The 115,257-nt window shown below is 37.1% G+C and overlaps 7 protein-coding genes across 10 annotated transcripts; 1 reads left to right on the forward strand and 6 right to left on the reverse strand.

Moving 5' to 3' along the window:
- Positions 1-13,294: 13,294 nt before the first annotated feature.
- On the reverse strand, positions 13,295-19,159 carry zdhhc18a (zDHHC palmitoyltransferase 18a). Its single transcript, XM_084089937.1, is given in 12 exon segments — positions 13,295-13,434; positions 14,180-14,250; positions 15,342-15,444; positions 15,661-15,770; positions 15,885-15,987; positions 16,410-16,464; positions 17,379-17,516; positions 18,165-18,314; positions 18,405-18,562; positions 18,783-18,921; positions 18,924-18,973; positions 18,975-19,159. Coding segments are annotated over 11 exon segments (1,098 nt in total). The 5' UTR covers positions 19,025-19,159; the 3' UTR covers positions 13,295-13,434; positions 14,180-14,208.
- A 1,491-nt stretch (positions 19,160-20,650) lies between these two features.
- On the reverse strand, positions 20,651-22,935 carry pigv (phosphatidylinositol glycan anchor biosynthesis, class V). Its single transcript, XM_084089261.1, has 3 exons — positions 22,595-22,935; positions 21,230-22,375; positions 20,651-21,146 (listed from the first exon to the last, which is right to left on the reverse strand). Exons 1-3 carry the CDS (start codon positions 22,682-22,684, stop codon positions 20,844-20,846), a joined length of 1,539 nt encoding a protein of 512 aa, XP_083945387.1. The 5' UTR covers positions 22,685-22,935; the 3' UTR covers positions 20,651-20,843.
- Positions 22,936-23,368: 433 nt separating this feature from the next.
- arid1aa (AT-rich interaction domain 1Aa) lies at positions 23,369-46,579 on the reverse strand. Of its 3 annotated transcripts, none has more exons than XM_084087962.1 (20): positions 45,359-46,579; positions 38,593-38,790; positions 36,691-37,344; positions 35,770-35,880; positions 34,128-34,335; positions 33,781-33,870; positions 33,501-33,671; positions 32,557-32,893; positions 30,439-30,587; positions 30,209-30,312; positions 29,893-30,102; positions 29,585-29,789; positions 28,886-29,018; positions 28,643-28,800; positions 28,359-28,500; positions 28,133-28,255; positions 27,941-28,037; positions 26,991-27,828; positions 26,762-26,892; positions 23,369-26,676 (listed from the first exon to the last, which is right to left on the reverse strand). In XM_084087962.1, exons 1-20 carry the CDS (start codon positions 46,265-46,267, stop codon positions 24,739-24,741), a joined length of 6,906 nt encoding a protein of 2,301 aa, XP_083944088.1. In that variant the 5' UTR covers positions 46,268-46,579; the 3' UTR covers positions 23,369-24,738. The 3 variants fall into 3 exon arrangements, with proteins under 3 accessions (XP_083944088.1, XP_083944087.1, XP_083944089.1); XM_084087961.1 differs by having other exon boundaries at positions 28,643-28,806; XM_084087963.1 differs by lacking the exon at positions 38,593-38,790 and having other exon boundaries at positions 28,643-28,806; positions 45,359-46,410.
- Positions 46,580-53,146: 6,567 nt separating this feature from the next.
- On the reverse strand, positions 53,147-57,149 carry gpn2 (GPN-loop GTPase 2). The gene is made up of 6 exons (XM_084090049.1): positions 57,076-57,149; positions 56,184-56,650; positions 55,952-56,108; positions 55,698-55,858; positions 53,496-53,626; positions 53,147-53,385 (listed from the first exon to the last, which is right to left on the reverse strand). The coding sequence occupies exons 2-6, from the start codon at positions 56,601-56,603 to the stop codon at positions 53,313-53,315; spliced, it is 942 nt and encodes a 313-aa protein (XP_083946175.1). The 5' UTR covers positions 56,604-56,650; positions 57,076-57,149; the 3' UTR covers positions 53,147-53,312.
- Positions 57,150-57,491: 342 nt separating this feature from the next.
- Positions 57,492-62,098, reverse strand: snip1 (Smad nuclear interacting protein). Its single transcript, XM_084089046.1, has 4 exons — positions 61,798-62,098; positions 61,492-61,621; positions 59,456-60,027; positions 57,492-58,314 (listed from the first exon to the last, which is right to left on the reverse strand). Exons 1-4 carry the CDS (start codon positions 61,956-61,958, stop codon positions 58,053-58,055), a joined length of 1,125 nt encoding a protein of 374 aa, XP_083945172.1. The 5' UTR covers positions 61,959-62,098; the 3' UTR covers positions 57,492-58,052.
- Positions 61,526-64,453, forward strand: dnali1 (dynein, axonemal, light intermediate chain 1). 2 transcript variants are annotated; one of them, XM_084089048.1, is made up of 6 exons: positions 61,526-61,648; positions 62,993-63,129; positions 63,391-63,560; positions 63,647-63,825; positions 64,109-64,273; positions 64,349-64,453. In XM_084089048.1, the coding sequence occupies exons 2-6, from the start codon at positions 63,023-63,025 to the stop codon at positions 64,388-64,390; spliced, it is 663 nt and encodes a 220-aa protein (XP_083945174.1). In that variant the 5' UTR covers positions 61,526-61,648; positions 62,993-63,022; the 3' UTR covers positions 64,391-64,453. The 2 variants fall into 2 exon arrangements, with proteins under 2 accessions (XP_083945174.1, XP_083945173.1); XM_084089047.1 differs by lacking the exon at positions 61,526-61,648 and adding an exon at positions 62,664-62,860.
- Positions 64,453-77,455, reverse strand: gnl2 (G protein nucleolar 2). The gene is made up of 16 exons (XM_084089045.1): positions 77,276-77,455; positions 76,053-76,137; positions 75,719-75,813; positions 75,433-75,572; positions 72,691-72,875; positions 72,483-72,549; positions 72,222-72,380; positions 70,073-70,186; positions 69,198-69,326; positions 67,601-67,705; positions 67,351-67,509; positions 66,910-67,017; positions 66,145-66,614; positions 65,967-66,034; positions 65,050-65,126; positions 64,453-64,933 (listed from the first exon to the last, which is right to left on the reverse strand). The coding sequence occupies exons 1-16, from the start codon at positions 77,337-77,339 to the stop codon at positions 64,799-64,801; spliced, it is 2,160 nt and encodes a 719-aa protein (XP_083945171.1). The 5' UTR covers positions 77,340-77,455; the 3' UTR covers positions 64,453-64,798.
- Positions 77,456-115,257: the final 37,802 nt, after the last annotated feature.

The following is a 115,257-nucleotide window of genomic DNA, read 5'->3' on the forward strand; positions in this document are numbered from 1 at the left end:
GTGAATTTAAACCTAGTATTGCTTGGTACATTTATATTATGCAAAATTGGTAAATTTATATTATGTTGTAGTCAATGTATGTTCCCCCCCCCCCCATTTTTTGCATAGTAAAATAAAATCTGTAGCTGTAATGTGCTGAGTAATTTTGTCAGATAATTACATTAACCAGGATTACCTAGGGTTTTGTTCTTCCCTCATATTTAAAAACTATATAAAATACTATTCTGGAGGTTTGATTGAACTTGTAGTTCATTTAAAAAAAAGCAAATATCTCCACCGGACATCACTTTTGGCCACTGCTCTCTCTGTATGTGTGTGTATTTGTTTGGTACATTTTATACTGCTACTAAAACACACTACTACTAGCATCGAGCAAATCTACAAGACTGAAAAGATTTCATAATGATATAATATTCATACTATTATTTGCATAGATTCCCAGAGATTTTTTACCTCAGAAAAATATTGCCATGCATGCCTTTAGGCCATTATTAACTATAAATGTTTTACATTTTGTTTTTTATTATAGAAACATTCACAATTCTTATTTTTAATGATATGAGCAAGATAGAACAGGATTTTTCTTCACTGGTCTCAAATGAGAAAGAAAAGAGAAAACATAAACCCCATAAATCAGGAGGAAGCATCTGAACAAAAGGATGTTTAGTGAACCAAATCAGACTCAAACATCTAAAAAAAAAAATACATCTGGAACCATTAACTCCAACTGATGTTAACTGCAAATACACTGTTTATTACAACTGGGACTGTCCTAAATCTGAATTTATGAGTCGCCTCTGTATTAGTGAATGAAGAATACATGGTTAAATATGTCTTTATTCCCAATTACATGATAATGGTTTCTGTATAATGTTAACAGGATGTTGGTGTGGACTGCCTCAGAAAACATCCAAACATCTGTTCAGATTGAATTTATTTGGCTGCACAGAGAAAGGCTGCTACGCACGATTCTCTGCAGCGTGGCATTTGTGGATGACTCACAGCTCACAAGCTGTTGATCAGTCTTGGGGGCAACAGCAGCGGGGGTTTGTCATAATAGATTAATGTGTATGTGATCAGAGAGCTGAACTACATACCATTTCAATAGGGGAGGTCCTGACGGTGTGTGTGTGTGATGTCAATTTCAGTTCCCCTGGCAACAGCATCCCCCGTCGCCAGGCAGCGCGAAAGAGGGAGCCCTCATCTGTGTTCTGAGCGGGTGGTGATATGAGACACCTGCGTCATTGGCCTAAAAATAGCTTGCCTTGAGGTAGGAAAGCATTGTTGGTGGAATGATTTAGAAGGGTCCTGAACATTCAAATAGAGTGAAAGCAATTAAGGAAATACTTTTAAATTCACCTCGTCGTCACCGAAGGCGCTGCTGGGTGGACATGGTTCTGTAATAGCTATCCGTGAAGCACACTTCTGGGTGTATCCATTCTGCATGTAGACAAATACCTTTAGCTTAAGAAAAGTATCTTTTTTTGCAAACAACCAAATAGGCTGTTCCCAGTTTCACACCCAAGTAAGTGTGCATCTAAATCCCGAAACTGTTTATAAAGGATTTTTGTTTGCAATGCAGTTCTTAGAGCATTCTTAACACATCGCCCATCACAGCTTAAGGTCATATTGAATTTTACAACCCGCATTCGGGTGTAATTGTGCTTTTCATGGTAGGTTCTGACAATGACTTACTCAAATCATCAAAAGAATAAACACAAAGGGCTCAATACGCACCATAATGTTGTACCATAACTAGTTGCAGTATGGAATGCATCAGACCACATCAGTCACTTGATTGGTGGATTGATTGTCATTACAAGCGGCTGATAATAAAGAGAAAATATAAATAAGGCCATTCTTGAAGGCAAAAGGCCTATAAAAGAGCATACAGCTCCCTCACTAGAATGACAAATCCAGGAGAATGTCACAAGACTGACATCTCAATGTGACTAAGCAGGGTTTGACATGATGATCATGAGTGCATTTTGTCCATACTTCATTAGAGCTCGGGTGAGGCAAGGCTTTGTGAATAGGATAGAAATAACAGAGTTACGACGTACATTACATAACACTGCAAGCGAATAGTTGGCTGAAAGAAAGAAATTCATACAGGTTTGGAACAATTTGAGGGTCACGCGTCCGCTAAAACTATTTTGGAAACAGTGGACTATTTCCACATGCCAATTAGTTCGGTAATTCAATTAATTTAAATATTTTAGCGTGAATTACGTGTGGCTTAAACACGTAACGGTGAACACGATTACCTTTCAAAAGTTTTGATTTTTTGAAAGAAGTCTCTTATACACTTACTAAGTCTGTATTAATTTGATCCAAAAATACAGTAAAAACAGTAATATTGTGAAATAAGCTGTTTTTTATTTTAATATATTTTAAAGTGTACTTTATTCCATTGAAAGCAAAGCTGAATTTTTAGCATCATTCCTCCAGTCTTCAGTGTCACATGGTCCTTCAGAAATTATTCTAATATGCCGATTTGGTGCTCAAGAAACATTTCTTATTATTATCAATGTTGAAAACAGATGATAAAACAGCAAATATTTGAAAATGGACATCTTTTGTAACATTATAAATGTTTTTACTGTCACTTTTGATCAATTTAATGCATCCTTGCTGAATAAAAATATGAATTAATTAAAAAAGAAATCTGACTGACGCCAGTACAACAGTAGTGTACTTTTGAACAGTAGTGTTCTTTTTGTAGATTATTGGTGCAGACACTTTTACCTCTTAAAGGGTTAGTTCATCAAGCGACGAGAATACTTTTTGTGCGCAAACCCCCCCCAAAAATAACGACTTTATTCAACTATTCATTTTCTTTTTCATTTGCCTACGTTCTGACGTACAACCCAGAAGCGCTGCGCTGTTACACTACATGAACTCACTCAGAGGCCCACACAGAAGAACATTAATAGTTTAATAAAGTCATTATTTTTGTTTGTTTTTGCACACAAAAACTATTTTTTATATTCTCGTCATTTGATAAATTTAAGGTTGAGCCACTTGGACTATTTTAACGATGTCTTTACTAACTTTTCTGGGCTGGCAGATGAAATTACAGAGAAGCCTATGAAGGAGTGAGTCAGCTCTCAGATTTCATCAAAAATATCTTAATTTGTGTTCTGAAGATGAACGAAAGTCTTACGGGGTTGGAACAACATGAGGGTGAGTAATTACTGACAGAACTTCAATTTTTGGGTGAACTACCCCTTTAAATAGGTACCTGAGAGATTCCCCATGACAACAATGCCATTTGTCTTTTAGTTTTGCTGTTATAGGCCATTCTTTTAGCTGTTGTAGGGCTTGCTCCTGTTAATGTTTGATAAGATCCACAGGTTCTTATCTAGAAGTCCCATGAGACTGTTCAATTACTGGAATCACGTTATGTAAGCTTATCTGTGATGTAAAAACATTCTTGCTGACTGAGGGACTTTTACGTAACATAACGATGTAGTTTAAGTCAAAGTGAACACATCATTTTTACACATTTGCTGCAGAGCTTGTTATGATCAGTTTGAATGTGTATCTTATCTCAGGTTTGCTTTCATTTCCAGATGTCATAGCTCATTGTTGCATAAGTGCAGTACACACAGGCTTCTTGTCTACCTGGTCATGGTGTACAAAAAGCTAATTCTCCATGAAACCACACAGACAAAGGAACTGCCCAACCCATGATAATCTCCCTTCAGGCCCTGTAACACTTTGTACTTAAAGTGGCCACTCTATCTGATTGATTAAAAGCTTATTTTTTTGTCATGTTTGCTTTACATTTGCGTCATAGACAACAAGGTGTGTCACCCGCAAATTTCCTTCAATTAACTAATCTTATGTAACTAAGACTTATTCTCTTCAATTAACAGAATGCTTAGCACTGGTTTTATGAAAGATTATAACTTGTAGTTCAGCCCTATATCATATTCAATTTAGGTGGGAGGGGTGGATGCTGTAACAGTCGCTGTTTTAAGCACAAGTATCAAATTTACTTTAGGCCACTTGTTGCGTAAGGATATTGTCGCTGGAGAAATGAAAAGTGTGGGTGGATATTCACAGATGAAAAAATTACAGTCATTTTTGGAGGATTTATGAGCATTGTTTCTCTCTCACAGCAAACCATATGTAAAAAGATTGTTTATGTAATACAGTTTAGGAATCCAACTGGTTATATACCATTCATAAACCGTAAGACTGCAAATCTCAGGAGTGGCATGAATTGATTATGTACTACATATCACATTTTACAGCACACTTACTAAGAGAGAAGGAAAAGCGAACCTAAGATTACAGGACCTCCCCTGAATGGAACATCCCAGATCAGGGAGAGAACCCCAGCCTTAAAAGGAACCATTTCAGGAGTTACACAACAAGCGCACATCTGTCCTCATGTATTTGAGCTGGTTCTCCGTAGCCAGCCTCCCTCACCAGTGAAACGGAAGAAGCAATGATGCATACTAAAGGCCAGAATTGTGCCCTGACACACCAGAGGAATCCTCTAGCAGGCAAGAATCTCTGCCAACTGTCACTGCCAGTGCAGACGTCATGTAAGCTCCTATCTCAGCAATTTTATCCTGTTAAAAAACACAGCAATATGTTCAAATTTGGTGCTTTTAGATAAACAGACCAATAGACCGACAGACAGATAGAAAGATAGACAGATGTTATTCAGTGTTTCTTCTCAAATCCTAAAGGGCACATCTATCTTTGTGCAGCTTCCAGTCTCAGCGCTACTGCCAAAGTCCATAATGACAACGCATTGTCTTCCAATAAAAACAGTGAGATGCTATGATTATAGAACTATGTTCCATCTTTAGTGCTCACAAGTAAAGAGCAGTGACAAGAGATCCAAGAAAAACCACAATGATCTACAGTAGTTGCTTGGCCAATTGAATGCTTAGTAAATTTTCATAAGGCATCTATTTGTGTAGCTCTGTGCTATCTGTGCTAACCACCATGGATTGAATAAATTAGATAATATATACCTTCATAATCTTATTCCTGAAATCATGAGCTTTCCAGGACAACAAAATATAGATTTTTAAATCAGAATTTTTGACTTTAGTAATTGATTTTTTAGATATTTCTACTGGAAAATGAGACAAAAACACTTTTTGTTTTGCAGTGATGTTTCAGGTTCGGTGAACCTATTGGTAATTCCATTGATCATTTTCTACCATGCTAACCTCTCCAAACAACCTCGCATAAAATTTAATCAGGAAGATATGTGACTCAGAATCTGTTTGCTATGCCATGAGGTCATTTTATGAGTAGACATGCACTCTATTTAGATTCATTAAGCATCCTTGCTGGCATATCAACCTCTGTTTTGAATGAATCAGATACTGTGTGCATATACACAAATAGAGCTAAATACTCTCACCATGTGTAACATGACATGTGGTTGTACATTTTTTTGGGATATTTGTTCACATATTGCACACAGGGATTCATCAACCACATTACTGAGATAGCCTGAATCTCCCGTTACCTAGATAAACACAACAAGGTTTATGGAAACACTTATCAGGCCTTTCTTTATTGTTATTGCACCTGCTATGACCTATTTAACGTGTAGTCCGTTACATAACCTTTAATGTCTCTCTTCATGAAAACATACCTCTTAGTCACTGTAAACAGATGTGCTGTAAACATGATTTTATTGTATATGTCCTAAAAGTAATAGGGAAATAACCAGATAAACATAATGCCATAATGCGTTGGGGAATTCACTGTTTGTGTTTGTGGACGCTGACATTTTAACTGTGGTTTTATAGCGATTTTATATGGTTTTATAAAGATAAGCAAATTGGTTTGGACGTCAAAAGGAGCTTGTTGAATAAGTCACTCTCAGGTTTATAGGTTCTCATCACAGAACTTTTTTTGTTCTCCATGAATGCACTGGAGAAAAATTCAGGAGTTTATCATCCTGATAATTTGCTAACAACATCTCACACCCAAAAAATGAAAATTCTGTAATTTACTCACCCTCATGTTGTTCCAAACTGGTTTGACTTACTTCTGTGAATCACAAAGGGAGACAATTTTAATAATGTGCTGGATGCCGTTTTTTTTAAATAATGAAAGGAAGTGAGGGGGTGTCAAACAAAAATATCTCATAAAAGTACCAAAAAAGTGTTCAGAAGTCATTTGATAGCTTTGTATGAGTAACAGACATAAGTACTAAATCAGGTTGGGAACAAAAAGAAGGTAAGTAAAATATGACAGAATGTTCATTTTTACATTCAGAGACACAAATTGTAACTATTGTATTTACAGTTACCATGCAGAGAAATAAGTGCTAATGAGTTCAAATGAACGTTTAACCAGGGATATTAAGCCATGAACCCATTAGAGATGGAGGGAAAGCATATCAGCAGGACCCTGATAAGATCTGACCTGCTAACAAACCAAAGGCACGTAGTCACGATTCTCCTGAGAGCCATTTCCAATCATGTACAATGGATTACAGAACCCTTTGTCCTTAAAAAATAAAAAAAAGTGTTCTTTTGCCAAAATCTTTTTTTGTACTCGTTTCAGTAAAATTCCACAATCTATCACAATTTATCACAATCACACATGATCAAAAGGCCATTTAAAAATATTCATAGTGACATCACACAAAAGCACTTCAAACAACAGTACACTTAAAAATTAAAGGTTCTTTTTCCACTTTCGGGCTGAACGGTTCTAAGAATATATATTCACATTTCCACTAAAGCTTGGTTCAGCACGGCACGATTGCAAACCGTTTTCGGCCCAATTCTCAGCTAATCATGCTGGTAGAATGCGTGTAATGACATCGCCACTCAGGATTGGTCACTTGTCTTTTGCCTAGCTACCAGTTTCTCTGTAGCTGGCCAAGAGTGCTATTTTAGCAAAGTAAACAAGTTAATAATAAAATTAAAATAAATATCTGATCATCATAATGTAGTCACTATTTACATTTCATTCTCTCTGTGAACTCTTGAGTTACACCAAGGCAACAACTGACACATTTGTATTACATTTCAAAGAGTTTTGTTTTCAGCCCCACAATGAAACCGGATCGGCACAGAATGGAACAGTTAAAGGATTTGTTCACTTCAAAAGAAAATTCTGTCATTTACTCACCCTCAAGTTGTTTCAAACCTTGTTTCTTCTGCTGAACACAAAAGATTTTGAAGAATGTTGCTAACCAAACAGTTGATGTACCCCATTGACTTCCATAGTATTTTTTTTCCTACTATGGAAGTCAATGGGGTCCATCAACTGTCTGGTTACAGACATTCTTCAAAATATATTCTTTTGTGTTCAGCAGAAGAAAGAAATTCATCAAACAACTTGAGGGTGAGTAAATGATGACAGAATTTTAACCACTGAACTATTTCTTTAAGCAATGAGAACAGTTTACTAATGGGTTAGGATTAGATTTAGATTAAATTATGCATAATTTGCTGTTATTATTGCAAGTCACTGTAAAATAAAGATTTCCACTGCATTACATCAGCTGCATGTTCATATCTGGTGAGGACAGCCGAGTCAAAACCTCAATGTAATTATTTGACTTAAAACAAGCCTGGAACCTTCACCCTTGAACAGTACATCACAGCGGCATGTGTGTACATGGTGTGTGGGTGGTCTATAGCGCTTCAAGGAGTAAAGGGTTCACACTTGACGCATAATTGGGGAAATTTATCAGTGATTCATGGTGAATTTAAATGTTAACACAAGTTTTCCATTAACATCCAATATTATTTAAGGGCCTGTTTAAGTTTGATCGTCACTGCAACATTCAAATGCAATGATAACTAATTGTGAGTAAATGCAACTCACTGTCTATTAGCGAGCTTTGTCTAATCCTTCATCTGTCAGGCTACTGATCCAATTACAAGTGACGGGTAATTTGGACTTACCTTTGTCCCATATCTTGTCCCATTGATCAGCAGACAGCTGATTGAGCAGAGACTGAACAACTTCTCATGAAGGGCACAGAAAATGTGAAGTGAATGAAAAATGCTTAGAGTAACAAGACCATATTTGCTTTCTCTGAGGAGAAAATAGAATTAGGACCAGTTTCAGTGAATGATTTGATAAGCAACGAAGTAAAGCACACATTCCCTTTTAATTTTCACCATGTGTTTGAAGTGAGTGCTCTCCAAGCGCTTTTAACACACAATGAAGTGATACTTTACCCTTCTGTGATTTATTGTATTTCCCTCTAGGCACTCTCAACTCAGGGAAACTAATTTAAAACTCTTCAGAAAAAAAACATGCCTGAAAGCAATGGTATAACAATATGTTGCTACAGTAAATGAGAGGGTTGTAATAGTTTTTGAGGTTCTGGAAAGCAAAATGCTTTCAAACAAACAGTTTTACTTTAAAATAAATAAAAGCTTCATGTTTAAAAAAGTAGCATGAACATTCTTCAGAAATGTGTTCCACAGAAGATATGATTACAGGTGAAAGGACATGGTGGCACAATTTTCATTTTTGGGTCAATTTTGCAATACACCCTGCCATTTTCCTAAGCTTATAATTTATGTAATATGTCTCGACTTTGGATTTCCTTCACTAGACTGGCTGCTGTGCAATATTTTTTTGCCTCTTGTTTGCATGAAGTTCAATATGTTCTAACTTTTTGAGGATTTTATTTCAATGGTTTTGGGGTCTGCAACATTTTTTAAAAGAAATTAATTATTTTATTAAGCAACGGCACTCTAAATCAATCACGTGCAAAAACCCAAAACCTAATTTCACAAAGTAGTACAACATGTTCCTGGATCAACATCTTTGTTCATCTTGGAACAACATTCCAATCAACCAATCAGATTTAAGGGACAAGTTTACAGTTTATGTCAAGTTTCCGCAGAAAAGCATAAAAAACTACTACTGCTGCTGTTAGCAAACAATATGATCATATTAGTAGTTTACCCAGGCCAGCAAAAAGCTAGTGCACCAAAACAAGCCTGAATCTTGAATATTCAGATACATAAGCCATGTCTAAATCAATGCAGGCCTGTTTTTCTGGCTCAAAAAAGGAGCGCATGAACTCAGGTCTTTGAAGAATTATACCTCCAACCCTCTGCGTATAGGACAAGATGTCCATCTGAGGAGCATTATGTTTTTGCCTTATCAATCACTGGCCTTGACATCTGCAATAAAATACTGCCCTCTTCCTTTGACCTGTGCCAGCAAACCCTTTGTAGTACTCAAAAGTCTAATACCATCACGAGATGAAGCATAAAAGCACTGGTATATGATTTCTTGACTGTTGATTAACCAAGAATCAGCAACGTATGAAAACAGAAGAACCACTTGCAATGACAAACTTTCACAAATGAACAACTCAAACATTAATGTCTGGTGCATTCCAAATATAGGAATTCAGGAGCCTTACTGGCACGATTAAGCTAAACAGAAACAACACAAAAATAAACAGGTGAAAAAATATGCAAAGATTAATGCAAAAAAGGCTCTTTGTCAGATCAATCTGACATGTAGTAATTTTAATATTGGACACAGATGCTAACTTCTGAGAAACCTTGGCTTCATCTTCTTCTAGACTAATAAATCTAAGACTGTAACCTGCTTTTATAGCTTAGGTAAAAATAAAAAAAATAAAAAATAAAAGCTTTTGTGGTGAGTTTTTGAAGTCAAAATGCCAATAAAAAATGCGTCACTGATACAAACACTGACATGCTAATGAGATCTGTAATTAAAAACAACAACAAATAACAATTAATAACAAACTAGATTTGTACTTGATTGATCTAAAGTTCAACTTTAGAAAATGTGTTTATTCAGAACACCCCGGAACATCATCCTACACAGATGAAGCTACAGTAGTTCCAGAGTTTGAGGTATAATGACATAATATGCTTATGTAAATAAATGTAATATAAATTACCATGCTTATATTTAATATACATGTGTACATAACACATCATGTGTATTTGTATAAATATTAAGTTAATTTTAATTAAAATAAATTGTCATATTTGATAGTGTTAAATTGAGTGATAAATGTCTATTACTGTAATTAATATGAAAATGAATGTCATTTAGTTATATTATGTGTATTTTAATTAATATAAATTGTCCTTTTGATAGCATTAAATTGAGTGATAAATGTCTATTACTGTAATTAATATGAAAATGAATGTCATTTAGTTATATTATGTGTATTTTATCTTTTTTAACAATAATCATGATAGTTGCACTGCAACAAATACCTGCGACCAACCCTGTACAAACCACCTGGGACTAATAAAAAGTGGAGCCTCAACTCATTTTCAATGGTTTTCAATGGGCACTCATGGTCGAATAGAACGTGACTCTAGCATCTAGTCCCTTCAATGTTCTACGTTCCTACAACTTTTCTTGCAAATTTTATCATCTGTCAAATGAAAACTGTGAAATGTATCACTTAAAAAAAGAAATTGCAGTCCAATTTGAGATATATATGTAGCACAAATGGATTTGTTCAATCCTTAAGCAATAGAAAAAGCCTTAACAAGCACCAGTAATGTGATATGAACAGTCGTAACTATTTCCTGTTTGTCTAGCATCTACAAAGAAGATAAACCTGTAATTCCCACAATATTAAAGTGGCTGAGGAAGAATGTTTTGCGTCTGAGATGCAAAAGAAGGTACAAATTACTACATGCTGACAGTGTTCATTTTTGCTTAATTGAAATCAGCGTAGGTGGAAAAATAGCAACTTGTGATATCTTCAAGCCAATGTGAAGTGGTCCAGACAAAAGCCGCCGTCTACAATGTGATGCTTTTGACTATCTTCCAGTTGGATAAGAGGATGTGGTCTAGGCCAAACACCATTTCATGGCTTTGCAATGATAGGCACTTTTCTTTCACTACAACCACATTTGATGTTGTTTTTATAATTATCAGTCAAAACGAGCGGATGTTTTCTGTAAAGCAAATTATTCAAATACAATCTAAATGACTTGGACAGGACTGTTGTGTTCAAGTTGTCAACAATTAATTCTATGTACAAAGGAAGGGTTTCTTAAACATGCCAACCATAGTCGCTCAAATGACAGCTTGATGGCACTGTGGGTAAAGCCAAATATCACATCCAAAAAAGCTCAAGTACTGTGAATGCAAATACTTGAATCAATCAAACAGACAATCAATCCACAATGCCTCCAGGAGAAATGAACTCCTCATCCGATGCATGCAAACAAGAAGTGGAAAACTGTGCCATCTACTGTTTAAATGAATGTGTCCTGTCTGGCATGCAGCAGATCATAAGGTAACAAAAGATGTTATGGTTGTGTCCCTCAAAATCAGATGAAAGCATTCATACAAATAAATAACATTTGGAAAGAACATTTGTTTATTACTTTAAGTCTTCAGGTGAAAAAGGATAGTAACACAAAACACAAGAAAATTATACATTCTTTTACTCTCCCTCAAACACTGCTGGCAGTGATATACTTCTATTTAAGGTCTAGTTCTTAGATGTGCAAGACATTTCTGCAACTTATACAGTCAACTTTATTAATGTGCCAGACTCTTTACAAAAAAAAAACAAAAAAACCTCTTAATGATGATGTACATGTAAATGACTCATAATTCATCACTAATCAATCTCAAGGCAAAAGGTTTCAGTTATAACAGTTCTTCGAACAAGCCTAGTAAAAACACTTTAATAATAACAAATTCAAAGTCAGGAATCCTACAGGGTTTTTCCTAAATGAAAAAAGATTTTCGGTGGTATCTTACATACACGTGCAAATTTGATTGATAACACTAAATGCAAATAACTAATTATAATAATAATATTAAGCATCATAATATGTATTCTAATTGTCATTATATTTACACAGGATATAAGAGATCTAAGCATCTGGAACTTTATGAATTTGACAATTTTTGGTAACACTTTAAAACAAGGTTCAATTTCTTACTTAGGCTTAAAATTAAAAACTTTTCACAGCATGTATTAATCTAAGTTGTAGTTAATGTTTGTTCATAATACAATAACTAATGTTATTACAACTCGAAATGTGGTTATAAAATTGTTAGTTCATGATGCGTTAAACGAATGCATTAGTTAAAACTCTAAAACAGAGTGTTACCAATTTTCCAACCTCAAAATGTTCAAAGTCAAACTAAAGTTTAGAACTTTTAGAATTGTAAGAAGAAAAAAGAAGTTAACTTCCACATTTGCATCCCAAAGATGATTAATTATGAATTTAGGCCTAACTAGTTATTTAAGGTGTTTGACTCCTCGATGGGTCACACAAGGTTGTATGGTCTGTGGCTTGTGTTGTGCAGAAGCTTTCCATTTCAAAACGTAGAACTCATGATAAAGAGACAACGATCTTACGGGGAAAATACCGCATCAAAGGCTAATATTATTTGCTTTAGGAAACCCCAATTTTCACGTTGGTGGCCACCGAAAAATGTTCAAAGAAGGAAAAACCCTGTATTAAAATAGCACAAAATAAACAGAAATATAAAAGCTGTTAATTCACTGGAAGTCGCAACATTATACAGGAGATAAGCTCTGGATCAACAGTAACAGTGTATCATGCACATAGATAACTCTAACACTCAAATCCTGAGCTCTCCGATACTGTCGGTGCAAATATTTTTAAACCAATGACTTTATTGTAGAAGGTCTTTAACACCACACAAAATAAACAGAAATGAACGACTGACTCTGAAGTAAGACTTTTTTTTAGACCCAAGTGACCTTTAAAAGCATATAATTATTGCATAAATGGCAAAAGGCTGAAAAAAATGGCTTGAGGTTCCGAAAAAAAACACTGATCATCTGCTGATATTTCTGTGCAAAAGGACTGAAAACCAAAAGCATCTACTAAAGATGTTTTGCAGTTCTCTTCAACAAGTGTATGTTGATGATAACGGAACAAAAATCTTGAAATCCCAGTTTTCAAAAAAAAAAAAATCAATGCAGGCTTATTCTCATTTGTTGAAAGATGGCATGTTTCCTGAGAGGATCCTGAGTATAGTACGTCACAGTTTCTTAAAAGGTGTGATGCTGTTCTCAAAAGGGATAACAGAGAGGAGAATATTTGCACAAGGCTGCTGGTGGGAGAGATACTGCGCTCAGTTCAGTGGGATAAAGCCCATGTCAGGAGCGTCACTAAAAATGAGCGGACTGTGGCCGAGGGAGTACGAGGGGCTGGGTAGATGCAACACGGATTTATGGGTGTGAAGAGCAGCGCGTTTGTTTCCTCTCTGGGGACAAGGCATGTCTGTGGGGCGTCGGGCCTGGCGGCCTGAGCAGCCGGTAGAAGGCTTGCTGGGGGGAGAGACCATAATGGAGACTGTACTTAGTAGACTCTCTTGGGTAACCGGGGCAGTTTTGGGTGTGCCCGGAGTGCAGGTGCTCTGGATCACTGTAGAGTGTGCCATTGATTCTATAAGCTCCTTTGTGCCCTGTGTGCACTGCAAAGGAATGGCAACAAAAAAGGGTAAGAGGCTAAAAACACTAACAATATTAGATCACAGTCATACTTATGGGGTAGCTGATGTTGATGTTGATGTTAAGACAGCAGAGCAAGTATGAGTATGAGAAGCTGGCCAAATCAGAATAAAGATGAAAGTAGGTTAGTACTGCCAGGAAAATAATGAGAAGAAAATGTGGAAACCAAGCATCTCGTTTTACGGTTTTCCAATGAGCTCAGGGGTGAAGTGGTGCAGCTGAAGGGGTTCTCCAGGGGTCACAAAAGGATGAAAACAACTCCTTAACCTCAGGATAAGCATCCATCATGAGAAGAGGTGGAAAAGAACATGTGTGCATGATAACTAGCATGACCTCAGTCGACAGAATCCCAAGACTGGATGAAAGCGAGATAAGCACAGACGAATCTTGATGATGATACATTAATTAGGAAACAATGACATAATGGAGGAAAAACATAACAACTGCAGACCTCTGGCGAGCACTAATATATGAACACATGACCATTATAAAATGGAGTAAAAACAGATGTCAGTTAAAACACTCAACTCATCCAGGAAAAAGAAGGAACAGAGAATAGACGACGATATCAATGATTTCCGCTCTCATGACGGACATGTTTTATGATTGTGGTTTCAAAGCAAAGAAATGGAAGCCAAGCAGACGGCCAACGAGTCATGAGAAGGTGGTCACGAATGGCATGCAAGCAGCCCCATAACACACCCTTACCATTGAATGTCACTGAGCTGCAGGAGCCTTCAGGCAGTGCAGGAGAGAGCAAACTCCTCACAGTTCTCCTCCTGTGTAAGGTTTATAACTTCAAACATCAGGGCTTGATGCAGGTCAATATCAAAACAGCACAATAAACTAATATGATTTGTATTTGTATTTGTGGACTTGAATATTTTCCAAGCTAAAAGCATTAAAAACATTCATTTCTACAATACTATCCTCCTTGGCATGATTTTACACCACTTGTAACTCAGAGTTGTGCATAATCATATCTTCACACATTAGGTGCAAGCCTCATTAACTATAACTCTTTCCCAGCAAGACATCACTAGCCAGGGTTTACATTAAATATGATTAAACCTGGATAACCTCACATGCATTTTCACATGCTTTTCTGTGTCAAAGCTTAGGTTTCAGATCTGTAAAATTGTGGTTTCTGTTTATATTTGCACTACTGTTTGAAAGTTTGGGGACATTAAGACTATGTTTTTGAAAGTAGTCTCTTATGCTCACCAAGGATGCATTTATTTGATAAAAAATGTAACACTGAAATATTATTACAATTTAAAATAGCCGTTTTCTATTTTAATATTATAAAATGCTATTTATTTCTGTGATGGCAAAGCTCCAGTAACTCCAGTATTCAGTGTCACATGATCCTTCAGAAATCATTCTAATATGCTGATTTGGTGCTCAAGAAACATTTCTTATTATTATCAATGTTGAAAACAGTTGTGTTGGTTTTTTTTGTTTTTGTTTTTTTTGTAACAATGTAAAAGTCCAAGTTAAATCTTACTGACCCCAAACTTTTTAACAGTAGTTCATGGCTTGAAATGCCACAGAATGCTTTTGGGTGGATGGCGGATGCAGTCATGCATGAGGATTTTATACCATAGCTACCAGGGCTGTACAGGGCAACATATACGTGACACATGAAAAGAAAAATATAACCTGTTTTATACCTGTGCAACAAATGTGTGGCCTGTGCTACAAAACTTTCAACCTCTGTAGCACCAGTACTATGTAAAATAAAATAAAAATTAACATACAGCCCCGGCTACAATGCTTTAACTATTAAAAAAAAAAATCCTCTTTATGTTATCATGATCTTGGAACTAATGCTCTGACTTGAAGATATCACATGACGAGGCACTCTTACCATATTTGTGTCATTCTTGGACATGAAAGGAGGGAGCTCAGCATCAGAGGTCACTGTTTGAGGTGCGTCATCTGGAGGTAAAAAGCCTCTTCTGTCAATCAAGCTGTAAAAGATGAAAAGGATGAGTGCATGACCTATTTTGGCTTTCAAAACACAGCATAGACTGAACTCGAATAGAAGTCAAAGAATTGCACAATTAACATGTCATAGCTGAGAAACTGTACATCAGTCTGAAGCTAAATTACAAGCAGTTGACATCCTTCACTTACTCATTAACAAACTCTGATATTTATCATTTTTAAACATCTGCGGTACTTACCTGGGTGGCATCGGCCCACACAGCACCACACAACAGTTTGTGAAGATGTTTTTATAGGTGTAGGGATTCCCTGAATCTTCACCTCTTTTACTGGACCAAGAGCCTTTGATCTGCAACGTACAAAACACTGCAATTAAAGAAGTATTGACTACATTATTAAATTAATTAATTATATAGCTTTTTGATATTATTGATTAAATGTATGCATGCATGGTGATATTTACATCTTCGTTGGTTGTGAGGTTGGAGGCCACAAGGTAAGTATGGAAACCTGACAGACCCAGAATGGACCAGATGGAGAAGAAGCAAATGACCAGCTCCACAACAGTGCAGGAAGGGTTAAGGGTGCAAATTTGTTGTAAATGTGTGTCAGTGTCCAGATAAACATTATAAAGGCCCATTCACACCAGGAACAAGATGATACAATTTTGTTTATTCTAAGCATGTGCTGCAATTTTCTTTTTAATCAGTTGAGAAAAACTAATTCTCAGTTTATCTTTGGCGTTATCGTTTATAGGTGTGATGTAGACTCTGCTACAAACTTAAAAGGGGGCTGGACACCAGCGGAATCTGTATCTAGCGGCAGCTGTTGCCGTCCTGACAGGAAAGCAGGGCGTGGTGGAATCCTTGAGCCGATTAGGGATGAATGGGATTAGGAAATAGGCGGAACCAACAGCAGTTTAAACATATATTGAACTCCGTCAGCCGTGCTATTGTGTGCTTTCTGTTAACACAGTAAAAAAGGATATCTGGCTGGACTCTCCTTTATTGCCATGATGATACCTTTATCATCTTCATGTGATCCTGTTGATAAAAGTAACTGATCAGAGAACAAAACTGCTTCAAAATTGACTCACAAAAAGTCAGTCAAAACACAATCTCAAACGTATCTACAGTACTGTTAAAAAGTGCGCATTTAACTGATCCAAAACACAATAAAAACTAGGACTGGGTATAGTTCGATACTTTTTAGGCACCGACCGAATTGCCTCGATACCATAGAGTATCAAAAAATGTCCAAATTTCGATACCTGAGGGCCATATCTTGTCAACATCAGTGAAACAATAAGTATGCAGCATGTATGATGTGCCCAAATCAAGTGCTGGTGATTGGCTGTGGCGAGGCATCAAAGAAAAACACTAGTTTATTTCGACTTGAATGCCACAGACGAGCACCGTCGTTCATGGACACAGAGACACGCAGAACATGCAGGATTCATATTTAAATAGTCCTTTTGCGGTTTAATATTCTCACTTTGACAACATTTCATTTGAGAGAAACTATCATCACATCACAGAAGAAGGTCTACACAGCAACCAGTCAAAAAACAAAGTTTGGTTTAACTTAAACGGCAATGAAATATATTACTCTTGTGCAGTATAATGTACAAATTAATATACTACTACTACTACTACTACTACTAATAATAATAATAATAATAATAATAATACAATTATTTTTAAAACTAATTTTAATGTTACAGCCTCTGCTATAACATTATTTGTTCATAAAATTGGTATCGAAAAAGGTATCGGTCAGGAACCGGTATCGATATCGACATTTAAAAAAAAATAATACCCAGCCCTAATAAAAACTTTTTTTTAAAACAATTTCAAATAACTGTTTTCTATTTTAATATATTTCAAAATGTAATTTATTTCTGTGATGACAAAGCTAAATTTTCAGCAGCCATTATTTCAGTCTTCAGTGTACTTACGTAAAATGAGATGAGTAATCACACAGCCAAAGATAAAGGAGGTCAGAAATGATAGTGAAACTATGAAGGCATAAAAAAAGCGATAGTTGCGCTTTCCAACACAGTTCCCGACCCAAGGACAGTGATGGTCGAACCGCTCTACAAGGGGAACAGAAGAAGAACATTCTGAAAAACAACGCTTACAAGAAACCTCCGTGCATTCTCATGCAATGATTATAAGGAAGGGATTTGTTTTATGGGTTATAACTATTACACATTCATTACCACAGCAGATGTAATAAGACATCTTTTGTAGCTTTTAAAGAAATAGTTCACCCCCCAAAAATCTGTCATTATTTACTCACCCCCATGGGGTTTCAAACCAGTATGACTTCCTTACATGGAATTACAATAAATGGGTACTTGAGTTTTTAAAGTTCAAAAAAGAAAAAGCACAGTAAAAGTTTCATACAAATTAATTATATGACTTGTGGTTTCTTCGTTTTTTGTTTTGTTCAGCACTTTGGTCAGCTGTGTTTGCCGTTTCTCAAAATATCTTCTTTTATGTTCCCACAGAAGAGAAAGAAAGTCATACAGGTTTGGAACAACATGAGGGTGAGTAAATCATAACCGAACTTCCATTTAATAACTGCATGAAAAAACAGCAACCAAGTCATCATTTCATTTGGGGTTTAGAATAAAATGCTGGTGAGTGAAAGATAACATTTTAATCTCTCAATGAAATATTAAAAATGATTAAATATTCTTTAAATGTCGAAACTTTGAATGCTGAAACTCCTGCCTTACCGACACAGTTGTCACACAGGCTGCAGTGGGATGTCCGGGGCGGACGGAACATCTTGCATGTGAAGCAATATTTAAGCTTTACCACCTGGTCATTTATAAGTATCTCTTTAGTGCGGGGAGGTGGACGGTATGTTGAAGATCCAGAATTATCTTGAAAGAAACCCACAATTTTATTATAAACATTTACAAGTTAGGAGGCAAAATGAAGACAAATAACAAAGTACATATTCAAAGCCTCACCAATCTGTCTCTCTATGTCCACGGCCTCATCCGGCAAAGCCCTGGGTAAGATCCCTGGGTCTGTAAAACTGGTTTGAAGGAGGGTGAAGATGACAAATACAAATAACACCCCACCGATTACTGGAATGAAGCTAGTGAGCCGTACCAGATAGTGGCAACTGTTATGAATCAAGCACAAAAACAAGGACAAAGTTATCAGCTGATACAAACATGGTTTAAAAAGCTTACTTTCTGATAAACCATGACCATGTGGATGCAACTCTTTCAGACTGGCATGATGTCAAGAAGGGCGGTGGAGATGTGTCTATTGTCAAAAGTAGTAGTATTGTCTAGCAGTGTGAACACTGGTGTCTCTGCGAGTTATTGCATTCTACTCACTCAAATGTGAAGAATAAGCCACTGGTGATGACAATAAGGACGATGGTCAGCGGGAGCACACCGCACTGGCTGGCCAACATAATACGACCATCACAGTAGAAGCGATTTTTCCCAGGGAAAATCTCCCATTTTCTCCGCAGGCGCTGGGAGCTTTCCCTCCCACAGGGCAGGGTGGGGGACGTTCGGGTGGTTGATGTTCTGAGCGCTCGTGGGTCTATTTGTTGATACTCACAGTTTTTCATTTTCGGAAAATGTAACTGACGGTCTAGAGTTCGGAGAGTATAGATGTAACCTTAAGAACAGGTTAAATTAACTTGTTACAAACCAAGCCCAAACAAAGAGGAAGCTAGATCGAAACTATATATCAGCTGTGAATCTCCACCACATATTACTAAAGATAACGTTACCGTCAGAAATATACTGAAAATTCACTTGGTAATATTAATATTAATGCTAATTTTAATATAATGCTGATATTAAAAGGACAACACAACTACTGAACTTATTTAATGTTAACTGAAAGTACACAAAGCACATAATACGTTGCTCAATGCATTCGTTTGCAACTAAACATCCCCTATAGGGATTATACCGACGAACAATTATTATATTATCATGCCATGTTGTTGCTTTCAATAACATAGGAGTCTCTTAGCTAAGCTAATTACGTTAGCCTTTTGACTAGCTGTCAACTATCTCAGCGGACGACATTAACAGTTACTCCTCACGCGCTGTTCAACCGTCATTTGAACGACACTCGGCTCCTCGCGCTGCCCAATCACAATGAGTCTGCTGGGAATTGAAAATTAGATCAGACCATGTTGTTTATAATTTTCTAAGAGCTAATATAACACATCGTTAAGCTACGGCTGAGATTCAACAATATTTACCTCAGTACGATCACTTCCCTAGCCGAGGACTACCTTAAGAAAGCGACCAATGACTCGCAAGGGATGCGTCATCTCAGTCAGACCAATGAAAGATCACTTCCGAGACACTATGCCACGCTCTCTGTGTAGTTTTTTTGCAATTTGTTGTACACAAAAATTTCAAATGTAACAAATATATGCATAATATCCACAACCATGAATGTAACACAATATGTATGCATTAGGGGGTGAACATACCAAACTTCATAAAATATTAAAGAAATAACACATTTATTTTAATTACCCTTTGTGGGCCAAAGTGATCCAACTTGGTGTTCTCCTTTTTAAAAAAACAATAAAGAAAAGAGCACTTTTATTTATTTGTAAAGCTGGTCCAGTTTTTTTTTTTTTCTATATAATTTTTTTATTAATTTTGTTGAAATAAAATCGAATATAAATATTAAATGGGGAAAAAAAACTATAATTAACGATAATTAGAAATGCTACTTTGGCAACTAACTGGAATAAGTTAGGGTTAATTTGAAGTACTAAAATTACTAAAACAGACAAAATAAAGATAATAGAAAAAAAATAAAAAAAATAAATTAAGATGGCAATTACTAAAAATGACTAAAACGTATTAAAAAAAATATTAAAAAAATAAAGGCCAACTAAAAATATTTATCAATACTATAACAGTAAAGAAATAATATGAAAATAACATTGGAACTGTCACAGGCTGTTATTAATTTGACCATTTTTGTATGAACAGACCACTTATAACACCTTGTACCCACTAGATGGTGATACAACATAATATAACAGGGGTCTTGTGATGTGACCATGTGCAAGCCATGCCTTGAACCTTTTTTCTTTTTTTTCATACAAAGTACAGACCAATTTTATGAAGGCCTGAATTTTTTTTATGGATATCAAAAATAACTTAGCATTCAAGCACAGCATTATAGTTCTAATAGAAGAGAAAAAAATACAGGACTAATTTCTAAATGATCCAACAAGGATATTTATTAAGTATTTATCTAATACAAAAATATATATATGAGCCTTTTAAGGAACACCAGAAACGTCTTAAAATAATAAAATGCATTAATTACAACAATATTTGCCAAGCAGCAATAATATTATTCAAAACCAGGCCAGAGGAATGTTATGAAGACTGAAACAATAACAGTTAAGTCCAGGGAAGGAAGTTACAGTGCAGAGCCAGACCTAAAAACCAATATGATATGAAATACCCTAGGATGCATCTTGTATAAACTGAGCAAGACTGCCATTGCATCAAGAGGTAAAGGACTTGATTATTTCTGCACATTCCCACATCACATTTCAGGCCAGGTTTGTGATCCTTTTGTTGTTGTATTTGGTCAGGCCTGAACAGCCTTTCATTTTGCAGCAGAGGTTCATACTGAAAAAGCAGGTGGCCACTGATCCAGTAGAGCACAGGCGAGGAGGAAGCAAGAAACCGTGTCAACACCTGAGAGGACACAATAAAACAAGGCATGTTGAGCAAGTGTACTACACATGTCACATGATAATGATCAATTTCAAGAATCTTACCTGCACATGCATAGAGAAAATTCCAAACAGAAGAAGGACAGAACTGTGCACAACGTAAACAAAGACTTTTGGGTTACAGAAGCCATGAGTTTTTATGTCTTTTCCTCTGTGTCCCAAACCCAAATGCATACAAAACACTGGGTTAGCCAATATGTACATATATGAGGCGATGAATCCCATAATTGCAACAGGCAGCGCCAAAATAAAGTTGGGTATCTGCTTCCACTGAAAGTATCGAAGGAAGCCCACATCCCAATAAGCATCTTGTATATACGAATACAAAAGTGGTATTCGCCATTGGCACCAACTTGGTGTTGGAGATGCTGCATCAGCCACACGGTATCCTTTGTCCCGGGCCAAATTAAGCAGCACAGGGGGAACTTCAGTAGCAGTTGGATCGCAAAATGTTTGGTAACCATAGAACTGAAACAGGCAAAAAGGTAGCACTACAAAACCTGCATAAAATGCTCCTGTGAACACAAAACGAATAAGCTCCCAGACATAGTGATGATATTGAACGCACCCTTCTCCTTTGCTAAAGGCCCGGGTACGGGCAAGAGCCCATTGCAAAGAGAGATACAGCAAAAATCCAGCATTCACAAGGCCATTGGCACGAGCACCTGTAGCAAACCCCAGCAGAAGACAAGCTCCTATTGTGAATCTTTTCTCTAGTAACCAGAGGCCTGAGAAGGTGAGAGCTGCAAAGAGAGTCTCTGAATAGCCTGCAACCATAAAAACATTAGCTGGTGTCAGACAGTACATCAAGACTGCAACAAGGGCAAGTTTTCTGTTCTGCACCACCAAACGACTCAGTTTGTATAGTGCCACGGCACTTATGACAAAAAGAATACTATTCACTATAGCCACAGCTAAAACTAATCGGCCATGCATTGTGAGAAATCCACACATAGGCCACAGAGCCGTGGCTGCCAGTAATCTCAGGATGAGAGGAAACAGAGGAAAGAATGCAAAATTGTGTTCATATATGTATCCACGTTCTGCAATGAAGATGAAATGCTCTGCATCCCAGTGACTAAGGCCGCCAAATAATGCTTCGATGACAGGGTCAAGCAGGAGAGGGGTCTCTGATCGCGGAGGGCTAAATGCATCTGCCACATGGTCTGGAATCACTGCATTCAGTACAGCCTGCAAAAGGGCACAAAATAAACAAACAGCAAGTTTTCATATGCCCAGTTCTGCAGTAGGTGTCACTCTATTCTCAATTTCACAAAAAAAGATCAAGCGCTTATTTTATGGAGCTTTATATCAATAAGTAATAAATTTAAAAAAGAAAAGTAATACAAGTACAAACACACAATTTTATTTTAGTCTATTTCAGTCGTTCATTTCAGTTGCTTAACTTACCTGTAAAAATAGGGAAAGCAGTCGCGTGAACGTTGCAAACTGTACAACTGTCCACACGTCTTGATTTACACAATTGTTTGAAGGTGACATGTTTTACAGAAACTTTCATCAACGAAAACAGAACATTTCTCTCACTGAAAATAATCATCAAATTAGGAACAGTAAATTAGCAGATAGGATAAGCGAGACATCCTTAAAACAAAAGGAGCCAAAAAAGGCAGTATGCTTTTTTTCATTGAGCTTGTAACAGCAAAAACATCGCAGTCGCAGTCGAATAACAAAACAAAGTTCTAATTCGTCTCATAAAGCCACTAAATGGAACGATAGAAATAACGACACGCACTTCCGTCATGCTGTCTCATAAATGTCAAAATAAAAGTCCCAATATCTTAACCACCGATACAATAGACCTGCTTTATATAAACCATTTATATTATATTATTTTAAAATACCTTCAAAATAGTTATCTATTCAATTATTTTTCTACTGCATACACGCAGAAAATATGTATATTTTACTGCAGCTTTTTATGGTCTCACTCTCAACTATTTTCATTCCTTTCAACTGATATTATTAAACACTAGTATTAGAGTAATATTGAATATTGCTCATTAAACTAATTTGTTACATACAAAGACAACGTTATAAAAAAAAAAAAGTTTAAACTTTGATTTGATTTAACCTTCCATTCATAATCACATTCTAGGATAAATGGGCTGTACTTTATTGAATAAAATAAAACATCTAAATGAAAATAATCACAAACATCTTACCAAGATTTAATGTACATTTATTCTTACCACGTGGAACATATAGTATAAAGATTTCATAGTGAATAAATGATATTCATTGAGCCAAAAAGGGGAAAAAACAAGGAATTTACATTAAGCTACATAGTCTGAAATACAAATATGCAGAATTCATATCACTGGAGAAAAAAATATCTCAACTGTGTTCTTCATCTAGAGTTATTTTGTTGTACCAGGAGACGAAATTAAAATATTTCAGTTGTTTGCTGCACTATAGAGGAACCGTAGAGGCCAAAAGATGGTTCAGTTTATATACCTAGGGATTTTGATGCAATTAACCCAACTTGAGTGTCCGCTCTTATTCTTCAAGGATAAAAAGGGATAAGAAGCAAGAGTGTGTGTGAGAGAGAGAGAGAGAGAGAGAGAGAGAGAGAGAGAGAGAGAGAGAGAGAGAGAGAGAGAGAGAGAGAGAGAGAGAGAGAGAGAGAGAGAGAGAGAGAGAGAGAGAGAGAGAGAGAGAGAGAGAGAGAGAGAGAGAGAGAGAGAGAATGTACAACATCTTATATACAGTACAGCCTCGGCTGCATCTTAAGTTGAAAACCAGTCCTAGGAGGTGATTTCTTTATAGGGGTCAATTCATACAATCAAGGGTTAAAGAGAAGAGGTCAGGGTGTTGTACGTCCTTGATACTTTGGGGGTTATTCTCCTCACCAGCAAACTAATGGTTTAAAAACTGTTTAAAAACGGAGCTGACTGAGCCAAACATTTTCCCCATGTGGAACAGTGCAGTACGTCTGCAGAATGTTTACAGTTGTGGAGTAATGTACAGAAAATGATAACTCATTTCTGCTGTACACGCATCCAGAAAGTTTGACCGTGTAGCATCAAAATACAACCACCAAACAATGAAGAGTCTACCTGTTAATGTGAACAAGAGCTGTGTATTATTTGCACCCTCTGGGGGAGAACAAAAGAACAATTAACCCCAAAACTCACTGTAAACAAGACAGCAACTTTGGTAAATAGTTTGTTTTTTCAAGCTATTTATTTTATTCATTTATTTGTTTTATTATAAAAAAGTTATTTCACCTCAGACAAGGACACAAAAGTTGGGTCCCTGTCCATGTCATCTAGTTGGCATCAGTGTTACAGTTTGTGTCAGTGTGTTGAGGCTCTGGTTCATGAACCACAGCAAATTCGTGACAACCTTCCCAAAGTGAGACGCAGAGAAAAGGGGGACCAGTGGGTGTAATATGAAAGGGCTTGCATAAATTAAAAAAACAAAACAAGAAACAGTCAATTTTCTCTGCTTTCAATCCCCACTCGCAAATGGGGAGGACAGGCAAGGGGAAGTACGAAAACCAGAGAAGGTGGAGCCATAGCTCCGCACAGCTGTCATGACTGGCCTATCAAAAAGAGTACATCACAGATGACATGGGACACCAATGAGTTCATGAGTGGGGAGACAGAAAGGTCCAGTAGCCGCGATTCATAGAGCGTAAACTCAGAGTGGTTCTCCTCCACCTTAGCGAGGGCAAGCAGAGCCCGAGCAGCCCGCCGCATCATGTCCACACTTGTTGGCTCAAAGTGTGACCCCTGCATGTGCAGTAAGGAACCTTGGCTCTGCTGGAACTGTGTAGCCGCTAAGCTGTCCTCCAAGAAACCCAACAGATTCCCTACACTGGCCTTCTGTACCGCAATGGCACGGGCCGCCAGGCTGTCACCCTGTGCAAGATTGGCCAGCAGCACAACCGCCATCTCCCGACAAACAGGCACCTTTCGCTCTCCAACTAGACGCACAAGGTTCCCAAAGAGCTTCTCTAATCTACTAAAAGGTGGCGTCGCCAGAATTAGGTCCACATTGTTGTCCTGAATGCTGAGCTTACAGAGGGTCTCCAGGACTAGTCTCTGGGGGGACAAGGCGCCATTAAGCCCGAGACTTGGAAAGGGGTCTTGGGCTTCGGCTGAAGGACAAACGGCCCAATGTAGCAAGCCATCCAGCAGAGGCAGGCAGATGCTCTCAGTGTAGACTGAGAAGTCAAGCTGGCCTGAGATGTTGGCAAGAGTGACTAAGCAATTTTCCCGCAGTAGCTCCAGACAGTCCCACCACCATTCGTCTTTCTTGCTACCAAGACTCTCATCCAGCTCTTCTTCTTTTTCGTAGGTTAAAGGTGCCTGCTTTCGCTCTGGATGCAGATGGTGGAGAAGCAACAGGCGGCCCAGCAATAGCAACAGCCCTGGGTGCTTGGACATCTCCGAGTCATTGCCAGGGATGAACGAGAGGCTGCGGACGATGTTGGAGACACAAAGGCAGCGACGGGCAAGGGAATCTTGCCAGTCTGAGAGCGTGACAAGAGGAGCTTCATCCTTGCTGTGTGGCTCATCTTCTAAAATGGCAATGCAGCGCTGACCCTGTAATGATGGGCTTGGAGGTGCTGGCCTAATGTTTTCTGGCGTTGTCGCCTCTGACAATTTTTTTTCTTGATCTTTCTCTAGGTGTGATGTCCCCTCAGAGGCAGTTTCTAAGCAGTCAGCAGGTCTGTCCTCCCTCAAATCTGAAATTCCATTGGTCACTTTCTCAGTTGATGACTCTGGAGAGGCTGCCGGATGACTCTGGAGAGACTGCCGGTCCACTTCTTTTCGGTGCTCTTCACTGGATGAGGGCAGTGAAGGTGCCTGGCTGTCCTTCTGAGCTCCTCTCTTCCTGTCTGGGAACTGGGCAGGTAGATGCTTCCGTTGGTGCAACAGGTCCATCTTGCTTTCAAAGTGGGTCTGGATGTGTTCTGTTGTATCACCGCCACCGATACTCCAGTGCAGAAGGCCACTGTCAAATTCCTGCAATCGGCCAAGCTTATTAGAGCAGTCCACCACAAACGGATCCTTCTTTCGCACAATCTTCAAGGGAAGCTTATCAAACTTGCTAGCCTGTTTAGGCTTCTCTTGAGCCACAGCCAACTCGAGACAAGGTGGCTCCGAAGTCTTGGGTTCTGCAGATGACTCCCCTTCAATCCCATGGCAATCTTCTTTCTTCACAGAGTCATCAAGCATCCTTGGCTTTTCTTCTTGTTTTATCTGGAGCGGTGCTGAATGTTGTTCTTGATGTTTTAACCTGTGCATTTCCTCTCCTTCATCTTCCTCCTCTGTTTCTCCATCTTCCTCCATGCCCTCCACCAATACCTCATCATCCACAGTGTCTTCATCTTTTTTGAGCACGCTGGGATCCAACAGAGCTCTTTGTCCTGGATTACCAACTTCATATTCCCTCAGAATCCCAAAGATCTCAATGAGACAACGGCGGAAATACTCAACGATTAATTCCAGGAAACCAGGGAGCTACAAAAGAAGACATTAATATGTTATTTAGGATGAAAACTTAAGTAATGGAAAATATACTTGTCATTTCCCCAAAACAACTCACCTGTATAAGGTTGAAATTCGAAATACTGTTGTCGTCATATAACAAGATGTTGATGGTGTCTAAAGCCCATGTGCTCTCTGCCAACAGTCCTGATTTAAGGGACATCATGACTCTCCATGCTTCTGGAGTGCCTACAAAAGTTGTATACAGTTATCTTTCCATATCTCACAGGTCTAAGACATATAAATGACCAAAATGTAATTCACTACAACAAATAATGAACTCTTACCAATTTCTTTCATGGTAAGACGCCTGCGCGATTTGAGAACTGGCGGCGTAGCCTCAATTGATCCTGGAGGGAAGGATAGGTCTCTTCTCATCATTGGAGGCTGTACTGAGGGAGGTACAATGTGAGATGCAGGGACTGGAGGTCCCACCTTCTGCATTTTGATATTGCTGGGCATGTAGGGTGATTTGCTGGGGGAAGTCCTACTTTCCATAGGGCGAGGCATGGGCGTGGGGCTTGACACCTGTGGAATGTGATTTTGCATGGTTTGAGGAGACTGGTAGTTGGACTGCAAGGGTCTGCTCATTGGTGGACCTGCGCTACCAGGACCATAAGGGGGCTGTCGTGGCCCAGGCCACTGCCCATCATGATTCATGCGTGGTTCAGACGACATCATGTCTTCAGATCGGTTCATTGTATGGTAGCCAGGTCCCTGGCCAGGACCAGCAGGTGGTCCTTGACGGTTAGGGTAACTGGGGAAGCCCATATCACCTCGGCCCGGCCACATGCCAGCTTGAGGACCGTCAGGACCAGACTGCATTGGACTGCCCATCATTTGAGGTGGCATGGAACCCTGGGAGTTTGGGCCTGTCCCTGCTTGCATCCGATCTCTTCCAAAAGGGAAAGGGAACTGATTCTGAGGACCGGGTGGACGGCGCTCTGAACCAGGGTAAGAACTGTTATACTGGTTAAACATTTCCTGCTGACCACTTGAGGGACCACTAGGGGGAGCCTGTGGTGGTGGCTGTGGCTGCTGAGCATTGTATGGCCCACTGAACATCTCACCGTCATGATGCCGTTTAGCTGGTGGGTAGCTGCCATCACCAGGCCTTTTGTAGTTCTAAATGCAAACAAATTATATAAAATATATGTCAAGACTTTTAGTAAGATTTATTCATTATACTAACGTGAAATAGAAAGATATAAACTCATTCTATTAACTGTTTTCCTACCAACTGTTGTTGCGGGTACATTCCAGGCTGCTGATTCGGATAGGAACCACCAGGAGGCGCACCCTGCCCAGGATACTGATTACTATAGGAATCATGTCTGCACAAGCACCATACGTAAGAGAAATCAGTATAAAAGATATAGCAGATATACAAATACAATCTTCATAAAAACGAATGGAGTGGTCGACTGACCGCTGCTGCTGTGGAGGGTAACGATTCGGTGAGTACATCCCAGATTCAGCATTGGAAGGCATTATATTTGGCTGTGGCACTCCAGGCCCCATGCTGCCATCTGTGCCCATCCCTGACTCTGGTCTACGCAATGCAGGAGAGGTTAGAGTTTATTGCATCATTTACATAGCACAAAAAAAAAGAAAAAAGGATGAGTTTATTTACAAAAAGTAAAGATTTAGTATACCTTCTGTCATAGCCGGGGCCATATGGATACTGGTGCCGCTGGCCCATAGGTATGTTTCCCATTGGGCCTTGTGGTCCCCTGTTGCACTGATCACTGAGACTGCTGTTGGGACCCTGTCCACTAGACATGAACTGTTCTCCAACTAGGACCACAAGCACACAGCTCATTAGACCATGTAGCTAACTATGAACTATAATGCCTCGTAACACCATTATAAAATATGAACTAATATACAAGGTGTACAGGACAAATTATGTTACAGAAATACAACAAACAATACAAACCTTTACGCATACCACTAAAGTGGTCTTTATTGGGTTCATAGGGTCCCATGCGAACAGGCATTTCCGGGGTGCTCATGCCTGACTGGTAGCCAGAGTTTGGGGTCATAGTACTTCTCCGTGAGAAGTCGCTATCAGCAAATGGATCTTGCAAGTTCACACTGCTCCTAAGAAACAGGGCAGGTAAGAAGCGGTTCACAGTCAAATGACACCGGCAGTAGCACAAGACAAACAAACAAAACTCACCTGCCACTTGGAATTGGGGGCATCTGGCTGTGTGGGGTGGAGGCAGGAGTAGGGGGCTTCAAGTCTCCGCTTTCCGCCATGGAGCTGCTGGTGGACTGTGGTGTCTGGGGCCCCTGGAGAGAGCCAGATCCAGCTGTGCCATGCAACAAAAAAGGAGACAAGTTTTGGAATGTTATACTTCCATGTTCTCAATTTACATGCACATCTACTACTACAACATCAATAGTACCACAAAACAAATTCCTGGGCGAGATTAGTGTCAAAAAATGCTCCCGTTTCATAAAGTATTTTTCTCACAAATAATGCGAAGAAATGCTCAGAATCTAATGTTGTAGACTCATACTCTCCAATCTGCAATCATATCTGTTAACATCTAAAAACAAAATGTGTTTTAAGGTTTCATGACGCTTTAAAGGTATAATTTATGACTTCTGCAACCGGTCATTAGTGATAATGCTTAAATACATTAGTTCAAACAAAGAGCTTGGACTGCAACTGCAATATTAATTGATGAACTTATAATGGTGCTGCTTCAATAACAGTAATTTTTTAAACTATAAAAAATTTTGCAAAAAATATATTATACCTTCCTTCCTTCATTTTGGAATAGGGGTTTTGTTGCAGGAGTTTAATTGTTAAGATTTACCTGTACTAGCTTCAATACATGGCATGAGACAAATCCAAGTCACCAGCACTCACCTGGGGAGGGAGGCTGAATTTTGGCCTGGTTCTTTTTGCTATCTCCAGATATAATTTCAGGTGGTGGGTCCTCTCCACGCTCAATCTTACATTCAAAAGCATACAGACATTGGATGTACTGCTTTTTCAGAGAGCTGGCGGCACTGCTGGAGGTCCCCACGTTCAGATTTGTGGCCAGCTCCCTCCATTTTTTGTTCTTATTAACCTGCAATTACAACAATGCCAAAGCATATAAGCAAACACCCTTGAGAGAAAATGAGTTGAGACCTTCAACATTATCAAAATGTGTATGGACAGGCTGTATATACCTGTGTAAGACCTCCAATCTCCTTGACGGACATGTAGAGGCGGAAGAGATCAAGGGGCTTACGTCCCACAGCTGGCAGGTTACTCATGCCCATGGCTTTTTCCTCTATGAAAGCCAAGTAACGGTCTACCCACATCTTTCTTTCTGGCTCTGGGCCTAGCTCATACAACCGAGTGATCTTCTCATTGGTTGTTGTGGAGGAACTTGACTTCTAGAAAGAAGCAGTTTATATGGAAGGAATTACACATGAGGTGCAACAAAGGATGACTGATTTCAGCTGTAAAGATGATTTACTTGCATCTAAATGTTAAGCAAACCTTAGATTTTGATTCTGTCTTGGGTGTACCCTCAACTTTGTTATTTATTTTCTGGGCTTGGTTAAGTTTCCCATCCATAGCAAAATCCGGACCAGGGGACATGCCTAGGAGAGAAACAGATATGTTAACTGTGATTTTAACCTGGCACAAGATTTGACTTTACAACTGAAGTACTTTAATTTTTGCTAGGTTATGTAGTATACAAAAATAAACTTTTATTATTATCTTACCACTAGTGTTGTTAGACATGTTACCACCCATGGGGTAGGGAGAACCCTGAGTGTTCATCATCCCAGGCATGTTGTTTATAGAGGAGCCATACGGAGGTCCTGAGCCCATCATACCAGGACCAGGAGACATATTAGTGTAACCTGGTAGTCTGTGAGGCAAAACGTAACATTTTAATTCAAATAGACTCGACCACCAGTTTGTATTAAAAAAAATGAGGCTAACAAAACAGACATTTAAAATGTAACGGTACATGTTTTTGTCCCGAACCGTCACGGTTCGGTGCATACAGTCAGATGACGAATAAAGTCATAGGCGATCCACACTCCAATACAGGGACACTCCAAGGGGGGCACGTGCAGTAGTTTGCTAACTGCCACAATAGGAAAAAGACCAGAAGAAGAGACTATCTATGCACCAACCCAAAACAAGAGTTCAGATGCCAAAGAAGAGCTTGCTAGTTGCCTATACGTGGAGGTTTTTCTTTTTTGTGACACATTCCAATAATTTCATGGAAAGGAAACCGGGACGGCAGAAAGCGACATCCTGTTTGCTTTATTTTACAAATGCACAATGTTTTGTTGTGTTTTATTGTGAGTGTACCAAAAAAAAAAAAAAAAACACTTTAGTTTCTAATGATGTCTTACTCTTATCTGTATGACCATAAATGACGTAGTATTTTAAGTTGTTTCTGCTGTTATGATGAGTCAAAATCATTTGACATTGTGCTGATTTGTGTCGTGGAAGTCCAGTGATGAAATATGCGTGTCCTGGAAATGGGAAGCCTAAGGTGCTGCTTCACTAGCCGTCTCCTCGTGGAAAGGTGAAGTAGGCTCTTTTTCTCCTTCTCCGCGCAAGTTTTATTTTTCATTATTCTATTTATTTTGTACTTTTATAACACAAGATATGCTTTACAGTTTCATAGCTGATTGTGACTTTGTTTTTTATTAGCCTTACAAAAAAATATGACCCATGCAAGAGTGCATTCTGTTTACTGCTTAGTACTTAAAGTACTAAAAATCTGTTTTTTAAATGTTGTTTATATGTCTATGTAATGTTTTTAATATGCTTTCAGACAAACCATGTACAAATTCATAAGTCAACATCATTGCTGAGTTTTTCCTCCTTAAAAATGTAGTGAACCAAACACAGTCTCAAAAACACGGTTTGAAATCGCTGGTGTTTCTTACGTCACAAACTACTTTGTAGCCAATCACGCCAATGTGTGGACAGGGCTATATCATTAACTATGCTGCAAAGCAGGGGAGTCTCAAGAGAAGCCAGGTTATCCCGATATATTTTTCTGTTGATATGAAAAATTGGATACTTTTAGCAATAGTGTGTGAATTATGTATATGATGTATATTACGACGTTATGATGAACTATATGCCTTTCTCCACTGACGTTCTAAGTTGTTAAAAGCGTTTCTATTTTTAGAAGGCAGCTGTCTGACTCTGAGATGGCGAAAGGGAACATGGTTTGTGTAACGTTAGGACACATTATTAGCCATTTGATAAGGTAGTCAAGCAAAAGGCTAATCATATTAATTACCATTATGTGTCCGGCGTTGTAAAGAGTGATACCATTGTGCAGCATTTACTATGGTAAGTTGAGTAAAGTTACGAGTAAAGCGAGTGGATCTCTGAGCTCGTGTGAGTGAGTGGAGGCAGGGCTAATTTGCATATTGATGGGTTCCGCGTATACTAAATGAAGCAAGATTGTAGTTACATTCAAGCTATTTTAAGGCATGAAGAATTTTTTTTCCACTGGAAAAAAAACGTTTAAATGTGTCATTTGGGTGATCAAAGATGAGTTTTAAGGGATAAAATTATTGACTACAGGGGGACTTTAACACACTAAAGGAGGCTACCTCAGGGGGAACTAAATGCCGCTAGGTGGAACAAACTGTAATTTGTTTGCATTACTGTCTGTACAAAATAAATTAAAAGAAACCTTGCATTGGGGATTTTTTTTTCTTTTTTCTGTTGTACCGAACTCGTATCGAACTGTGACCTCAAAACCGAGGTACGTACCGAATCGTGATTTCTGTGTATCGTTACACACCTAGTACTTGTTAATGATATTGTGAAACTTCAGTTGTATTTCAGTCCTTGCGTACCTGTTGTGTATCGAGTTGGAAGGTCCGTGCTGCATTGCTGCAGCCTCCTGCGGCTTTCTGTTGAGGCCTGGAGGTGGGCACATCCCGGTTCCCACTTGAGGGGGTATGTTGCCCATATTAGGGCCCATACTGGGACTCATGTTGGGGCCCATGTTGGGACCCATGTTGGGGCCAAAAGGGCGTGCACCCATCTGGCCATGAGGCATCCTCCCAGAAGCCATGCCAGCAAACAGTGGCCCTCCTCCTTGCCCAGACATGGGATTTAAGGATCCGCCCATGCCAGGGCCTGGGTAATTGGCATTAGGCATGCCACTGTAACCAGGCTGCCTGGGGTAGCCTGAAGAGGAAGATGGGAAGTTATAAACAATGCTATATAAATAATAGTTTTACAGTGACAGTAAAGCCAGTTAAGTTCCTCAACAAAGCACATTGCTTTAGCCATCTTTTTGTAGAGAAAAATGTATATATTTAATAAGAAATCTAATCCAGGGTTACATTTTCTGCAATGAAACAAAAAGTCTGAAAACCACAATAACAGAATAAGCAGTTTGGCAAATTAAAAGTCAGCACTGGACAAATGTGGTGGGGTCTGGAAGCCTCATTGGTGGACTTCCAGGCCCTTGAGTGCTTTAGCAGCATGTAGCGCTGCTGTAACCCACAGTCACTGTAGCTGCTCAACTGACGTGAGCCATGCTACGTCAACTCCCTTTTTTCACTAATGCTAAAAATAACCACACTGTGATCCACTGGTCGCACAAAGAGAAAAAGAGGGAGAGTGAGAAGGATTTGGAGGGACAGCAAGAAGAGAAAGAAAGACTAAAATAAAAGTCCAATATCTGCACCTCCACTACAATCACTTCTCTTAACATAAGACCCTTTTTAAAATGTGCATTTTTCTTCATTTTTTTAAGATGGTGTGAAATGTTTAGCACTATGCCACATACCTTGTGGTCCATATTGACCACCCTGAGGCCCATAGTTCGCCACAGAGTTGTTCTGCTGATAAGGAACCATTCCAGCATGCACCTGGCCTCCAGATGACTGACGAGGAGACAAAGCAGAGCTAGACTGTGGAGACCCATAGGGTGCCATCTGAGGGTTTCTCTGTATATATCCTGTGCAGACAACAAGATTGATGTATCGATACAATAAATAAAAAGTGAGCATGAAGATGGAAAACGAGTCCTGTCATTGTAAAAGTAGGACTTATACAGACTGAGCTACCTCTCTCTTGGCCCATGCCAGGTTGATTCATCGAAGAGTGCATGATCCCATCAGACTGTCCACTTGAAGGGCGGGGAGGCATCTGGTTCCCTACAAATGAGAAATGCACAAATTGTGAAGAAAAAAAAAGAAAAAAAGAAAAAAGAAGAACCACATTCTACAACTGAGATCAAGACGAAAATATTTAGTGTGACATTAAAACTGGAGAAAAACAGATTGCAAATGAGACTACAAAAATACATTTAATATTTAATTTCGGTAAATATTCCAAATCCTCTGCATGATGACTCAAAGTGGTTTTAACACATTTTAGGATTTCTAAATAATTTAAAGTTTACTGGCTCTACCTGGCATCGTGGCAGGAGACAGAGGCCCAGAGCGAGATGCTGAGGCGCTGGCAGGCGAGCCCACCGGGGGAGAAGTGTGGGGGGAGAAGGGTGACTGTGCTGGATTGCTCTGTTCTCCTTGACTGCTAGATACTCCAGATGTGCTGACTCCAGGACTCAGAGCACCCTCCGTACCAGTAGGTAGGTCATCGATAGAACCGGATAGGTCCTAAGCAAATAAAACCGTAAAGGTCAGAAAATCAGAAACTAAAGCAGCGATGGAAGAAATTATCTGTTGCTACTTCCGTTACATGTTGTGATGTACATACGAGTAAAACAGATTATTGAAAAAGAAAAAGAAAAAAGTAGTGAGGGGACTTGGTTCTGTCGAATAGTTTTTGATTGGATGGAGGCAGATATGAATGCAAGCTTGCAGTCGATCGTAAGAAAGGGGCGAGATTAAGCGCACTAAATGATTGGAGAAGTCTGGCATGTGTCACCAGAGAGAGGTCTGTCATTTCACCGGAAGATCAAGTTATGATATTTAACAAAAAAAAAGCATGCATAGATGAATCCTTCACAGTAAGATCAATGGCATGCATTTATAAAATGTATAGGGTAAATTTCCATTTCATGCCAACTTCAAAATCACTGCTTATTAATATTTAAATTCCCTTCGGAAGACAAAACAAAATGTAAGAGTACAACAAACAAACAAACCAGACTCTGTCAGGACTTCAAAATTGAAGCTGCCAGCTGACTCAAACAATTCTTCACATCATTATCTTCAGCTTTCACAGATTTTTAAAGAATAATCGCTAAAAAAATAAATCCACATTCAGCAGCACAAGAACATATTGCAGCCTCTGGATAAGTTGTGTTGCTTAATTGTTAGCACAAGGCAAGATATAGTACAAACACTGTACTGAAAATGAGCCCAAGGACTCACAAAAACAAAAAAGAATCTTAAATCAGCAGCACAATAGCCAATTTAATTGTACAACAAAACGTTTCGTCTTCTTTAGAATAAATCTCCCAGTGGCAGCTTCTTCCACTCTGCAACAATGAACTCTGGCACACATTTTTTCTCTCTCTGGGACACACACACACTCTCAAGTGCTCTCGTACACATACAATCACACAGCCACAGGCTGCTGGCCTTATTTATCTCATCTGAAAAAAAAAAAAAAGTGAGATCACAGCGTCCCTGAGGTTGCCATGGCTACGGTGGTCGGCTGCACGTGTGCTGAGTCAGCGCAGCTGGGTGTCTCTCCATGTGTCCTTTTCAGACACAGTCTCACAGGTCATAACACACTCAAATGCAATTATATCTCAGCGACAGAGGCAGAATTCACAAGGAAAGTAGATAAAAGGTACAGAGAACCTATGGCATATATTTTCGTGAAAGACCACATGAAGTTCTCCATTTAGGAACAATCTCAAAGGTCCAACATAATCACTCCTGAGATAAAGGTGCAGCTGAGGCTGAATTATGTTCACATCTTCAAGCTAATTACCTTGAAATAAAAGTCAACATAAAATAGAACGCTTTTGACTGAAACAACTTGATTGTGCATTTGTGAATCCGCCAAATTCACAATGCATCTTTAAATGCGTCTGGACGCAGTCAACAGCCTGTGTGAAATGAAAGTGTCAGACTCACTGGTAGGCTGGAGGGTCTGCCCTGCATGTCCTCTGTGCTGCTCTTCGATGCCAGAGGCGGGCCGGAGGTTGGAGCGCTGGACTGGGAGCTAAAAGACTCCTGGGAAATCTCCTGTTGGGGAAAAAGTCATCCCAGGTCAGTCGATATAGGCATTTAGGACAGTGGACGCATGCATAGATGCTTTTGCTTACAGATGTTATGGGTGCGTTTAGGTCAGTCTCAATGTTAATATTTCAAGTTTCTGTTTTTGTACTTAAGAATAACCAGTTACAATACTACTTTTATTACCGTATAAGTCTGTGAATGCTGTGGCACTGTGAAATGAAATGCATTCCAGATTTTAAAATAAATGCAAAATCCGTCATCCAATTTAGTTCAAACACACAAAGTGAATATTAAACATGCAATTCACATCCCACCTTTACATAGTAAATAAACATAGTAAATAGGTTGACAAAACATCATTCAGTGTAGAAAACATGTGTTTACACTTGTTATTGGCAGATACATTGTCAACACTTTACAATAAGGTTACATTTGTTAATGCATTGTGTATAAACTAACAACCATTTTCATGTTTTTTTTTACAGCATTTCTTAATCATTCTTAATTCATGTACGTTCATAATACATTATTATTAAAAAATATAGACTAAAATTCAAAGATTTCTTTTTTCAACATTTTTGAAAGTAGTCTCTTATGTTCACCAAGGCTGCATTTGTCTTATCAAAAATACAGTAAAAGCAGTAATATCGTGAAATGTTTTTTACAATTTAAAGAACTGTTTTCTATTTTAATATTTTAAAATGTAATTTATTTCTGTGATGAAAAAGCTGAAGACTGGAGTAATGGCTGCTGAAAATTCAGAGTCCTTTCATTTTCATCCACCACTTGGAAAAAAAAGCAGAAAGCTTAAGTTACCTGAGGAGGAGGCGGAAATCGCTGATACGGTGATTGTTGTTGCTGCTGCTGCTGCTGTTGTTGTGGGGGATTCTGGGAGTATGACGTGGGCTGTCCCTGCGGCATCTGTCCGTGTCCCGCGGGCTGCTGAGAAGCAGGTGTTGGCGTCTGCGGTGGCTGCTGTGATGGTGGTGGTGGTTGCGGCTGCTGCTGCTGCTGCTGCTGGGGACCTTGGCCGGGCGGGTAGCTGGGCTGGGGCTGGGGCTGGGGCTGGGATGCAGGAGGGGCCTGGGAGCTCCCCTGCTGTGAGGGCTGGGACTGAGGCACCTGTTGCTGTGGATAGGGAGACTGGCTAGACTGGGATGCTGCTGAGGACTGAGAATACGGGGAGTGGGACTGGGACGGGCCCGGCGATGGGCCAGGCATTTGCCCCTGAGGCTGCTGGGGCATGTGGGGTTGTTGGTAAGGAGGGCCAGTCTGTACATGCGGGCCAGATGACTGGGGTGCATGAGGTTGCTGTGAATAAGGTGCCTGACTTCCTGGTTGCCCGGGGGAAGGCTGGGGGTATGACGACTGCTGCTGCCCGGAGTGAGGCCCCTGACCATGCTGGCCATAATAAGGCTGCTGCCCCTGCTGCACGTAACCCCCTGGTCCCTGCTGTCCGTATGATGGCATCTGCGAAAACAAGTAGGATGGCACTAAAGATCATTACACTCATGGCATTTCCTACACTGATTTAAATCATGCGGGTAAATGGACAAAAAAGAAACTTCTTTTCACATGCAATAGACAAGGTTCCCACTTCTTCTGACAAATGAATTTGCAACACTGACACTTTTATTCCTGTTAATTACTGTAAAGCTGCTTTGAAGCAATCTGTAGTGTATTAAGCGCTATAAAAGTAAACTTGACTTGAATTTCCATGACTTTTCCAGTCGTTCTTGATTAAAGGATTAAAAGATTTGAATTGCTACTTAAAAAATAATAATAATAATGTACAAATGTCATCAGTGAGGCCAAAAATGTCCTTAGATTTGAATGTAGCAAAACAGAGAATAGCTCAAAATGTTTTAACACACAGCATAAGAAAAATGGATATTTCCACATCAGAAATTTCCATGACTCTACCAGGCCTAGAAATCACAATATTTAAATTCCCTGATATTGTTAATATGAGTTTAAATGGACAAATATCAACACAGGGACAGAGTTTATTGCTAAAGTAACAAGATCAGATGGTTTTATTTATAACCTGTACATAATGAGCCCAACATGTTATCCTTCATATTCCCTAAATAATAAGAAATTGATAAAAATGTAGCTTTTTTACCAGAAAGTGTGACCTTGTCTGGCATCACATTTGTAATAATTTATTAAGGCTAGGAATGGCCAGAGATGTCCCACCTGGGATACAATATGCTACATATGGCTATTTTTGTCATGTTTTGTAACACCAAAAACCAGCCCTAGAATTAAACCATTTTAATTCAAATTAAGAACATAATGATTCTTAATCTTAGTCTTCTTTTCCTCACAAGAGCATGGATTCTAGGAGTTAAACATTTAGTTTGGTGCTGCTAAACTAACTTTAGAAGCTTAAAAATCCTGCTAAAGTACAAAAAAAAATTACATAGATACCAGTACATCGAAATCACAATTGAAGAACACTGCAAAATAATCCAGTATTTCCCCCAACATAAATGTTTTTATCCAAATGAGCGAGTGCATTGCAGTGTTACAAAATACGCATTATTAGTTACAACGTTTCCAGAATATTGTCATTTAATAACAAGAGTGCAGCACATAAAGCAAAAAACAGTATCAATGGGGGGGGAAAAAAACAGTATAAATGCCGTAACATGCGCCATCCCTGAAAGCCAAGTCAAAGTGTGAACCCTTAAAACACTGAGAAAGAGCAATGACCTGTTGGCCGTACTGCACACGTCCTTGCATGCCCATAGGGTATCTCTGAGGGCCAGGGGGCCCATAGCCCTGGCCTGGGTAAGCAGGGCCCTGCTGGGGCCCTGAAGGAGGCCCTTGATGGGGCTGCTGGGAGTAAGGCCCACCTGACCCATATGGCTGACCGCGCATTTTCCCCATTTGATCCATGGAGCCTGGAGTCTGTGGAACGAGAGTGACAAAGAGGTTTTGAGCAAAGGAAACTCAGATAATGACAGAAAAGCATAAACTGAGTTTTACACAAAGACATCTACAAAGCCTTCAAAAACTCAAGGACACATTTTCCAAAACCATAAAATCTAACTATTATACTGTGCTACTGCACTCCCACACTGGAGAATTTGATTTTAAAAAGCCAGGGTGGAAATGAAAGAATAGCAAGGACAGAATAAAAATGCAAGAAACCACAAGAGAAGAAGAGAGAGAAGAGAACAGCCAGAGGGGGAAACGATAGTGGAAAAAGGAGAAGGAAAATGAGAGACAGCAAATAACCCTCTGCTGCCGATTCCCACGGTTATTAACCTGACCGTTACCTTGCTCAGTCTTAGTTAAGGAAGTCAACAGTGCTATATATAACTCATTTCAAATGGAGGGCAGTCTGCCGAATATTTAATACATCCCAGCTGTAGCTCTGCTTGAGCCGCGGCCAAGCCAGCTTTTCCTTTTTTCGGAAAAAAGACGGCAATCTTGGCACCGAATGAATGACACAGGGCTTAATGACATGAGTGGAGAAGTCCAGCTTGACTTGCAATGAGATGAGTGCTGTTGCATAGTCCAAAATGAGGGGTCATGTAAATATTGGAGTTGGAATAGCAGTCATGTTTTTGTAAACTAGCAAATATTGGGAACAAAACAACTGCACAAACATGGATGAAATAGGGCTGGCCAATATATCGAGTTTATAGAATATATATTGATATATCGTACAAACGACATAGGATGAGACAATACAGTTTATATCGATATACAGTAGTATTATGTTAAAAGCGTATCTGAAAAAGTGCGGAGGACACGCAGTGAGCTGCTGTGGGGAAAGTGCATAATCCAATTTGTCCCAAACATGAGACATGCTTGATGTTAAGGCTTCAAAATAACTCATAAGATATAGTTAACGCGGCTTGCCCCATCAGATGCTCTGACACATACGTTGTATTGACACACATTGAACGATGTTTTGAATAGCTTTATACCAGTGGTTCTCAACTCGTACTTGGCCATGGGACCCATATTTTTCCATGGTCATCAAGCCATATATATATATATGGAAAACATGGAAACAACAGTTACCATGATGAATTGAACCGTTAATGTAACATGGAAACTGCTCCTGATGAATAGAATGAACATCATACCTGCATGCAAATCCTTCTCAGCTAACACACACGACGTACCAGTAACGTGATTTATTGGTATTTTATAGTATTTATTTATACTTTTTTTCCGTGACTTACTAATTTACAACGTAACCACATTGCATGCTTGTAGTTTATTTTGTGCTTTATAGGCTATATTTCCTGACAGGACAGGAAAGTCAGTTTTTCTGAGGTGAGATACTTTTTATTTTAGCGTACACTTAAGTCCTATTGTGCTGGGTTCTCTGAAGCAGTCGTGATCCGCCTCTCACAACGTAACATACTTCAAACACACCTCTTAAGCAAGCAGAATAATGTAAGTGAACTTTATTTGTAATTGTGGCATCCGTAATCGTAATTAGAAATTCGATTAATTGTGCAGCCCTACCTACATGGTTACATTAAATCGGTTTTCATAGAATTCAATACGAACATCATTGTGCAGGATGTGAAATCATTTTTTTTTTTTAATACAGAATTTATCCAAACAGAAAGAGAAAATACTGAGATATATAGCCTACTGTAGGCTATATCACTATTCAGCAAAAAAAAAAAAGAAAGAAAAAAAGGATGAACTACAGGATGCCCTAGGATGAACAACAAAATACAGCCAGTTTCCAACATCCATTCCTTCTGAATGCAAAACATGGCAGTACGTTAATAATAATCTGACTGATTCAAACATCGCTGCCTAACACTTAATGCAAAAAAATAATTAATTTAATTAATAACATCCTTATGACTTAACATTAGTGGTCAACGATCCTGTTCTCTTCCAGGGGGAAAATAAAAGCCTTGTTGCATTCAATTATAGTACTTCATACTAGTAATAGACTTACTCACACTTCAACAAACTCAATCACATCAGACTGTTTTTTCTATCATAATTCTCCCTGTACATTCACAAAACAAAAATGTGAATCTATCCAACATGAAAAATTAAATCCTGAAGGTCAGCTTAATACATGATTACAAAGCAGCCAAATAAATACTCCTCACCTACACAATATTTGTTACAGTACACAATATAAAGTATGAAATACAGTTCAAAGTTTGGGGTAAATAAGACCGTTTTTATTATTATTCAGCAAGGATGCATTAAATTTCTCAAGAGTGACAGTAAAGGCATGTATAATTTTATAAAAGACTTCTAAATGCTAAATTATGTTCTGGTTTCCACAAAAATATTAAGCAGCACAAATAGTTTCAACATTGATAATGCATTTTTCTTGAGTACCAAATTTTAGAATGATTTCTGAAGGATCATGTGACTGAAGACTGGAGTAATGATGCTGAAAATTCAGCTTTGCCTTCACAGGAATAAAGGACATCAAATATATTAAAATAGGTGATTAAATAAATTTAGCCTTGGTGAGCATGAGACTTCTTTCAAAAACATTTTTTTTAACAATATTATTTACCCCAAACTTTTGAACAGTAGTGCACCATATTACAGCATGTAAAACATATGGCTGGGTGACAGATTGAATATAAACAATAAAATTAAGCAAATGTGTGTATTATGGCGATGGTTTTAATGAGCTTTTTAATTGGCCATTAAGTTTCCTAAAGAGTAGAGTCAAACAGATTCATGATCCCCTTTTTAACTCCAAGGATGAAAGTTATGAAAGATATTTTAAACAAGTCTCTGACACTTTAAACGTATGCATAAAACATCATCAAATGGCTGAAAAAAAAATAAAAATAAAAAAAAAAATCAAGATATAGCCTACCATGACAGGTGTAGCTATAATTGCCAAGATCCTGTCATACATTACGTTTTTAAAATTTCAACATTTATTTTAATCATGCCACTGGTACGATTATGACACTATATTAAGTACAGGTGATGATAATTACGATAATAAAATATACTCAAGTCCATTAGGCAACAGATCAATCATTGTAATGTGTTTTTTTTTGGCATAATTACATTTTAGCTTCCTTTTAGAAGATAGGTGAGCATAACCATAAGTGTAGTTGCACACATTCATATTACATTTGAATCTCACACTGATATCACAAAGCCCTTCTTTTCATCTTGTATCCAATGACCCAAAACATAAAAACAAACACTGATTTGGGTTTCACAAAGTCAAATGACGAAGTACAAATGACGCATTTATGCCTATGCTGACAATAAAGCGCTATTGTGACAAATTTGAAATGCATATGTTGATATAAAGTGTTAAATGTCTGATGGAAACAAATTGACAACCGTAAAATTCAGTGAACACCTTTAAAATACCCTTTGTTTAGTCTTATTTTTAATTTTGCTTTTAAACACATAGCCTAATTTCTTCTAGCGAATTCAAGTCAGATCTTGTAAAAATGGATGGAACAATCTGTTTGTAGATTCACAGATGACCACTGACTCAAACATGACCAACGCTTAAACATCATCACTGAACGACACAACATGAAAAATAAATAGACAAGAAAGTACACTGTGTTGTACACAGCGAAACCTCATCTAGGATGCATGTCTAATATCCAAGAGGCTTGTTTTGAATTTAGCTTTGAACAAACCTTGAAAGGTCTACGGCTGTAAACGCTCTAAAGTGTGAAATGACTGAGGGCAAGCTGCTCGACAGTTTCCAGTGTCCGAACGGAAAAAATAAAATAAATAAAAGCAGCACATGGCTAATCTGCATAAGATAAAGTGAGGGCTCCCTTGGCAGGAGAGGCTGCTGGACGGGCGCTGTGATTGGCCACGCGGGGATGGGGTGGACACTAGAAGACTTACAGATCGACTGAAGCTGCAGTAAGCATAACTCTGCTTGAGATTCAATAAGGCCAGTATAGAGTCAGAGTTCAAAGCTACAGCAAAATTAATCAAGCAAAAATAATCAAGTTCTGTACAAATTCTAAATGACCTACACTACTGTTCAAAAGATTTTATAATTAATGCTTTTAGTCTGCATTAAACTGATTAAAAGTGAGTGACAGTACTTTTAACATTTTTGGCAAAAAAATCTATTTCATATAAATGCTGCTCTATAAAAGAATCCTAAAAAAAGTAGCAGTTTCCACAAAAATATTAAGCAAAATAACTTTGATAATTATAAGAAATGTTTCATGAGCAGCAATCAGCATATTAGAATGATTTCTGAAGAATCATACCATACTGAAGACTGCAGTAATGATGCTGAAAATTCAGCTTTGCGTCACAAGAATAAGTTACATTTTAAAAGATATAATATTATAATATATCAAATAAATGCATTACAGACATATTTCAAAAACCTTTCTTTTAAATACCAACCCTAAACTTTGTGAACGATATGTATGATCTGGGTTTTAGTTAGTGTGGTTAGATGGTTTGAAATCTAATCAACAGATTTTTCATCATGATACCGGAAATATTTTTGGCCCATTTAAAGATGCTGTGGAAATTGAGGACCAAACCCTCAAACAGCTTCTTTGGCAGTAACTTAAACTCACAGATCATACTTCACTTTGACAAGAAGTCTTGTCTTATAAACTGATATTTTCCAAGAAAAAAAGTGAGCAAACCCATAGAGATCCAAATCTAGTTAACAAAAAGCATGGATAAAGGACATTCATAAAAAAGGCCCATTGATTTTGGTATTTTTTCACAGGTACTTCACAATATCATAATATTACTTCTGATTAATTTTCTTCGATGAAGAAAATTAAGAAACTGAGCAAAAAGAAAAACTTGCAAATCACCAAGTTTCAACCCCCTTATCAGATGCACAGTTTGCACAGCGACAAAACTGAAGCACATGTAGCCTCAACTTAGCATTAGAAACTAAGTTAATTGTGGTAAACAGATGTAGTTCAACCTTGAAATTGCACTTAAAAGTGTTTGGACATATCCAAGACAAACAATCATGATAGGGACCACATGAACAAGAATTTAGCATGCAGTGAATGACCAGACAGGAAATAGTGCACAGCATCATACTGTAAACAACTGGCATGAATTAAAGAGTTCAAAAAGGGTTTCTAGCTCAATATCTAACAGGCTAGAGAAATAAGTCACAGGCTATTCAAGTGTCTTCAATAATCAAAACTGCACTAAAGCTTCCCAGTCGATGAGTGGCAAAGTTTGAATTACAATTTTTGCTGTTACTGACATTTTAAAATTCAAGTTGTGAAAAAATATATTGGTCTAGTGCACCATCACAACAGATACAAGCAACAAGATTTGCAAAAATTAGAAATTAATTACTATTTATATTATCTTTTCCCATACATGAAATATTAATAAGGATAACTGACATGAATCCTTTATATAAATGCATTTTATACGCATATTTTACACACGCATCATATAAGTTGTATAAAAGTTTATAAAATATTAACTGACAACATGCTGTTAAAAGTATCAGTGTCTGAATACAACCCTCAATTATTAAATTAATAAACTCCTACTTCCCAACATGTATAATTCACCCTAAATATACGCATCTCATTAATTTCACATATACATTACATGACTGAAAGAGTGAGGGAGGTGAGGAACATGAACTAATCAGCAAGTGTTTCTGTTACATCATATGCAATTATAAATGGCCAAGAGCACAGGATGCAGAGCCAATCAGATCTCAGCGAGCATGTCAACCCAAGACCAACTGTCTCCTGCCTTTGACAGGAGGATTTTACCTCCACAATTCAAATCCCACTGCAAACCAATCTGCACTTACTCAAATCACTGGGCTTGTGTTTACAAGCTGCGCGCATAGAGACCGACATTCAGTTGGAGTCCACGCTTCAAAACTAAAGCTTTTCCTCGTCAAATGTACTAGTAACGTCATTTTAAAGTGCGTTTAAATACATTTTAGTCCAAAATAAGGTTAATTAGTCTGTTTTTCTCGACCATAGACGCGTGACACGCACGTATCGGTTTACACAACACGGGTTTTTCCACATGAAATATCCGCTGATTTTATGTTAATAGCTCTCCTAATTAACATCAGAACTGACAAACAATACACCAATCGGATACATCTTACATATTAGGTAAATATACAGAAGAATAAAGCATATAAAACACAGAAAGGCCTAAGAGGGAAAAGCTAAATGCGTTTAAGCCTCCTTGATGGAGAAGTAGCTTGCGCTAAATAGGCATTTTCAACCGGAGATCTACCTTCAACTCATCCAATAATAGCCAACCGTTTTCGTCTCACAACACACGTCCAGCCACGAACCTAGTGGATTTTCATAAGTTTCGTTATTTAAACTAAAAATAAAGAGTTAAATGATGAGCTGCTATGGAAAACCAAGGAGGCAGCCATTTTATAGAGTCTCTTGCTTAGACAATAGCAAGCACAGTGCGTTTCAACCACTCATATGACTTGAGCAAAGCCAGAGAGATGCAGTTTTACAAGGCATTAGGGTTGTAATTTTACCTGATTTCTACCCAGGGGCTGGCCGGTACTTCCAGGACTCATGGGTGGCGGGTGATGGGTCCTTTGTTGCCAACCCGGATGGCCCCCACCGTACTGCCCGCTGCTGCTGCCTAACGTTATATCTGCTGGTCCCTTAACACCGTCCTGGCTGTTGAAGTCGCTCGGTGGGTAATTCGGGTAGCCCCGGCCACCGCTCGGGGAGGTGAGGAGCTGGTTGAGAGTCGGGGTGGATGTTGGCTGCGGGTTTCCCATGCTATACCGCTGATTGCTGTAAGATGCAGCCGCTGCTGGCTGCTGCTGTTGCTTGGCTGACTGCCCCCCTACCGCCTGAGCTTGAGGAGCGCTGCGCGGAGAGTTCATGCCGTAGCTCTGGCCCGGGTACGGGCTCCGGTTCCCGAACGGACTGTAGTTGTTGTACTGGTGGTTCGGGAAGCTGTGATCATGGGAGTTGGGTTGATATGAGTCCATCATGCTGCTCGACAGCGCGCCTGGCCCCGCTGCAGCTGCCATGCCAGGGCTTTGTTGTCCGCCATGTTGATGAAAAGGGGCCCGTCCGTAGTGCTGCGCGTAGCTATAGGAAGCTGGCTGAAACCCGGGCGCGTGATGGTGTACCATCCCGGGGTGGTTGTTCCCCTCCGGTCCGGTGGTCTCATTTTGATTATTGTTCACCCTCGACGGATTCCCGTTGCCGTTCTTCATCTCCGACTCCCCTCCTCCCCCAGCATTTCCCACATCGGCCCGGTCCTGCAGTTCCCCGCGAGCCGGAGATCCGCTGTTCAGTCCCGGTTCCTTATTTTCCTGCTGCTTCTCCCCCGGTACCGACTCCTCCTTTGGGTCTCGATCCGGTTTTTTCAGCTCGGAAGGCGGGCTGGTGTTGAGAGAGGTAGCGCTGGCGACCTGAGCGGCCATGATCCCCCCCCCTCTCCCTCTCGGCGAGTCGGTCACAATCAAACGCGAAACATTGAATGTAAATACAATAGTTTTACAACAATTTACCCGTGTCCCGACTCATCCCCACCCCTTACGCCGGACCGAATCCGGACTCCACCGTCGGCCCCGTTTTTTAGACTCTCTCTCACCGAGTTCCCGGGAAATGAAATTTAACCGACACGGAATTTGTGGGGGTTCTGTTGCAGAAGTAGACTACAGCCGAGGAACGGATCACACCAGCACGAGGCTCACTTAGATACAGCCATTTTACCGAGGTGCGCTGAGACCAGTAAAATATGGCTCGGACTCACGTCGGAGTGCGGAATGGATTCGGAGAAGGGGGGCTGGTGGGGAGGGAGGGAGGGGGGTGTTAAATTGACGTTGCATAACGGCAAGGTTGAAAACGGCTCCTAGAACAGATTTTGGTGGGAAAACCGTGGCTGTTAGTGAACTGAATGTAACCATATAATCAGGCATTACCATGGCATTGGTTGTATGCATTCTCCCCATGAAGTAAGCTTGTCTTACTGGTTTTCTCTAGTAATTACCAAAGTCTGCAGAGTGACACACTCGAAAGAGAAAATGCTTCCCATATCTTTTGAGGTTGTCAAAGACTGTGTGTCTTGTATTTTGGCACAAAAACATGAAAAAACCTATGCAAGATAAATGTAAATACACTCCAATTCAATTCACATTTATTTGTATAGCGCACAATACATATCGTTTCAAAGCAGCTTTACAGAAAATGTGTGTCTACATTACATTTTTGTCCAATTAATGGATTTCAGAAATGTACATAATTACACGGTTAGCTAACAATGTATTAATTTAAGACAGAAATTTAATTAATGAATACATGTTTTTAACAAAATTATTAGGATACATAGAAAATAATAATTTAATACATAGGTTAATCATTTCCATATTGTAGGGCCTATACAGTACATGTTAATGTTTATACATTTAATTTATCAGTACATTTCATTATTATTTTATATAAAAAAACTATTTTGGTTTTCACTTGATGCAAAAGAAAGGCCTATAAGAGTCCTGAAGTCAAACCGGTTAAGAAACTGTTTTAGGGGGTTGTGCTGATTGAAATGCGTTAGGAAAGTAAGAGAAGGGAGGGTTGGTGGTGGGTTGAGCTAGTCTGCAAGCAGGAAGTGAAAATGAAAAATGAGAGGGAGGGAGAGAGTACGAGTAAAGAAGAAAATCAGATAAACCACACAAAGTGGTTGAAAGGCAGAATACATTATCATCAGAAAATAAGCCAATCTATTTATACTGTGGTTCAGTTTGGTATCTAAAAAGAGATAGAGAGAGGATCTCTGGGGAAAATATCTTTTTAGGAGAGAATAACACACCGTCTCTCGTTCTCTGCTCTCCCCACCCCCTCTCTCCCTGCCTGCCTCTCACTCGAGCTGAAGCTTTGCTGCTTGCAAAAGCAGCACAACTCTGCTTTGGTATCTCAGTATGGGGGATGGGCAGAGCAGCACAGCACAACCTTAATGCAATGCAGAGCCGCTAGCATTGCTGGCCAACTCTAGTTGTGTCCTGTGAAGTAGGGAGATCCTCTCTGGCACTTTTTAAGAGTATATTGAATCTGGGAAATGTTATTCTCCCTAGTGAAATGTATACATATTTCATCTTAAGGCAAAGAATATGGAAATGAGATGAATAATTTATGGAAACTGTGATATGGTGTTTCATATGTTTGATTTGGAGATCTAAAATCTCTTTGTTAATATTTATTTGAAACTGTCATTGAATGATAGAAAAATTTAAAATTTAAAAAATAATATGGATAGTATAATAAATATATAAAGCGTAAAGATATTATAAATCATGCTGTTATTTTATACAACAAAATAGCTGAAACAATTGTGAAGATAAAGTTAATTTATGATAATATACATTTTTTTTTGGAGAGAGAAGAACAGCTAATAAAAATGATTTCATGTCAATCCCATCATTTTCTTTCTATGCATTAGCAAATTCTTTTTACACTAGCACGTTTTTTACATTTTATGCCTTTTACCAGATGCTTTTATCAAAGTAGCATTTTAACAGTGCATTCAAGGCTGTGTCATTTTAGCATCATTGATAAATACATGGGGTTGGACAATGAAACTGAAACACTGGCCGATAGTGTTGAAGGTTTCACGGCTATCTTCACTGATTTTACATTCCATCAATAAGAGCAGAGTGTGAAGGTTGAATTAGCAGAGCAATGGCACAGCTGTACATACAATATTGCAATCCACACAACATAATGGAAGACATGTTAGAGTTCAAAAGAGGACAAATTGTTGGTGCGTGTCTCGCTGGCTCATCTGTGACCAGGACAGCAAGTCTTTGTAGTGTATCGAGAGCTATGTCGGCATACCACCATCAGTTGTGGGGGGTAACGCATTACAAGTAACGCTATTACGTAATCAGATTACTTTTTTAAAGTAACGCATTACTTTTAAATTTACAACAAAATATCTGAGTTACTTTTTCAAGTAAGTAACACAAGTTTTACCATTTATTTAGCCTACTGACACCTCTTGTGGAGAGAAATGCAGAGGCATTGTGTGCACTGGGTAAACATGATTTTATTGTAGTAGACTAGATGTAAGCAGGCCTTTATACTCATCTCACAGGCACTAAAACAGATTCAATATTCCTCAAAAGGAATAAAAAAATGAAATGCAAACTCAGAATATTATGCAAATATGTTAAATAACACATACACTATGTATTTAATCTTATTTTATTAACCAATGTCTTTGCTGCTGAGTGCTTATCTTCGATGATCCAATTCAACCATATGAATAAGCAAAAATTACTTTTATATAAACATCATATTTGTTTAATTTTTTTTATTTCTGAAGATTGTTTTGTTTTTGTTATTAAAAAACAAACAAGCAAACAAAGCCTAGGTGAGAAAAAGTAACGCAAAAGTAATGTAATGCATTACTTTATGTAAAAAGTAACTAAGTAACAATTAGTTACTTTTTTAATGAGTAATGCAGTATTGTAATGCATTATTTTATTTTATTTTAAAAGTAACTTTGCAACACTGGACGAACCACATCCAACAGAGTAACTGTCGACACAAGAGGAAGCTGTCTGAAAGGGATGTCCAAGTACTAGCCAAAAGACATAAAACCACAGCTGCCCAATTCACTGTAGAATAAAATACTCTCCTGTTTCTACCAAAACTGTTCACCGGGAGCTGAACCTTTGGTCACTCGTGCTAATGCCAAACGTCGCTTTCAATGGTGCCAGCAGAGGAAATCTTGGGCTGTGGACAACACGAAACATGTATTGTTCTCTCTCTCTCTGAGTCTGAGTCCATCTTCACTGTGTTTCCCACATCCGTGGGAGTTATGGTGTGGAGAAGCCTCAAAGAGGCTTAACATTCGGCCTGTTGCGTGTCCAAAGATCAGTGAAGGTTTGAGCTGCAATATCATGGCATTCCCTACTGTGCTTGATGGGCACGCCACTGCCAAGGACTACTGAACCATTCTGAAGGACCATGTGTGCCTAATGGTTCAATCGTCCTGAAAAGGATGCTGTGTATCAGCATGATAATGCACCAATACACACAGCAAGACTTGTGACAGAATGCTTTAATGAACATGAAAGCGAAGTTGAACTTCTCCCGTATATATGCCTATATAGTTTAGTTTTTAGTATTAGTTATTTTAGTACTTCAAATTAAACTAAATGAAAATGAAAAATGTTGCCCTGGCAACGAGCTAAAACATATTATGTATTGTTTATTTATTTCAGTTAATATTTATTTTAAGTAATGAAAATGTGTTGTGGTTTTAGTTTTAGTACTTTACAATAATAACCTCGATTCAAGGTATACATTTGGTAGCTTAGTATTCCCAACTATTTTACACTTTGGCGATTCGGTGGCTGATTGGTATGAATTCGTATCTCATTTGTATGTTTTGGAATGATTCATATTGTACAGATTCATAGAAAATCATCTACTCGTAACATGTTTTCCTGTGAGATCAGTTTGGTATTCCGGATCAAACCCACGTTGATCTACCAGTCAACAAAACACACAAATATGTTTCGAACTGATATTTACTCTAAGTAAACTTATAAATGATCCACATATTTAGAAGATATAAAAAATCTTAACATTGAGATAAAGACAACAAGTAATTAAATCCAATAAATTGTGCTAAATAATGGAAATCTAATGGTTGCAGATTTTCCGTCTAAACACTGTCATTTCAAATATGTCGCTCTTTGCCTAAAATGTTTGAGAGCAAATGAAATCTGAAAGACATAATGATTTTGCTGAAAAATGAAAGCCAAAGAAGTGCAGCTTTCATCTGTCCTTGTTTGTCAACAGTTTTAATGAGGCAGAGTACAAAGTATGTCACATTTTCTGTGTAAACAAAACCATGTGTACTCAAACCCTTTCATGACCCTTGGTGCGCCAATAAGCCACATGTATACACTGCTGGTAAAGGGAGGAAACTGCTCAGCAGAGCCCTTCATTCAATCAGAGTTTCATTCAATCCCTTGTTCTCAGACACACCCCCACATGGGAATCCATAAAGTAGCAAGAGCAGACACAAGGAAGTTGGTCCTCAGCCAGCAGGTTGCTGGGCAGCCGTCACACACACAAAATTACTCTCTGAAGTGTGCTAGGGAAGGAAGTGCCACTCCAGAGAGCCATAGGAAACCATAACTGTGGCATACACTCATGACATTTATAACAACACAAATATTTATGGTGACTTCATGATGACTTCATTTGCCTGAGGAAAAAACAGGCTTTTATATATATATATATATATATATATATATATATATATATATATATATATAATCAAAATATATAACTTTTGTGTTGCTTTCTTTTTCAGGTTCTTGAGAAAGCTCCCAAGGATTTCATGTGATTTTCAGACCATTAGTACAAAAATGTACTAATTTTTATTTGTTTATTAGCCTATATATATATATATATATATATATATATAAATGTCTCTGTCAATTTATTTATTTTGTCAACGGAATTCAAAGATCATGAAATCATAGACCCCAATTGAAAGAAAATGTGCAAAATAAAATATTTCCTGTATAGCAGCATCTTTTCTTTTAGTTCAATAGCCACACACCAACTAGTTCCTGTCAGACTGAAATATCTAAACTTCTACAATCACGCTATGATGACTAGAGAAAATAAAGTGTCAAGCTTGAACATACTCAGAACCTGTTAAGCAGAAACAGATTTCACATCGCCAACTCCATTCCCTGTCTGTCTCCTGTTTTTACCCTGCGGATTCGACTAAAATGTGCACTGGATCATAAACCGACATTGATACCGCTTTGGCACATGAGGTTCTAATGACATACACAGTGTGCAACAGCATAGTCCACTCCCCACACAAGAATATTATAATATGTACATTATTTTTCAGTTACCTATAACAGTATATCACAGCATATATAGATATATAGTTAACTTATAAATTATACCAAGTCACCTGACTGACACAAGCGGTTTGAGCAGTCTATGTTTTTGAGACAGCAATGTAATTTCTTTATTCCATCCCGCGTTTTCCATGGTTCCCAAACCGAGTGCGCTAAGAGGCGAAGCACTTCTTTCTGGTTCCCGGAATACTTCCGTGGCTCGCACAAGTAGCCTATGTGTTAAGGTGACTGTTGTGTAGATTTATTCCTGCGAGAGTATTCCTTTCATACATAAGATTAAATTACTAGATCATATTGTACTGATATTAGCAAGAAACACCTGACCAAAAGACAAGTTCTACAAACACCGAGCACAAGTAGCCTATGTGTTAAGGTGATTGTTGTGCAGATTTTTTCCTGAGGAATGCTGTGGCACTTTTTTATACATAAGCTTAAATTACTAGATCATATTTTACTGATATTAGCAAGAAAAACCTGACCAAAAGACAAGTTCTACAAATGCCGAGCACTATAACATAGTTGTCATGTCTCCCTCTCGTGTACAATGCATTCCTGTATTCTTCCGCGGGTGAGAAGGCCTTTTCAAGGTCCAGACTACACATGATATGAAAGGTGTTCCGGCTCTGCCACAAGTTCGCAAAATACGCGCCCTGTATCATGAGAGCGAGTGAGAAAATCTGTGCAAATTATTAAACTAAATCTGAACCTTTTATACTGTTTTACGAGGGTGTAACCAATAATAAAATAACCAGCGTTCATTGATTTCCAAACGAATTGTTGCCAATTTCACACATTTAAGCACGACAATAACGTGTTAGTTTAATGTGAGCCATATGAATTGTACGGTTTTAATACTGTCAGAGTATTAAAAATAAGGCGACTGTAGTTTCCTAATTCAATAATAAAGGAAGAAAAGCTGACTTGTGTGAACAGGTAGCCCGTAGCCGTTACGACTGTGACCTCTAGTGGTGATACTTTCATTGCGTTTACACACTGATCTTTAAGCTGCTCATAAAAGGAAGTCCATGAGTTTATTTATGGATCATATTTTTTAAACCCAAACACAAGATGTAGATCTACAAAACTGAGGACTCAGTTCCCTTCTATCTGTGCCACTTAAATTGAGATAAGGATTCATTTTACTGTGGATCAACAGGACTTTGCTTAGACACATCCATTGTTTCGTTGATAAAAAACAACAAAAAAAAACAGCTTTTTTGAATTAGAAAAGTTATTACAAAATACATTTTTATTTAATTATTTACCTTGTGAACTCACATCTAATAAACTGAATGGTCTAGTTATTGCTTATGTTGCTTCATTTTGAGACATGCATCTAAAACTATTTTAAGTGCTCAAGACAATCATTTCCTTGTTGTTACTAGATGCAAAACAGTATTTTAACGTGGGGAACAAAACAATAATTTATTTATTCAAATTTTTTTTTTTAAATGAATTTTACTTGCTCCTTTGTGGAATGTCAACATGTCTACAGTGTTTTAATTTGTGAAATAAGACAGCTCTGCTATTTTTTCTTTTCTTTTCTTTTCTTTTTAATCAATATAAAAAAGGGTTACAAATCCATGACTTCATCCTCCACAGTTTTCCCAGCGGCCTCCACATATTTCTCCTGTACACCAAGAGTTCTGTGATAAATTGTTAAGGACAATCTTACAAGATTGTGATTGCATAAATGAATGGAAGTGTTAACATAACTTTCACAAAAACAGAAAACTAAACAGTATGATAAGGATACGTGCTGAACTGGAAGTCTGCTCCAACAGCAGCAGACATCATGGCCTGCATGTTCCTCTCCTCCAGGTCTCCAAAGCAGTAGCCATTGGCTTTGTCCACAGTTCTCAAAACTTGCATCATGCTTTCCTTGTCCTGTAGAAAAACAATGGTCAAAAGATATACATTGACATTCATGTATTTGGCAGGCGCTTTTATCCGAAGTGACTAGGGGTGTTTTCACACTTGCCAGGTTTGGTTAGATTAAAACGAACTATGGTGAGATTGATCTGTTAGTGTGGTTCATTTGAATACGTGTGAACGCTAACATCCGAACCTTGGTGCACCAAACAAGCAGACCGAGACCCCTGAAAATTAACTCTGGCACGGTTCGCCTGAAATATGAATGCAACACAGAGCAAAGACGTCTAAACAAACCAAAAACAGGACATGAGGTCACAAGGTGCGACCCTAAAAAGTTTAGCCCAGCACACAGCATTGTTTGAGATGTTCGGTAAGTTCCATCACAAAATATATATATTTATTTTTTAATACATATACTTTGGGATCGGTGTTAAAAATGACAGTGTGAATGCTAAGCAAAACAAGACTAACCCCCGGTTTCACAGACTAAAATGCATTTTTGAGCTGTTTTAACTGAAAGCAACTTGCACTGGCATATCTTAAATCAGGTCTAAATGTATCATTTTCTTTTTTGGTTCGGACCAAAAGAACCAAGACAACCAAACTACAACTGTGAACACACCCTAAGGGTTTGGTTTGATCAAAAACACTGTTTTTGTGTGAACGCTGCCATCCGAACCTTGAAGTGCACAAAACAAGTGGACCGAAAGTCACTTTTTCCAGGGGTCTCCGTCCACTTCCAAACGAACTCTCATAGCACGGACCAAAGACCTCTAAACGAACCAAAAACAGGACATGATGTCACAGGATGTGACCCAAAAAAGGGACAAAATGCTCAATTATGTCTGGTTCTTCTTGGCATAGGCGCTGTGTTGCCCATTACAGTTTGGTACAGGCATCGGAACCACCGTTTGTTTGTGCGCAATAGAGGTTCTTGTGACTCCTTTACACATTTTATAAGCCGTTTGGGGGTTCCTAGCTGGTAAAAATACCACATACACTCCTGGGCAAAAAAAATGGGCAAAGCTAGAAATGGCAAAATATTTAGTGGTCTTTTAATGGTCTTAACCATTTTAATCACAAATCACTGGTCAGGAAATTAGCAAGAATTGCACAAATACTGTAGCCTGGTAATACCAGACTCTGCTACTTCGCTTTGCTTCGTAGAGAGAGTCTGGAGTTCCGTAATAGAAAAACGTTTTCTTTACCGCCTGGGGGCGCTAGTCTGAAGCTTAAAATCATTGGTTACCCGTAAGCCAATCACATAACGTTTGGTTATGGCGTGTTATGCGCATGCTCAGCCGCATCTAACTTCCACTGTAAACACATGTATGATGCGAAAACAAAACCATCGCGCGAAATACCGGAGTGAACATGGCTGTGAACGACTTTTGCAGATTATGTGAAGTAAATCTACGCATCCACGGTACAATCAGCGTCTACGTCACGGCTCTCAGCCCGCCCTCTGTTCGTTGATTGGCCGGCTGTTTTCAGGCCGGAGAAAAACGGAAAGCTCTGACGCTGTCTCAGACTGAGTACAGAAGCGAAATGAAATTGAGCGGAAGTACGAAGTCTGACGTAGTCAGGCTACAAATACTGTAGATAAAGTAACAAAGTATACAAGTTCCCCAACAAGTCCCCCAACTTGTAGACAGCTTTTTACAGGAAGAAGAGTCAGTGTTGTTCCACTCAATGTTAATGGCTTCAAACAGTTCATGAGCAGTTGAAAAATGTCTCCCAGTTCATTTGAGTTTAATATGAGACCAAATATTTAATATAGGATTCAAATCTGGACTCTGACCAGGGCAAAACACGAGCCTGATGGACTTGTTCTCAAACCACTTGTTGGTTGTCTTTGCAATTTAGGCAGGAGCATTGACTGTACTATTTTTTTAGGTCCAGACCAAAAGAACCAAGACAACCAAACTACAAGTGTGAACACACCCTTAACATTGCATTCAAGGTACACATTTGATCAGTTCTAGCTTTCCCTGGGAATCAAATCCATGACCTTGGTGTTGCTAGCGCTATACTCTACTGTTTGAGTTACAGGTAAATTACAATTACAAAAGTGTGCACTAACCTGGACGTTAAGAGGTACAAAAGACACCAAGCTGTAGTCCTGGATCACTTCAGCTAACTTCACATTCAGGTGGTGAAACTTCTTGAAGAAAGGGTCCAAAGCAAGGTGCTCCACCAAATACGACAGGTCAAGAACCTCAGTGTAGAAGTCCAGATTGAATGCTTGTAAAAGAGAGTTGGTATTAAAGGAAAAGTTCATCCACAAATTATTCTTTATTCAGACATTCTGCATCAGTCTGGACTATTCCATCTTACCAAGTCTGCCATATTGCTCAATGAGGTCCATTTTTGAGAGCACATTGACATGTGGCAATTCAACCTGCAGCATGGTGGACAGGGACGTACACAGCACAGAGATGAACTTGGCCGGATCAGCACAGTAATGGGAATCCACCAGATGCACTGAAGTCAGCTGCAAATATCAGAAGAAATCAGACAGGAAATACATATTTATAAATCAGATAGAAGTTACCCACCATGTACTTACCCTAAAATTCCACTTTGACAGCTTTGCAAATATATTCTTCACCGAGTTATGATGGGTGTAGAGTTCCACCTGACCTGGGCAGTCAAAAAGGAAGTAGCAGTCATGGTGGTGCTTCAGCTTCTTCTCTAACCAGTCCAAATTTGCCTCTAAATATTCCATACAGTAGATGAGGCCACCATTGGGGCCAAGTTTTAGACTGTCCATCACATCATCCAGAGTGATGAGCTCGGATATGTCCACGGCACATGGATAAGGCAACGTTTCATTGGCAGGATCCAGGTTTACAACAACCACCTTGCGTCCAAGGTGGCTCAGGAACTCCTGCATGCCCCGGCAATAAGTGGTTTTACCTGAACCAGGTGGACCAATCACAACCTGGCCAAAATGTAGAGCTGGTTTTGAAGGATGTGATGACATCATGATGAAGAGAGGTTCACCACTATGCAAACGGACAAACTAGGTTCCATCTAAAAGAGAAAATGACAACTTTTTAGAAATATAGTCCGAATTTTAAAGTTAACAAATGAACCATGTTCTTATTAAAAAATGTAATTCTGTCTCATTCACCATTTACTTGTATTGTAAGGACAGTGCTGTCATTCCGGTAACGTATGGAACAACATGAATATGAGTAAATATAGAATGAATATGATCTCTTTAAGATAAGATTATAAACTAGCAAAAGCTAAGTTTAATTTGACATTTCATTTTGACATTAACTTTTTATCAGATACTGACTGTGTAGATTTGCTCGGGAATAAATCTGTACAGGGCACACGTAAACAAAATATTTTAAACAAATAAGACAAATAGATGAACTAGAATTAACGCATATTGAAAATGAAATATGTATAATGTCGTAAGACAAACATACATAAAACAAAAGGCAAACCTTTAAAAGTCAGTGAATTATTTCGCTGCATCACACCGCCATAGACATGCTGTGAACCGGATGTTGATTATTCCAAAATAAAAGTCCCATAAAACTGACTTGATACTTTAAGTGAATTCATATACGATACAAAACTTGATTAATCGGGCAAAATCAGCGTAAAATAGCATAAGCTCGTCAGTTCTTTGTCACTAAAAATCTGAGCACTGTATATTTTGTGATAGTCATTATAATTACTTATGTAAACTGAAACATTAAAAATATAACATTATATAATCACTGCATATAGAATTAAAAAAATATTGGTTTTCTTAAAGAAATACAAAGAAATAACGTTTGGCTCATCAGAGGGACTATCAATGTCAAATATCCTCATTTGCTCTAACAACGTGTGCAGTCAATCAAAAGACAAAACATTATTATTATCGATATTTATTTTACAATACAAAACATCTAAAAATCAAATATGAATGTACTGTGAGAGAATAGAAAATGTCTAAAGAAAGATGGCATCTTTTGTATAGCAATATTCAAATTAGTCTCATTATTTTCTGAATATTCATGAGGACGATTAACTTGCTGGTGCTAACTACCAGGACAAAGTATGTCTCTAATCACAGACTACAAACTAAAACACATGAAACAAGCACACATCAAATACATCCAGTATATTTACAGTAACCAAATCTGGACATTATATGCACTTCTTCAAGAGTATCCAAAATATACGTTTTTTTGAAGATAGATTAATTATTTCTGGCTTTGAGCACTTGCTTTGAGGGACAACACTGTACACAGTTTGACGGGATACAAAAGCTATCCACCTGAGAATAATCATACAGACAACTTGGGCAGGCTGAAGCATGATTGTTTCATTGTCCACAAGGAAATTACGAATTGAGCAATTCATGCTCGCCCTGTTCCTTTCAAAGAGTCCAGCACAAAACAGGTAACTTTGGTAAACGCTGAGGCGAGAACTACTCATCCAGGCCTTCATCCTCTTCTTCTTCTTCCTCCTTCTTTGCGTCAACCTCGGCTGTGTCGGAAAACTCATGAAGGAGCACGTACTCTCTGCTGCTGAAGCCAAACTTCAGCACATCCTTTTCTTTGAGCTCGTAGTAACGCTGAGATTCTATACGCTGATTGTTCAGGTAGGTGCCATTACCAGAACCCAGATCAATGATGTACGGCTTCACTCTCCTGCCCGAGGTGCCGTCCGCCCGTGTGAACTCCACTAATCTGGAGATGATAAAAGTCAAAGAGAAAAGGACAATTAGTATTGGAAGAAATTTCCACGTAAATTCAATAAATAAATTGTCACGTTAAGGCATCAAAAACTAAGTTACCAAAAACTGTCGTCCTAACAGGTCCAACTTTTTCATATTACAAAAAGAACATTTAAATACAATAAAAACACTACACAAAAATGTATAAACTAAACAAATGTTTCAAACAGATTAAAGTGCAAAAGAACTATAGAGAACAATAGGCTAGGTAACGATCCATTAACTAACATTACCTAACAATGACCAATATCTACATTTATTACAGTAGTTATTATTCTTTGTTAATGTTAGTGAATAAAAATACAACTGTTCATTATTAGTTCATGTTAGTTCATGTCCATTAAAATTAATATAACAGATACAACTTTTGATTTTGATACAGTATTAGTAAATGTTGAAATTACAGTATTAGTAAATGTTGAAATTAACATTAACTAAGATTAATAAATAACTTAGAAGTATTTTTAGTGTTAGTTAATGTTAACAAATAAATTGACTAATGGAACCTTATTTACTATAATGTTACTGAACAATAATAAAGAGTCAGGACATTTTCAATCAATGTCTAAGACATGTTTAGTCCAGATTAAAATATAAAAATGTTTACGTTCGCAAATAAATAGCCTATTACGTCTTTAAGTATTTGGTGCTGAGATAAACACCATAGCGAATACAATCTGAATGTCTCTTTGAAACATTTAAATACTTTTTAAAATAACATTTAAACCTTTTCTTTGATATTGTGACATTATGAAAAAAGGGCAGGGACTTGGTTCCATGCATCGTGGTTGATTGGATGGAGGCAGATCTGAAAGCAAGTTTGCAGTCAATGGGCCTTTTTCACATTTCTGGGGTTCTCAGAAGCAGGAGTCGTCATAGATGGGTAACCCTATAGTGGTGAACGGAAACTATAACATATATCATTTTTGCGTTCCCATTTGCTCCAATAGAAAATCCATGATAGCATTTCTAGGTGAGTGAATGCTGTAGAAATATTGTTCATTGTTAGTTCATGTTAATTGGTGTAGTTAACTAATGCTAACAAATGAAACCTTATTGCAAAGTGTTAACAAAATATCTTTTGTTGTTCTGACCTGTACTGAAAAACAGCATGCTGTTTGGAACAAGAAGGGTGGTCGATAGGAATGTCTGCAATCTTCCTCTGTCGTCCAAGTAGATACGCACTCTGTCTGTGGATGTACATGACTGGGAGCGGCTCGTCGTTCTTAAAGGGGTACAAACGCCATCTTCTTTTGGGTATACGGGCCTCGGGAGGCTCGTTATACTTGATCACCACCCCCCTGAATGTATTTGTATCTTCCACCAAGGCACCTGATAGTTCAAAGTTGGGCTTTTCCTTCTCAGCTGCAGGGGCGGAATCACTATCCTGTTGACCACCGAAGTCCTGTTCCCCGTCGTCACCACTGCCACTCTGAGCCTCCTGTCTGAGGCGATTCTCTCTCCGCCGTTCATTTTGTCGTTCCCTCTCAGCCTGCTGTTGCTGTTGTAAGTGGGCATCACGTTCTCTTCCCCTATTTCTGTCCTGTTCTCTGTCTCGCTCTCTTTGCCGTGGACGCTCTCCCTCCCTTTTCATTCTGCGGTCATTTGAATCATCCCTTCTCTCACGAGGCCGATGACTTTCGGGTCCTCTGTGATCATCTTGCTCCTGTAATAAGAACAAAATGTCCTTAAAACCTCCACTTAGTATACCTATTTAGCAGGGTGTAATGTGTGTGTGTGTATATATATATATATTATATATATATATATATATATATATATATATATATATATATATATATATATATATATATATATATAATTAACTTCATTATAAAATAAATATAAAAATATAATATTGGGCCTGTATATAGAACATTTTTTAAGTTATAAAGCAAGCTTACAGAACTAAACCTATATAGAGTGACTTGTATTTTAAACTTCTATTAAAGAAGATAATTTACTGCATATAAAATGTGTCATTTCATGTTTTATTTTATTTATTGTGTTAAATACAGTTTTATAACAGCCTCTTTGCACCTCAAAAGACCATTGAAAACTTGATTCCTCATGGCATGACCCCTTAAAGACAGCTTTCCCATCAATTAATGATCATGATCAAGATTATACCAGCATCAAAAATTGTATATCATAATGTTGGTTATGTAATATAATTGTAAATAACTTTTTTTTTTATAAACAGTGAAAATGGCTTATTAAATATTCTAAAATACAATAACCACAATGTAACATTTAAAAAAAAAACGTATTTTAAATTACTATAAAATAAATTAATATAGCTAACTATATTATTATGACTTTAGTGGGTGTGTAAAGGCCTGTCCACATCAAGAACGATAACTAAAAAGATAACTATATTGGTGTCCACTCCAGCACACAATATCGTTCTGTTGATCATAAGTGCACTGCAGTTTTGTCGTCTGCCACTTTAAATGTTCGAGCTTTTTAATGGATTCTGATTTGCTGCCAATGTTTTTATTGTTCATTATCTGGGAGAAAAAAAAATAAAAAATCATGATTCCAATTATATTGATGCTCTGTGCCGTTATCGTTATAGTTGTGGTGCGGACACTGGTATTGTTTTACATTTACAACGATTTTTAGAACTATACCTTTATTATTCTGTAATGTAACTGTAAATAAAATCTTTTGTAAACAACAATGAAACTCAACATGTTTGTAAATATTCTAAAATGTCCTCAAATTAACATAAAACAAAACAAAAAATCCAATAACTTGTATTTTAAATTCCTATTTAAGGAAATAATGTAGCCTAATATATATGTATGACTATATTGAGTCTGTAATGCTGTAATGTAACTATGCTCTAATGTAATTGTAAACTATAATGTAATTGTAAACTATAATAAAATATAAAATATCCCAAAATACTAAATATCCACAATTTAACATATTAATAACGTGTATTTTAAATTCCCTTTAAAAGGAAATAATATAGCCTACTATATTAAGGAGTCACATGTTTTATAATCACAGTTTTTCCCACTGAGGTCCCGACAAGTTTTAGTGCCAAAACCCTCTGTGGCTTCAAAGACATAACTCAGTTCATAACTCGGTACAAGTTGATCTGTTTCTGCATTGAGCTCACCCGCTTTAACCTGACGTCAGTGCTGCGATGCGGGCTTCTGCTGGTCTGGGGTCGAGGTGACCTCTCCTGCTGTCTGCCCGATGAACGGTCTCTTCTCGCTGGCGATCTGTCCTTTCTTCTGACTGGTGATCTACAAATACAGTTCAGGAAACATTCTGTAAGAAACCACTGGCTAACGTTACATATAAAATAACCTGTTGATCCTCCCCACATACTACAATATTTTTTCGGCCAATCTCTTTATTCGGCTGAGCTGTCATTTAAGATAAACAGAGTGTGAGGCATAAGGCTGCTTATATAAGTTACCTGCTGTCTCGTCGTTTCGGTGGAGGGCTGTTGCTGCCGCGGCTGGAGCCTGAGCTGGATCGACGAGCCCGCGGAGGCCGCGCGGGACTCACTTTTTCTTGCTTGATTTTTGTCTTTACAACCCGGCCAGGAGATTCTCTGTGTCGTCTCCTGTTATCCATTATGAAATAAGCTTGCCTATTAGCTTCGTAAAAAGTAAGAGTCGTTCATACCACAGGAGAGTATGAGGAGAACATGAAAACAGATTCAAACCACATTTACGAAACTCCCATGTACACTTCCGGTCCGATGATTGTACGCTGAAGAAATCTGTCCCTCCTTCTATGTAAAGCAATTTAGTTCCGCTTTCCTCAGGGCATCAATGTAACGAGTTAAAAAAAGAAAAAAAGAGATTATCGATAAATTAAATAAGAAACATTTTAATAATATACAATAAACAATATGTTACAATTTTAACTGGTTAAATTACGCAAATAGTCAAATAAAAATAAGAAAAATGGAAATAAATTAATAAAAAAGTGTCAAATAGTAATAAAAAACAAATAAACCAAAAACAAGTATATAACGAGTAAAAGGATGCCTGTTAACTTATAAATCAAAATCATATGTGCGCCAAAAGCCTTTTTGCTTTAACGTGTAACAGTTAACTTAGTGCCACCAAGTGGCGAGTTGTGTCTTGTGCTTTAGAACAGAAATATTAGAAAAATAAAATACCAAAATATATTTGTGTAATTTATTTTAAAATGTTTAGAAGTCATAAATATTTAATCGGTAAATTTAGCAGTATAGTTTGTAAAGAATTTATTTCCTAACTTACCACTCCTGCGGACTGAAGATCCTTGATGGGACGGACAAGCCCGGTTGTTATAGCAACGTAAACAACGAAACGAAACTTCTACATCCTTACCGAGGGATTTTGAAGTCTTCCTAAAACAAAACGCAGTCTTTTTTTTAATAATTTCTGCACTTTATCATTATAAGCATGATTACTCCGTCTGACTCCTTGTTGAAGTATGATTATCCGGTGTTAGTGAGCAAAAATGCAGAGAGGAAGTCTCCAAAGGTAACGTTAAGCACAGTTATTGTATGTAACGTTAACGTTATACGAATAAAAACAAACCTGCTAAAGTATACATGGTTGTTGTAATAAAGCGTTAACATTTGATTTTCATCTCTTCCTTCACATTTGACACAGAGTCGCCCTTTGAAAGTGAGTCCCCAACAGATGGTTGACACCGGCCCGGTCCCACCTCCACCCAAAACCAAGAGTGCCTCAGCGGATGCCAGCAAGCAGCAAACCGAAGAGATCCTAAATGCCATTCTACCACCAAAGTAAAATAAACCTCTTAAAATTATTAGTATAAGTTTTCTTCAATCGGGTGCTGATACCTACCAGTAATCACATTACACACTAACGTTTAAAATGTTGGGCTCAGTAAGATAACATAATAATAATATATTAAATAATAAAAAATAAAAAAAATGATTCAGTAAGGGCACATTAAATTGATCAAAAGTGTCAGTAAATACATTTGTAAGTTTACAAAAGATTTCTATGGAACTGTATAAATCATACAAATTGTTCTGTTGCAGGGAATGGATGGAGGACAACCAGTTATGGGTGCAGCCAGTGTCCAGTGCTCCATGCACACGAATGGATGTTATTAATTTGCAAGAACAGCTGGACAAAACCCTGCAGGAGAGGCAGGCCAGAGAGACCGGCATCTGCCCAGTCCGCAGGGAGCTCTACTCTCAGTGTTTTGGTAAAAATACATATATTCTAAATGAAGTGTCATGTTAATAGCTCTTGACATTGATTTACATGACATTTCCTCTTTCAATCTCTTAGATGAGTTAATCAGACAAGTCACCATTAACTGTGCCGAGCGCGGCCTCCTGCTGCTGCAAGTAAGAGATGAGATTCGCATGACCATCGCTGCCTATCAAACACTGTACGAGAGCAGTGTGGCCTTTGGCATGAGGAAAGCACTTCAGGGGGAACAGGGAAAGTCTGACATGGAGAACAAGGTCCTTATAGGGATAGTTAAATCAAAAACTTGCTTTCTTCTGCGGAACACACAAGAAGATCTCAAATGTTTTTTTCATATAATGAAAGTCGATGGCATCCAAACTGACATTTTTTTTGGGGGGGGGGGGGGGGGGATCACAAGAGACATAATATCTTATGTCAAAATAAGATATTATTCAAAATATCTTTTGTGTGTGTGTTCTGCATCAGAAAACCCATTATCTTTAAAGCATGACCGGACAATTACCATTTTCTACTCATTGAGATGAAAACTCTTGGTAGATTTCAGAGTTGGAGAGCGAGAAGCGAGATTTGGAGAGGCTATTTAACGAGCAAAAGGCTAAATGTGAAGCAATCGAGAGACGAGAAGCAGAACGGCGGGAAATTGAGGAAAAGAAGCATGCCGACGCGGTCCAGTTCCTCAAACAAACCAACCAGCAACTCAAGGTAAAGCAGAGATCATCATATTCAGGATTTCTGACATTATTTTTTCAGACTCTAATGTGTCCATTTATTTTTTAGAGACAACTGGAGGGCATAGTTACCTTGAAGAATAAAGCCTAGATATTATTAGAATATTAATACACAAACTATTCAGTTTCAAAGAATAAAACATTTATAAAAGCACCTGTTCTGAGTATTTATTCTTTTTTTTTTTCTCCAAACAAAAGAAAAAGAACATACATAGATACACGGGCACATGATCCACCATTCAACACTGCTGAATCAGGACACACTGTCTTAAGTTAAAAACTTTGAAAATGCACAGTGCTGAAATGAATCGTAGTCATAATGTTCATGAGGATGGCTGGAGCCACAGTATGAATAAAGTGCATTGGAACGATTGCATCACAGATCAACCAAACCTTCACCGTTACACAAATCACTGTGATTCCACTCCAAATGTTCCAATTTATCCACCGACATGACGATGGAAACGGGGATTGATGTGACTGGGTTTCTGACCAGGTCTTATCGCTTAGCTCGTTTGGATTTCTTGCCATCCAAGGGCATTTTTCGGTTTTTATTCTTGTTCTTGACATTGTGCGTCTCATAATAGCGGACCCCCACTTTCTTCACTCTCTGTGCACGCTCCAGGCTTCTTTTCTGTTTGGGTGAAGTAGTTCAACAGAGAGAAAGAGATTAGTTTGGTCTCAAATTCATCTGAGATGTCTTTACTATGGAATCAGAAAGATTGAGAGAGCTGGGAGAACAGTGCATACCTCTTTAGATGTGAGTTTGGTAGCCTGGGCAGGCTCTTCATCTTCCACAGCTTTCCTCTTTTTGCCCACTGTCACAGCTGGAAAACAAAAAGGGGTTGAGTGTCTTTTACTTACTTCTTTAAAGCACCAGACATCCCCTAATCATTGAAACATCTCTGAAAAGACTCAGAGGAAATATTCGGTGTATTCAACTGGGTTTGCAAGTCTTACCTTGCATTATGGAGATTTTTGAAATATTGTTTAAATTGCTGTCTATATCAATATTTATTAATATTATTGTGAATTTTTAAATACTGTTTAGGATCAGTAATCATTTGTTTTGAAAGAAATGTAAATTACTTTTATTTAGCAATGATGCATTAAAATGTCAAAAGTGACAGTAAGATTTCTATTTTAAATAAATGCTGTTATTTTTAACTTTTCATTTACCAAAGAATCCTTAAAAATCTATCACGGTTTCCACAAAAAACAGTTTTCAATGTCAAAAGTAATAATAATAATAAGAAGAAATACAGTAGTTAATGTAGTAGAAATAAGTAAATGTAGAAGTTTTGAGTAGCAAATCAGAATATTAGAGTGATTTCTGAAGGATCATGTGACACTGAAGACCGGAGTAATGTTTGCCGTCAAAAGAATAAATGACATTTTAAAATGTATTAAAAAAGAAAATAGTTTTTTTTTTTTTTAATTGTAATACTATTTCACAATATTACTTTTTCTATTGTATTTTGATTAAATAAAGGCAGCAATGGTGAGCATAAGATAATTCTTAGAAAATCTTACTCCAAAAAATCTATAAAAATATAAATTTATAAAACCAAAAATATAGATGTTCATTAAATATGCAGTTCTAGTGGCCATATCTTTTTTAATACACAAGCATTTGGCATCAACTTGGGTTAGTTGGGTGGGTGTACCTTTCCGTTGCAGATTCTGCTTTGCTGTGGCTTCAGTGAACACCTTTTCGGAAAGGCCTTTAGGAATGCTGTAAAAACATCAAGACAACACATTAGAATACCAATAGATAAGAGCTAAACACTGAACTCAAAATCACAGAACCCTCTCATAACCTTTTCAATATGAGTTTAAACAAACCGTATGGCGGAGAAGTGCTTTGACTTGGCACGGTCAAGAAACTGTTTCAATTTGGCAATCTTCATATCCATCTCTTTATTCACTTCACGTGTGCTCTTTTTCTCTGCTGTAGTCGGGGGGCCGGAAACAGAGGATTCTTCTTCCTGTAGTTCTCCACTCTGCTCTTTTTCCTCATCCTCCTCGTTTTCCTCATCTTGCTCATCTTCTGAACCCAAGGGTTCCAGGATGTCAGGCATCTCGACAGGAACAAGGTCCTCCTCGCTGAACTCCGGAGCGACGTTTAATTTGCCAAAGTTCTGCTTGACATTACTGAAGATTTTCTGCATCTCCTCTTGTTTCTGTCTCAGCAGCTTTTGATCTTCCTGCTCGCTAGATGAGGCCCCTTCCACATCCTGAGCTTCAAGTCTGTTTTCCAACTCTTCCTTCTCGGTTTCCTTCTCAGCCATTTCCAGCATCAGTTTTGCTTTGTACTGATTGGAAAGATCAAGTGTCAGTTTAAGACTATAAATGTTTAAAAGTGCATTAGGGTCTGTCAGTATAAAGACTGGCAAAATTCAAGTAATTTTGTTGGCCACAGTGAATTAAAAAAGGATTTGTACCAAGTAATTCAATATGCATTAAGGAAGTTACATATAAACAATGTCTTCTGAGAACACAATGCTCTATTTTTACAAAAGATTTGTCTTGGAACTCATTTTTGAATAGAGCCTGAGCTATTGTTTTACTAAAAGAATCTAAACTTTGTGGAAAATTAAGAACATTTACCTCTTCATCCATCTCGGCCCCAGGCGGCTTCACGAAAAAGGGGATGCGTCCCCTCTGCCAATCATTCAAAACCATTTTAGACACAGTAGACAGATCTGGCTCGCCACCCTGTATTACCAGAACAACACAAAACACCAGTCGTTACAGCACAGACATGTACAGTATTTGGACAAAGACAAAGATGTGAACTAACCCATGTAACCAACCTGTAGGCCAAAATCCTTTTATAAAACTCAGATTTTGAATTAAATCTTAGTGGTTTTGGCATAAGAGTAGCATAAAATGTGGCTATTTGAACTTTAATTTAAATGTTTTCCACCAGCTTAAAGTAAGCAAACTGTCACATCTCAATCGGACACTCTAGAGGAACGAATAAACAAATGTGCCGCGAGGACCGAGCTGACAGCTCATTTTATCAGATACTCCACAATCAGGCCAGACCTTAAGCAGTTTTCCGGTGCGAAAGGCGAGCTTTTCCAGGAAGTCCTCGGCGGAGCTCCAGGATGGAATGCGGTATGTCTTCTGGATGTACTCCGCTTTGGCCCTCTCCAGCACCGCTCCGATGTGATCCTCTGGAGTTCGGATCTTCTCCACTTGGACCTAAAAGCAACATATATAAAATAAGTGTATGAAGTGGCCGCTGGGATTGCAAAATCGGAACGGCTGACTTTGAGAGTCCAGGCCATCGTACCACTCCCTTCAGCACAATGTCAGTCTCGCTGTCGTCGGAGGGGTAGACGACGCCGGGACAGTCGATGAGGAAAAGGCGTCTCATTAGTGTGATATACTGCCAGACCTGTCAGATAGAAACAAAACAGTTGGTTGTGGCATAAAGCTTAAGCTTGAACCAGTCCAAAGATTCATCCATTTCCTCCGTTTAAGAAACCTCAAGACCGAAAACATTTCAATATAATGAACTGCATTTAAACAAATGCCATTTATAATAACTTGTGTCAAGTTAGCAAGCAGTAAATTCACTTTTGAGTTAATAAAAATGAAGCTAAACAGGCCTAAAGAGTGACTGAAGCATTTCAACATTAGGAAAATCTAGTTAAAGAGACATAACAAAAAGTATTATAATCAATCAAATCAATCTATTTATTTCATAATCGAACTAGAAACTCTGTTTTTAAAAGAAAAGAAAATAGTGGAAAGAAAACGTCTAATAATTGAAGAATCACCCAAATCAGGGCACACAAGGGAGATTATATATTATACAATTTATCATTTAAAACATAAACAGTACAGCGTGGAAGTCCAGATTTGTTTAGAATTTGATTTCAATCTGGCCTCTGTCAGTAATGTGTTTTTCCTTTGCCTTGAACTTTCACTCGCTCTCAGTTCCATGTTTGTAAAATGAGAGGAAAAATGTGACAACATAAAAAAGTAATTTCACACAAAAACATGAATACACAAAAGTAGCAGCCAAAACCAAACTGCTGGAAACTTAGGCCATCCAAAATGTTAACACATGTCAGTAGCTGGCAGGTAGTCTTACACTCGCTACAAATAAATTCAGGATCATTTAATGACCCTTAAAAGAAGAGTCGCTCAATCGTCTGATGTTTACGATCAGTATGTAACAACTACAAGTGGATGTTATAAGAACAGATCACCAAAAATGAAAAATCTTAAATAGAAGGCGACTTGAAATGCAGTTTAAAGGTGAACCAAGTAACTTTTTGACCTTAACCGAACAGCTTCGGAGTCATAGGAATAGTTATATGACTTTTTTCGGGTTGAATGGTGGTCGTCTCGCACCCCCCAAGCACCTGTGAGCCGAAAAACCACCCTTGCAACTTTGGGCCGGCGTGATATCAGGTCTCGCGATGTAACGAATTGCTTTACGGCAAAAAAATCTGCTAAAATTCTGTCATTATTGCGCTCCCTCACGCTGTTCGAACCCGAATGAAGAAGACATTTTAAAGAATGTCCCATCTGCTTTGATGTCGTTGATCTACTAGCCTCTGGTATCTGAGAGTCACCAACGAGTTTTTCGACAGTGTTGTCAAATATCTATTCCGAAGCTGTAGGGGGAGCTCTATAGAGAAACCTGTGAGCAAAAAGCGAGAATACAGCGAAGAAATTCCCAAAACTGCATAGCCCTGCTTTAAGTGCTGCATGTGTTATTGGCTGGTTGACAGCCTTTCCTCTTTATTCATAGCATGGAAAATAGCAGCTTTAACATTGTGCTAAACTTCTCCTTTTGTCACATATTATTATTATTAACAATAATACATTTATTTTATGTATATGAGATGAAAACAAAAAAGCTTCTGAGGACTTACCTTAGTCTCACCAGCAAGGGGTGCCACGTTACAGACTTTTTTGGAGCGCAGGGTATTGATAACAGAGCTCTTTCCAACATTGGGGTAACCAATGAAACCAACACTGATCTGCTTTTTGTCTGAGTGGAGCTGAGCAAAAATCAATATGGACATGTTAATAGTAGGCAAAAGTCATTTTTGAAAGTAGCAATTAAATAGAAGAGTTACACGCATATTGTCAAGTCCTCTGATATAATGTCGGTTTCATGGTATCAAGGTCAGGAAAATAAGACCTTGGAAAACCTTGGAAAATCTAAGAAAAACCTTGGATCAACTCTTCCCCCAATAATTTGCACACATTGCCTCTCACATTTCATGATTCACTTTTAAATTCCCTTTTAAAAGGGGGCCCCTGCCCAAGAAATGAAGACTTCATAGGCCTCTTAAATGCCATTACACCTTCAGATTTATATTGCACGCATGGTAACCGGGATATTTTTGTGCCGGTGTTTTCTAACTCATAAAAAGTGTCTTGTCATATAACTCACACAAAATTTATGTTACGCAAGCCCACTCTCCTTTTTAGTATTTCCAAGTTTTTGTTTACGGCCGTGCTCCCAAAAATAGCTCAGAGGCAGATGTGAAGACAGGAGAGGAGCCCAATAGTATGGGAGGGTGGGGAGCATCTGGTACCCGACCAAACCACTGCTGTCTTTATCTGTTGCCATTACGGACCAAAAAACAGGCTGATCTTATCCTAAAACTGCGATTTGAATAGATAAATGTTGAGGAGCGAAACCGCTGTGCATTTAAAACCTGCTGCCCATGGTTTCCAAGGCATGGTGTGTATGATGTGTATCCACATAAAAATATGCTGTATCTGTTTAAGGTCTTACCTTGCCAAACTGCCGCAGGAGCTGGATAAGGGAGCCCTTGCCGAAGGAGTTGGTAAGGCTGGCGTGAAAGGCCAAAGTGGGGTGTTCCTGAGAAAGAACTGCAACCCAGCGTTTCTACAACATACATACATGTATAAGCAAGAATCCGTAGAATGATCCTAGTACGACAGTTTATATAATGATTTATTAAACGTCCATATTCATTTTTTTTCTTCCCAAAATGCATCCTTCTTTATAAATCGCAGTTCATCTTAAATTGTGTGTACATGTGTAAATGTACTGTAATGTACAATGTAAAGCGACCTTGAACTAAGGAAAGGCGCCATATAAATAAAACTCTTTCTTAAATTTAAGAGCATATTCATGTGTATAAAATGTGTTAACATAATTACAATTGTTTGTAGCCAGCTACCCCAGCTATATCATGGTGAGAAGAAAGTGAAAGATATCAATAAATAAAATAAAAATATAGAAAAAAATATATAAATGTTTTTTAATGTTTATCTTTGATATAAATTCTAAATCTGGTCCTCAATCTTTTCATAAGAGTCAATAAGCAGTAAAAATGCTGCACATTTTGCACTAATAATAATTTTAATGCATATTGCGATTGCATATTTATCTTTCATATTACATTTTCTTAATGTTAAATTATTTTAATTGCTGGTATGGGAGCGCAAAAAAAGAATGCATGCTCTTCAGTTGGCGTATACATAAGAAGACTTTCATGTCAGTTTCTGCCTTTATAAATCCTGTTTTGTTCTTCACTTCTGATGTAGGATGAAATCCATGGGATTTAGGATCAAATCTGGTCAAATGTGGGCTTTCTAAATGTCTCCCAATGTCTAGACACTAGAAGTGATCTATGAAATTAAATGTTTTTGAGAAGAGAAAACAGATTAAAAAAAATTAAAAAAGCACAAGGGCAAGGGCTGCCCAACAAGAATCACTGCAAAATGATAAGTGATTCCCTCTCAACAACAAAAATAATGGGTTTCCCAATCATTTTCCTGTTAGGTTTACAAAAGACCTGTCATAAATCTGAAGGAGGTAGTCAATTGTTTCTTCGGCTTGAATGCAAAACTCTGCAGCTTATAAACAGCTGGTAGAGCTCCCTCGTTTCCTGTTGCTGCATTTCAGAATCGCCAATAACACAATTTACAAACAACAAGAATTATAGATGTGAAAGATTGGAAAATATCTGTCAGGGAAGGAACTTTTAACTGGTTAACTATTACAAAAGTTGGGCAAGCCTAGATAAACATGCCTGTCTGTCAGTGAAACAAACTCCAGAGACGGGATAATTGAATGTACGGACAGGACACATTGCAGACAGTGGCCTTTTCCCAAAAATCCTAGTGAGCTGCCTTGCTGTCTACTGCCTACATAGGCGGTTCCATACATCCTAATTGTCCAGGAACAACAAAAGCGACCATTTTGGATAGCTCTACACAGACAGGAATTTACTAAGTTCTTGCTAAACAACATGATCCTCTAATAGGCATATAAATACATAACACACATAAATATGGGATAAAAGTGTTTTTTTATTAGATTTAACTATTTTGCAACTAAGACTTCTGACATTTCTACCACCAACTTAAATAGATATCAAAAGAGGCTAGGGTTATAGTAAAGCTAAGCTAATAACACTAATAAAAATACACAGCACACACAAAATGTTGGGTAAATAGTATTTTTGTTTTTGTTTAGTATTACCAATATCTGTTTTTTTTGCTCCTGAATAAGTCGATTTATCATCAAGATTTCAAACATTTTCTTTCACCAACATAAATGAATTTCAACACAGGCAATGTTAGAATGTTGTTAAGCTAATGACAAAATACTCTGACACATAGCACAAACAAATGCTGGAAAAAAAAAATGTTCTATGATATTTTTAAGCTAGATTTAGATTTGTTTTTAATTTAGAAGTAGATTTATAATTGACATTTCTGGTACTGTTTCTGCCATTTTGGATGGGCTTTTCCCCCCACTTAGCTTACTGAAGTGCACTTTGCTTGCAATCTACATTGAGTTTCCCCTAGTGAAGGCATCTCAAAAAGCATCTGGAACATCATTCCAGCCTACATAGGCAGCTCAACAGGTTATGGAACTAGTATGGAAGTATTCAGCTTTATTTTCTTACCGTAACCCATGTGGGAATGAGATCACACTTGTTGAGCACAAAGATGAGGTGCTTCCAAGGTTTCTCTTTCTTTAGGTAGGACTCAATGCTCTGGGAACGAGTGCCCATAGGGTCCCGAGCATCTAGCACCTGGATAACGACGTCCGAAGAGTCGATCACCTGTGCAAAACATGCTTCATTTTAAGATGTGGCATCATTTGGCAGTACTGTGGTTTTTATTAAAACTTTCAGACCAAGTTGTTGTGAGATGGTTATAGCTACCTTATACAGCTCGCCCCAGATCCTCTTTGACTGACCCTTCTTAAAGATTTCCTCCCGAGCCTCGTCCCTGCAGTGATGGGGAAATTAAATGGCTTTGAGACATTTATCCAGTTATTTCATAAATATCATATTTGCTATACCAACAGGGCATAGTTTCTGCAGTAGGGATGTACTGAGCTATGGGAACTTTAGAAATCACTCCACTCACTTGACTCCGCTGTCCTCAAACACCAAATCACGGTCTTTTTCAGTACTGTAGCTCTGAGCCGAGACCTCTGCCTTTTCAGCAAAGTCCTTCAGCTCTCCCACAGTCAAGTTGGGCCTCTTTCTTTGTGCCTTTGGCCCAAAAGTGGTCTCGAACGTCTCTGTGTCCAGAATGTGCACCTTGGAGTTCTACAAGATCCAGCAGATGATCAATTGACATATTTAATGAGAACTGACTATCATATAATGATCTCCACAACTTTAGGAATTTCTTTGAAGAATATTATGTTCTTTCAGCTCTTGTAAAAATTTGATAGCTTTCTATGTCCCATTCCTAAGAGGAAAAAAGCCCCAATGATTTTTGGGAGAGCGGAGTGTACTCAACACATTTTATGTGTGTGTTTTTAGTGTGTGTCATAAAATGTTGTTCCATACAAAGCAACATGAATGCTTCATATATTAATTTGACTTTGTTTACATAGCATATAAATCTATTTTGTTTTTTAAAACTGGTCTTTAGGATTGACTTTCTGTTTGATGAAGTGCTGAAATCTTTTTTTTAGACAGTGTGGTCTGACTATCTACTATAGTAAAGATTTAGGCGTCAGCAAGATGCTAAGAGACATAATACACTAAATAAGGTTAAATTTGTATTTGGAAAGCATTGCACACTTTGTAACATCCCAAACAAAGAAAACTTGAAATCCGATCTAGACGCATTCCCAAAAAAGATCAGATTGTAAACTTTTTTGAACTAAATGCAGACGTGGTTTAAATCAGATTTGTAAACACCAGCTTTACACATTAAGAATTGTATATACACTACTGTTCTTAAGTCCGGTGCCAGTAAGATTCAAATCAGCATATCAGATTCAAATCAGCATATTAGAATGATTTCTGAAGGATCATGTGGACTGGAGTAATGATGCTGAAAATTCAGCTTTGTCAACACTAGTTTATAAAACTAGAAAAAAGTAAAATGTAATCATATTTCAGAATATTATTGTTTTTATTGTATTTCTGATCAAATAACTGCAGCCTTGATGAGCATAAAAGACTTCTTTTAAATTTTAAAAAAAAATCTTACCGACCCCAGACATTTGAGCAGCAGTGTAGCTAGAATATAACTAACATTTTAACAAAAAGGCAGCTAATTTTACAGTGCTGATAAAAACGAATATTCCTATATCAAAATCACACAAATCCTAAGAACAATGAACGAAACATCTTACATGTTTAACTTCACCAGGCTAAATTGCAATCTGTAATTACCTTAAAAAAAAAAAAAGAAAAAAAAAAGGAAGCCATACCACTGTTGCAACAGAGGATGGAATAAAACGACAAGCAATTTACAGATCTTGTCAAAGCCAGTAACATTTCTCGTAAGAAATTCTACTTCTGGTAAGATTGCATTTCTTTGGAACAATTGGCGTGGATGATAAAAAACAACCTGATTTGAGGCTAACCACCACATCACAACATGTTCAAAATATTTCTGAGAAAGAGCAAATATGTGCGCAAACAATGGGCATTACGGCACATGCTGGAGGGGCTGCTCAAACACCACAAATCAAAAAGAGAGGATGAAAATATACATATACAATAATTGAGACCGTATCATCAGTTCCCTGCAACCAAGGCTGAATACAAGAACAAAAACATAGTAAATGTCACAGTTCTGAGATGCAGAATAAAAGTAAAGTGCGATGTTCATTACACAAAGTCCTAAAAGGTTTTGCTCACACATGGAACAGTTTAGATCCTGAAGCGAATCAACAACAGTTGCAGAAGGAACATGAAGAACTGAGCAAAACATTACATTTTATTCTGAGCACATATTTTTGCTCAGTTCTTTAATACTGGCAAATGGCGAGCCCTCGGGTGCCAAAGAGTAAGTTCTAACGCAGGTCAGGCCGTGGACTCACTAGTACACCGCTGTCAGACTAACAAAATCATTTTGCTGTGGTTAGCACGCGTTGCACGAGGTCTACAAGTTACGAGACGTTTAGCCAAGAGGCGAAAACCAAATACAAATGAGCAAATGCAAATTGTTAATGAGAATTTGCCGGAAATGAGCAACTGGTAATTCAAGTCGGAAATGGACTTTGTGAGTGGGCAATTTTACTCTTGAAGTTTATGGTCAGGGATATTTTTGCTTTAATTTTTTCTAATCATAACGCACAGAAACTCTGTGTATCATAAAAACAGCACTACTAACAAACTATTATCAATCGTTTTCAGTAATTGAAACAAAACTATATGAAAAAAGTAAACTTAAATGTAAACTAGAAATTAGATGTTAAATTGGCAAAAACTGAAATAAAATTAAAGCTAAAGCCAATAAAAATGACCAGTGAATGGCACATAACTAAATTACTAAACTTTTGAAAATATAAAAATAAAAGCTCATTTGAAGAAATCTTAATAAATACCATAATAGAGCATAAATACTAAAATAACACTACCTCATGTAAAGGCCAGAGTTAGACGCATTTTGATACTCTAAAATATGTAAAACTTAAAATTTTTCTGTTTTAAGTGAATTATAAATATATTCACATTTCTCTGATGTATTTATTTTACAGAGCTCATCCCAATGAATTATGGGACTGACTGCTCAGCAAATCTCAAAGGGTTTCACGCAAACAGCCTACCTGTCTCCTCTCAACAGGCTACATTGGGACTAAAAAACAGGATTTTTGTATTTAAAAACAGTGGATGTATACCAAGGTATCTGCATACTCACGTGTGCCTTTATTCGGTCATGCAGCAAGGACATCGGCAGCTTGCTCTGTTTCATCACTACTCTGTATGGACTTTGCTTTACTGCGTTCATCTCTTCTTGGAATTTCTGCAATGATGACTGCTTGATGACACGTGTATTAGCTGCATAGGGAGCATATGGGAAAAGCAAATCAATATTTATATATTCAGATCCTAATCCTACTTGGAAAAGAGGACAATTGAGGCTAATTCCCCTCAATAATCATTCTCACAGATTAGGATTCATTAAAACTCTAAAATGCTCTTACCGAACCACTTGATGTTGGGCTCAACTCTGGCCACAGTTCCAGGAGCAACTGTGCTCTGGTACTGCAAGGGCTTGATCACCTTACCTCGATTGTTGCTGTGAGCATAATAATGAAAAAACATGAATGTTTTATGCAACTAATTCTTGTCAAAACCTCACGACCCACTACAACTATATACAATGTAAAGACATGCTTACAAATATGTAGATGTATGTTGGATGTGCTGCCACTGCTAAGATGTATAGTTTGGTGATTTGATTAGAGTAATTGACTGCATTTTTGTTTTTATTTTATTTGTATATGTAATTTTGTAAATCACAGGTCAAACTGTTACCATCTCTGCTTCTGTCTGTACATATTCAACCGTCGGATGGTGGCACGGTCCCTCATGTTGTTCCCTCCAGCTCCCTTGACTCGGTCTGTAGGGTTGGGAATGTTAAAAAAATATGGACACATATTGTTATACACAGGGACATATAGTTCAATCTGCTTTAATTTTGGGTGAACTGTGATAGATTGTTTAACTGGAACACAAGGGTTAACAGAATGGGATTTTGAAAGAAGTCTATGTTCACCAAGGTTGCATTTTTTTAATTAAAAATACAGTAAAACAGTAATATAATGAAATATCAAAGTAACTGTTTTCTATTTTAATATACTTTATAATGCCATTTATTCTTGTGATGGCAAAAGCTGAATTTTCAGCATCATTACTCCAGTATTCAGTGTCACATGATTCTTCAGAGATCATTCTAATATGCTGATTTGATGCTCAAAACATTTCTTATTGTCATCACTTGTGAAAACAGACCATCATATTCTGTTGTCAATTATTCTTTAATGAATAGTTCAAAAGAACAGCATTTATTTAAATGTCTTCACTGCCACTTTTTTGATTAATTGAATGCATCCTTGCTGAATAATAAAAATAAAAATATATAATATAAATATAAATAAATATATATATATATATATTGTATTAATTTGTAGCATGTGTCCTTAAACTTATCCTTGATTACATTCAATACCTGTGTTAACTTCAGATCAGCAATCATGTGGGCATATATGCTAAATATTTTTTACAAAAAGAAAGATCACTTTTTGTTTTTAAATAGTTTTTTTATGAGCAGTGTAAGAAAAGAACCAGGATTTATAGCAAAATAGCACTGAAAGTAAAAAATCTTTGGGATATTTAAAAATGTGACGACCATTGTAGTGACAGCTCCATAATTGCTCAGACTGACAACTGATCCGGAACATTTTTGAAAAACAATCAAACATTGTGGTAGCAATCTAGTACGATTTTTATTTGATGTTATAATTGTCATGTAAAACACGGCACGTTTGGCACACTGATGGGACATTTAAATGCTTGACAGAAGTCGTGGTTACACACAATCAACGAGTTACCCTGTACGAATAGAGGCAAGTTGCTTTACAACATGCAACAATGAAAACATAACTATAGAACGACTCGTATACTTCGCAACAAGAGTTGGCTAATAGCTTAGCCTAGCTAGCAGTTCACATTCAGACCAGCGGTTCATTTCATCTTACCGGGATTACTGCTGGAGGTTGAGGGATTTATGGAGCTTTTCCCCTTGTATTTTGGTTTAACCATTGTGATCGATTACTCCGGTACACTCCCAATACTGTAAATATGGATATAAAGCAGTATTTCAGTCCACTGTAGATTTCCACGTGTTACAATAAACTACACAACCCAGGAAGTACGTCATCAATCAAGCGACAGATTTTCTTTCTTTTCCCGTTGAGAAAAGTCGGACTCATTTCAAGAATATCTAAAAAGCCACAGTTTACCCATTGGTATGCAATGTACCAATGTAAATATACCAAAATGTATGTGAAATACATTTATTTTATGCTAACTAAGTATACTGCAAATACATTTACACGCTTATGTAGGCCTACTTAATATAAATACCCTGCAATTGTACTGTTGGTATACTAAATTGATAAACTTAAAGTCTCCTAAATTGGAACAACTAATTTTGTACTTAATGGAGTTATGTGGAAATAGTGCTGAGGTCCAACTAAAGATAAACTTAAGTATATTTGATTGTGCTACAATGTAACTATTGCAAGTATACTTTAGGTAGGGTGATATCAGGTAAAATGGGCCATCAGGTAAAATGGGCCATTTAAGGTTTAGGGGTCCCAGCCCCTCTGGAATTTAGAGCCAATGACTGCAAAGGATTTTAAACTGTTGTCATAACTGTGCTTGACAAGTAACAGGTGATTTGATTGGTTTATGGTTGCTATGGTGGGCTGGGCAATAATTCAAATCAAGACTGCACCAGAAAGCTGCATGGTAAGTAGCCTGGCATACCAAATCTAACTAAACTATTAAAAGGATGATAAATCTATTATAAAAACAAACATGCACATAAAAAAACTATGCATAATATCTGTCTTGATGGCATCAATCAGAAATAATGTTGTTAGTTTGGTATATGAATATATTTTTTGAAAAAGTTATGTTTTTCTTGGTGGCCCAATTTACCTTAACCCACTGAGGTCAAATGGGCCACATGGTTTCAGCTAAAATGGGCCATCATCTGTGTCACTCACAAACACACATACACGTGTGTGTGTGTGTGTGTGTGTGTGTGTGTGTGTGTGTGTGTGTGTGTGTGTGAGTGTGTGTAACTAAATAACTATATTTAATTAATTAATAATTATTATAATAGTCACATGTTTCCATTTATGTCCCCTAATTATATATACATACATACACACACACATATGAAGGACTAAAAATGACAGAACGAAAAATAAATAAATAAATAAATAAAAATATAAATAAAAAAATAAATACAGAAATAATAGTGAAAATAAATACATTTTGGTAATATAAATGGCTATTTCTATTTATTTATTTATTTATGCATTTAAATAAATGGAAAAATAAAATGTAGAAATGTGGAAATACAGAAATAAATAAATGTAGAAATGTGGAAATACAGAAATAAATAAATGTAGGAATAAATAAATACATATATAAATAAATAAATAAATATATAAATACATAAATATATAAATACATAAATAAATACATATAGAAATGCATAAATAAATAAATAAATACATGTAAAAATACAGAAATAGCCATTTATATTACCAAAATGTATTTATTTTCACTATTATTTCTGCATTTATTTATTTATTTCTACTTTTATTTATTTATTTATTTTTCGTTCTGTCATTTTTAGTCCTTCATACACACACACACACACACACACATATATATATATATATATATATATATACACACACACACACACACACACACACACACACACACACACACACACACACACACACACACACATATTGATACATCATCATCCTCTGCTAAACTCATCTTTAAATATATTACAATTTAACAGCTAATGCACACTGTTTTCAAGAGTGGCATCTTACTACATCTTCTTACCCTGCTTAATGCATCTAAGGTGTATATTTACATAGATATATTTCTCCAGCCCAACCCAAGCCATTCCAAAAAAAATTGTTTTTAATTAAATATAGTTATATAGTTACACACACACACCACTGACAGCAGTTCACTGATCTATTTTGTTCCAAAATGGACTTTTTTAATTGCACTTTTGAATATGTGGGTTTGCACCCAAAATGTTTTTTTTTTATTAATGGCACATATGAATATGTTTGTTTAATGCAGTTTAAATTTTATGTGGCTGTATAAGCAATTGTGTTTTAAAATTAAAATTGATGATAAATTACTATTTCCCTTTGCAGTTTGACTGGCCCATTTTACCTGAAACCACTGGCCCATTTTACCTGAAACTGCTCATGCAAAAAAAGTTGGCACAGCTGATGTTTCAAGAACTGTAGGGACTAAATAATTATATTTTATTACATAATTTCAACACAAAATGATCAAAAACAGTCATTATTAATCATAAAAACACATGGAAAAGCCATATATGGTATTGTATTATTGTCCCAAACGATTTACCAAAAAGTGGCCCAATTTTGCTGATATCACCCTACACTTTAAATATCTTTAATTTAAAGACTGATGTAGGCTACATAGATCAGACTATATTTACTAAAAGTGATATTTAAACACATTTTATGCTTAAAATTAAGAAATGTGCATTGTGCAATAAGCAAAGTACTCAAAATGTTCATAATATTATATCAGTAGCTTCATGCATTATGCCAGTAAATATGTTAATGGTTTTGTATTATACTAACTTAGTATGAAATAAATGTATTTTAAATACATTTCTGTATAGTTTTTTTTTCACTAGAGGTGTTATGACCTTACAATTGAGAGAGTATGTATTTGCATTTTTAAAAATGCTAGTATAAAACTGCAGGACAGTTAAACTAATAATATGACAAAAAAAACCTTTAACATATGATTAAAAACTAAAGAAATGGAGTTGCGGAAACTAGCCTATATAAACTTGTACTTATGAATTCATTAATAATTTAAATTAAATATTGATATTGTTAAGAAAAATGCACATATTTTGCACCAATTACTCATATTTTAAAATACCATGTTTTTTTCTCCTTTTATTTATTCAGTATATTTGGGTCTGAAGCAACACAAAGGTAAACCTGAGCTATTTGTAACAATGTCTTCTCGGACTAACACAGCATCATTACAGTTATTGCTCCCATGCTGTTAAATTAACAGGGAAACATATTTAATTTGAAACTCTTATTTGCAATAAATATCAGAATGACTATTTCTATAGGCCAACACATGCATGACACTCATGTAGGACTCTGTATACCCAGAAGAGGGCATGCAATGATAGTTATTGCTTCAGTTGCATTATCCTGTTCCACGACTTTGAGCTTCAACCAGTGTCTGTTCGCTACATTTAATTAAGACTCTGTCTTCTGCTTTTGGACCGATTAAAGAGAGCCATTTGAACTCTAAATTTTGACATTATAACAAGATGTATGACTTACCTGTTTTCTTTCAGCACATGTTCTACTCTACAAGATTACATTCCACTCAAGTTAAAGAAAACAAAGTGGAAAAAGGAACAATAAACTTAGCATATTCTCAAAATGGTATTATAGAAAACATTACACAGATGCATTTAAACAGTTTTCAGCTTGGAGTAACGATAAATTTGTGTTGTGTTGCCAGCCGGTGTATCGTGTAAACTTAAAATCTGCACAGAGCCTGTGTGGAATGCGTAGATAATGGCTTCTGGGGCGGCCAACACAGTCAATGAGAACCAGGGATACCTTGTATAATACTAGTATTCTATAGACTTAGGGTCAGATTTTTTAACAGCTTGCGCCAGCATCAACCCTCCAATGCACAATAACCATAAAATATAATATACAATACATAAAATACAATTAGGTGGAGTCAACGTGACCACAGGACATGTTAACAACCTATAGGCCTATTCATTTGCCCTGTTTAGTAAATCTGGCCCTAAAAATCCAGGGCAATAGCCTATCAGAGATCACCTTTATTGGTTTAATATCTCACAATATTCTATAGATAACTTTTATTCATAAATAAAAAATTGTTCTTTTCTTTTTTTTGTAAAAAAAAACTATTTTCTGCTATTTCAGCATAAAAAAAAAACAATTTAGAACTTTCCTATGTCATATTTTTGAGTCATTTTTACACTGTTCAGGAATTAAACTCAGTATAAGGAATAACTCATATAGTTGTTTGAGCACAGATTTGTACTAGAAACAGTTCAGACTCTGTCATGTTCTTTTTGTCATGTTTTTCTTCAATTGTTCGCTTTCACTCATCAGAAATGCTCTGCAAATAGAGTTCGACCAAGAGAGAAAACAAAAACAATGCATAAATTATTTTCAGATTTAATTTTCCCTTTTAAGACCCACATTACTCTGACGGCCAGCTTGTCTTAAACAAGAAGCTGACAGCATAAAACAGAATGAGAGGCAAATCATCATGATTTCCTGAGACGTTTTCTCAGAGGACTGTCTCTGAAAAGCTATTAAATCGAATGGAGTTGCGGTTACGTGAAATTCTATATTTTGTTTCCAATCCCTTTATGAAAGCTCCAGACATTTTGCTCATTTCGATGATTGCTTGGTATAAACCACCATAAAAAAAACACTTTTCAAAATTGGATTGGATTCAAAAAGTATATTGTTGTCTATGAAAATTTGATCAGTAATATTTGAAAATTGCTGATGGCATCTCATGTATAGTATTAATTAGAGCAATTTATGATTTGGTTGCACTGAATATTTGAATAAGTACTAACAGTTATTATAAATATGTCTGGAGAAGGATTTTTTTTTTATTCCAGAAACTTGAACTACTTTTGATGTGCTGGTTACATTTGCCAGATATTACCATAATAAATAGTATGTAAATAAATCAAAATTTTGGAAAAGTCAAATGAGGACACGTTTCATGCTAAACAACAGCTATAATAACAGCCCAGGTTTAAATAACTCTTTTCAAATAAGAGAAGATATTGAGCTGTCTCCTAAAATAAAAGATTCAGCATGTATTATCCTGTTTTATTGAGCAATTCAACATCAATTGCAAACAGGTATGCTCCAACAACCGATGCCAGAGTGAGAGGTATTTTTAAGATGGCTTGCTGATAGGTCCACTTTGTTTTCGTCAGGGAGGGAGAATTGGCCTGTTTGATTTTTCCGTCAAGATTGGGTAAAGTTGCAGGGTCATGATATCCCAGGTATTCACCTAATCTGTTCTCGGCATTGCCAGTAAACAGGCAGCCACATGGGAGAAAGTAATGATGGATCAAGACCAAAGCCTTTGCTGGATTTTGGATGTGTCTGGCTGGTGATGGGAAATGTACTAAGCAGGCTATTTGTTCAGGGCCTGCGTCACCTTTATCATTCAGGTACGCTTGACTGTGATCAATAACTCATACTTCTTACGTCAATAAAATTCTTTGCCTTATATTTCTAAAGCAGAAAAGGAAAGTTTAAAAACATCATACCATCACACATAATATTTTTGCAAAGAAGAAATACTTCTTTGTTTGTTATACAACCAAATCTATCTGAATATATCTACATGACAGAGGAGGTAAACAATTCTGCATATATTTTTAATTATAAAATTCAAGATTAATGTGTATCTTATTTACTTTATAATACCAAATATTAGTTAAAAGAATATTAAAATTGAATGCATTCATATTTTTTTAAATGTAACTTATATGTAAAAGTCATATTGGTAGCACTTTACAATAAGGTTTCATTTGTTAACATTAGTTAACTAAATTAGCAAACATGAACTAACAATGAACACTACTTCTCAAGCATTTATCAATCTTAATGTTAATCTCAACATTTACTAATATCAAAAGTTGTATTTATTAACATTAGTTAATGCAGTGAACTAACATGAACATTAAGTATTATTAAGTAACATTAACAAAGGTTAATAAATGCTGTACAAATATGTTGCTCATTGTTCATGTAGTTAATTAATGCATTAACTAATGATAACAAATGAGCCCTTATCGTAAAGTGTTACTGACATATTTAATAATATAAAGTGTGTGTGCATTCACAAATATATTCTAATTTATATTACAATAAATATATAATTCTACTTATAATAATTAGAATATTTAATCTGAATATTAAAATTGTGTTCATGAATTCATATTCTTTACAAATATTTCAGTTTTTCCTTTTTAATAAATGTGCTAAGTTGTCACAGATCTGTTTTTTTTTTTGCTTTGTCATTATGGTGTATGGACTGTAGATTGATATGGATAAAGAGTAATTAAAAGTAGTTTAATTTAAGGCAACAACAAAAAATGTGTTTGAATATTTTCAAAAGCCACTGTAGTAATAATATTCAGTGTTAATGTGTGCATATAAACCTGATTTCCAATGTCAACTTTAACAATAAATCAGATGATTATTAGAAATGGCCATAACAAAGCCACATGTTACACATCAAGAAATCTTTTTTTTTTATGTCAGCACATTTAGAATTATAAAGAAAATGCACTAAAGATGAAAGCTGAAGCACAACTACATGTGTCACATAATCATCTGTAGTGCAGAGACGGATCTCTAGCTCCAGAGTTACCTTTCAACAGTCAGTCATCATGGCCAGCCTCGTCACCCCTTTTGCACTGAGCAAATCTGAGTCACTGGTAAATGAGACAAGATTAAAGTTTAAGAAAAAGAAAGAATTGAAAGCAGACAGTTTGTCCTTTTAAAAGACCAAATGCAATCAATTATTCTCATCAGCAAAGGGAAGTACATGAAGCAATACTTAAAGCAGGATTAAGGCTAAACTGGTCATTTAACCATCAAGATAAATTCCCTGTTGGCAACACTTGACTACTGGCAAAACAGAGAGGCAAAACACTAACAGACAAGACACAAAACAGAGAGGCAAAACACTAACAGACAAGACACAAAACAGTCGCTCTGTTATGCAAAAGAAAAAGAATGAAGGCACAATTGCAAGCAAATTAACACAGTTTGACCTCACATTTATTATATTAATTTATTTTAAGAACCTGCAAAGGAAATGAAAATGTCTGTTTGCACACTTCGTGACTTTGTACTTTAATACAGGAAGTCATATCTCACACCAGTGATAGCCAGTGAATATTTTAAGTCATTCCAAAAGCCAAAATCTTTGTTTATTAAAATAGTTTTTCTGGCATTCAAAGACATTCAGCAGTTTGATTGAAACAGCTTCCGAAGGAAAAAGTATCAGAGTTATATTTTTTTGTATCAGAGTGGTTAATGTTATTGGCAAACATGTGGAAATGCAATATGACCATCATCTGTATCTCAACAAGTGACGTCACAATTCATTCCTGACAATCATTCTAGAGACTTCACATTCCTTGTAGTTTAACAGAGTTAGCAATGCTATAAAACTTTTGCTGGATAGTAGTTATATTAACAGCTTCATAAGAAAAGTCGGTAATACTTATAAGGTTTCATTTGTTAACATTGGCTAAGTACATTATTAACATGAATTAATAATGAACTGCACTTCTACAACATTTAATAATCTTTGCTAATGTTCATTTCAAAATTTCTAATACATTATTAAAATCAAAAGTTGTATTTGTTAACATTAGTTAATGCACTGTAAACTAACTTGAACAAACAATGAACAACTGTTTTTGTATTAACACAGATTAACAAATACAGTAACAAATGTATTGCTTATGGTTAGTTCATGTAAGTTAATATATTAACTAATGGTAACAAATGAAACCTCATTGTAACGTGTCACTGAAAAGTCCAAACATTACTTTATGTAAATATGACTTTTACCTGATTAACATGTAAAACATGTAAAAACTATGACAAACACATAAAAACATAAGTAGTGATACAAGAGCGAACAGGATTTTTTTTCCGGGTTTATAAATGTAAACATGCTTCTGGTTAAACAAAAAGAATCCCAAATTCACAATCTTTTATAAACACAGTTCTTTGGTCAGACCATAATATGCTGTGGCAGAAATCATAAACATTTTTTTTTTTTTACTAAAACATTTGAGCTCTCACTTTGTCACTAGACACATTCCAGATACAGAAGATGCTATTCTAAAAGGTACGTCTCTTTCAAATCGAAACCACGCCGCTGGATAATCAAAACAAGCCTCATGACAGATATTCCATTACACTGCACGGTCAAGTCGAGTTGAATTGCTGTGTCTTATGATTTCATATGTGCAACTCTGGAGAATATTTCAGGAGAACATGTTACTCATCTTTATCGGACAGCAATGTACGGTTAGCATTAAGCACTGCAGGCTTGAAATACTTTTTATGTTGTCAGCACAGCCATTTTTTTTAAAACAAATGCTTTCTTCATGTCTATATCCTTTGCCAATTATAAAATGAAAGAAGAAAGGTGTTTGTTAATAAAGTTAAGACATTTTTTTTTTAAATTGCTTTAGTATAATGACATTAAAAAGGCCAATGACTATTAGTAAATTTAGTATTTCATTGAACATTATTGTTGTACTTTATATATAAAAAAATGACTGCCTATACACTGTAATTTTAACTGTAAAATATTGTAAAAAGGCTATGGGAATAAACTGTTAATAGGTTAACAGTATTACCGTAAAAAACGTAAAAGATCTAACCGGACATTTCATGTAATTTTACAGTAAAATACTGTTAAATGTATAGCAGAACAAATGAAATTATAATTCACAGTGAAAAACTGTAAACTGACATTCCCAGCATTCTCTGTGTGACACTTCATATTTCAAGGTATTTTGTTCAAATCATTTCTTTGCAAATATAATTGTGTATCAGTTATGCACATTTGGGTTTTATGTTACATCTCTGTTGTTTGATGAATGATTATTGCATTGTTTAAATGTCATGTTTTGCCATGATGGTGTTTTGTGTTTGCATGAAAGACTCTTGTGCACCTTCTATATAGGTGTAACAAGGTTAGATGTTATGGGAAGAAGGAGGTGGGAACCGGCGAGCATTCAAACAAATTTTAATAAAATAAATAAACAAATAGAAAAAAAAAACCTTTCATGCATGAATTATGATAACTTCAGTCAGGATTTTTTTCCTATGTGTTTTAATTGCTCTTAGAGCATGAAAAACAAGATTTGAATTTTTTTTTTTTTTACACATTTTTCAAAGAGATTTTCAGATGTCCACTTGAGCGTTTATGGTTTAAACTGAAGAGATACTGTATTAAATATAATACAATAATCAAACAGATTATTTAACAAACTAATCAATAAAATTATATAAAATCATCTGAAAACTATAAAATATATACAAAAAATATAAATGCGAAATATTGCAAAGGCAATTGAACTTCATACAAGTTGCACTTCGCGTATCTTTGATATCAGAACATGAGGACGTGATTCCATCAGAATTTTCTACAGCCTGTCAAGGTACAACTGTGGAAACCACTCAGATGCTCCCTCCAGTGTACCAGAGTATGTCAGTTTACCCTTATTAGCTGATAATTTTGATTATGTTCAAGATGGACACATTTCTAGCATAGCCCTCCTCTGAGAAAACCTAGCGATAAGTTTTTTTCAATCTCATCTGAAATAAGCAGTGTTGGGGATAACACATTACAAGTAACATGCATAACGCATTCAGATTACTTTTCTGATGTTACAAGTAAAGTAATGTGTTACAAGTAACGTGTTACGTAATCAGATTTTTTTTATGTTATGAGTAAAGTAATGTATTACAAGTAACATGCATTACGTAATCAGATATTTTTAAATGTTACAAGTAATGTATTACAAGTAACATGCATTACGTAATCAGATATTTTTAAATGTTACAAGTAATGTATTACAAGTAACATGCATTACATAATCAGATTACTTTTTGATGTTACGAGTAAAGAAACGCATTACAAGTAACATGCATTATGTAATCAGATTACTTTTTGATGTTACGAGTAAAGAAACGCATTACAAGTAACATGCATTACATAATCAGATATTTTTAAATGTTACAAGTAATGCATAAGTAACATGCATTACATAATCAGATTACTTTTTGATGTTACGAGTAAAGAAACGCATTACAAGTAACATGCATTATGTAATCAGATTACTTTTTGATGTTACAAGTAAAGAAACGCACTACAAGTAACATGCATTACGTAATCAGATATTTTTAAATGTTACAAGTAATGTATTACAAGTAACATGCATTACATAATCAGATTACTTTTTGATGTTACAAGTAAAGAAACGCATTACAAGTAACTTGCATTATATAATCAGATTAGTTTTTGATGTTACGAGTAAAGAAACACATTACAAGTAACATGCATTAGGTAATCAGATATTTTTAAATGTTACAAGTAAAGTAATGTATTACAAGTAACATGCATTACATAATCAGATTACTTTTTGATGTTACGAGTAAAGAAACGCATTACAAGTAACATGCATTATGTAATCAGATTACTTTTTGATGTTACGAGTAAAGAAACGCATTACAAGTAACATGCATTATGTAATCAGATTACTTTTTGATGTTACGAATAAAGAAACACATTACAAGTAACATGCATTACGTAATCAGATATTTTTAAATGTTACAAGTAAAGAAACGCATTACAATAACATGCATTGCGAAATCAGATTACTTTTTGATCTAACAAGTAATGCATTACAAGTCGCATACATTATGTAATCACATAACTTTTTTTATGTCAATGAAAATTACATTCTAATAATACAAATACATTTATTTACAGTCAAAAAAAGTCACTGCAGATTAAGTATTTTCAAAAACAATATTCACAGTACAAGTATGAATTGTAGCTGAAATATAGCCATTGATGCATGAGGTCCACTAGTGGACAGATGATTAATCAGATTTTTCTCCCAATCTAAAATCAAAACTTGGAAAATGTAACTGTGATAGGACTCATTAGATATTGCTGCAATATTTTTTTTTACCTACAAGAGTCTCCTAGGATAGAAGGAATGGGTGGATATTCCGGAGCAACTTGGCATTTCTGACTGACCATTGGCCATCTTGGTTTGGAGGGGGAATAAATCGAAACACAACGGCTTGCCACTTGGTTGCAATGTATAGGATGATGCACCAGGGTCCACTGAAGAGGTTGATGTGCAACTATGCCATCAAAACCCATGCAAATTCAAGAAAATGCTTTTTTAATAGCTGTCCACTGTAGTGACCACTATACATGAAAGGGTTAAAGTAAAGACGGCGGTCCCTCACGGTCGACTGCCGCCACACATAATAAAACAAAACACAACATGAATCCAGGCCTGGCCTCTCTCGATCTCCACTGTCGTCGCTCCTCCTTTTATGCTTCCGCTGGATATGAGACCGGTGTGTCTTACAGGTGTCGCTCATTAGCAATCATGCCACCGGCCTCGCACCGTTCTTCCACGGCCCTCTGCCTCGTCCTGCTTGCCACAAAAGTATAATTCAGCTAGTGGAAAACTGAACTTCTTCATGATTCATCATGTGGCATCCTCTTTTACCACTTGCATAGTAGCGTCTATAAGGTACAACATAGATTTTAGTAGCAGTGTGTAGCCTTAAGTTGCACATTTTCCTGTTGTAAATTACAGTTTTATACTGTAAAATGTACAGGTTGTTCTGTTACATTTGTTACAATGTTAAATTTTTACTGTATTTTTTGTTTTTACAGAATTATTCTGGCAACCACAGCTACCAGGATGTTTATTTATGTATTTTTTACAGTGGGCAGATCCTCACATGCAGCCCATCATATTTGGGGGTCTTTATGTGCATAAAAAAATTAAAACAATTTAAGGAACAAGTGAATACACACTGCTCAATGCAAATAAGCACATCTGAACCAGGACTTGTATGTGTGTGTGTGCTTTGTTCTTTTTGTGTGTGTGGTGTTACATTAATCCTCTAATGTGTTTATCCTCTGTTAAGTTACTCCTTAAGCTTCCACTTGTTTAGCTCTTCGCTCCCTGGAGCCTCAGTTTTCGCACCACATAAATCACAGGGCAGCATTATCTGCTGGCTGCAGCTGATGGAGATAGTGCCAGGAACACGCTCCTTAAACCACCAGTGTTTAGGACCCCTCTCCTATGTAATTCACCATAGCTGTAGAAAAGGAAATAATATGGTTAATATTTTGATCCTAAAATAGTGCTTGACGAACCCAATGAACTTTGCCGTACTCTTTTTTTGCCCTCTCGGTGGGCCTCTTTATACTGTGTGTCAGCACTGTGTCTGTTTTAAAAAAAATCAGCCAGAAGCTCTTCTACTTGTTTCACAGCAAGAGACAGGAAAACATTTATCTATAAACCGACTAGCCAGGAGCATAAGAGCCATCTGAAAAGTGTGGGAATGCACATTATAGCTTTTATTATTATACATTATATTATACATTAATTTATTTATTATACATTATAGATTTTATTATAGCTTTTATTACTACATTTATTATAAGCTTAGCAAGAATTAAAGCTTGGCTTATGAATATGTATGGAGTTACTTTTACATTACTAAACATGTAAATATAATGGTTTACATGACTAAAAAAACAAGATTTCAATTTACTTAATTAAAATGAGCTAAAGTAACACATTTTATCTTAATTTAATTTCTGTCACGACAGCTCTCTGAGTGTTTGGCATGGTAATGGATATGACATTGTTGATATGGTTGGTCTTGGCGAAATAGATCTGCTACGCTGCTGCTGTTATTGATACTATACAAGTACGGGAATTGCTACTGCCAATACATACATGATAAACTGCTGTGAACAAGTAAGACACGCTGCTGCTGTACAATATAACATACATGAATTACCTGTAGCAGATCTATACAGGTGGAGCTGGGGAAGGTGGAGGGTTTTCTGAAAGTGCGCTGCAACTGCTACAGCAAATGTCATACCAAGTATCTGAAGGTTGAGCAGCGAGCTCATTGGCTACTGATACAGCAGGAACCAATCAGCTGTGCCTTATAGAGAATGATGTGATTGCAAGCAGATTGATTTATGGACCGATCAGCCTACAACATCTGGAGTTTCATGATAGAATTTTGTATTTCATCACATTCAATTTGTAAAATGGAAGTTTAAGTTGCATGAAACGGAAATTGCAGGAAGTTTTCTTCCCTATTGTGATGTATTTCTTAGTGAAACTGCATGTCGAAAAAGAAAAAATGTAGGGCAGGACTTGAATTGTCTATCGGGAATTGACTGGATCATTGGATCGTTGTGGTTTGCAATTGCTGTGATTTTTTTTTTTTTTTTTTTGATTTATTTGACAATAAAAGTTAAAACAAGTACAATCAAGCCCAAAAGACCAACTCATACACATTTTAAAAAACTGTCGAGGATAAGATACACAATAAAGCCACAGGCTTATTTCCATTGTGGTCTCATGTGAGTGACAGGTTGAACGTGGATGGACGTGTTTGCTGTGTGTGCAGTCGTGCCAGTGGTGTGAAGATGTAATTTGACCCTCTTTCTCAGCTTCTATGTTTGTCTAAAACCAGTGAATTAACTAAAACATATTGTAGAAGCCAAGTAAATAAGCTATTCCATTTTAACATGCAGTTTGCCTGGTATGCTCGGTAATGGATAGTCTGTTTGTAAAGTGACTTTGTAGTGTCTTATATGGCACAACTAATGTTGAGAAAAATATCTACACGCTGGTTTCCTTCAAGACTTGTGTTAATCTAAAGTGTGGCTCTCCACCCATAATCTCAATTTCACGAACCTCTAGTCCTGCCAGACCAAGTCTGTTTTAAGTCTAGCCAAAACAAACAAGCTCTTCCATCTCGAAAAACTCAGACAAGCTGTCATGAACTTCTAGTCTCTCTTTGCATCACTTAAGTGCATCTTTTAGATTCAGTGAAGAATCATTAGCTGTGGAATCATAAGTGAATTTATTTCTTTAAATTTCTTATTTATATAAAAAGCTCACATCACAGGGCAACCCGGGAGCTTCTGACTCCAGTGGTTATCTTTTGCCCTTTAACATAGATAGGACAACAGTGCATGCCATTTAGCTCTCAGTCATGTTCTTTCTGACTTAGGCTTCTGTTCTTTGTTCACTACCTAGACTGTAAAGACTCAGACCCATCTCTATCTCTCCAGAGGAAGTAAAGATTAAAAGAGGGCACACTACTATAATCCATTCTATCTCCTGGAAAACATCCAGTTTCCACCCTTTCACTTAGGGCTTAGAGGAAAAAAATCAGCTCACACCAGAACTTTAGAAAAAAAAATACTTTGCTGGATGCTGATTGAGTGCATAATGTTCAAAATGTCAGAACTTTGTGAATTATAAACCAATGCTTTAAAGGTTCCCAAAGGAACACATCTGTGGTCAGTTCTGATCACTGGCTCTCCTGTCTGGCCGAGGAAGAGCAGGTTGAAAAGAACCACTAAATTACGGAAAAGATGTATAATCTCATTTAATTGTAAGAAGTAAATGTTAGCTGTGTAACAGAAGAGCCACATAATATAACATTTCAAAACTGAATTGGTCATGGAAGAATTGTTGGCTGTGCTTTATTAAAATATTCTGAGAATCTGAACCAAAATCAATATATTCCCCATTCCAATATGATTCCCATTCACATAATTTCAAGAGGCCGTAAGATCCCTATCCCTTTGGTTGGACATTACAAAGGGTTTTTACTGCATTGCACAATCTAGAAGAAAACAAATTATTTGACCTGTCTCAGTCATTTCATGACATTTTGCCTATTTTCTGTGGGTCAAAAATCTTGGTCTGCACTCAATCTCTACATCTAACCAGGTGAATATTTTTCATATATCTTGTCAAAGGCTGCACATTGTCAGAGAAGTGTTGTTGGTACTTCTATTTCCCCTATACGCAAATACAAATGAGTTTATCAATACAGGCCAAAAAGCACGCTCATTTAAATATTGACTTTGAGTGTCAGCAAACTGTTGTTATTTTTCAGGACAACAGGGAAATTTGTTCAGAAAAAGTTATTTCTTCAAATTTTAGAGCAGTTAGCCAACTATTCTTGGATTCCTTGCCTCCTTTGACCGAGAAATTGAATGACTTTTCCTGTTTCTCTTCCCTGCTCTTTACTCAGGCCCATGTCTGTTTGGCATCAAACTGGCCAGAGATGATTAGTGTTTGGGGCTGATGATGTTTATTCAGAAAATGGCCTTGACTTTTCATCAGCTGTTTCCAAGAGAATTATATGTGGTTTCAGTAAATAAGGGTCTATGACTTGTCATGTGTCAGCTTCAATCCCACCTTTAAATGCTTTTCTGGCTGCTATAGAGCCATCATGGATTTGTTTAAAACCAGGTAGTGGCATTTGCAAGGTGAAAATATCACTACGCACTCATTCTGGGTCAGTGTTACAGGGTAGGCATGCCCTAAAACTTGCGTAGCCTATACACCACATACCTAATGGAATTAGCCTTGTTCTATGATGTTTGGATTCTTCTGATGCACCTATATGACATGGTTCATCAATCCATCACACTCGATGTTCTCCTGGGATGTAAATTTACATGAGTTATGGATGCATTTTAGATACAGTATGTTGATACCCAGGCATAGGCACTTTGTAACCACAATCCAGCAATGTAACATACCATCTCCAAGGTGCATCTGCTGGTTACACATTCACTCTCTGTTGTGTGTTTTCATGCTACCTCTCCATACACAGGTCATAATGTCTAACCTGAATCAACCACAGTCAAAACAAGATGCCAGAAATTTGTTTTAACAATGAACACACATGACATGTTTACCCAGCACAATCCAGCAAAACAACATTCTGTTCCACTGCTTTCAAATAATTTAATGATCTCTGCCAAGGTGGTCATAAAAAAAAAACAATTTAACTGGCTTGTAATATGAATCTGACAATATTTCTTATTCATCTTACATTCAAATGTTTCTTTGTTTAAAATGTTACTGAATCTTGAAACTTTGTTTATTTCTGTTTCTGTCTTTTTTCTTCTTTTACCAACAATGATTTGTGGATTCTCATGATCAGCATAATGTTCAAAGTTAAACACTTTTAAATAAAAAATGAAATGAAACACTTATGTTTACTTAAGTCAAGGTTTATTGACTTTGATCAAAAGAAGCACAATGGACATCTGTTTGCACAGAAACTTCACAAAAGTATCTATAATGTTGATGCCCAAGCACAAAACAATTTTTTTTTACAAACGTTAAATGTAGAAATTACAAGAAATGCTTTATGTGATACATATTTTTTCCAGAATATTTAAAAAGATAGGTCACCCAAAATATACACATATTATTTACTCAATATAATTTGTTCCAAACCCATTTGACTTTCCTTTGTGGAACATAAAAAGGGTGTTTTGACGCCTGTTTATGCTGCTTTTTAACCATTTGATGAAAGGGAATGGCGGCTGAACCGGTAAAGCTCCAGTAATTACAAAAAGTCACCATAAAACAAATCCAAATAAAACTATATATATACGAAGAAAAAATATTTTCACTGATAATATTCAAAATGTCAGACATTTCTGATTTTTAAATTAGGATCTGTTCCTCACACAGCATCTCCTTTTATGTTCCACAGAAGAAAGAAAGCCATACAGGTTTATAACGACATATAGATGATGACATATTTTAAAATTTTGGGTGAACAATTCCTTTAAACTTTCAGATGGGTCAAGATGACCTCCAGTATTAATGGAGGGTACAGACATTCAGCAGTATGAGAAAATGTTCTTAATTTGCAGCCAGCTCTCAGTAGAGATGACGTTTTCAGCCAAATATAACATTCAATCTGATGCATGCTCCAGGACCTGTAAATTAGAGTAAGGTCCCCCATGCTCCTCTGATGAATGATCCTTGCCAGATATAATGGTGTTCTCTAGCCGGGAAGGCATCTGCGCAGGCACTTGCACTGCCAAAACTGTCTTACTACACTTCCTTCCATAAATTTGCTGAAACCGAGGTCACACCATTTCTGTGTGTCCAGGCTTCATGTCAAGTGAAAGAAAAGAAGTTCACGCTAACATACAGGCAAAAAGGGGAAGATAAGTTGCATCACCATGGAAAAGTCAACCCTGAAAAATATATGTGTCCTTGCTCTTAATATCAGCAGTTTTGTAAACTTCCAATGAAGTGATATAAAATTTAACTGAGTTCTGACAGAAAGTCATGTCTTTCTTGCACCTCATTACTGAGTCTTGTACTCTTTTGTGTGTTGAGTGAATGGGGCTTTTACCAGCACATAACCAACAGCCCAAGGATATCATTTGGAACACAGCTCCAAATGTTCTCTGGTATGAATTAGTCTTGTCTGTACTTCCCTGTGACTCGTCTTTATTCAGAATGCATGCCAATATTTGTACCAACAACTGCCTTGGTAGAATGTGGTCAATTGCATATTTTAAAAAAACATTTTTTTCCTGATTTAATTTTTTCATCAAGTTTATCTAAAATCTCGACAATATTTTAGAGAAAACATATGACATCAACAAAGTGATCTGCTCATCTTCATTACATTTTTCCTTACTCACATTCCAACTAAATCCAACTAAAAGTTTTTCTTCCTTTTCAGCCCTGCACTTCTAAATGTCCATTCAGAAGAAAGCAAAACAAGTGATGCAAAAACAGCCCTTGACAGAGACACAGCACTCATGACTTCGAAGTGCCTGATAAATTCATTTGAACAGTTGGGCAAACAACACTTTTTGAGCAAACAACACCTGCCCATCATATTAAAAGTCTCCCTGCCACCCCCTGCAGCTGCCTGTATTGGGGTGTTAGTCTTCAGCCTTTCTCCTTCCTCCTTCCTCCGGAACCACAGCCAAAAGCTGGCTTTCTCTGCCTCCTCCTCAAGCTCCTTCACCATCTTCCGCAGGTTTACCCCCGCCATGCCAGACTCACAGAGTAGGTACAGGGTAAACATTGGCATTCCAGCCTGCCTCCTGGCACTCCGCTGTCATCTCGAAACACTTTAGATGTTTCCTTTCATGGGCTGCTGTAGAGTTTCCTTCCCATGGGATGGTAAGTTCAATGATGATGACTATCTTATCCTCAGCTGACCACATGACGATGTCTGGCCGGAAGTGGTTATTGTTATCTCTCTTGGGAAGACCAGCTGCTTTTTGAGGTCCACCAACATTTGCCACTCCCAGGTTTGAGGAAGGTATTTCTTTCTTGTGCCGATACCCGGTATGTCACCTGGTCTGACAAAGGATAATAGTGTAAACTTTGGCGTCTCAGGCGTGTAATTTGCTGCTATACTCTTCTCCAAGAATTCAGCCAGCTTAGTGAGGACTTGATAGTGATGCCACCTAAATCGTACCTGTGTCAGCGCAACCTTACATCCTGAGAGGATGTGCTGCAGGCTTGCCTTGATGTTACCACAAAGGGAACAGCCGACCTCATCCCCAAACCACTGGGTGAGGTTTAAAGGTCGTGGGAGGGTATTGTAAACTGCCCTTATCTGAAAGCTGATATATAGAGCCGGCAACGCGCATTCACGGGAGACGGATGCCGGCGTATGACGTAGGACGTAGCGTTTGATTTAGCTATACTTCGTTCTACGTCACGACGCTTCCTACGCTACGTCCTACGTCATACGCCGGCATTCATCTCCTGTGAACGCGTGTCAACTGTTGCTGGAAGCCAGTTATTTTCATTTATAAAGTTTGAAATATGTATATTTTTACGACAAAACCTCACGGATTACCCTCAGAAGGCCTTCGTTTATCCCCCTGGAGCCGGATGGATTACTTTTGTGAAGGATGCATGCACATTTTTGGGAAGGAGGTGGACCCCATAACTTGACATTATAACCATTGAAAGATCTAAGATATTTTCTAAAATAACTGAAAATGTGTTCGTCTGAAAAATGATTGACATATGCATCTCGAACGGCTTGAGGGTGAGTAAATCATGGGTTTAATATCATTTTTGGCCGAACTATCCCTTTAAAGACATACAATAAAACTCTTTCTGATTCTGATTTAGCAGTAATAAGCTATTTTCCTGCACAAAATAAAATAGAATTGTAATATAACAATATAACAATATAATATGTAACAATAATGTTTACAGTGGCTTTATAAATTAATTAAAAATATAAAAAAGCAAAACACACCTGATGCACATTCTTTGTTTTTCATTAGAAGTAGAGTTTAAAAACCTTGCTGTACACGCCATCTTGCACCGACGAAAGTGACTGAAGGCACCTGACATTGTAAACACGACTTCCCAAAATGGAACTTCTCAGGAGGACTAATGCTGCCTTCACATGTTATATTAGAATTATCATAAGTACAAGTTTCCTATTTAAAAATCGGACACCCTCTCAAGTTATGTTTACCACTTGGAAGTTTGGGGATAATTTTGATAGCCAAGTTCCCCAAGAAGAATTGCTGCTGAGACTGCTATTCTTTAGGCCTATTCGTTTCATTGCCTTGTCTTGTTGTTAAAGTTGTGCATATTTACATATATGAATAATATTTTGAAGCATATTGTATGTATCAGCAAAAATAGCCTGTATTTGACCGAAATTCCAGAATTCCAGCTAGTGTGGTGAACGTTTATGGTTGTCAATGAATGGGACACTAAAAATCATTTTGGATTTAATCATTCCCAATTAATAGGCAAGAATAAACCTGGTGTGCTCCATGGTTCCTGTTCTTTCCGACAACAAAGCACTTGAATGTGCCAAGCTCGTAATCACCACTTCAGAAGTGGGAAGCGTATCATCAATGTTCCACCTCTACAACAAAGAGGCATCCCGCAAAATGAACATCATGGTTGAAAACACCCGGCTACAGCACCAGCCCTTCCCCACATACCTTGGCGTGAAGCTTGACAGAACACTGTCATTTAGACAACACCTGGACACGGTCAAGTTAAAGACAACCTCCCCTCCCACCACATTGAAGACCCCATGGACGTTCCTGGCCAGTACCTGCCCAGAAAGCAGTGGACAATCCTCAACCGCCTGAGGACAGGTGTGGGACGCTTCGGGGCAGCAATGATGAAGTGGGGCATCACGGATAGTCCTCAATGCGAGTGCGGAGACCCACTGCAAACTGTGGAACACATTTTAACTAGCTGCCCCATATATTGGCCCCTGAATGGCGAACGTGGTTTAAATGATCTTGATCATAGGACGCTGGACTGGCTCGCCTCAACAGAACTGAAGGTCTAAGGACACACACCAGAGAGAGAGAGAGAGAGAGAGAGAAGTGGGAAGTAGGACATTTCTGATAGCATGTGAAAGCAGCATCGGAATCATCGTAAATACAAGTTTCCTAGTTAAAAATTGGACATGCATACCCTCTCAAGTGGTTTTTACTACTTGGAAGTTTGGGGATCATTTTGATACCGGAATTCCCGAGTTGGGCGTTTCAAATTGAAATATTCTGCACGAGTCATGCACAAAGTTTTTTTCACAAAGTACCTTTATGGAATTTTGCTTGCAAGTTCAGACCCAGAAAAAAAGCAGCATTCCTCAGCACATATCCTTGTGTTCATCTACTAAGTAAGCAGAGTTTGGAATGACATGTGGGTGAGTAAATGATGGCAAAATGCTCATTTTAGGGTGAACTATCCCTTCAAGGATGAGGGGAATTTTAAAGTTCTTCCATGTTTCTGTCTTGGGTGGGGCAGAACAAAATAGGAGGTGTCTGGTGCCATAACTTCATAATCAACTATTTGACTTCTGGCTTTATGAGGGCAGAGCCCATCTGGTACAGCAATATTATGACTTCTCCATAGAATAAGATGTATTTACTATTGTGTTTATTTACTGTACTGTGTGTTCTTCACACACAGCCGGTGTGTGATGAGAACATAAGTGTGCAATTTACTGCCACCTCACTTAGCCTGCGGCTCGCACATCTGGAATGGATCAGGTGAGAAGGCTGAAAAAAAAATGAAGAAGCAGTTTAAACAGCAAAATATTTAAATTGAGCCAGCTGATAGGATGTGTGAACTCACACTCCTGCTGTACAAATGCAGGTTGTGAGAGCATCTGGTGCAGAGGCTTGATTTCAAGAGGGATGCACAAAGAAAAGCCATATAACACAGGTCATTCAATCTTCATATTATAAAGCTCTTTCACCAAGAGGCCTCTTCATCATATGAAATGTTTGTCATTGCAGTTTTTTTAAATTTGGCGACCAATTGCTCATTTAGACACACTGGCAGCATTTGCGTGTGTGCTGAAAGCACAAGGGCTTTGGTGTATTTTAGTAGAACAATTAGGAGAACAAAAACATACAGTTCAGTTAGTTTATAGGTTCACAAGAGAAGTGTTTTTGATGTATTAATGAGACGGCAGTTCCATATGGTTGCCTGCAAACTTCCCCTTGTCACTTCATCACACAGTATGAAAAGAGAAAACGTAGGAAATCCCTAGTGGCATTCAATGTATATGGCCTGTATGTGGAAATTGCCCACACGCCCAGACACATGTGCAGCATGGAAGGTTTGTGGCTTATGGTACATGTCTGTTATTTATTGCGGACAGTATGCCTGAAAAGTTCTGATTTGAGGGAAAAAAAAATCAGATTTTCCTGATTTTTGTCTGAACAAAGGCTTACTGACCCAAAACTTTTGAACAGTAGTGTCTATATAACATTAAACCAAATATTAAATTACCTTCAACCAAAGCTAAAGTTTGTAATGTATAATTATGACAACCCAATGATTAAGTAGCTCCAGTTTCCAGATTAATGTCACCATAAGCCATTGTGACTATTCAAAAAAAATTTAGTCAAGCAAATGACATAATTTGTGTTAAGAGAGGATTACAAAGGGCCAATCAGTGGTGAACTCAGTGTTTTTACTGAGAGCTACTTGCCAAGAGATGAGCTCATCTAAACTCCCAAAGATTACAGCTATGAGAATGTAAGTGTGAGCGTGTATATCTTCCCTGAGAAATTTATTTGCTTTATTTCAAGCAAATAAAACCACCTTTAAAACAATCTTAAAACACTTAAGATTTACGTAGGCTATTTCAGACAAGGAAATTTGGCAGTAATTAAGATGGAAAAACAAGCTACATTAATGTGTCATATAGGAAACGTTAAATTATGACCTGAATTGTACTATTTCTCCATAATAAGGGATCGTATTTCTTGGCTGGGTAATCTGATAATGATAAAACAACTTAACTAACATAATACATTATTTTATGATGGAGTTCGGCTGTTTCACACTACATGTATAAGCGAAACAGTATTATTTCAGCATCTTTATTAACAAGTTACAGCATTCATATCGTCTGATTGATGTAGCCTAGATCATTTTTTAGCTTTCTCGTTTTTCTGGAAACTTAACAGATGCACTCAGAAAAGCATTACAATGACACGCCAATGGAGTAGCGGACTATATGAGCTATATATCATGATAAATGTACAAAGAGACACTTGTACATTCTTCATCTGTTTTGGGGGGTTTCAGACAGCGCTCGAACACCGAATTGATTCCTCTTTTGCGTTTCCTTGCCCCTTGGCTTGAACGGACACATAAACACAAAATTATGTCAAAATTACCCGTCTAAGGCTCGTCTCGGCAAGTATTCTCTCGTTTATGTCATAAGTAAACAAAACTGAGAAAGAAAACGGATGTTTGTCAGTTTTTTTCGGTCCTTGCAGTCGGTCTTAAAGTGACAGCACAAACCTTATCCTACTGTTGTCTGTGTCAATAATATTAATAAAACAACAAAATACAGCTTTAACAAAGATTTTTAATTTCTATATTTAATTTCTACAGTGAACAAATAGTGTTATTTTACATTTAGGCTTAATTATTAATTTCTGTAGCCTACCTGAATACTGTTAGACTTTGTAACTTTGTTATTTAGTACTCATCTCTGCTTGTAATTTGTGTATTTGTTCTTATTTTATTACTGACTGTTCACTTGCTTTAAATAATGTGTGAACTTTATCAGTTAGGCTAGTAGTTTTTGATGTAGTTTTTTTACTTAGCTTTAAGTAATAAATTAAAAGCAGCTACAACCCCCCCCCCCCCTCCCCCCCAATTATATATATATATATTTTTTTTCTTTTTTTTTTTCTTTACTGATTCATAAAATGATCCAATCCGTGGCTCAAAAACCGTAAATGATCCGAACCATGAATTTTGTGATCCGTTCCATGTAACAGACACTCCAATATCACTTAAGTCTGAAAGAATACATAGTTTGGAGCAGCTATAGATTTCATTGAACTTTACAGAAATGAGCTCTGGAGAATTTTGAAAGAATATTGTTAGACTTATGCCTTGACCTAAGTGACCTGAATCTTCTATTTTTTCCCCTTTTGACAAAAGCAAATGAAACCATGGAAGTGTTTATTTGAAAGTGTTGAAAGTATTTGTTTGAAAAGTGTGAAAGTGTATATTTGAAAGTTTGAAAATGTTTATTTGAACATTGAGAAAGTGTTGAACTTGCCCTTTCCATTTTTAAATTGTTTTATTGGTTGCATTTTATTTGTTCTCTCTCTTTGCTAATGCAATGTTAATTTCATTTATTGAATTTTGGGTATTACTGTCTTTACCGACTGTACCATGTTTGATGGATTAATCCATTTTGGATAAAATTGTTCCACTTTTATTGTAATGACTCCATCTGTAATTTAGTATGTATCTTCTGCTTGTATTTTGGTCATACGCAATATATATATGATTGTATCAGTACACCCAATCTTAAATTGCTTTGAATAAAAAGTAAGACCTAAATGGCCAATGTTTCCCCAAACTGCATTTTTTTTTAGCATTTTTAAACACAGAGGTTAAATCTGGTTCCATGACCCAGAGGGTTTAGAATAAAACACATTTTAATTCTGTCAAATTAAAGTTAAATCATGCAATCATTCAGATGTTTTTGTCCATACATACTTTAAAGCTCATAAGAAAGTATTTATTTGTTCAATAAACAAACAAAAGTGGTATAATAAAACTGTCAGGTGCAGCACTTCCTCACCATGAGACTGGCTGGCAAACATGTTGCTTCTTCTTATTATTGTTTTTTTTCTTGATCTCACACTAAATGTTGAAAGGTATATTTATGGAGCAAGATTGTAAGAGTTGTTTCAGATGGTTTCAATTCATCAGCTGGATCATACATCTGTTCCTGCTTCAGACAGTAAAACAAATGCTTAACATACAAAAAAATGTTTATTTTGGATTACGTTTGCATCAGCCTCTCCAGTCCTAACAACTTGTCAAATATGTCCAGATGTATTTGTGTATTTTCAGATGCTGAAATCTTCAGTGCGGACAAAGGACTTCATTTTCAGTTGACTGGCACAAATCAAGTACATTGATCAACAAGAGCTTGTGCCTTCTTTTCATTATTCATTTATATATATTTTGAACATCAAAATCTCCATTGTGATCATTACACAAATAACTTTTAAAATGTATCTTGATGTAAACGATGAAATAATGGTTTATCATGCTCAATCGCTAAGAAATATTCAGTTAAGCAGGCAGGAGTTCTGTGTTAAAGCTATATTATTTTTTAGTAAAACAACAAATGCATATAACCTTAAGCAACACTGTGAGAAGATAATGCAAAAAGCATGAAATGAAAGCAAATAAAGACATCGACCAGTATGATGTATCTACGGGTATTTGTTCAGCATTGCTGGCACACAATGAAACGTTTTCTTTCTGTATCAGCAGTGTGATGATCTTCCAGGTAGAGTGATCTTCCAGGTCAAATAGTAGAGTGTTAGCGCTTGCAACGCCAAGGTCATGGGTTTGTTTCCCAGGGAAAGCAAGAACTGAGAATGTAAAATGTGTACCTTGAAATGCAATGTAAGTCGCTTTGGATAAAAGCGTCTGCCAAATGCATTAAAGTAAATCTCCTAACTAGATTTGATCTAGGCCTATATTTTATAAAGAGCTCCAAAAACAACCAGAGTTGACTAAAATATCTAAAAAAAATAATTAAAAAAGTTGAATGAAAAACAGATGAAAGAGTTGCCAGTAAAAGGTTGTGATGTTAATGAAATTTGTAAGGTAAAAAAATGTGTTGAAATTCTTAGAGCAGCTTTGTTATTACATTTTCTATTGAATTCGAGTTTACAGTACTGACTTTTTGACTCAAAATGAAGAAAAAATTAGCTGAGAAGAAAAACTGTAGTCAAATGCATGCAACCAAATGCTCAAAGCGCTAAAGCAGGACGTTTCTCGCAATCACTTCCATTTGATGTCGATGAACTCATTACCCTTGTAATGTAAAAAGCATAAGAGTTGATACTGGCAGGACGCAGACTGGATAGAGTGAAAAAGAGGACATTTCCATTGATTAACACCTTTAACTGTTCCCAGACATCTGTGGAGAGGTATAAAGTAAAGATAATAACAATAAATTTATAATAATATTAAAAAAATATATGATTAGTCAGATTTTTATTGGGTAATACATGGAGCTTGTAGATGCTGGGCAGGGAAACTGCGGTAGTTGTGAGATTTAACATTTAATGCATCTCCTTGGAGCAATAAATAATGCTTTGGAGAGCAGGTATTGCATAATGTTCTGTATGAAAAGAACAGTGGCAAAATAATCAGTTGAGAAAAAAAAACAATTGACCACACTGACAAGATGTCTCCATGCTTTTCAATATACACTTGTGATCAGGAAAAAGGCTAAATGACAATAACAAGAACTAACACAGCATGCCATCCTAAAATTTATTCAAATTATTTTTTTTTCTTTTCCTTTCACAGAAAATCCTTCTCCACCGCTCCACCAGACGCCAGGACATTTGATGTACTACCCAGCAAGAAAAGATGTCCAGTTTTTCCTTTGCAATATCACTTATATCATTTAAAATGATCAAAGCCTTGTACGTTGTTCCACTTTTCAAAGGGCTTGAGAAGGGAGATTTTATTCTGTTAATAACTACACATTTGGAAGCATTAAATATAACTCAGAGATTGCAGTGGAGTCCGTTCCAAGCAAAACACATTTAGGAAATATTAGCCTAGTTTTCTTTGATTTTGTCCAAAGCAGTGGAAACATGATATACAGTACAAAGAACAAAATTAGGGAACATTAGAGAAGTGCTTATTTTATGTAGCCTACTGTTTTTGATGTTGTCTATATTTCACTAAAATAAAATGCACATAAAAAAGAAACAAAAGGAAAGATGATCCGAAAGATAATAGTGATATTACAAGACAAATAAGAGCTTTCCTACATTTTTACTCTTATTACTCTATTCCTGACCCTTCGCATGGAGTTTGATTGACAGGCGATCTGACTAATCATAACACATCATCCGCCGAATCCGCCATTTTTGTCCGACAAAGCAGTCAGGGGAGTTAGTAGATTAACGTTGGAGAATTTGAACTTTAAAAACGGAGTGTAGTCTACTTATGGGCAATTCCACCCAAAACTGTCACATCCATAACGCCAACACAATGCCATTGTATTTAGTTGGCGTTATGGATGTGACAGTTTTGCGTGGAATTGCCCTTATGTCTTTCCGCAGTTATAACAACATTCCTTCTTATGTTCTTTCATGTTTATTTGATGCTATAAATTAACTAGAAGGAGGAGATGATCAGTAGCTTTAAGAGGCTCTACAGCGATCTGTCACGACACATTAAAGAGCCACAAAACAGTATTTATTGTTCAAATTTCTTTAAAAAATGACCAAATTTGAAAGTTGAGACTTTGTTACATATCAAAAGTAACCTGGTCTGTCCTGTCTGTCAGCGCGTTGTCAGTGTCCTCTCTGCTCCGAGATGTATATTTCACTGTGTGAGAACATGGTGTGTGGCGTGGCTTGTCGGACATAGCAACAGTAACTAAAGGGGGCGGGTCTTTGCGAACGGTCAATTGCAGTGGAAATGTACTTTATGTGATTTGGATACCATTTTGTTTTGATATGGGTTATGCATATATTAGGTAAGGTTTCATAAAGTGTTGATAATTTAGTAATATTGTTGCTTAAACTCTACAACATTTGAACATGGAGTACCAAAGATGTGTCTTAAATCTGTCTGGTACAAGTAAAACCCATTAAGGCTACTGCGTATTGCCTACATTAGCTTGGCCGACCATCATCTTGCAGGAGTTTGAGAGCCAAGAACATTTAGGTATGACCATGAATCACTTCAGTATAATTTCTCAGATACACTTATGCCAGTCAAAGGCTAGGTTTCCTTTCTTAAGTGCCCAGGTCTCGAGGAAAGTGCATAATAAAAACGAACCGCTTTCTGGCTGAATGTGGGCTAGCTGTCAAGAAATTAATTTGAAAATTCATGCTTGCACCACAGGAGCTTTTCTTTATGGTGTTTGATGCTATATTTGCTTTACTCTATTAATATCAGCTCAGAGTCGTCTTCAGATACACCTGACAAGCGTAAATATTCTCAACCTGATCATCCCAGAAAAGAAACCCTCTGAGGTCTCTTACTGGGAATTGCATTATAAAATCATTTGTAGCCTAATGTATTTCTGCAAGGGGTTAGACAAATAAACAAAGCAAACAAGTTCAACATTGAAATCCTGGTCAGACTTGGGCATTACACCTGGTTGAAATGTCCTTTTTAAAGAGATTAGATTGTTTTCAACAACTTTATTTTTACCTTGGAAGGATGACATGGTCGAACATGTGGTAAGATAAATAAACCCATAAAACATGGCATTGGACAACGGTCTTTTCCTCCTCCTTCAGGTAAGTTGAAAAAAGTTTGAAAAAAGATTTTTTTGACTTGCTGGAGAAACAAAGAATCTTTAGAAGAATTTCTGTGTTGTCCAAATTGTTAGTTCACCACCCCTTTGCATGTCTCTGTTTATGATCAATGGAGTCTCGCTGATACTGGATTGTTGTCTACGCCTACATCAGGTTGGCAAACAGTAACCGTAGCTATTGTTTTATGCTCCACTAGCCAGTATAGATCATCCTTTTGCACAAAAGCCAGGCAATTCCTCAGCTTTATGGCTTCGATATTCAGGGCCTTACCTTCACCTCAGGCTGCCTTTGCCTCCCGGAGATGAGTAGTGGCGGTCAAATAAGGGCACAGCCTTTGAGTTCAAGCCCAAAGAGCTCGTACCACAGGACATAAATTGCTCTGCTTGTTAGGGCTCTGTAGAAAATGTCTGTGTATCTGACTGAAGACAAGAACAGAGAGAGCAAAAGCTAATGACTGAACTACCATCAGTCTCTGAGAGAGATGAAGATGACCTGGAGTTTTGTCAAAGCTTCACTGAAGTGTATGAGTTTTCTGTGCTAAATACGATCCAGTTGTTCAATCCCTCTAGTAAAAGATGTTGTATATTTGTGCTTTAAAGGGGACATATCATGAAAATCAGACTTTTTCCGTGTTTTAAGTGTTATAATTGGGTCCCCAGCGCATCTACCAACCCAGAAAACGTGAAAAGTGACAACCCAGTAACTTCGTTTTGGTAAGGCTTTCTCTGCAAGCATGTGAAAAAATAAGCCGATCAGATTTCGCTCCCCTTCTGACATAGGAAGGGGATCTTATAATATTACTGCCACTTAATCTGCACGTTTCCACCCATGGCGCCACCATTTGGTTTTCTCAAGCGACAACAGTGTAACCAGTTCTAATGCAATGGCAAAAGTTTGAGCAAAGCATGCAAACTGTTCTGCCGTTGGCTGCACAGACGAGCACAGAACACTATTTGACCAAAAATGTCACAGCTGGTTTATAAAGACCTCAGGGAACTGTGTCAACTTTTGTAAAAGTTAAACTTGATGGTACATGCATGCAAGTCGATGAGATGAATCAATGTAACTCCACAACAACTACATTAACGTATCCACTAACCATTCAGAAACGTCCAGGTGCAGTCTAAAAGTCGCAACCTCTTCCTGAGTCTCTCCGTAAGGCTGCACTACTCCGCTACTGGCTATTTTTTAGATTTTGGATGAATGACATTATTCGGGTGTTTTGTTATTGCCGGAGTATCCGAAGCTCGCGTAAAGGATCGGCTTGTCTATTGAACGGAGGCGGGGAGCAGCTCATTTGCATTTAAAGGGACACACACAGAAACAGTAATAGATTTTTCTTCCATATTGTGACATGGGGTCAGTAATATTTTTTTAATCTTGAAAAAGAAAGAAGTCTCTTATGCTCACCATGCATTTGTTTAATCAAAATACGGCAAAAACAGTAATATTGTGAAATATTATTACCATTTAAATAATTGTTTTCTATTTTAATATTTTTATTAAATGTAATGTATTCCTGTGAATACAAAGCTGAATTTTCTGCATCATTACTCCAGTGACAGTCTTGATAAATTTAATCAATTATTTTATGAATGCTGATTTGGTACTCAAGAAACAGTTCTTATCATTTTCAATGTTGAAAACAGCTGTGCTGCTTAATATTTTTGTGGAAACCATGATATATTTTTTATCAGGATTCTTTGATGAATAGAAAGATCAAAAGAACAGCATTTGTAACATTATACAGTAAAGGTATTTACTGATCAATTTAATATGTCCTAGCTGTATACATTTCTAAAAATATATAAAAATCTTACTAACACTAAACTTTTCAGGGCCTTGGTTCTATCATCAGTTGTTGAGCTAGCAGTTGATTGTAAGAAAGGGGCGGGTTTAAGCAGAATAAATGATTGGAAAAGACCCACAAATGTCACCATGCAGAGAGAAGTCTGTCTTTCCACCAGAAAATCAAGTTATGACTTTGGTCATAGTAATAAGTTTGATTAAAAATGCAGAAGATGATGGTGCTATAGGCTTAACTGAAGGCTGAGGATCCAAACACATGCAAACTTGCTTTTCATGCTGGAATACCTTTGCTACATAATTTCTTAGGCTACTATTATTTGGCCCAAGAACCAGCAAAATAAAATGTTCCATAATTCAATTTGAATCTTTTAGATCACCATCTGAAAGATGCATCTGCACTGATGCAAGATTAAACTTGAGAATGTTTCATGTTGTTCTTTTGAAACTTAAGAGCACATCACTCGCACCTGTTTCAAATCGCCTTGAGAGTACATGAAAAGTTTCTAGTATATTTTGAGAGAAAGTGCCGAATCATTTGTGGAATGGATCATCACAAGGTCAGCACGATTACAGAAAGGCCCTTATGTTCTTTATTAGACATCACACAGGAACGTGTTCCTGGTACATGTTTCTAAAGGAATCTTAAATGATTCTTCGCTTTGTATCCCTAAATGAAATGTTTTTGCATGATCAAAAAGAACCAATCACCATGAGCACGCCTTTACAGAACAGCACCAGATCAACTGATGACATTTATCTTAACCAAAACAAACACTTTTATTTGATTTTCCCCCAAAATTTTTCAATCCATATTTTGCAGCTTCTGTCTTCTTTCTTTACTTTACCTGACTAAATGTCCTTTCATACAAAAAAAAATAAAAAAATGTGTCGGGTGGAGTATTTTATGTTGAAAGTGGTAAAACTTAGAGGATCAGGATCCAACAAAATAAAGGTCAGTCGGTCCATCAATGTTATTTTCAGAAACTTGTGAAAATTCATTGGATATTAATGTTGTCTTTTACTTGACTAATTCAATAGATTTCTGTCACATAAAGGTATGCTAAAAGATAGGCCACATTATTCTTAACAGAAAGCCAAGACAAATGACTGTGGCTGTGCAAATGGCTAAAATAGTTTTCAATTTTCAGTATGCATGCAATAATGAATATTGAAATAATGCTTTACATATCACAGTATAATGCATTGTTTGGAGAGTATAATTATAGAAAAATATATAAAGATTTAAAAATATTTGTTAAACAAATTGTAAATAATTATAATTATATGTTTCATTTGGTTGTTGGCTAAAGGTGATACCACCTGCTGAGACGTGTGTAAGTGATACTTGTAGCCAGTGCTAGTCTTGACCGTTCATGAGTCATAATATGGCCAGCACATGTTGGCAGTTCTGGGCACATTGTTTCCAGCATGATCAATTCTCATCTTGAAGCAGTGGGAAAGGATTCAAAGCAAATACTTACCATAACATTCTTGAGTTCCACATTTACTTGCATGGCAAGGCACGATTTTGTTTGAATGTTCTCAGGAAAGATTTTGGATGACTTTTGAACAGTAAGATGAATTGTAGCAAAAGGATAATCTCACGACCAATTCGTACGAATTCGTACGAGTGATTAAAAGGTGGCTAATTCGTACAAATTCGTACTACCTCACTCGTACGAATTTGTACGATTTGTCTAAACCCACATGATGGGTAGGTTTAGGGGCGGGGTCAGGGTTAGGTCATTCGTATGAATTCATACGAATTGGGCAATTCGTAAAATATGTACGATTTAGCAAAAATCTTACTAATTCGTACGAGTGAGGTCGTATGAATTCGTACGAATTAGCCACCTCGTAGAATTCGTACGAATTGCCGTGAGATCAGGCTGGATAATTTGCAATAAAACAGTCATTGTCTTTCATACTTACTAGACTTGAGTGCAATTAAGAATTATCTTGTCTCCAAACAACACACAGTAGTGGGTTTTCTAAATGTATCACTATTTTTTAAAGATTAGTTTGAATAAATGGTTCAATGACTCACTCATAAAGACAGTCTCTAGTCATAAGACACACACACACACACACACACACACACACACACACACACACACACACACACACACACACACACACACACACATATATTGAAGGGGTGGATTATGGAATTCACTGCTGCTTCAATGTACACTGTAAAAAATGATTTTTACGGTAAAAAACCGGCAGCTGTGAACTTTACCGTCAAAAATACGGTAGCAACCCGTTATTGGTTTTACAGACTAAAATTTACAGTAATAAACCGTATTTTATTATCTGATATAATGTGAATTTACCGTCCTATTGAAGTATTAATATCTGTTTTGTACCATAATACACTGATAACCACCAATCACAGCAGTGATGATAGTCACATGATCAATCAAAGCTCATCACAAGCAGCTCTTCCACAAGAAAGTTAATACTATAGAAGCTGCACAGTGTCATTCACACAAACATTAAACACCATCACGGTAACACACATGAAATTTAAAAAATGCAATAAACATTAATTTAACAACATTAAATGTAACATAAAACCCTAATGTACATAACTGATTAGAAAAAAACGAAGAAAACTATGAAGAAACATAGTTATTTCAACAAAAATACATCAAATGTGAAGTGTCACACAGGGAATTGTGGGAATGTCAATTTATGGTTTTTCACTGTAAATTATACAATGAGTTGTTCTTTTTCACTTTCAAAAACTGTAAATTTAACGGTATTTTACAGTAAAATTACAATAAATGTACCATTAGATCTATCACAGTTATTTACTGTATATAGTACGGAAACTTTCTGTTAACCAATTAACAGTTTTTCACAGTAGCATTTTTACAGTCTTTTACCATTAAAATTACGATAATTTTTTACAGTGTATAGCCTATGTAATGGTTGATTATAATCAAGATATTAATCAATATTTTTCCTTCTAAATATCAAATGAGTTGAATGACTTCTCTAAGCTTGTGAGATTTTACTTTGTCATAGAAGTTACCAGTGTGATTATCGAAAATGTTCTTTTCATGTATTCTTTAAACATCTGTATGAAATATCTTAGAGTTGACTGAAGGGTCTGGCCCATGTCAGGAATGCAGTAACAGTGCTTGCTCATTTAGCCCGGCTTCCAGAAATGAAATGTGGACTTGTTTAAATGTGTCAATACATACATCTGCTTTTCTAGGGTACCCTGACGACTATAGGTCGCAAGGGTCATTGGAACCAATAGTTTGAGTGACCATTTCATAGTTAAAGTCTTTACTTTATTGTTAGATTAAAGTGTCCTCTCAAGAAAGAACATGTTATCTTGATGTTTTGAGAAGAGTCTCCTGTTTATCGCTAGAGCCCGACCTAATCCGACCTTGAAGAAGCTGTGTGTCGGTGTGTGTGTTAGTATTCTTGGTTACAGGTTAAGGAACAAGTGGCATTATTGGAGATTGACTGACTTGTTTTCTTCGAAATGATGGGACAGTCTTGTGACCTCGGAGGACCACTCGTATCTAACTCAGGGTCCTGGTGGCAGCCATACAGACTATGGAGACGTGCTACTGCCTATCTGTCCATGTGTGGAAAATTACTATGTTTATCTATTTCTTTGCCAATCAGAATCATTCAACCGGAAGCAACGACGTAGCTTAGACTTTGGTGAAGGGTATAATTGCTGTGATCTTTGTAACTGTAAGCTGGGCGACCTACAGACTCTGTGTGAGTCTTGAAACTGAACTCTGCCTGATGAAACTGTAAACTATCTTCAGTAAAATTTTCTTTCATTTATTATAATTCTGACTCTTGTCTTGAATTGACTGCACTTTTAACTCCGGGGGCCCTATTTTAACGATCTGAAACGCAAGTGTCAAAGCGCAAAGCGCAAGTAACTTTGTGGGCGGGTCTTGGCGCTGTTGCTAGTTTCCCGGCGGGATAAATGACTCTTGCGCCAGGCGCAAATCTAAAATGGGTTGGTCTGAAGCAGCTTCATTATTCATAGGTGTGGTTTGGGCGTAACGTGAAATAAACCAATCAGAGCGTCATCTCACATTCCCTTTAAGAGCAGGCGCGTTTGTTCTAAAGCGGATTCCTATTATAACGGCGGATTTGCCAGGCGCGCGCCAGGAGCGGTTCACAGCCGAGGAGAGCAACGCTCTCGTCAGGGAGGTTGGGGATGGAGAAACCCACCCAAATTAACTTCGGTTAAAAAGGCGTATGATAATTTGGGTAAATGTGTAAGCTAGATGTATGCTTTTATAATAAATTGTCTACCTATCTATCTATCTATCTATCTATCTATCTATCTATCTATCTATCTATCTATCTATCTATCTATCGTAATAATGTATGATTTGCAAAAATGAAAACTGCTGCTTCTGTGTAGATGAGAGAATCAAAGTGTATGCGCGTTGTGCACACGCTTCATTGATTATGGCCAAGCATGCGCCCTTAAAATAGCATATGAATAACATTCGCAACGCGCCACTGACTTTAAACTATTTTTTCCTGGTTAGTGGCGCAATTGTTTTCTAAACCTGCAAAATAGCATGAAGGAACGTTTGCGCCGGAACACGCCTCCTTTTTTGCGCTGAACCGCCCAATGAGCGCAAGTTCATTCCCTAGTTTAGCGACGTGCTTCTGTGGAGGGAAAAACGCGCTTTGCGCGGGTGCAAAATAGGAATGATACATGCGTCGGTGTACAAAGTCAATTGCGCTGGGTGCAAGATAGGGCCCCTGGTCTCTAAATAATCATATCTGGTCCTTGGGTCTTTAACTGTAAATCCCCTAACAATATATATATTATATTATATTATATAAACACAAACTTTTGTTAGATGCGATTAATCGATTTGACAGCACTATGTTAAACATAATTAGTAAATATAAATAGTATTGCTTGCCAAAACTATAACACAAAAACCAGAGACATGTCAAAGTGGCTGCTATTAAACAGAGAAAAAGTGATTTTCCCGTGGATTCCCACACTTCAGCATTAGATGATAGCCATGTTCTTTTTGGGAGGGGATTAACATTTCTGCAAATGCTGCAGACCCCTAGTGAGCGACTAACCCGATGGCAGACAATGTATGAGCTGTGGAGGGATTAGGGTGTCTGCATCACACCCTGTTTATACCACCCTGCCTTTCACACTAAGTTTGCAGAAATGTCAAATCAGTCAAAATGGAATGTTGCCCAGCCATAAGAGAGCTGTCGGATCAGGTCAAACTCCTGTTGCCAGGCTGTATCACATTGTGCAGCCTTAAAAGGCCTATTTGGTTTGATTTCAAAGCTGATTTGATTTGACTTTCAGACGGCACGTCTCTCATATACACTTCACGCTGTTACCATTATTGGTTTCTTGGTTTTAAAGGAGAGGAGGATGGATGGGCTTTTATTTCTATTATATATTTCAATGATACTATTTTAACACAGTAAGAAAGTCGATCAACATATAAAACAGATTTATTGGTAAATGTAAATGGATAAATGTATGAAAACTGAGTTCAGGAATTCCTAAGTTTATTGCATTTCTTTTTTCATCATAGTGGTTTGTTTGCTCTGATGTATTGCAGTGATGAAAAGATCTCATATGGAGATGACGAGAAAAAGAAAACCAAACAAATTAATGCCTGCTTATAATATAAATGATTCTGTCTTTCATCAGTAACACATGTACAAAGAGTTTGTGTCAATGACTACCATATGAAGAAAACCATGCAGGCACAACTTCAGAAAGCACATCGCGCATGCACTGAGGAACTGAAGTGTCACTTCACAATTTGTTCGAGTTGTGCAGTGAAACATAATAGATGGATGACACAAGCTTTATGAGAACAAAAGAAAAGTATAGTGGTGTGGACAGAAAGCAATCATGCACTGAATATCCTCACGAAAAGACAGAAAGGATGTTACCAAGAAGATTTATCACTTCACCCAAAAAGCTGTATTATAGAAAAATGCTATAAAAATGCTGCTCTTTTGAACTTTCTATTCATCAAAGTATCCTGAAAAAAAAAAAAAAAATCATGGTTTTCTAAAAATATTAAAAGCAGCAGTTGTCAATTGTTAATAATAAGAAAGGTTACTTGAGCACCAAATCAGCATGAACGATTTCTGAAGGATCATGTGACACTGAAGACTTCTGCTGTGTGTTTATGGCATAATTTGAAATCATTTGCCTAATGTGAAAGAAAAAACAAAAATGATCTATATGCACTACTGTAATTTTAAGAAGCAAGAAGTAAATCTGCACATCTCATGTATGATTATGAGTACAGAATCACATCACAGATTCATGACAGACTGATGGTCTGTCTCAACAGACATTATCACAACATTTCACATGGTTCTTTTACTCCCTGGACAAACTTGAAATGTTTAAGCCATTATTAACCCATGTCAGCATGGCATTGTACTTTATTTCATTTCATTTCATCTCATGATCTAACAAAATGATTATGGTGATTTTTTTTTCCATTTTTTTTTGCTGTGATGTATCCATGTTTTATTTTGACATTTACATCCTGATGCTGGAGTCATAAACCAATCATTAAACATAATTAATCCCCAGGTCCCTCCTTAAACCGGCCATTCTGCCGTCTACCCCGGAGGTATTACAGCAATCTTAACTACCATTGGCTGATAGACTTCAGCAAAAATTATTACCTTAATAAAGTCTATTTTACAATATTTGCATGCACAAGCATCTTATATCTGACACTGCAAAGGCTGTCTGTCTCATTTTAAGTGCTCCCTCGGGGAAGTTTCTTGGCAGGATAAGTGATGTGTGGCACTCCCATTTGGAGAGGGACCGCAGTGATGCCGTTTGAGTAAATATGGGCTTTTAACTCTGTTCCAAGTTATCTCATTGCATTTTTGGTTAAAGTCCATGTCATTGCCTTCTATATCCTTGCCTTCTCCCCCACACTCTCTCTACCCTTTTAGCTGGGAATATGAAAATAATACTGCAACGTCACCTCATGCTGGAGACCTCCAGAGACCAAATACAGCTGGAGGCGTCTGCAATCACCAAATTTAAGAACCGTGTTGTAAATTTAATTAACGATCACAGCAAAGCTAGTAAAATTCAATGTCCAAGAACACTGTTTATGGGTATTTAACTTTTAATAGCAATGGTGGTGGGAGCTGGGAATGACTTTTGATTTGGCATGGAAAGTGTAAAGAATCATGCTGATACTTGCACCACAGGTTAACAACACAATTTCAGTTCACAGCAAAAAAAGAAATGAAAAAAAAAGAAGAAAAAAACCCCAGTTGATTTTGTTGAGATTTAAAGTGAATAACATTTTTCAAGGAAATAATATATGACATTAATGATACAGTGGACTCTTTATATTGAACCACTGTTAAAAATTAAAATAAGAAGAAATGGTAAATGCCAAAAAAGATCCAATAATAGAACTTGGTATTAAGATTAAGAGTCAATACTAAATTATTCCATGTGAGAATGACAAATTGTATAAGACACATGATAGTTGCTTTGACCAGAGACTTGCTTTCTGTTCCCTACTAAGAAAGTGGGGTGTCTGAAGAGATAGCAAGCAGATGCTTGGCCATAAACTTCACAAGTCCTTCCCAAATGAAAACCAAAGGTCATAAATCTCATCTCAGTAATGGCCGTATGTGCTGTTTTAAAATCACTCGTCAAAATATTACAAGATTGAACTGACATCCAGAAATGGTCCGTAATTGTTAGGGGAGAACGAGGCTATAGTTGTCAGTTTGTAGTCCAGTGAATACTTCTTAGTGTTGGTTTATTTTTGAAAGTCAATTTCTCTAGTCATTAAAAATTTATAGTCACAGAAAATTTACATGGACATTGCTCAGGTAAAAAGATACCATTTATTAAATACGCGATAACCAACGCAGGGCATGTTGTCACATTTTTCTTCAAAAATTAAGAGTAAAACAATTATGAAAAACAGAACAGTTCATCAAATGATAACAATATTTATGGCATGTGAGCCTAATACTGGCATTTGGATGTGCTCACCTATTTTTGTTTTTAAATATTAAACTTTTATTTTTATGAACAAATTAAATGTATAACATTTAAAATATATTTGACAATTTACCTTCATCATATACTTTAGGTGGAACGTAAATGTATGGTTTTACTGTACTTAAAAATTACTGACCAAACCTTAAAGTGCTTAGGTATATCTCTTGTGACATCTTCCCCATGTGGTATTGTATCTTCTATAAAGTAGCTCTCAGACAGGATTTATTCCTTTGAATGAGACCCCACTCCAGAAAATCCTTTTCCCACCATTTCTTAAAACCCAATGCTTTCTTTTATGTCTTGCAGCACTGTGAATTCTTCACCCTTCTTGAAGACACGTATTATACTCTTCTATATAAGCGAGACCACCACTGCTTTTCTTTCGCCTCTGTCTTCATGGGGAGCGCTGGATTAAAATCCTGGGGGGGTGGATTATGGCAATAACCGTTTATTAATTTCTACAGACCTCAAAGGTACAGTATGATCTGTGAGAAAAAG

This window comes from Abramis brama (assembly GCF_963993115.1).
Source record: "Abramis brama genome assembly, chromosome: 17".
Lineage (NCBI taxonomy): Eukaryota > Metazoa > Chordata > Actinopteri > Cypriniformes > Leuciscidae > Abramis > Abramis brama.

Bases quoted from the DNA above. Each gene is read 5' to 3' on its own strand.
- snip1 (XM_084089046.1), bottom strand. From the start codon at position 61,958: ATGGATAACAGGAGACGACACAGAGAATCTCCTGGCCGGGTTGTAAAG. The intron at 60,028-61,491 runs GTGAGCTCAATG...TTCTTATTACAG, and splicing joins CTGACGTCAGGTTAAAGCGG to GAGCAAGATGATCACAGAGG. The intron at 58,315-59,455 runs GTCAGAACAACA...TATCATCTCCAG, and splicing joins CATGCTGTTTTTCAGTACAG to ATTAGTGGAGTTCACACGGG.
- dnali1 (XM_084089047.1), top strand. From the start codon at position 62,780: ATGATTACTCCGTCTGACTCCTTGTTGAAGTATGATTATCCGGTGTTA. The intron at 62,861-62,992 runs GTAACGTTAAGC...CATTTGACACAG, and splicing joins CAGAGAGGAAGTCTCCAAAG to AGTCGCCCTTTGAAAGTGAG. The intron at 63,561-63,646 runs GTAAAAATACAT...TCAATCTCTTAG, and splicing joins GCTCTACTCTCAGTGTTTTG to ATGAGTTAATCAGACAAGTC.
- gpn2 (XM_084090049.1), bottom strand. From the start codon at position 56,603: ATGATGTCATCACATCCTTCAAAACCAGCTCTACATTTTGGCCAGGTT. The intron at 53,627-55,697 runs GTTAGTGCACAC...GTTTTTCTACAG, and splicing joins TTGTACCTCTTAACGTCCAG to GACAAGGAAAGCATGATGCA. The intron at 53,386-53,495 runs GTATCCTTATCA...AATTTATCACAG, and splicing joins GCAGACTTCCAGTTCAGCAC to AACTCTTGGTGTACAGGAGA.
- pigv (XM_084089261.1), bottom strand. From the start codon at position 22,684: ATGTCACCTTCAAACAATTGTGTAAATCAAGACGTGTGGACAGTTGTA. The intron at 22,376-22,594 runs GTAAGTTAAGCA...GCCCTTTTGCAG, and splicing joins TGCTTTCCCTATTTTTACAG to GCTGTACTGAATGCAGTGAT. The intron at 21,147-21,229 runs GTAAGATTCTTG...GTGTCCTCTCAG, and splicing joins TTTTCTCTATGCATGTGCAG to GTGTTGACACGGTTTCTTGC.
- arid1aa (XM_084087961.1), bottom strand. From the start codon at position 46,267: ATGGCCGCTCAGGTCGCCAGCGCTACCTCTCTCAACACCAGCCCGCCT. The intron at 38,791-45,358 runs GTAAAATTACAA...CTCGTTCCACAG, and splicing joins AGCCCCTGGGTAGAAATCAG to ACTCCAGGCTCCATGGATCA. The intron at 28,807-28,885 runs GTGAGTTTTGTT...CCTGTTTCTTAG, and splicing joins CCCCCAATTCCAAGTGGCAG to GAGCAGTGTGAACTTGCAAG.
- gnl2 (XM_084089045.1), bottom strand. From the start codon at position 77,339: ATGGTTAAACCAAAATACAAGGGGAAAAGCTCCATAAATCCCTCAACC. The intron at 72,381-72,482 runs GTAGCTATAACC...TGTTTTGCACAG, and splicing joins TCTGGGGCGAGCTGTATAAG to GTGATCGACTCTTCGGACGT. The intron at 70,187-72,221 runs GTAAGAAAATAA...TGTATGTTGTAG, and splicing joins TCATTCCCACATGGGTTACG to AAACGCTGGGTTGCAGTTCT.